Source organism: Camelus bactrianus, chromosome 8 (assembly GCF_048773025.1).
Source record: "Camelus bactrianus isolate YW-2024 breed Bactrian camel chromosome 8, ASM4877302v1, whole genome shotgun sequence".
Taxonomy (NCBI): domain Eukaryota; kingdom Metazoa; phylum Chordata; class Mammalia; order Artiodactyla; family Camelidae; genus Camelus; species Camelus bactrianus.
In genome coordinates, this window is record NC_133546.1 from 92225666 (window position 1) to 92369844 (window position 144179).

The following is a 144179-nucleotide window of genomic DNA, read 5'->3' on the forward strand; positions in this document are numbered from 1 at the left end:
GGGATATGTTTTGGAGGGACACCTGTCAGTTTTTTCTGATGGATTGGTTGGAGGCAGAGATAGTGATGAGATAAAGAGAGAAATGAAAGATAACTCCAAGATTTTTGGTTTGATCCAACTAAGTAGCTGGTGGTAGTACAGACTAAGACAGATGAAGACTGGTGAAGAAGCAGTTTTGAAGATAAAAATGAAACAGTTTTGTTTGGGCCATGTTAAGTGTGAATTAGACATCCAAGACAAAATATTGGAAGTAGACTGTTTGTTATACAAGTCTGGAAACCTGAGAAGAGTCAGTCCTGGAGAAATAGACTTGGAAGTCCTGGGCAAACAGATGAAATTTAAAGCCAAGAGACATATACATATATGTGTATATTTTTTTTTCATATTCTTTTCCACTATGGTTTATTATAGGATTTTGAACATAGTTCCCTGTGCTAAACAGTAGGTCCTTGTTGTTTATCCATTTTATACATAGTAGATTGTATCTGCTAATCTCAAACTCCTAGTTTATCTGTTCCCTACCCCTTTTCCCCTTTGGTAACCATAAGTTTGTTTTCTATGTCTGTGAGTCTGTTTCTGCTTTGTAAATAAGTTCATTTGTATCATATTTCAGATTCCACATGTAAGTATTATATGGTATTTGTTTTTCTCCTTCTGACTTACTTCACCTAGGATGATAATCTCTAAGTTAATCTATATTGCTGCAAATGGCATTATTTCATTCTTTTTTATGGCTTAGTAGTATTCCATTATCTATCTATCTATCTATCTATCTATCTATCTATCTATCTCACATCTTCTTTATCCATTCATCTGTTGATGGACATTTAGGTTGCTTTCATGTCTTGGCTATTGTATATAGTGCTGCTATGAACATTGGGGTGCATATATCTTGAATTAGAGTGTCCTCAGTTATATGCCCACGAGTGGGGATGCTGGATCACATGGTAACTGTATTTTTAGCTTTTTAAGGAAACTCCATATTGTTCTCCAGTGGCAACACCAGTTTACATTCCCACCAACAGTGTAAATGGGTTCCCTTTTCTCCACACCCTCTCCAGCATTTGTTATTTGTAGACTTTTTAATGATGGACATTCTGACAGGTGGGAGGTGATACCTCATGGTAGTTTTGATTTACATTTCTTTTTTTTTTTAACATTTTTTATTGATTTATAATCATTTTACAATGTTGTGTCAAATTCCAGTGTAGAGCACAATTTTTCAATTATATATGAACATATATATATTCATTGTCACATTTTTTTCTCTGTGAGCTACCATAAGATCTTGTATAGGAGACTGACTTAAGAAAACATTGCTATGATTTATGTCAGAGAATGTTTTGTCTCTATTCCCTTCTAGGAGTTTTATGGTGTCATGTCTTATATTTAAGCCTTTAAGCCATTTTGAATTTGTTTTTATGTAGGGTATGAGGGAGTGTTCTAACTTTATTGATTTACATGTGGCTGTCCAGCTTTACCAACACCACTTGTTATAGTGACTGTCTTTTCTTCATTGCATATTATTGCCTCCTTTGTCAAAGATTAATTGATCATAGGTGTGTGGGTTTATTTCTGGGGTCTCTATACTGTTCCATTGTTCCATTTTTGTCTGTTTTTGTGCTAATACCATGCTATTTTGATTACTGAGGCTTTGTAATACTGTCTGAAGTCTGGGAGGGTTAAGCTTCCAGCTTTGTCTTTTTTCCTCAGGATTGCTTTGGCAATTCTGGGTCTTTCATGGTTTCATATAAATTTTAGGGTTATTTGTTCTAGTTCTATGAAAAATGTCCTGGGTAATTTGATAGGGATTGCATTAAATCTGTAGATTGCTTTGGGAAGTATGGCCATTTTAACAATATTAATTCTTCTAATCCAAGACATGGGCTATCTTTCTATTTCTTTGAATTATCTTCAACTTCATTTAACAGATTTACAGTTCTCAGCATTTAAGTCTTTCACTTCCTTGGTCAGATTTATTTCTAAGGTTTGTTGTTTTGTTTTGTTTTGTTTTGTTTTGTTTTGTTTTGTTTTGTTTTTTGAAGAAAATGCAAGGTAAGAGAGTGAAACAACTGTAGATGTAAAAGCCATTTTGGAGATCTAGAGAAAGATGACAGGAAGAAAGTATAACAGGACTGCTGGTGGAGAGGGTTGAGTGCCTGTCTGAGATCTGTAACTATTAATATAAAGTAAGCCCAATAGCCCCAGTTGCATATGTGTATCTCTAGTGATATTCAGCTACCCCTGTGCAGCACAGAGTAGGTGGGAAGTTGAGCTTGGGTTCTGCTAGATGAAAACAATGGAGGAAGAGAGAGCTGAAGAAGTTAAGCATATTTGTATAGTATGTGTGGGGGTGCTATAAAGTTGGATGATAGGTTTTAAGCTGGGTTTTGATGAAAATGAGGATGCCAGGGAAATGACTGATCGTAAGAAAGAAGGGCCAATGGACTGGAGGTCTTGATGGAGTCAAATAATTGATGGAATACTAATGTAAGAGAGGTAAATGGTTAGGAATTAGTGGCCAGACAGGGTAAGCAGGACTGTTTTGTATGGGAAGCCGGTAGATTAGTGGAGGATATTCTTACATGATTATGTCTCACCCACTTGTTTTCTTTTGGGGTAATTAAGTTCTCCATTATATTATTTTAGTGATGGGATTATCATAAACTGCAGGGGAGCACACAGATTTTGAATAACCCACCTAGCTAAGCAGTAGATGAGGGTCTATTATATTAGTCAAAAGATTCCACTGGAGAATTCCAGTAGAGAAGGCCTTAGCATGTGACATTAATAAGCAGATTTAAACTAAATTAATTTTTGAAAAACAAAAAAGTAGAAGCAAATGTCAGTTTAAATGGAAAAACTGTTTCATTTCTCTACTTAGAACACTCATGGCACCAAATGTGTGTAGTTTTTTTCTCCATACTAAGCAATTCTCCAATTCTCTGGACACCAAATGGGCATCCTACAATTTAATTCAATTCTGGCAATAACTTCACAGAGTTAGCACAGATCCCACCAAGAATGGCTCAGGTTAAGGACTTGGTCCCACCAAGAATGCCCTCTACTTCAGACACCAGTTGAAAGTCCCAGGTTGTTGCCTATACTTTGGACCTACTGGCTAATAAATTGGGGGTTCCAACAACATCCTCCCCGGGTTTGATAATTTGCTATAATGTCTCACAGAACTCACAGAAATACTTTACTTTCTATTACTGGTTTATTACAAAGGGTACAACTCAGGAACAGCCAAACGGAAGATGCGTAGGTCAAGGTATGGGAGAAGGGGTGCAGAGCTTCCCTCTTTTCTCTGGACATATTACTCTCCTAGCATCTTTACATTCATCAATCTGGAAGCTCTCTAAATCTCATTATGTAGGGTTTTTATGGAGGTTCCATAAAAACGTTCCATTACAGGCATGATTGATTATATCTTCAGCCATTGGTGATTAACTTTTTCAGCCTGTCTTCTCTCCTTGAGGTGGGGTGGTGGGGGGTGGGACTGAAAATTCCAACCTTCTAATCTTGCCTTAGTCTTTCTAGAGATCAGCCTAAAGCTAATGACTCTAACCACTCATCATTTAATTAGCATACAAAAAGACACGCAGCACTGTGGGATTCCAAGGGTCTTAGATGCTCTGGTGTCAGGAAACAGGGTCAAAGATTAAATACTAGAACAAAAGATGTTCTTAACATCCTGTCTGGATATCACTCAGGGGTAGAGACTAAATATATGTTTATTGTGTCATACAGTTTTATCACCCTGTGTTCTTAAAAATATTTCTCAGTGTCTGAAAATAAAGCACCTGTGTCTGGAAAGATCAAAGAGTATGTGATTTTCTATGTTTCTCTAGAAGTATTTAAGTGCACTATTATCAATAGTGATTAATAATGTATTAGTTACAGGCATGACTTTTGCTGCACTATAGACAGACACGGATACAGACACACATAGTAAAAAAAAACATGTTTGGGATAGAAACAACATATTACATCATAAAATACACTTTACAAAATACTTTTACATGGACTCATTTGAAAATATTTGTTGCATCTTTTCAAAAGATCAAAATTATATCCTAATAAGCATTCCATTAGACATTCCAGTAGGCATTCCACTCATTGTTTGATAGACTTCAAATTCCCCCACCCCAGCAAGGTTAGTTACCTTATTTCCCCTGCCTCCTTCCCCGTTTAAACAATATTAAAGGCTTTTCTCCGCTCCCCGACCCTCACCGGGGGTAAAAGTCGAACTTCTTAGCTTGTGATTACTGGCAGAATGATACGATTCTGGAGCTGTGGTTTTTGAACTTAAATGATGACATCGTGCTTGGAAGTCAGTTCCAAGTCCACTTCCGAGTCCACGTCCTTGTTTTGGCACACTGTTTCTCTGTGACCTCATTTTTCTTAATCTACGAAACAGACGCATTAATGTCGATTCACTTCACACATCTATTATCAGAAGAGGATTTAAAATTCCTTGGACAAGCATGGGCTTTAGATAGTGCAACACGTTAGCGGTATCAGTGCATTAAACATTGTCGCTATAGTCCAAAAAGGACGACCCCAAACTTCTTTTACCAACTAAAATTCCAATATCTTCCTACCCTTTTTTCCGATTCTTTACTTTTCTTTTGGCTGAAATTAGAAACAGGAAGGGAGTAGGAAAAGGAACGAGGGGTTGGACCAGGAGAGGGAAGCCCAACAGTCTGGTTAATAGTGTCTGCGATTCTCTCCTTTCCTTCCACCCAGGGGCTAAGCGCTTCCAGCAGAAATGACGGTGTAGTCCGAACAGTCAAGGCCAGGATCACATTGACAAATTTTACAGAGCAATGTGAGGTGCCGTCGCAGGTACCCGCCCCGAGACCCTCTTTCCGTCGCGGTCAGGGTCCCCCAAGCCCCCCTTTCGGGTACGCGGTCTGCGCGCGGTCGCGTCCTCTGACGGAGCGCAGGCGTGCGCCCGGCGGCCGCGGCGTTCCCCAGCCCGCCGGAAGGAGCGGCGGGGCCAGCGTCCCGCCCCCTGTCCGTCACGCAACCGCCCACGCCGCCGCCGCTTCCGATTGGCTACAGGCGCGGGCCAGGCCCCTTGCAGCCCCGCCCACCGCGGATGGACAGGCCTAGGGGGCGGGGCGGCGGAGGCGGGCGGGTCCGCCCAGCTGTCAGTTACAGGGGCGGCCCTGCGGGCAGGCGCTCGCTGGCTATCTCGTCGCTCGCTCGCGCGCTCTCCCTCTCGCCGCCTGTGGGGAAGTCTGGGCCGCCTGAGCGACCTCCTCCCCGGACCCCTTCTGGCTCAGTCCCTCCCGCCCGCGCACCCGCAAGTAGTGGGTGGCCCCGCGGGGGGTCCGGAGAGTCACCGCGGCGGCACCGGGTGGTGGTTAAACCATGTTAAGGAGGATTTTACAGAGGGTAAGAAAGTGAAACCGTCTTTCCAGGAGCACGTGAGCGGGAGAGCCCGAGCCCAGAGGCCGAAGAAGCCGCCGCGCCGCCGCGCTGAGGAGCCGAGGTGGTGGCGCGGACGCCCCCTCCTCAGCGCATTTCCTTTCTCTAGGCCCCGCAGCCCAGGCGGCGATTAGGCCTCGGTCGTCTGCTCCGGGGCCGGGCCGCGGGGGCGGGGGCAGGGGCGGGCGGGCCGGTGGGGCGGCGGCGGCGGCGGCGGCGGCTGCGGCGGCGAGGGGGGCAGGCCGGGGCCGGGGCCGGCGCCCGGTTCCCCGCCGCCCTGCGCGTCCAGGCCCGGGACCCGCTCCCTCGCGGGCTGTCAGTGAGAGCGGGCGGCGGGGCGGGAGGGTGGAGCCAGCGCGTTCCTTCTAGATCCTGGAACGGTGGTGAAAATGGAGTTAGTGCCCTGGGGACTGGCCGACCAGCCGCCCTCCGGTCTGGAGAACGCCCCGTGGGAGATCGCGGGAGGCTAGCTGGGCTCTTTCCCCAGCCTCCCCGCCCAGCTTGCCCCCCAACTTTACACGACACACACCTGCCACACACGGCTTGGTTTTCTCGTCTAGACAACCCTGCAGGGTAATGTGAAACCCGGCCTAGCGTCGGTCCAATCGTGGTACGGACACTTACTGGCAAAGTTAGCTGCAAAGGAAGGTATTACTGTTGGAAACTTTTTTCCCCCGATTGAAAGTGCGTTTTCCCCTCCCAGCCCAGTATGTTTTTTGAGCCATCCAAGAATAAATCCGCTGTAAGCTTTGTCTAGCGGCATACACTTACTCCTTTACTTTCTGCCAGTGCTATCTGTTTGAAACCTGGAAAAACCTTAAGACGTAAAGATTAGAGCATTGGAAAGCTGTAGGTGTACTGTTTAGGAATCAGTTCCTAGAATAACAAAATCCTTGTAAGAGTTACTGTACGCAAGTTTTTGTTTTGGATCGCCCCCCCAACTTATTTTTGATACTGATAGGGTGCAACAAAATAGAAATGATTGAAAAGTTGGCGGCCAACCTAATAATTGGTTACTGAGGGAGTAGGATAAGTAGTTCAAAGGACAGAAGGAATTAGTGATTTTGTAGTATTCAGTCAAAGAATGTACCAAAGAGAGTTGAGTCATCCACTATATAGAAAGGGAATGTCCTTGCGCCTGCATAGCTTCGTGAAATGTTCGTCATGTGAAACTTGGTCATCTATCAAGGGGAAAAATAGTTAACTTCTGAATCTGCTACCCTGTATTGACATTTGATGATTTATTTTTTTACAGTGTTTTGTCAGAGGTTTTTGAAACCTCGATAAATGGTGATTTTGGCAGCAGTAAACTCATGCATACCCTTTACTGTGGCCATCAGTTCCTGTGTTCAACAGTAGACATCTGTGCATGATTTACTTGCAGTACTTAAGAGATTTTTCTTTTATCAGACCTAAAGGAGCTGATTAATTACCTCATGCCTCAGATTGTGTTTCTTTCACACAGTTCACAGCTGAAAATTAGTTTGCTTGTGGTTTGCTTTAAAGTGTATACATAAAACAAAGTGTTTTCTGACTTAGGAGTAGCTTCCAGTAGTTATAGATTAGCCTTCAGAAAGATGCTTTCCAGTGCTCTTGGTTTAATGTTGTTAAGCATTACGATGATTAAAGATAACTTTTAGTGTTGGGGCATACACAGTAACAGCTACCGAAGTTTCAGTTGAAACTACAAAATTGGAATTCATGCTGGTCATTGCTGAGATGTGAAAAGGAATCATCATATATGAATAAGTGAGTTGACAACTGAGTTTTTTTTTAAGATTTTTTTATTTACCTACTTTTTGGGGGGGTGGTAATTAGGTTTATTTATTTATTTAATGAATGTATTGGGGATTGAACCCACAACCTCGTGCATGCTAAGCGCGCGCTCTACCACTGAGCTACACGTGCCCCGCCCCCACTTGACAACTGAGTTTCTTAATCAAGGCGCTATTGACATTTGTGACTGGATAGTTCTTTGTTGTAGGGGGCTGTCCTTTGTATTGTAAGTTGTTTAGCAGCATCCCTGTCTTCTATTCAGTAGATGCCAGTAGCACCCCCAAAATCTCCACCCTCCTATTGTGACAACCAAAAAAAAAAAATCTAAACACTTTACCAGCTGTCACCTAGTAGCAGAATTGCCCTGGTTGAGAACCAATGTGTTAAATTTATATACGCCTTTATGGGAAAGTTTCAGCTGTTTCTCATAGTTAATTACTTAACTTTCTTTTTTTAGTGTCCTTATATTAAGGATCAGTAAATGCAAGGCACCTGCTAGGAGTTGAGGTTAAATACTATCTGGGCCCTCCCTTTAGTATTCACAGCTGGTTGGTGAAGTGAACATTTAAAAGTAATGACAGTGCTTTGTAATACAGGAATGAATAGTGTCTGGGAGGGTTTTGGGGCAATCAGGAAAACTTCAGGGAGGAGGTTATATTTGCAACTCAAAAGAAGGGAGGGCCTGTCAGTCAGAGGAAACTGCAAATGCCAGGGCAATAAGTTAGAAAAGGGGGAGGTAATGTAAAGAGGAATGTGAACAATTAAGTATAGAAGGTGAAATGATGTGCAGAAATTAATGGGAAATGAGGCTGCAGAGGTAGCTCAGACCAGTTCCTGAGACAACCTAGAGTCCCTTGGCAGGCGTTCCGCTTTTGCCTTACAGGTGGGTCAGTGTTAACTCTCAGCATTTGGATAAAGCCTTGAAGAAATCTTGTAAATGGAATTAACTAGTGTTAACTCCACAGGTGGTATTTACTAACAAAGATAACTTGAATCTTTGAATTATGTAACATGGCAACCATTTTATTTTACCCCACCCTGATAATCTTACTTCTCAGCAGAGATAATAAGATATAAGATTAAAACTAAAACTGCTGATTTACAGGTTTATCTGAAATGGTCTCCATGCTTTGAAATTAAGTCGCATACCTTTAATATTCTGTTTTTATGTGGCCTTTTCATTTTAACTGCTATAATTTTCTTCTCAATAGTGTCCTTTAAATAGCATTTTTGAAAGAAGAGACAGATGATGTGCTTAGAATCAATTATAACAGTCTTTGAACATCACCAATAAGGTCCCAGGGTACTGTATAGAAAATTTAGTTTCTGGTTTTTCTTTTTTTCCCATTAGCTACTAAAAGGTGTTTCTTTGAGGCTTGAGTGAAAAAAAAAAATTGAGGTATGTATTGACTATTTTGCTTAATAGGCCTTGAAGAGAAATGTGAATTTAAAGTGCTTCATGGTTGGAAAGACTATCAGCATTTAGTACTTTAGGCAGTTTATAAACTTTATTGCTGTTTGTTTCTTAAGGATCTTACTGTGATTTAACATTAGTGTATTAGATTGCCTTTTACTAGTGTATGTCAATAATGTTAAAGAAAAAGATGGATTTAATTTTAGAATTGTGAAAATAGAACATTTCTCTTTTGGTTAACAGGTCTCTCTCTCTGATTTTAAAAATGAGGAAGTAGGAACTGAGAGATTAAGTGATTTATCTAAGGCAACACAGTATATTGTAGTAGTAGTAGTCAAAACTGAGACTACTACTGTCAAACCATTTCCCTGTTTCTGGCACCTTGTTACCCTTTCTTTCACTACTCAACTGATTTGGTTAGCACTATGCCACTCACCCTGGAAAATATGGGACCTAACTTCTCCCTCAGGGAACTTACATAAGTTAGTGCCAAAGTAAATGATACAGACAGCGAAGGCTGTAGTAGTACAGAGGAGGAATGATCAGAATGAACTTGTGTGAGTGGGGAGTCTCCTTGATGAAAATGGGCATGAGATTTGAAGAATGTGATTAGAAGAGGAAGAGAATAACTTTGATTCTAGGAAAGAGTTACAGTATAAACAAAAACTCAGAGATGGGAATGAGTTCATTCTTCCTGCTCTCCTTCCTTCCTTTGCATATTGCTTTTCAATAAACAGATGTTTATAACACTGGATATGTGCTCCATGGATACTGGAGATACCACAGTGAATAAAATACAGTATCTGTAAGTAGCTTAAAACCAAGTGACTTAGAGATAGAGGTCTGTTTAGAGCAGAAAGAAATTGAGAGAAACTTTCAAAGATAGTCTTGACACCATATTGTGGAGATTCTTGATTGTCTAGCTCAGCCCTGTCCAATGCAAACGAGTCACATATGTAATTTAAAGCTTCTAGTAGCCACATTTAAAAAAATAAAAAGTGAAATTAATTTTTGAAATGTATTTCATTTGACCCAATATATCTAAAATATTTCAACATACAATCAATATAAAAGTGATATAGTGAGTTGTCTTAAAAATTATTAATGAGTTTTTTTTTTAGTCGTATTACGTCTTTGAAATCTGGTTTGTATTTTGTACTAACAGCACACCTGACTTTGGACTAACTGTATTTGAACTGTTCAATAACCTCTTGTAGGTAGTGGCTACTGTATTGGACAGTGCAGGTCTGCTTGAATACATGTATTATATAATTTTTAGCTTTTTATTTGGAACTAATTTCAAACTTACAATAAGTTACAAGAATAATACAAGAAACAGCTGTATACTCTATCTAGATTTACTTATTGTTACTATTTTATCCTATTTACTTTATTATTTGCCCACTTTCTTCTCTTCTATCCTTTTCTCTCCTATTTTCTCTCTCTCTGTGTGTAATTTTCTTTTTCCCCTGAATCAGTTAAGGATCAGTTATGGTTCTTTACCTCTGAATGCTTCAATGAAGAGTAGGGATATTCTGTTACATAGACACAGTATAGTTGTCAACTTCATGAAGTTATGTTGATTCAGTTTACTATTCATAATTGCATTTTTTTTTCAATTGATCTGATGTCTTTGTAGCATTTCCCCCTCACCAGTATAGGGTCCAATTTGGGTTAATGTAGTTGTTCTGTTGCTTTAGCTTCTTTTAGTCTGGAAAATTTCCACAGTATTTCTTGGTAATTTATGACATTTTTGAAGAATACAGATACTGTCCTGCTTTTTTTTTTTTCCTGCAGTGTTCCTCATGTTGTGTTTGTCTGACATTTTCTTCTGATTAGGTTCAGATTATGCATTCTTGATTAGAAGTTGGCCAAGAAGTTGTGTCCTTCTCTGGTTATGACACCTGGAGGTCCATGAAGCCTTTTGGTCCTTCATAAGTGATGTTAATATTGATTACCTTGTCAAAGATCAAGGTGTAGCCCAATTTTTTGACAGTATTATAATGATTATTTTTCTTCCTTTGCAGTTAATAGGCAGATACTTATGAGAACATGCAAATATCTTGCTCTTTATCAAGAATTTTCCCTATATTTACCATTCATTGTTGATTCTTGCTAGATCTAATTTTTATTATAGTGACTGCAAACTGATGATTTTCCCACTCCAGCACTCCTTATGTATTTACCAATTGGTCCTTGGCCTCCCCTGCCTCCTCTGTCTCCCTCCCTCCCTCCCTCCCTCCCTACACCTACCTACCTAACTTCCTTTCCTCTTTCCTTCCTGTTGGTATGGACTCATAATTTCATTTTTAAAAAGTGGTTCATAACTCATCACTGTACTTAATTATTTTGGTGCTCAAATTGTCCCAAATGTGAACAGTGGGAGCCCCTTCAGGTGGCTCCTGTGTTCTTTGATGTGCCCCTGACAGTTTTTTGAATTGTTCCTTACTTTCTGGTGTAAATTTCTAGGTATTCCAAGCTTATCCATTATCTACCCTTTCCCAGCCCTGAAATTAGCTGTTTCTCTGAGGAACCCTGTTCCTTTTAATGGGGAATAGCATTAAAGACTAAGGTCTGGGGTGGCTTTCTTATTTATTTTTTTCAGGAGACAAGTCTGACATTTTGAACTTCATCCTATAGGCATTAGGAAATTAAAAGGATTTATTTATTAAGCAGTGAAATTGGTATGTAGGAGAGGAACAATTCTCCTCTACCCTTTTTGGGTCTCTGGCTGGGCCTAATAATCAGACTCATCTAAGGCAGATTAACAGGAGAAAAAGCATACACATTTCATTAAATTTTTACATGTACATGGGAGCCTTCACATGAGAATGAAGACCTGAAGACGTGACCAGAGCAGGAAACACTTACACCTTTTAGACAAAGAAACAAGATTTGTGAAGAACTGACAAGACAAAGGGTTTTGGGTTGAGAAACTAAATGGTGAAGAATTAACTAGGAAGATAAGTGTTAGTTTAACAAGGTTTGTTTGTACAGATTTCTCAGCCCCCACATCCTCTGCCCCTAGTGATGAGAACGTCTTTCCTCCTGGTACAGTTAGAGTGACTTTCACATGGGAGTTTTATCTCCTGCCTTCAGGAAGAAATGAGGGTCAGAGTGTTCTTGCACCTGCTCTTTCTTAAATGCCTTTAATTAAAAATAATCAGTATGCCAAAGTGGCATATTTTGGGGTGACATATTCTGGTTTCCTTCAGGCACACAATAGGAGGTAATATTTATTGAATGAGTATTGAAGGTTTTAGGAAGATTAATTTATTGGTGTTGCATGTGATATATTAAAACCATAGGAGGGTATAAGCAGAGATCAGATGAGATTGATTTTAATATTTTAGGCACTAAGTAATTATGACTTGCATAAGGTTGATGTCAATGTGAGCAGGAAAAAAAGTGATGAATAGGGAAGAACGTTTGAAAAATATCTACTTCTCATACATCTATTTTGGGCCTACTCTGTGCTGTGGATGCACTGATGAGTAAAACAGACCTGAACCCCATGGAGCTTCATATCCAGGGGAGGACAGAGGAACTTTTAAAAGAATCACATTAAGTATATGGTCACATCCTCGGGTGAGTGTTAGGAAGGAAAAGCACAGGGAGCCCCAAAAGCTTACAGCAAGAGGGCCTTGATCTAAAGTAAGATATTAGGGAAGGTGTCCCAAATTAGTTACATAATTATTTGATGAAATTATTACTTATTTATTTTTGCAGATACTAACTACTACACATACATAAAATAGATAAACAGCAAGGTTCTATTGTATGGCACAGGGAACTATATCCAATAACTTGTAACAGCCTATGATGAAAAAGAATAAGATAGGAAAGAAAAGATATATATAACTGAATCACCGTGCTGTACACCAGAAATTAACACAGCATTGCAACCCGACTATACTTCAATTAAAAAAAATACGAAACTATAAAAAGTGGAATTTTTTTTCTCACTGTGTAGAATTTATCTTTAGTGTGTTAAGAGTGAAAAAGAGATTAAGATATAAAAGAACTAGGGCTAGAACTGTTTTCATATACTGATGGTCTTTCACTTGAGCTAAAGGGATAGTATAATTAGTGGTTAAGAACCTGAACTCTGGAGCCAGACTGCTTGGGGTGGCAACTGTACTCACTTACTAGCAGGGTAGCTCCGGGCAAGTTACTTCTCAGTTTCTCTTAAAATGGTAATAACAATAGTATCCTTCTCATAGAGTTGTGAGAATTAAATGAATTAATACATGTGAAGATCTTCAAATAGTAACTGGCACATAGTAAGTTTTCTATAAATGTTAGCTGTCGCTAATGTTGATTTTTTGTTATTACATATTCCAGATTTCTTCAGGGAACAGCTTTCTTATCACTCCCTTGTTATTATCATTTATTTTTTAAAAATTCATGTTTATGTGTGTATGTGAAGTTAGTCATTCATTATACTGTTGAACATTTATTCTGTGCTAATTACTATGCTGGGCTGGGAGATTAAAAAGAACTTTTGAGTTTTAATGGGGAAGACATAAATAATTACAAAGCAATGTGATAAGTGTTAATAGATACACAGAGGAAGAGTGTGAACACAAAGAAAAAGCAACTAATTCCGTGGTGAAAGGTGGGGAGACAGGGAATGGAGATTGTTGAAGGTTTGCAGAAGCCAGAGGGACTCAGGCAAGGTGGAGCAAGAGAGAGAAGGCATTTTTAGAGATAAGGACCAGGCAGATGCCAAAGCACAGAGCAGCCTAGCACAGCATATGGGAATTTGTGGGTATTTCTGCATGTGGATGGGGACAGTTGTGAGATGAGATTGGACAGAATTTTGGACTTTATACAATAGATAATATGGAGCCATGGAAAGTTTCCAAATGATCTAATTTGTAATAAGGGAAACCCTTTAAAATATTTTTCCTAGGTAATCCTTATAAAAAGCAAATCAGGTGAATCAGTTTTCTGTCTAAAATCTATTGGTGACTACTCCGTGCCCACAGAAGATGTCCAGACTCTTTACCGATGACCCATGCAAGGCCCATACTGCTCTGGTTCCTTTACACTTTACAGGCTCATCTCCAACTACCTCTCTACGTGCACTGACCTTGCCATCTTCACTAATTGTGTGTCGCACAACTTTCCTGTTCTCTCATCCCCTCATCTCTATAGAACTCTTTATTCTGCTCAGAGTACCCTACCATCACTTGTCCACGTTGCTCAGTTTAGGTGATACTAGGAGTTATTTGCTTGCTTTTTTTCCCTTCTCCCAAAGCACCCCAGACTAATTAAGAGAATGGGCTTTTGAAATTAGACCGTCATTTAAGCCCTGGGCTCTTCCACTCATGAAGGTGAGATCTTGTGCAAAATTTCAAGCTCTCTGAGACGCAGTTGCTTTATCTGTAAATTGAGTGTAATATGTACCTTACAGTATTGGGGAAGGATTGAATGAAATAATGTTCACAGATCACTCACCACAGTTCCAGCATTCAGTAAACACTTAGTATGCAGTAGCTGTTACATTACAGAGTTCTGCAAAATTTATTACATTGTTTTTGTGATTTGTTTACCTGACTTCTTCCTTACTAGTTTGAGCTCCTTTAGGGTGGGAATTTTTGTTTTCTTTCTTGGTTTCTTTGTTTTCTTTCTTTCTTTCTCCATTAGTGTATTGTATTTTCAGTACTATATGTTGACTGCTTGGTGGCTGTGTAAAGAGGATGGCTCCATAAAGGGAGAGACCAACAACAGAAAGCAATAGTTATGTATTAGAATCCTTTGGAATCCCCCCAAAAAATGTTCTCAGGTACCTTCATTGAATCAGAATTTCTGGATCTCTGGTTGTCAGTCCAAGGGATGATGAAGACTTGAATTCAGGCAGCGGCTTTGGGGATAGGGAAAGAACAGATTGATTTTCAAGAAATTAAGAGAGAGAATTAATAGGACTTGTTGACTTGTGAATAGTTTTGGTGGAATGGACCAAGGTAAAGAATAGAAGAGGAGGAAGAACAGGTTTGGGGAGGAAAATGAGCGTGAACTAGAGGTGTGGACATCCCTATGGAGTGTTCACCAGGCAGGTGGAAATATAGGTCCAGCACTCAGGAGACAGGTGGAGTCAAGTATTAGATATGTGTGAATGTTGAAAGGTCAAGTCAAATAAGGACTAAGAAGTCCACTGAATGGAACAGTTTGGGCATGTCTAGTTTGGTTTCAGGAGAGTCATAGGGAAAAATGGTTGGCTGGGAAGTAAGGAAATAGAAACAGGGAGCACACACTATTATTCTTCCAAGATATATGGAGAAGAGAAAACTAAAATATTTAATATATAAATGTAATCTGTCATCCTTGGACAGCATCTAACAAATGCTTTTTATTTTTAAGGATTATAAACTTCATTTAATCAGTTTAAGTTGAAAGGATTTATTGTAAGGTTTCAAAGTGATCTAAGAACAAGAACTGCTGTACAGTTGAGTCTCTGGACAGTAGGACCTAGAATGGTGTCAGGGACAGAGGCGGCACTCTTTGTCTCTACAGTCTCATAGACCACTGGCCTTTTGTCTTTGCATCTCCGTGTCCATCCTCCTCACTGCTGCTTACTCAGTGTGCCCAAGACCCCAAATGGCCATCTGACCACATGATTCTACTTGCTTTTCACCTTAGCTTTGCATAGTCTGCTGGCCCAGTGTCTCAATTCCCAAATCCCAAGAGAAGAATCTGAAATGCCCTCCTCATCTTTTCTTTTTAGATCATGTGTAGGTCTCCGGTTGGCCAATAAAAAGTTGTTTTCTCTGGGTCATATGTCCACTGCTGGTTTGATCAACTGAGATTGGGAGTGGAGTGGGGTCATTTGATACTTAGGATTCCTTCTTTTAGGAATTGTGATACATGAAAGACATCTTTTACAGATCATTCTTCTAGAAATAAGCTTTACGGTGGCTCTGAAATAGTGATAATAGCTCTGATTAGGTTCATTTGATTCTAGCTAATTTTCTTACACTGTAGTGTTTTCTTCATACCTTCTGCATGCTCAGAGTCTATAGTCTTTTGAAAGTTCTGCTGGGTTATAATTTTGATTTGCTCAAGCCCCTCCTGTACTCTTACTTTACCTCATGACTGCACTGTGTTTCTATTTAGTACCAGTTTGTGTGGCTAGTTAGTCACTTCTTTTCATAGTTTGCAATTCAGAGGCCTAAGCATGGAGCTCAACAGTAGTTCATTCTTCACATTGGGGTTTGTTTTGCTACTGAACCATTTTATTGGTTGCTAGCTAGCTTGTAAATGGCTACTTTTGGGTCCAGGTGATCACATATGGTCAGTTGTCGATAGACATAGGGTCATACAACCTGGCTGTTTTGGATGAGGGGTCTCAACATGGGCTATGGTAGGGTATCTTACTTTAGGATGGATCCATGGCCATTGCATGCACTATGATTGATTGACATATTTCATACAATAACATGAATAACTTAGTTACATAGATATCTGGTTAAGTGTTCCATGGGCCATAGCGGTAGCTGAAATTGAATAAAAACCACATTTTCTTCATCTCAATTTTTAATATCATGCTATGGCTAAGTTTTACGTAAGTAAAAAAGTTTTTCCAAAGTCTCAGTGATACTTTATTTGGACTTTATTAGCTAATTATCTAAATAATACTTGGAAAATGTTTTAAGAATTCCTGTCTTTATATAGTTCTATGCCAAAATAGACTGTAGTGAGGAATGGATTAAGAGGTAAATCATATAAGTTAGCTCTCTGATAAGGAAGTATGGATTTATTTTGTTTGGCAAGACATTTTTCTGATATAACTTTATTGTATCTGTTTTCAACTTCTAAATATTTTAAGCAATGATAAATATTTAAAAATAATAAAAGAATATATTTCTGGTTATGAAAATAAATCATGTACATCATGGAAATCTGAAAAGTTCAGAACAGGAAAATTGAGAAGAAACATAGGGCTTGTAGCATAGGGGGTAGTTTAACACTTTGGAATCAAGTAGAATCCCAGCTCTGTGCATTATTATATCTGTAATCTTAGCTAACAGTTTATGTTAATCTTAGCTTAACAACTTTAAACTTAGTTTTCCCCCTTGGCTAAATGGAAACAATCCCTTTGACTTTATTCAAAGAATTGTTTAATTCTTTGATTAAATAATATAATGTATATAAAGATCTTGATGTTGTACCTGTCATAGAGTTTGTATGTTAGCTATTATTATTGTTAACAGAAAGACATATTTCATTTAGCAGACTACACATAGATATTTCTTTAGTATAAAACTAAGGATTTTTTTTTAATTCTTTTTTTTTTATTGAAGTGTAGTTGATTTACAATGTTAGTTTCAGATGTATAGCAAAGTGATTCAGTTATACATGTACATACATATATTTTTTTCTAGATTCTTTTCCACTACAGCTCATTATAAGAAATTGAATATAGTTCTCTGTGCTATACAGTAGGTTCTTGTTTATTTTATGTATTGTAATGTATATTTATTAATTCCAAACTCCTCATCTATCCCCGCTCCTTCCCCCACTGGTAACCACAGTTTGTTTTCTAGGTCTGTGAGTCTAAAACTCAGGTTTCTAGTGTGCATGATTTTCAAAGTACAAATGATCTAGGAGAAGATATTCTGAGCTTTACAGTAAGATTCATGCCTAGGGTTATTCTGGTTTTGTTAAATTTTTGAGTATAAAGGCACCAGAGCAAGTAGAGAAATCACTGAATTTGGAATCAAAAAACTTGAGTTCAAGTTCTGAATTCTGCTATCAATGTCATCTTAGGCAAATCATGAACTTCTTTTGGCTTTACTTTCCTTGTCTGTCCAATGAGGGTACCATCTAGGTGATTTCTAAAGTGCTTTTCAGAGTGGAAAATATTAGTTGAAAATTATAAGTACCAGGATTTTGAGTCTGCAGATCATTTGCAACCCCAGAGTAGCATTTTAGGTGTTACTTAACAAATCCTGATCTCTTTTATCCTGTTTCCTAGCATCTTTGCTGAGAAGAAAGCAAGGATTCAGTGGTAAAATTTGATAGCTCATGCAAAGTGACTGTCACAGCACCTGCTACATAGTAGGCTCTAGAAGATAGTAGATCTCTTTTTCTACTGAGTTCCCTCCCCCACCCCCTTTCCCCAATATAAAGCACTTTATGGTTATCTCAAATGCAAGTAAGTTACGTTTGTTGTAGTGGATAGATTTCCCCTCTTCAGGATGGAAACATGTTCTCTTAGTTGCTTGGAATCATGGCTGCCTCACCAAAGTTTATGTCACCTTCCTGGAAGCAGCCTATACTTCATTACTGGTTAATGTAGGGCATACAAAGATTCATCCTCTTGCCTCGATTAGAGACTAATATGAAGGGTCATTCTAGCTTCATGACTCTTAGTCGGACTAACTGAGGCTGCCGTTCCAACTGTGTTATTTGTTCAATACTGTTCAGTTTCTCCCTTGGCCCAGTCATGCTCCCCATGTGCCTGCACATGTGTTCTTGAGAGCACTCCCCAATAAACGTTCTGCTTGCAGATTTTAGTCTCAGAATCTGTTTCCTTGGGAGCCTGAATTACGAGTCATCGGCTATTTGGATTGTCTTTCTCAGGGATTATTGTATCATAAAAGATGGTAATATTCAGGATGGATTTTAATTTTATGAATTTTGTTTGAAACTGATGTTTTACATATCTTTTATAAGAAGAATCCATAGCCAGTAGATTAGAATTTTTGTTAAAGATACTGGAGTATTACATGGTAGGTCTTCAAGCACATTCTGGGATTTTGAACATGGCCCACAGATAGTCTGTTCAGGAAATTTTATCATTAGCACCTTTCCCAGTTCCTTCAAGTGATTTTTAGACTTGAAGAATGAAAAGTGGCATCTTCTTAGAACTAGACTGTGAATTCTTATTTTGATGTATTTCTGCATCTGTCTATCCATATTTATTGAATCAAAACACCCTATACTCTAAACTTGCTTAAGATATGTAGATCAATTCTAACTGTGTTAGATATTTTATTATATGTTTGATATTTAAAAATTGTTAGATATTAACAACTTTTATTCTTTTACTTAATATCAAGTTCATTGTATGATGTCTATAAACCCAATTTAGTTACTAGTAGCTTGTCTATAATTAGTTTTGTGTAGTCTCAGTGACTTGGCTGCCTTTTTTTTTCTGATTTAACTGCTTTGAGAGGTAAATTACTTCATGTAACTATTAGTAACCAATAACTAAGTTTGAGTTTTGAAAGTATCCATAAAAAAGCTAAGCATATATAGAGACTGGGAATATATTTGACTTTATATCTGTGTGCATGCTTTTAAGTTAGCCAGGTTAGGGCCCACATGAATCATGGAATATGAATTTTGGAGGCAGAAGGAACCATGATCTTGTTCTGTCCCTGTAATGTGTCATTGAAGAAGCTGAGATTAGAAAGATAAAGTGTCTTGATGGATATCAGAGAGATGGCCAAGAAACATTTGAGATATCAGAGAGAATATTGAATTAGGACTTGGGAAACCTAAGTTTTAATTGCAACTCTCTCATTAATTAGATAGCATAGTGATGTCAGGTAAGCCAGTTATACCTTCTAGGGCTTCATTTCTTCATCTATGAAGTGTTACATTTAGAACATGATTTCTGAGATGTTTTCCAGGTTTTGAATTTTGAATCTAGGTCTTTTCTGAGAGAGGTGCACTTAATAATAATACATTTATCTACTATTTATAGTATATCGACCAAATGCCAGGCACTGACTAAAACAGTTTACACATACTGTTTCATTTAATCCTCACAACAATTCTGTGAGGCTGACATTAACAGTTTCATTTTACAAATGGGAATTTGGGTCTTAGGTTAAATAAATTTATAAAGCTTCTAAGTGGGTAAACTGGAAGTTGATTTCAGGTCTGTGTGACTCCAACCACTGTATTCTGAATCACTATTCCTAGATTTAGATGTACTTTTGTTTTTGGAACACTTGACAGGCCCTGCTGAAAATGAGAGCCAATTGCATTTAGATAAGTATATGCTTCTCGCCCCGTTCTCTGGCATAGTGTAGTGTGTCAGTAGGTTAGGCAGGAAAGACTTAGGATGCAGAAGTACATTGTGTGGTGGTGCTTGAGAAATTTTGGAGTGGGCTAGAATCAGGTACAACAGGGGGGATATAGCCTTTTAGAAGCCACTTAAAAGACAAATTGAATAGGGATGGTACTTAATTCAGCATTAATACTTTAATAACATAGATGGCTATTTGCATACTCACTGAAGTTGTAGATGGCTCTAAGTTAGGTGGAATTGCTCACATTTCAAAAAAATAGGAATTGTTTTCAGTTGAAAGCTGATATAAGTGAGTTAGGGTTGCATGTGGTATATTTTTAGGGAAGCTTACTATTGTATACGATTTTATGATGGATAGGAAAGCATCTGTAGAGTTATAATGGTAGGTCAAGGTCATCTTATGGAAAAGTCTGAGTAAGCCTTCTACATCAGGATTTGATATAGATTGGGATATATTGAGTTTTAAGAAGAAAGTGGAGAAATGAGAAGGAACTCAGGACAAAAAATAATTAGCAAAAATGAATTATGAGACAAGTTTACAGGTGTTAGAGTTATAATGGAGATTAGAATGAAGAATATTAGTGGCTATTTTCAAGATTGAAGAGAGAGCAAGCAGGAAAGGACAAGAGACAAATTTTATATGAAGTTTGAAGCTGACAGGAGTTAGGGATTAGGAGTACAGAAGCTATAATATGAAAAGTAGAAGGTCCTTCCCCAGTAATCTTTGCTGATGGTTTCTTGTGTATTTTTCCACAATTTTTATGCATATGTCCATTAACATTATACAGTATAATAATACTCTTCGTATGAGTTGAGTTCTTTTTTCCACTTAATACAATTTGGAGCTCTTTCAGTATTAGCATTTTCAGAATTGTGTCTTATATTATTTGTTTATTTTTAATAACTACATTATACTTCGTTATATGGATTATCAAAATTTAATTATTTCCCTATTGAAGGACATTTCATTTGTTTCTAATCTTGCTATTATAAACAACACTGCAGTGAACATGCCTGTACACATAGATAGGTCTCCCTTTAATGAATTTGTCCGCTGCATAATTTCCTAGCAGTGAGCCAGAGAGTATGTACATTTTTTGTATATAGTTACACTCCCACAAATAATGTATGAGAGTGATGGTTTTCCAATACCCTTTCTACCAATGAGTATTGTCAAAGATTAAAAAAAAAAACTTGGTTTTACTCAAATACCCTGAAAACCATATTGGCAGTTGTCATTTAGTCTTCTAATCTCTGGTTTAATTTAAAAAGTTAAAAAAGAAACAATGGAAGTAGAATAATGTAAATCTTGGAGTAGTTATATTAATTATTTTTAATGTTTGAAAACTATTGTGTGTAAATTAAACTCAGGTGGACACTTTTATTGTATCCTTACTAGGAATTGTGATGAATACTCACTGTGTATCGGGCTCCTGCCCTCAAAAAGGTTCCTTTTCTCTTTTGAGGAGAAGGTATGACATTATATCTACTGTATCTAATTGTATCTGTTGCTGCATGATAAACCATCCCCAAACTTTGGCTTTGGTTTAAAATCACTACCATTTTGTTTGCTTTAGATTCTGTAGATCAGCATTTTGGGCTAGGCTAAGCTGAGTGATTCTTCTGCTGGTCTCTCTTGGAGTTACTCATACAGCTGGAGATATCTGTGGTTTTGATTGGGATCATAGTCTACTGTGGCTTCACTCAGATTGCTGATTATATTCATTGAGCCACATATGTCCAAGGGTAGTATGGGCTTATATGGTGGCAGAAGAGTTTCCAGCAAGGAGTGAGCAAATCCCATTGTGCAAGCACTTCTCAGATCTTTGCTTTTATCTCATTTGCTACTCTGTCAATAGCCAAGGCAAGTCTGGCCAGCCCAGAGCCCATGTGGGAGAGGATTACACATAAAAATTACAAGGGCATTAAAACATAGGCACAGTTCATTGAGGGTCATTACTATAACAACCTACCAGCACTTTCTTCCTCCTTGTATTATGAGTAAGGGTTACAGGAGAAGTATAAATAAAAGATATAATAGTTTTAAGAACAGAAATATTTCTTATCTAAGGAAAGGTTGTATGATGTTACCAAAGTTGGAAAGACTGATTTCATCGACAGTTGCAAACTGTTGATTTTCTAGATTTTTAACTGACATTTTTCTGTATTAACTGACATTTTTCTGTAAAGAAGTTTTCAGTATCTTTCGGGGCTATTTGGTTGCTGTGAACTTCAGTGTATACTGGATGGGCAGGATAAACGCTTAATTCTTTTCCTTTAATTATGAATTTTCAGAGTAAGAGTTGATACACTACTCTAATAGTGATCAGTGAGGCTTGCTTATTTGTCTTTTGACTTTTTCTTTCTTCGAGAAAAGAGAACTCATGGATTTTTAACATATTTCACGAATTCATGGATTTATATATATTTAGTGGGTTTCAGTCATTTGAAGTCAGTGTGATTTTTTTTGATGTGCAGATTGTCCCAGCTGTGGCTAGTGGAAGTACCTTGAAGGTGACTTGTTATTTTGACTGGACCCTAACAGTGTTTGATAGTCTCTTTGCTTTGTGGCATAACAACATGTCCCAGGTTTATCTTATAAAATTTCTCCTCCAGGCTGGAATAATCCATTTCTCCAAAGAGTCCTGGCTCTTTTAAATGGAGAATGCTGTTTAGATAGCGCTGTCTGGACATTTAGAGTGCTCATTGCTTCTCTGTTTTCATTGCTTTTAAGCTTTCAAGATTAGAACTAGGTTATATATACACATATACATATTGATAGATTTGAAAAGCAAAACAAGAGTTCAAATTTAAGATTATAAAATGCTTTTTCCTTATTTGAGTTTATATTTTTAAATTTTATACTGAATATCTTGGTTCTTAACATTAACACAATTTTCATAAATATATACATAAAATAGCTTTAAAATAACAATGTTAATATTGTTAATAAGATTACTGAATATGAATTTTACTTTTTTTTTTAAAGCAATTCTGTTTATCTTTATACTATTGCTCACTAAGGCTATATAGTCAAAACACTGTTCTTAAAACACTTGAAATAATTATTTTCTTTGTGTGGCTATACCACTAGCTTGAGATTCAGTTAGGTTTAAAAGTTTTTAAAAAATTTAAAAATTGTGGCAACATAAAATTCAGCGTTTTTATTTTAAAGCATACAATTTAGTGGCATTATGTACATTCATATTGTTGTGCAACCATCACAGCTATTTCCAGAATTTTTTAAAATCATTACCAAACTGAAATTCTGTATTATTAAACAATAACTCCTTATTCCCCTTACCCCTGGCCTCTGGCAACCACTATTTTATTTTTTGTCTTTATGAATTTGATTATTCTAGGACCTCATATTAGTGGAGTCACATATATTGGTCATTTTGTGTCTGGCTTATATCATTTAGCTTAATACTTCCTAGGTATGTCCATGTTGTAGCATGATTAGAATTTCCTTCCTTTGAAAGGCTGAATAATAATCTATTGTATGTATATATCACATTTTGTTTATCCACATATCTATCAGTGGACATTTGGGTTGTTTCCACCTTTTTAGCTATTGTCAATAATGCTTCTATGAACAGTGATGTACAGATACCAATTTGTGTTTAGTTAGACTTTAGCTGAGGTTTTCAATAAATGAGGGTTATTAACTCAGCTAGAGAACATAGGAGGAAATGAACTTTTTCCCTAGGATGGTAGAACATTGAGATAAGTGGGTTTGATTTTGGATATGATTCATTTGAGGTGCTTTGGGAAATAAATTAGAAAGTAACTGGAATTGTGGTGTAGAGATAGAGTGCTAAATTAAGTCTTTTTTATAGTCTAGGTGAGAGATGATGACACCTTGAACTGAGTTAACGGCAAAGGAGATGGAGAAGGATAGATTCAAAATTAATGTAGATGATTGTCTATTCTACATTTTGAAATCCCAGTCTATCCCTTCCCACCCCCTACCCCCTTGGCAACCACAAGTTTGTATTCTATGTCTATGAGTCTGTTTCTGTTTTGTATTTATGATTTATTTGTTTGTTTGTTTTTAGGTTCCACATATAAGCGATCTCATATGGTATTTTTCTTTCTCTTTCTGGCTTACTTCACTTAGAATGAAATTCTCCAGGAGCATCCATGTTGCTGCAAATGGCGTTATGTTGTCGGTTTTTATGGCTGAATAGTATTCCATTGTATAAATATACCACCTCTTCTTTATCCAGTCATCTGTTGATGGACATTTAGGCTCTTTCCATGTCTTGGCTATTGTAAATAGTGCTACTATGAACATTGGGGTGCAGGTGTCATTTTGAAATAGGGTTCCTTCTGGATATATGCCCAGGAGCGGGATTCTTGGGTCATATGGTAAGTCTATTCCTAGTCTTTTGAGGAATCTCCATACTGTTTTCCACAGTGGCTGTACCAAACTGCATTCCCACCAGCCTCTCCAGCATTTGTCATTTGTGGATTTTTGAATGATGGCCATTCTGACTGGTGTGAGGTGATACCTCATTGTAGTTTTGATTTGCATTTCTCTGATAATTAGTTATATTGAGCATTTTTTCATGTACCTATTGATCATTTGTATTTATTCCTTGGAGAATTGCTTGTTTAGGTCTTCTGCCCATTTTTGGATTGGGTTGTTTGTTTTTTTCTTATTAACTCGTATGAGCTGCTTATATGTTCTGGAGATCAAGCCTTTGTCGGTTTCATTTGCAAAAATTTTCTCCCATTCCATAGGTTGTCTTTTTGTTTTACTTATGATTTCCTTTGCTGTGCAGAAGCTTGTAAGTTTAATTAGGTCCCATTTGTTTATTCTTCTATTTCTATTGCTTGGGTAGACTGTTCTAGGAGAACATTTTTGAGATGCATGTCAGATAATGTAGATGATTGAATTAACTTTGGATTGGATGTGACGTTTAAGGAAGAGAATAGTTAAGGGTAATGCTTTGGATTTAGGCAAGATGAGTATGTGATGTTTTTGTAATTTGAGATAGAGAATGCAGACAGGTAAAAGGTTTGTGGAAAAAGATAATGGATTTGGTTTTGAACAAAATGACTTAGGGGTGCTTCCAAGGCACTCTGGTAGAAATATTTAGCAGGACAGGAAAATATGAATTTGAAGTTCAGCAGAGATCTGGATTAGATTTAGCATTTTGTTTTTGTCTGCATTGGGGGTTATTAAAATTAAAGGAGTAAATGAGATCACTGAATAGTGTACAGTAAGCTAAGAGATTGAGCATGAAAACTCCCTGGGAAGCCCTGGAATGCTTTCCATGACATAAAAACAGTATCATTTGCAAATATACTTCTCAGTTCATCTGAATGTGATAAGGTCTTAGCTCTTAATAGTAGTAAAGAGGTAGTGAGGGCCCTAAGAAATCTTCGATTATTGTTTTTAGTGCAAGGATCAGGTAATGTATTTAAAGCACCCTTCTTAGGGTCTGCATATAGTAGGTGGCTTTTCACATTTTTTGAATTTGTGAAAATTTTCCTAATTGGTTTCTATGGTGGGCTGAGGGTGAAATAGTGTGACAAAATCAGTGCTGAAAGTTACATTTTATAAGAAATCCTAATAGATGTCTTTTAAGTCCCCAAGGTTTTGAGGTTATATGTCATTTAATTTCTAATACTTGTATCCTTTCCATTTTCAGAAATAATTTTGCTAAGCATAAGGTGTGTTTAGTAGCCTATAACAATTTTTTTCAAATATTTTTTTAAAAGTAATAATTCATTTTTTAGTCAAGTCACCTTTGTGTGTGTGTGTGTGTGTGTGGCAATTAATCTATTATTAACTCAGCTTTTGCCTGTTTGTCTTATTTCCAGTCTAGTTTCAGAGTGTTATGGGTTGTTTATTTGCTTAGTAAGCGTTTACTATGTCTCTTTTGTGTACAAAGATTAGTTATCCTTTTAGTTAGTTTTAGTGCTTTGAAGCTAGGTAGAATTTAAAGATGAGGTTCTTTATTTCAGTAGCAATTAGGTTGTGAAACTGAGTTATTTTTCCAGTGAAATTCTTGTTCTCTTCCTGCTTGATCTTCTCTGGAGTAGAGTCATAAATAGTGGTAGGGGTGGGGAGATTATGTTGAGTTTGAAAGCTCTGACTCAGTATATCACCAGATATTAGAAAAACTTCTGTTCTTCATCTATAAAATAGTTGTTTTTTTATATGCTACTAGGCGTTTGTTTTGATTCTGGTCTTCTTTGCTATCAGATTTTCAGTCACAATTAGAAGACTTAGTTATTGGTTGCTTTGGATTAGAGCAGTGCAGTTATCATTTTCACAAGTTGATTGTTTAGATCAACTGAAATAGATCAAATATGCATTTCAAAGAAATTTCATGTTGTTAAAACTTGTATGATAGTGATACTTCCTTTCAAGGTATTGCATACAGTAAACAATGATAACTTCCCCCCCTGTGAAGTACTGTTTTTTCTTCAAAAACTTGCATGTGATTCTTTGAAAGCAGTTTTTGCAGATATTAATACTACTTTATGTTGATCTTATAGTTGTTGGTAGTAGGAATGTATTTTTATATTATCAACAACCTAGGGTAGCCAAATATATAGCAGGCACCTGTTCTTATTTGGTTGAAGTAAATACTTTGAATACCATATACATTTTTTTCCTCATACGATATAAACTTTTTTCCTTATATTTTCAAATTTTGATCTGTTTGGTGGAGGCCGCTAAGGAATAATGATAGGTGTTGGATAAATATAATCATCTAGATCTTTTTGCAAGCCCCAATTTTTTTACATTTAAAAAAGTCTGAAAATTAGAATAATATGACCATGCTAATAAAAAATTTTTGGGAGGAGGTAGGTGGGTGATTAACAAAATCATTAACACAAATCTCATATTTCAATAACATAGGGAAAAAATAGTAACAACAACAAAAATAACCCTAGCGTAAAATGCCTCAATCTCCTATGACCTTTCGAACTCTGTTTATGTCTTTACATAATTGAAGTCATAATATATGCATATTTTGTACTTTTTACCTCTTGTACAAATTCAACATCATATCACATGTGTTGTAAATTTTCTCCACAACCTTCACTCTTGGCACTTTTAATTGTCAGGTTTGTTGAGTGTGTTTGTTACAATTTTGTTAACCTATTCTTTGTTTTGAAGATAGTCCACTTAAGATTTTATTATATAAGCTTGGGTGTGCAGCTTTATAATTTGACATATGTGTTTATTACAAAGTGGTCACCACCCCAGGTCTAGTTGCTGTCAATCACCATACAGTTGACCCTCTTTACCTATTTTCCCAACCTTCTTTACCTCTTGTAACTACTCATCTGTTCTCTGTATCTGAGTTTGTTTTTTTTAGGTTTCACATATGAGTGAAATCATGTAGTGTTTGTCTTTCTCCATCTGACTTATTTCATTTAGCATAGTCCATCATGCGCCAAGGTCCATCCATGTTATTGCAAATACTGCAGAATTTCATTTTTTATGGCTGACTAGTAGTCTAGTGTGTGTGTGTGTGTGTGTGTGTGTGTGTGTGTTTATCGCATCTTCTGTATCCATTCATCCATTGTTGGACACTTAGGTTGTTTTCATATCATGGCCATTGTAAGTAATGCTGTAATGAACATAGGGGTGCATATATCTTTATGAATTAGTGTTTCTGTATTTTTCAGATAAATACCCAGAAATGGAATAGCTGGGTCATATGGTAGTTCCATTCTTAATTTTTTGAGGACTCTCCATACTTTTTTTTCATAGTGGCTACACCAGTTTATAGTCAAATCACCAGTTTTCAGGGTTCCTTTTTCTCCACACCCTTTCCAACATTTGTTGTTTCTTGTCTTTTCTGACAGGTGTGAGGTGATATCTCATTATGGTTTTGATTTCCATTCATCTAATAATTAGTGATATTGAACATCTTTTCTTGTGCCTGTTGGCACATGTCTTTGGAAACATGTCTGTTCAGATCCTCTGCTCATTTTTTTAATTGAGTTGTTTTTTGGTTGTTGAGTTGTGAGTTCTTTGTATATTTGGATAATAACCCCTTATCGAGTATATAATTTGTAGATACATTCTTCCATTCAGTAGATTGCCTTTTTGTTTTGATGATAGTTTCCTTTGCTGTACAGAAGATTTTTAGTTTGATACAGTCCCATTTGTGTATTTTTGCTTTTATTTCCCTTACCTTTGGAGTCAGATCCACAGAAACTGATGTCAGTGAAGTTACTGCCCATGTTTTCTTCTAAAAATTTCATGGTTTCAGGTTTTACATTCAAATCTTTAATCCATTTTGAGTTGTTTCATTCTTTTGCACGTGGCTGTCCACATATGTGTGGGTTTACATTGCTGGGCTCTCAATTCTGTTTCATTGACATGTGTGTCTGTTTTTGTGCCAGTGCCACACTGTTTTGATTACTGTAGCTTCATAGTATTGTTTGAAATCAGGGAGCATGACACCTCCATTGTTTTCTTCTTAATATTATTTTGACTATTTGGGGTCTTTCATGGTTCCATACAAATTTTAGAATTATTCTAGTTCTGTGAAATATGCCGTTAGAACTTCAATAGGGATTGCATTGAATCTGTAGATTGCTGTGGGAAGTATGGACAATTTAAGAATATTAATTCTTCCTATCAGTGACTGTGGAATATCTTTCCATTTGTATCTTCCTCAGTTTCATTCATCATTGTCTTTTGGTTTTTCACTGTACAGGTCTTTTACCTCTTTGGTTAAATTTATTCTTAGTTATTTTATTCTTTTTGATGTAATTGTAACTGGGGTTGTTTTGTTAGTTTCTCTCTGTGATATTTGCTATTGGTGTAGAAATGCTACAGATTTCTGTATGTTGAGTTTATATCCTGTGACTTCACTGAATTCATTTATTAGTGCTAACTGTGTGTATGTGTGTGTAGTCTTTCTGGTCTTCTATATATAGTATCATGTCATCTGCAAAAATAGTGATGGTTTTACTTCTATTTTTCAGATTTGGATGCTTTTTTCTTTCCTTAATTTTTTATTAAATTAAATTAAATTTTATTTTATTTTACTTTGCCTACTTGCTTTGGCTAGGATTTCCAATGGTATGTTAAATAAAAGTGTCTATAGTGGGTATCCTTGTCTTATTTCCTGATCTTAGAGGAAATGCTTTCAGCTTTTCACTGTTGAGTGTGATATTAGCTGTGGATCTGTCCTATATGGCCTTTATTTTGTTGAGGTACATTTCCTCTATACCTACTTTGTTGAGAGTTTTTGTCATAGATGGATGTTGAATTTTGTCAAATGCTTTTTCTGCATCTATTGAGATAACAGTATAATTTTTATCCTTCATTTTGTTAATATGTATCATGTTGATTGCTTTGTGGATGTTGAATGATCTTTGCATCTTGGAATAAATCCTACTTGATTATAGTGCATGCTCCTTTTAATGTATTGTTAGATTCAGTTTGCTAATATTTTGTTGAAGATTTTTGCATCTATGTTCATCAAAGAAATTGGCCTGTAATTTTCTTTTTTGTCTGATTTAGGTATCAGGTTAATGCTAGCTTCAGTGGGGGTGTGACCATTGGCGCTAACAGGTTGGATGGAGAATTCCAAAATGGTGCCAGCCAGCACTGGTATTAGCAAAGTAGCCTGAGATCACATAAATGGCTCCTGCCAGTGACTCAGTCCCTGGGGGTGTGCCAACTGGTTCCTGCCCCTCCAGCAGATGCTTCAAGGCTAGTAGGTGAGTCCCCTTTACCCATTGTTCATGCACTTTACAGCTTGGTGTTTTTGCACTGGTTTTCAGGTCAAATGAGTCTTTGTGCAAGTCCTTTAAGAGCAGATTTTCTATTCCCTATAGTTTTCTAGTTTTCCCAGGCATATTCCCCATTGGTTTTCAAACCCAGATGTTTTGGTTCTCATCTCTCGTGCAGGGTGTAGGCATTGGGGTGCTTAATGTGATGCTTAAATCCCTTGCTTCTCAGGGGAAAGATCTATTCCTTTGTGATCCCTCCCAATTGTGGCTTGCTGTAGTTTTGGTTTTGTGACTGCCTCTCCTATCCATCTCATTGCTGTCCTTTTACCCTTTGCTGTGGAGGTTCTGTTCATTCAGTTTCCAGGTCCCTTTCTGGGAGAACTATTCCATAGGTAAGTGTATATTTGTTGTGTCTGTGGGTGGAGGTTCATTCAGGATCTTTTTACACCATCATCTTGAACCCTCCAAACTGTCTCTGACAATGGAATATTAAGTATTGGAGATAGATTGGTAATGGTTAGTATGGTGGTAGATGGATGGGTGACTAGATAATGTGTGTTGTGTTGATCTTTTTAGCTCCCCTCAAATAATTGTAGTTTAGTTGGTGTAGTAGAGATCAATGCAAGAGGAATTAAAATTTTAGCATTTTGGTTCTGCTTCCTTTTTTTTTTTTAACAGTACAATTTTGAGAAATCTTTTAGCTGCTTTGTGATGTCTATTTTCTCTCTTTTCTTATCTATAGAGATAACATTATCCCTGCCTCTCTCAGAGATGTCATTGTGATTAAATAAGATATTCTGTGAAAGTGAGATGAGGATGATAAAGCACTATATACAAAAATAAACTTTATTAGTTTCAAAAAAACTAAAACTGAGAGAATCCAGGTAGAGATCTTGATAAAATATTAGGTACAGTTGGTCTCCAGTAAAGGATAGCTTCTACTACTGTTTGTTATTATTGAGAGGATGTCTACTTTTATGTATAAGGCTAGCCTTGATTACTGTTTAGGTTATTAAATAGTTTATGAATATATTGTTAATATTTAATTTGATTTTCCCCCTTCTGCTTGTGTTTCAGACTCCTGGGAGAGTTGGCTCTCAAGGTTCTGATTTAGATTCATCAGCAGCTCCTGTAAACACTGTGGATGTCACTAATGAAAGCTCTTCAGAGGTATGAAAATAAAATTTTACAATAAAATTCAATATTTAAGGAAAAATAGCAAATATTTCAAGTAACAACTGGTAATTTAAACATTTGTAGAAAAAGTTCTCAGAAATCTTTCTTACAAATTGAAAAGCACCTTTTGAATCATATTTATGGATAGCTATTTGTGCTTAGTTGAGACTGAGAAAGTGTATATTAAGACCGAAAAATAGTAGTACCAATTTGTCTTTAATGTTAATGTCATCTCAACTTAATGAAGATTTTTAAATCTGTGAAGAATTACAGTTGATTAGTATCTAATTATGTTTGTACTGTCATGAACTACTAAGCTAATGAAAGATTAGATTAGCTATAAAGTTTATACATTATTTGTTGTCTTCATTTATGACTTTGTAAGAACTTTTATCTTTGATAACTTATTGAAAATTAATGGATAAAGTAAATAAGTCTAAAAAAACCCTCATTTTTCCAAAAGTCAGCCTTAGTAGTTGCTTTATTGTTATTATTAGTTTTAACAAACAATATATGATCATCACAGAAAAAGGAGGTAAGATGAGAGAAGAACATAAAAACCACCCATAATACTGCCCCTAAGAGATTGATACACTTGTGTTTCTGCTCTGACAGTTTTTGTCAGTTGTCCCTTTCTGAATCTAACTGTACTATCTACCCAGTCCCCTTTTCTCTACTCTTCCCCACCTCTTGGTTGGTGAGTCTATTTTTGTGTTTGTTTCTGGGTATGTCTCTATCCATTCATCTTTCTGTTTTGTCTCTTTCTGGCCATCTGTCTTCATGTATATGTGTATTAACTGTAATATGATCTAACAAGACTGTGAAAGTGAGAAGGAAAGTATCAGTTGAACTTTATATTATGAGCAAGTTTAAGGAAATACATTCAAGGAAAACATTCCAAACTGTGTTCATGATGTGATGAGCTCAGAGTGCTCAGTTGTAACCCTGGAAAGGAGTTTAGTAGTAATTGCTGACCTCATTCAGACCAAAAACAACAAAGAATCTCCAAAAGGTAGTGAGCAGTGGCTGGTAATCCTGCTGTGCTTTCTTATCAGGGTCCCTTTTCTGTTGTCTGTGATAGCTGTACTCTCTCTGTTATCCTTAAATCTTCTGTGTGTCTTACCTTATTCTCACCTTCCTTTGGTCACTCTCAACATCATTGAGAAAATAGGAACCATTAGATGAATGTGCTCATTTTGTCACTAAAAGCTATACTTGCACCTCTGTTCTTTTTCTTACTTTTGTATGTGAAAGACAGGTCTCTTTTGCTATCAGACTTCAGTCATTTTGCTTTTGCTCTGGATTCCATTCTCTCTCATATTCTCAGCTTATCATCTTTCCCTCCTACGATTTTGATTTTTACCCATGCCACAAATTATTCCCATCAGCGTATAAATACTGCTTTAGAGGTGCCATTAACCTGAGACTCCCTTAAATTAAGTTTGGTGCTTGAAATTCTTCAGATTACTCACTAGCGTAAAATCCAACTACCCACCCAAGGGTTATTGGTGATTATGAATTCTCAGGAGATGTTGTTTTTTCCGTTAGCCCATGCTAAGGTACAGACTTGTTTAAGATGTTGGTCGATGTCTCTCCCCCTCCCTCAGTCTCTTTTTTTCTTAATCTTTCTCTCAGGTTATTTCCCTTTTACTCTGAAGTTGGCTTCCCACTTTGAACAAACTCTAGGTTTTAACATTGTTCCTTTAGCAGCCATCTAAATGAAATTTGAAATATGGCTTCCAGGATTTTAAAGAAATAGAAATAAAGCAATACCTTGCTTTAGTGCTCATTTTTCTCACATTTTATATATTATTACGTATAATAATATATATAACAGTATCTTAGTATAGGCTATTATAACAAAAGCACTGAGTAGCTTAAACAATAAACATTTATTTCTCACAGTTCTAGAGACTGGGATGTTCAAGATCAAAGATCGGCAGATTCTTTGTCTGATGGAGGCTTGCTTCTTGGTTTATAGATGGCTGTCCTCACATGGTAGAAGGGGTTTGAGAGCTCTCTGGGGTCTCTTTTATAAGGGTACTAATCTTACTCATGATGGCTCTACTCTAATGACTGAATTATCTCCCAAAGATCCCATCTCCTAGTACCATCGCATTGGGGATTAAGATTTCAACAAATGAATTTTGAGGGTAGATAAACATTCAGTCTATAACAAATATATAATACATATAATATATAATGTAATAAGTGATTTTTTATGTCAGTTGTTCTTGTCAGGGTAGTTGTTCAGACTATTTATTATATCACATTGCAGAAGCAAATGTCTTTATTTACTCTTTAACCCTTTCCAGTCTGGTTTCCATCCTTAGTATTCACTGAAAGCACTCACTAATGACCACCATATTACCAAATCCAATCTTCGTTTTTCTGCTCCTTTGGCTAGGGAGAGCAGCCTTTTCTTGTGGTGCTGTCCACTGGTAAGTGGTAAGGGTCCACTGAAGTTTCGAGGTTGCCGGCTTCTCTAGCACCTAGTTTAGAATATATGATGCAAAAAGAAAATGCAGAGTACTCACCACTGTCTCAGTCCTTGGCTTCTGAGCTCCTTAGCTGGTCTGTGTTTCTCTCTTTATCTGTCAAAATTGTCTTATGTTTGTTTTATATATAATGCCTAGGGATTTTAGCTGTGTTTAGCTGGAAGAATAAAGAAGGGTATCTATTCCATTTTATCTGGAACTGGAAATCTGACCACTTAAAAAACTGAATTATCTTTTTATTAATGAATTGTAAGATGACTTTATCTATTCTGAGTACAAGTCCTTTGTCAGTGTTTTGATTGCCTCCTATTCACCCCATTGCTAAGGGAAGCCCCTCCCTAGACTTATGGGGATGGCTCAACACATAATTAACCTGACACTCGATAAGTGAGATCAACAGCAGTTTATTATTCACATATACTCACAGCCCAGGTGAGGAGGACACTGTGTGCCAAGTAGGGCCACACAAGGATTGCACTTGGGGAAGAAACGAACACTCAGAGGCTGTGAGAAGCAGTCATTATAGTATCAGGAAGGTGAGGTGTCTGCTTCCTACAGGAGATGTGATTGGCTTGTTTGAATAATTCCAGGGACTGGTAGGAAACTGAAACCTGCTGCTCAGGCTTAAGCAGGCCCTGTGCCTGCTCCCAGTGAAGAGGAGGGTTTTTGGGCTAGAGGACCTTATCTGCTGGAGCAGAGTAAGGAGGGGAGCTTGTAGTTAGATCATTGAAGCTCTTCCAGTTTCACCAGTTGTCAAGGCAGCATATAATATTGGGCCTTAATTTTAGGCCTTATACCACAATCAGAAATATGTGTTGTGTATATTTTTTTTACAATCTGGCTTGTTTTTCATTTTGTTAATGATGTCTTTCAAAGGGAAGAAGATTTAAATTTTGGTGAAGTGCAGTTTGTCATCCTTTTCTTTTATGGTTAGTGCTTTTTGGGTTCTGCAAAATTTTTTGCCTACCCCAAGACTGCAAAACTTTCTCCTGATTAAAAAAATAAAACCCAAGCTACAAGGATACAGTGTACAACACAGGGAATGTAGCTAATATTTTATAGTAACTATAAATGGAGTATAACCTTTAAAAATTGTGAATCATACTGTACACCTGTAACATATAATATTGTACATCAACTATATTTCAGAAAAAAAGACTGAAGGATGAAAAAATCATTTTAGCATTTACATTTAAGTCTGTGGTTTCTTTTAAATTCTTATGTATGGTATGAGGTACTGGTTGAGTTTCATTTTTTCCATGTGAATATGGAAATCACATTTCCCCCCATATGCCTGTCAGGACCATTTGTTGAAAATGTTACCTTTCCCCATGGCATTAAATTTTTACTTTTGTGGGAAATCAGTCAACCTTATATATGTGGTTTTTTTTTTTCTTTAATGTTCTTTGATCCAGGCATAATGAACTCCTAATTTTAAGGTGTTCCAAGTTTTTTCTTATCTTTGGACTTTTGAATATGCTGATCTCTATGCCTTACTTGTTCTTGGCTTTTCATTTTTGTTGGTTAACATCTGGTTATCCTTCAAGTCTCATCGCAGATAATTACTTTTTTTCAGTAAACTTTCCTTGGCTCACATGTAGGATGGAGACTTCTTCCATGTTCTTCTATGGAAAAGTATTCCTTATCCTTTTGGTAATGACTATTATTATGAGATTCAGTTCTTGGTCGAATATTTATTATTGCCAGACACTGTTCTGAATGCTGAAGATATGGCAGTGAGTGAAATAGTAAAAAGTTTTTATCTTGGTGAAACCTATATTCTAGTGGGTAGAAACAGGCAAAAAACCCAAATCACACTAAAATTGTACAGAAGGAGGCAGTGTTATTTTGAAAAATAAAAGCAGGGAAGGGGGCACAGAAAGTATTTTGGGTGGGTGCGATTTCAAATAGGATTGTCAGGGAAGATGTTTCTAAGAAAGTGGATAGCTCAGAAAGAACTAAAGGAAGTGAGGAAATGAGTCATGTGAACTTCTGGAACAAGCATGTTGCAGGCATGTGGAACAAGTAGACAGTCTCCGAGGTGGGAGCATGCCTGGCGTGATGAAAAAGCCAGGAAGCTTTTGTGGCTCCAGCACAGTGAGTGTGAGGGGAGGCTGGGATAGTGAGGTAATGAGGCCCACCTCATAGGGCCATTTGGCTTTTGTAACAACTTAGGTGTTTTACTCTTGGTGAGATGGGAAGTCACTTGGGAGTTTTGTGCAGTGAAACGACAAAATTTATTTACGTTTTTGTAGGATACACTCTAGCTGCTCTGTGGAAAATAAAATTGTTAGTGGGGTAAGGGTAGAAGCAGAGAGACTGTTGGAAGTCTATTGCAGTGATCCATGTACACTGTGAGGGTGGTTTGGATCAAGCGATAACAGTAAAGGTCCTGAGATTCTGAATATATTTTGAAGGTAGTTTTAATAGGATTTTCTGATTAGTGGAGTGTAAAATGTGATTATTTTCTTTAGTAAATTTTTCAAGAACCCTGCAAGCTTATTGAGAGTAGGGACTTCATTTTATTTTACCATTGTGTTCTCAGCACGGTAGCATAATGACCTAGTAATCACACTCAGTAAATACTTTTTGAATGAATGATTGAATGATATGCGGATGCTTACAGTGAAGAAATGAGTAAAATTGTAGGCAGCATAAATATATTGTGGTAAAAATGCAACAGTGCATTCTTTTGAAAAATTATTGTGTAGTTTTAGTACTCGGGACTGTGGTTGCCTGGAAGACAGCACTTTCATCAGTAAAAAGAAAAAAAGTGAATTCATGTTCCTTACTTTCATCCCCTAGCTAGTCCCATTTAAGGGTTGTTAACAAAAGGAACAATGATATTAATGATAGCTAACATTTATTGAATGTTTTCTTTATATCAGATGCTGTGATAAGCACTTAGCATTTATTATTTCATTTAAATCTCATGCGACTCCCCCATATGAAGTAGGTGTTATTTTTACCTCCTTTAAGATGAAGAAATTGAAGGTCATACATGCTACTAAGAGTGGTATGAATCCAGGTTTCAAGCCCAGGACTGGCTTTTAACTGCTACCCTGCCTTGCTTCTCACTTTGGAACATTTGTTTGCAGTCTTCTTGCTTGCTATGGTCCTAAGTGATGTTAGAGACTCAAGGAACATCTTAGCCTCCCAGTTCTTAATGTTATCAGTGCCAATGATCTTTATTACCTCTTTTCTAGTTACTCAAGCCCATGGTAGTACCTTCCATCTTCTTATCAGGTAGAATAGTTTCATCTGAAATGTTAAATAAAATCATATCTCTGCATTCTTTACCTTAACCGCTTGTCCTCGCAAAAACTTTTTCTCTCCTCACTACTTAACTTCTTTGGCCTTACTGAGTATTTCAGGTTTTTAATTTCTATTTTTTATTCTAGTCTCTCAGCCTTTCTTAGCTTCATTTCCTTTACTCTCTAACTGTACATCCAATGACAGTTAATATTTGTTTAGCACTTATAATGTCTCAGGCACTGTACTAAGCATTTTATATACTATACAATAACTCTAGAAGAACAGATACTAATATCAGCCCCATTTTATAGATGAGGAAATGATATTTAGCAAAATAAAGTGACTTTTAAAATTCATATAGTCAATATTGGTTGTGACTCAAAACCACATCTATTTTTGACACCAAACCCATAACATTATAAACTTTATAACCTATTGTCCTTCACCACTGTCTTCATTTAATTTACTTTCTCCTTGATCCTCTCAATTCCTCTATCCTCTTATCCTTTTACTGTTCCTGTCTGACAAAACCCCAAACCAAAGATAAGTGTAACATCTCACATTTAAAATATAGATATTGTTAGGTATAGGGATTTTGGGAAATTGTTTTTAAATGATTTTATTTGGCTCATAAAGTTAGAATAAAAGGTTACCTACTAGAAACCTACCTACTGGAACACATGGGTGTGGACAAGAAGAATCTTAGGCTAGTGGAATATGGTGAAGACTAAAAATTGCTTTCATCATAAGAATTTTTTTTTGTTGAGAATGTTATCTTACATAAAGGTATTTGTTAAAACTGCCAGTCATTTCTTGATCTAAAATAAAAACTAGTTTGCCAATAATGGCTCTCAGATAAGCAAGAACGAAGTATTATAAACAAAAAGAGTAGTTATATTCCAACTGAAGCAGCTGGTTACTATAATACTGAACCAGAGGAAACTTGTAGCATGAGGATGGAAACTAATTATCAAAGTCCTACTTTGGATAGGTCTTTCACCTTTCGTGCAGTTACTGCTTAAAAATTTCCTTTCTATATACTAAAAAGAGATATACTAATTATTTTCCTGTTATGTCTGTTTTTACTGTCTATATTTTGTTTCATAAATAACTTTATGTATATCCTCCTAAAAGTTGTTATTTCACAGGGTTTCATCTGTCCATTATGTATGAAAAGATGTATAACTGCTATTGATTTGTCGGAGCATTACCAGAAAGTGCACGCTGAAAATGAGACAAGAGGACAGGAACTTCTTAATGACTCCAGTGTTACTGTGGGTCCTATATATTTTGTTTTAGCAGCTTGGTTATGGGTTGCTCAAAATAGCTTTGTTTTTCCTGGCCTTGGTGTTGCTTAATTTTTTATGCTACAAGGGAATATGGATTGCTTTAATTATGCATGCTTTAAAGAAGCTTCAATAAGGAAAAGAGGCTCTTGGGAAGTTGGCTTGGCTATTCTTTGTGAATCTGTAAACAAATATAAACATTTAAGTTAATATTTTTGCATAAATTTTGCCATGAAATTTGAAATATAAAGTGAGTTTTTTATTCAATAATTATATCTTTATTAGTTAATGTTTTATCGGTGAATATATTACAATGTTTTAGATTAATGCTTTACTCTTAAAGACGACTTTGCATGTGAACTGTCACTGTCTTTATTTGGGAAAATACACTGCATTAGAACCTGGGTCTACCACTGTTTCAACCTCTGTTTTGACTACCCAGACCTGATGGAAAGAATGAGGCATACTTACCATGAACTGTGGGTTACCCAAATGTTTCTCTGTAGTGTGTGGGGCATATCTAAGCATATCTAAGGCTAGGGGTGGGAACCAGTGAGGGGAATTGTTGCCAATTTTTAGGCTGGAAACAGTTTCTCAGATGATCCTGCTATGTCTCTTCCTTTGAAAATGACTACAGTATTCTATAACCAAATAGAGGCATAGATTTTAAAAAATTCTTCTATAAGTTTTATAAAAGAATGAAACTTTTTTTTAATCATGAAAGACAAAAAAATCACACTTACTTTTTCCTATGAGATAATGACATATAAGGAACACAATCTCACCAAACCTCCACTTATTTAACACATTAATAGAGTACCTCTTATGTTCCAGGTATTTTGGTAGATAAAAGGGATAAAAAAAAAAAGGTAAATAAGATATGATCTCTATGCCAGGAAGTTTCTATGATACATATTTGCAAAAGAGTGCAATGTCTAATTCAACTTAAGGGAAACTGCAGAAAAACTTTGGTGGGGAACACTTAAACCAGACATTCTCTAGGGTGATGGGGGAACGGGTGCCTGTGGGAGGATACAGTTAAACTAGCTGAAGCAGTGTGAACAAAGATAGAGGCATAAAAGTCTTGGAACTCTGCTTAGCATTTTACCAGTTGTCTTTCTTCCAGAACATATGGGTCAGCTTTTCTTTATGGGCTAGCCAGAATCAAAAGTGACAACCTGTTCTCCCTGTCACTTAATAAGAACTTTCCTTTTACCTGAAAGGATACTTGGTACAACAGGGTATCATCAGTATCAAGTTAAGATAAGCTCTTAGCTACAGTGGATCTGAGAAAGGGTTGCAGATAACTGAAAGCTAAGAGTAAGGTATTTAATTGCTTTTAACCTGTGTGTGTGTGTGTGTGTGTGTGTAAGTTGGTGAGAAATTTGGAATGACTAAGGGAAATAAATGTAGCTAGCTATTTTGAGTATTTTATTATTTGGTGTTTTATGCTATCTAGCAACTTCAGTCCCCTTGACAATATTTTAGAAAAAATAGAGGAATCTCTTAATATCCAGAATTAATATCACAAAGTCCCATTCATGGGACATCTCTCAGATATTCATTCTGAGCTTATTTTACTTTTATTTTAAATGAGTGATATAGTTTTAATAGACTCCCCCCCAGTATACCCTTCCCATTCATATGAGGCTAGCATTGCTAGAAATAGCACGTGAATAATTTTTAGAAATGATTGTTGAAAGACAAAACAGGGTTTAGAAAAAACTGAAATGTGGTTACAGGAATTAAAGATGCTTGCCAGAATTCACAGAGTGGAAGATACTCATTCAGTGATTAATATTTATGCTGCTTAGACATTAAGCAAGGGTTTAATATCATCTATTTAAGAAGGTGAGAAAGTGCATATATGTACTTTAGGAAGATTTATTTTTATCAGAAATGTCCCCAAACTGAAGTTTTATTTAAACATCCATGAAAGCTCTAATCACATGGAAAATTTACTTAGGTGGAATATTTCTATAACTAAATATTTATTACTGAATTTCTAAAATTTCTCTTTAGGGATGAATCAGTTCATTCTGGAATATTAATCTGGTAATACTTAGAAGCTTTAAGAGGGTATGACATACCTTAATGTGATCACTAGCTTTTTGGCATACTTAGGTATCTAAAGCCAAAACCTGGAAGTAGAGACAATAGTCAAGAAGCCAAAGTTGTGAAGATTAAATAATGTAACGGGGTGTGGATTCCCTGAGGAACACTGTAATTTGCCTTCTAGTTACTAGAAGAAGCTGAGACGCAAAAGAGAGATGACAAGCTAAATATTATAGGGGTTTATGTGCTGTTGCACCAAAAGCATGTTAACTTGTGTGATACAGTAGTTACTGGGCAGAAGTTTACAAGAATGCCAAATAAAGCATAATATAGAGCGGTTATGAAACATGATGGTAGATAATAGGTGGCTTTAAAAAAAGAGCATAACATCAGCTAGATTAACTCATAGATTGGGAGCATTCATTCATTCAGAAGACATCAAATTCAGCAGAGCATCAAATATCTGTGGATCCTGATGCGTTATTCTGATGTCCAAATGCACAGCCTCAGTACTACTGTCTTTGCTTATTTTAGGAGTTTCTTGGAGATCATTGCATTCATTCACCTATAGTGCCCCTGCCCTTCACTCTTGCTCTGTAATCAGAACAGACCTCTGCTTCCTAAATGCAGCACGACTGTATTTCATACCATTTCCTTCATCTTTGTTCATGCTCCTCCATTTGCTTAGAATGCCTTTATTTCTGACAAGTAAACTTCTATTTAGTCTCTTTCCTCCTACTTATTCTTTAGTACCTAATTCTAATGTCTCATATATACATATCTCTACATATATGTATATATACACATATACACAATATGTATGTGTATCTGTATTTTTTGTAAAGCATTAACTGCTACCACAGCCAAAGTTGGATACCTCTCCTCCTGTGTTCCTATAATCATTTATATATACTTGTTACACCATTGTCTGGTAATGTTATGCTCAGTGAGCCTTGGTTTTGCCATATAATATGCACAAATGATAAGTAAGGGTATATTACTTGTGTAACAGCCAACAAAAGAGCACAAATTATTTATTTATTTTTAGTTTTTACGTATCCAGAGTTTTTATTAGTTAGCTCAATCTGTCCCTTGGAAGCTTTGTGATCTGCAAACTATTGAAGCTCTTCTGTCCCCGCCCCCCAAATTCTTCCCTACTGGGTTTATTCATATTTCACTAAATAAATACACAGTATAGAAATACATGGTATGTTCAAAATACTACACTAGCCATTAGGGAAACATAGATTAAAATCTTTTTTTGTGTTGTGTGTCGCAGTGAATGTAGAAACTTGACACACTAATAATAATGCTGGAGGAAAATAGCAATATACATACAAAAGGATAAAAATGTGAGATACCATGGTGTGTTCAGAGAAGCATAGGTACTTCAGTATAGTTGAGCCATGTTGTATAGAGTAAGGAAGGGTGTCCAGACATCAGACTGGTTAGGTCATTCGGGTAATACACATGAAGGACCTTGTATGCCATAACCATATAGTCATTCTGGGATTATTTGTAAGTTTTTATTATTTTACAGGACTATATATATATAGACTATATATATATATTTTTTAAGGTAATTCAAGAAACTTAATTTTTGAAGAGACAAATTACAGAAGTATAAATGGGGTATGGAGGAACCACAAGTTCTTAGAAGAGAAGTACAGGGCTATATGTTAATTTAAAATTTTTATGTTAGTCTTCGGTTAGCATTACTGACTAGAATACTTCTCAACCATTGTAGATAACTCTGTGGTAATTATGAGTTATTTACATTACCTTTTTTCTCAATGATCAGAGTACTTCATGTTCTTAATTTTTTGGTTATCATTCCTTTGAAGTAGATTGGAGCAGGTATTATCTACGAAGAGGATTGTCTAGAGAGATGGAGGATATGAAGACAAATCTTCTCAACTAGACTTCGAGATTAGAATTGACTTTTCAGGATAAAACTCTCTTACCATTAATTTACTCAACCTAAAAGAAGGTTGTAAGGGTTTTCTTTGTATCTTGTAAACTGCATCCAGGATAAGCAGTGACGTACCTTTGCGCAATACCAGAATTTGGACTTAACACCATAGAGTTTACTTAATGGTACCATTGGTGTGAATAATACATGTGACTGTAATTCATAACATACAAACGGTTATTCTGCAATACTAAAATACTATTTTGAAACCTTTTTCTCTTTCTTAGGGTTTCATATGTCCCCAGTGTATGAAATCTCTTGGATCTGCTGATGAACTTTTCAAACACTATGAGGCAGTTCATGATGCTGGCAATGATTCAGGTCATGGAGGAGAAGCTCTTGCTCTGAAGCGGTGCAGTATAATAGTTTTGAAGTGTAATGTAGTGAATGTGTGTGATACCATTGTTTCATTGTGAATACTTAGTTTTTGAAAATAGTGTTTTTATATTATTTAATTTAAATCTGTCTTCATTTATTGTGGCTTCCTCATTTATTGTTTTTTTTTCTTCCTCCTTTATTGTTATAACTTATTCTATCCTTGACCAATAACTATATCAGCATCTACAACATGGTTCAGAGGATATGTTTTGAAAGAAGGTTGTGATTTATCAAAAGGTTAAATTATATTTAGCATACTCTGCTTAATAAAAAATGATATACTTTATTTAGAAGATTTTATAGTAAGTTATTAAAATAATTAATTTAGCCAAGAGTTAAATTTAATAATTATTTTTAAAAATTTCTTTTGTAATCACCAATATAATAACAAGCACACATACACATTCTGCTTCTTGGCAATTTTGCCTGACCATTTTAAAATTAAATCAAGCTAAAATATAATTACTTAGAAAGGCATTCAACAATATAACTTTCCTTTTCTTCTGCTATTGGTGAAAACTCTTTATCTTATATTCCCACTAAGGGAGAAATCTTGATTTTATTCTACTTGTAAAAAATTTGTTTCATGTTTTTCTTTAAAAAATGGCTCATAGTTGGTTATGACCACATTATGGTTGATAATAAAGAACTATAAAATATGGTTGTTTTAATTTGTTAAAATATGTGGGAAAACCAGTGCTGTTGGGATGTGTGAATCTTTCCTTTTCATGTGACTATTAATGCTCTTTAAGATTTTTGTGTATGAGTTAATAATTTTGGTACCATTCTTTTGTCATTTGTTAAGAAATAGATATAAAATATATATTTATATTAAATCATGTATAAGTGCCTTTATATTTAGTGTCAATTTAACAGAGCTGCTTTTTCATCTACGAATTAGTGCCTAGTACGTGAATTTTCATTCAGTCTACCCTTAACTTTTCATCCAATGTTTAGCTCACTGAAACCTGGTTTCTGCCCTACCATGCTCTGAAACTATTCCCTCAAAGCCCAACAGTTAAAAAAAAAAAAAAAAAGGATTATTTTCAGTTTTTATCTTAGTAGACCTTTGTTTTGGTTACGTATTACTGTGTAACAATCCACTCAAAACCTAATGGTTTAAAACATTAACAGTGTATTACTTCTCATGATTCTTTGATTTGACTGGGTGGTTCTGCCTTAAGTTATGTAGACTTGGGTTTTGAAAAGGCCAGAAGGGCCAAAATGGCCTCACATTCATGGCTGGGGGATATAACTGGATACTGGCTGGCAGCTCAGCTGGGGCTATATGTCAGGGGGCTCAGTTCTCCTTTATATGGACCTGTGTATGTGGCTGCTTTGACTTGCCCACAGGATAGCAGTTAGGTCCTAATAAAGAGCATTCCAAGAGGAAAGGAGCAGAAGCTGTCAGTCTTCTTAAGGTTTGGTTCAGAAGTGTCTGAATGTCACTTCTGCCCTATTCTATTGGTTTAAGTAGCCACAAGACTACTCAATGCCAGTTATGATTCAAGAGGCCAAGAAGTAAACTGTCTTTCAGTGAAGGGGTGGCTTTTACATATGAGAAGGGAAGAACTTGATGGCAGCCATCTTTGTAGACCATATGTCACAGTCTCTGCAAATTTGGTTTACTGGCTGTCTTTTGTTCTGCTCTTTTGAGACAACATACCATTGTTATCATTCTTTTTTGATCTGTTTAATGTATTCCTCTTCCTCTATATGTGTGATGATTCCTCTTCCTCTATATGTGTGATGATATCTACATCTATGACTTCCTCCTAAACTACATTCCCAACCTAGAATTATCTCCCAAGTTGCCTACTAGGTATCTTTTGATGTTCCAAAGGAACATCTCACTGTTGATATTTTGAAAACAGAGTTCATTATATTTCCTTCTAAACACTGATAGGCAAATTACTCTCACAAATTTGTTGAAGTGGCACTTTTTAAAAGATTAATTGGAATAACTAAGTTCACCCAATTAGAAACTGAATTGGATTATCTTCTTTGCAATTTGATTCAATTTATTATGAGCCATTCAAGTATATTGTTATTAATTCCTCTCTTCATCATTTTAGTTTATACATGGATTTGGAAGATTAATAAATAGTAAGGAAAACTTAAAACACACCCACAATTGTCCGTATGCATGTAAAGACTAAGTCTTCTCCAGTTGGCTTGTGGTCTCTACAAATAGATATGTTCCTAGGGCCACTTGGGAGAGAGGGAGGGATGGGGATGCACGCACACACACACACACAACAGAGAAATGAAAATTAGTGAAAGTGTCAGATAAAGATAAATTTTAAGAGTCAACAAAAGACACAGGAATCTATTATCTAATTTTACTTCTGTATTCAGAGATTAAAGACTTTACCTCAGAGTTTATCTCCATCATGAAGTGCTTTTAGGTAGAAGTGATCACTGTCTTTATGCCTCTGCTTTTATTTCTGTCATAGAACTGATGATCATCTATTGCTTTTACTTGTTTACATGTTTACTTCCCCCGTTAAACTGAACAGCTTGAGAGTCTGGAGTAGACAAATTCTGTGGAACAATGAGTTAATTCTTTACTTATGAATGAGTACAAAAAATAGAGGACTCAATTCTCCATCTTTTACATTTTTCTTTGTTGGCAATTTCCTTCCTTTCCTATCATTAACCATGTTTCACAGATGAAGCTGATTCTGTCCCTTTACTCTCTACCCCCACCCCCATCCTAGAGAATAATTCTTCCACCAGTATTGTCCCGTTATCTTTTACCTTTCTCATATGCTTGTGCTGTAGTGGACTTGGTCTTCCCCATCATTAGAACTGATCCTGTTCTCCTATTCCTTTTGTACTAGAATGAATTCATTTGAGTATTTTCAGTCTACTCATTTCAGTTATTGTGTCTTCTACCATGGCAGCATTGCAGTGGCATGGAGCAAGGAGGGTCCTTTTATCTGCTGTTTACAATCCAACAGGGGAAGATACATGTTTCTTATACCCCGAATAGTAATCCCAAATGTGTTTTCTCATGGAATCTCTCCTGCATTAGGACTTCGGGTGGTCTCTCACTATTCTGTATCAGACTGACTCTTAGATGAAGGGAACAAAATGTGAAGTTTTGCCAGGAAATAGCATTTCAGACTCAAAGAACAGAAAGAAGCCAGTAATGCTGGAGCTAGATGAGTGAGGGGGAGAGTGGTAAGGCAGGGACTAGACTGTACAGATTTTATAGTCCTTATTAGTGAGTTTAGATTTTATACTAACTGCAATAGGAAGCCATGGATACTTCTTGATGGTAAATTAATGGTATTTTGTTTCTGGCTCAGGCATTTGACAGTTCTATCATTTCCGTGATAAAATGTTCTTCCACTTATAAGTAACATACTCTAGGAATACAATTATTCTCCTAAGGGATTTATATGTATATTCCACTATGCATAAAATGTACAGTAGTTTTTTTAAGAATTGAGAAAACTAGAATACTAATATACAGTCACTAGCCATGACTTGTTAAAGAACATTAACTATTAATTCCTGTTTTTCCCAATGTATGTTTAGAGATGACATAACACTACTTAGACAAGAGGTCCAAGACCTACAAGCTTCACTTAAGGTAAGAATAAAAATGATTTTACGTGTTTATTTTTAATGTTTCAGATAAAAAAGTCTTAAAATTTACTAATTAAAAGGCATTTTTTTCCTTTAGGAAGAAAAATGGTACTCAGAAGAATGAAAGAAAGAATTAGAAAAGTTTCAAGGGCTACATCAGCAAGTAATTGCTTTTAAATACTTGAAGTGTGTTTTTAGTTGTTTATTTTCATTGCTGAAAATTAAGCATAATATTTTTTTGTAAGCAGGTGGCCTGATATGAATAACTTCCTAATTTGTTTCTGTGTGTTTAATATCCTGCATGTATACCCGTTTTAATATTAATGAATGCAAATGAATATAACCAAAATATGGGAATCTAAGATATAACTCTTTAAAGGTGTTCCACTAAGCATCATTTACCTATGTGTTGGTTTTTTTTTATATCAGGCTACATTATTCTTATTTTCTGACAATATATCTAAATGTTTAAAAAGTATAAATAAGTTCAGACAACAGTGAAACTCTTCAAAGAATTGGTGACAAATTGGAAATCACTAAAATGTCTGTTAGGAGGGAAAGAACTATTAACTGCGGATAGTTTATATTAGTGGAGATCGTTTGAAAGCATGGGAAAACTCTTGTATTAATGTTAGATTTTAAAAAACTCAATAAAAATTTTTATGTGTCCTTGTACACACACAGATACATATGCTATACAACTTTACAAAAAAAAATACATGAGGAAAAGAAAAGTCACTGTGGTAACAGAAGTGGTTATTTTTAGTGATTTCGTTTGATATCCTAGATTCTATATATATAAATATATACATATATTTCATAATCTTTATAGTTTAATATATTTTCTAAGGAAATGTCTTAATCCAATTACGAGTTTTACACTAAAATTATCTTGACTTTTATACGAAAATTACATAAAGAATCCTAGAATAATTTTACCTAATGCATATATAGTTTTCATTTATAAGAATAAAGTGGATACCCTTTAACAGTAGCTTTAATATTTTTATAAAGGAATTAATAATCCTTTTGCACATTATCTTAGCACATTGTGACTCTTAGTCTTTTTGCCTTTTTTATCTTTTCATCAAAAATCGTCATTCGGACTAGAGAAGAAAAACAAATGGATAAAAAGATATGAGTCTTATTACTATTCAGCTTCTGTAATTGAGGATACATTAAAGAGGTTTTTAGTAATCTAAAATACTTATAGTTTACTTACTCATGTTTTATGTAGATGTTATTAACAATCAGAAATGGGCTATATTGTTTTCTGTACCTGAAAACACAGAGGAAATTGTTTCCTCATTTGAGACAACTGTTTTACATATAATACATTAAATACATCTTCCACAGTGCAATTGCCTTAATAAGAAATTTACCATTGGGGAAAGTGTATTTTAAATATTGATGATTATTAATAGTCAATATGCTTAAATCAATGTGTAGGAAAATAAAAAGTCAGATACACTGTGAGAAGCCTTATTAAACTCTTCTAGATATATATAATTTTTAGAATATGGAAGTAATGACCAGGTGGTATATTATTTTATTCCTAATGCATGTGGTAAATTAAATCTTATGGAATATATTCTTTATTTCTGCTTCTTTTAAAGACAGTTTATGATCCTGAATTAAAAATTTATGTTTTAAAAGCCATTTTTTAGAAGTGATTGCTTCATGGCCTATTTTAGCTTATGAAAATTTTCAAATATTATAGGACTGAATCTTACCTGCTAACTTGAGTATTTGCTTTAGAATCTATATTTATAATTGTAATAATTTATCTTATTTATCTGTTATTGGATTTATGGGATTTAAGATGCCATCTATTGCAAGACCTAAAAATCTAATAATATGTTAACATACAAAAAGTCTTAGAGGAACTGAGCTGTATTTAGATCTTTATGCCAGTCTGCTTAGTGTTACCTTAGTGATCTTGAAGAATGTAAGCAGGCCAAAATTTAATTTTTGTCAAAATCTTGCTACTTACCTGACAGATTGTGGCTTTCAGAGATTTTTTTTTTCACATTGGCAATTGTAACAGCATTGTCTTTTCCTTTTAATGCATTTGTCTTTTGTTTTCATTGAGGAGTCTAAACCTGATGGATTAGTAGCTGATTCACCAGCAGGTAACTTTACTTGAAGCTATTGTTTTTTCCATTTTTATTTTTCATCTTTCTCATTCTTTCTTATTTCTTTTTCTCTGATGCCTGCTACGTGAATTTTGTTTTGTGGATACTTCATGGCTCTAAAACAGTGAAGATTAACAGTCATATTCTAGGCTGAGCAGCATGTTTGTTGCCTGTGAACTTCATAATTTAATCAGTTAATGAAAATCTTAGTGTCTCCTTAGATCATTATATTCTGAAGTTATAAACAAAATTCTGGAATATTACATTAATATGGTTGTTTAGTGAAAATTTAAATCTATATTAAAGAGATGCACTCTTTTTCTCTTGAAATGAAGGAAAGATGAAACTAGCATCTTTGTAATGGACTTTAACTGGAGAAATGCTCAATGAATTAATCAGAATTATATTTTGAGGTTAGCTGTTGTATTTAATGTCCCTCTGATATCTCTTTTCTTTGTTAGAATGAAATAGTAGTTTACTGCATATTTTAGTTGATTATTTTACATAAGGCCTTGCTTGTTCTTAAAACATTTCTAATTACATTTCATATTATAGTACATTTTATCAGAGGAGAGAATGTATTCCTTTTTGGTCAGTTGACAGATTTAGGACAATAACTGAAATATGAAATCAAAATAATCTTTAAACAAACATTTATGTCATTTGGGTGTGATGCTGAGTATTCCTTTCATTTGTTTTATATGTTTGTAAATTATGACTTTGACCTTAAATGAAACATATGCTTAATTCTTGAAATGTGAAGATACTCTGCTTGTAATTGGATAGTAGACTCATGTTGATTGTCTTTAATTACTACAATGATTAAAATATAAGTAATAACAATTAGGAAATGTAATTAATATTGTGTTTCAATAGCTACTGTACTTTTTTTGTAGAACTACAGTCTTTGGAACGACAATTAGAAGAAGCTCAAACAGAAAATTTTAATATTAAGCAAATGAAAGACTTATTTGAACAGAAAGCAGCCCAACTTGCCACTGAAATCGCAGGTAAAATGAATCAGAATTTTTTTAGCCAATAAATCAGTCTCATTACCTTTTTACCATTGTATGTTTGAGAAATAAACATCGTATTTTAGTGTGATAAAGCATTTGTTAGACTTAATATGGTGATGATTAATGGAATTTAATGGTAAGAGAGTTGCTATAATGATAACAGAGTGCTCTATAAATTGTTTCATTTGTCCTCTCATCTCTGCCTTTCAAAAGACTCACTTTACAGAAGATGAATTTTCTTTTGGGGTATGCTTAAAGATTAACAAGTAACATTTTGAAGAAGTTAAATAATATAGAGTTAGTATTTGTTTATGCTATCAATTACATGTAATTTTTTCAACTACATGCTTTTGGGTAAAATATTATGTATGATTAAGTATACATTAAAATGCTAATTAGTAATTTAGTGTGTGGAATTTACGTAGACAAAGACATTTGATCATTTTAAATTTATCATTTAATGTAATTAGAAGCACAATTTTATTGTATATATTTTTAGTTATCTAAGGAATGTGAATTTGAATTAGAGTGATATATATATAGATAGATACAGATATAGCTATGTACTGGAATATAATTTATAAAACTGTTTTTCTCTAAAGTTAATGTCATGAAACTAATATTTATATAACTATCCTTAGTTAGATATAAAGTCAAAATATGATGAAGAAAAGAGTCTTCAAGAAGCTGCTGAACAAAAAGTGACACATCTGACAGACCAATTAAATAAAGAGGCGACTGTAATTCAAGATCTGAAGACTGAACTGGTAATTTAGAAACCATTATTAGACTATAAACCTTATTTGAAATTGAAAAATAAAATATGTACTCTGATGAAACTTTTTAGAAATACAGCTTGAGTAAAATGGAGGAAATAAATTCTCCATAGTTTTACCCCCTACATATATGAATTTTAAAGTAAAAATTGAAGTTTACAATACATAATTTATGATGTTAACATTCTTATTGTTTCTGTCTTAATATTATCTGTCTTACTTAGTAGTTTTCATTTCTGCATCTCTGATCTTACCATCCTTTGAACTTTGTTTTGTAAATCCACCTACTTTTAGGATACTTTTCTAGCTTCGATTTCAGATTGGACAAGTGTAACATCAAGTCATCATATTTCCTCCATAACTATATTTCTGTCACTGGTACTACCCATTTTCAGCACTCTCCCCAGGCTTAACAACCTGGGATCTGTTCTTGCCTCCTTCCTGTCCTTTATTTAGTACTTAATAGATATATGAATAAATGAATCAACTATATTGAACCTGCAGCAGACTCTAATTATGCTTATATTTGCTCCTCCTTCATTTTATTACCAGTTTCCTAAGATAGAAAATGAAAGAATTTAGCATTTATCAAGTGATTGTTATTACCAGTGAGTGTACTTTGGGAAGGAAGGGAAAGCAATTAAAGCACTGAGGACAACCCTGAATTTGCTAGTTTGCACGTTGAGTGGTAATACTATTAAATATGAGGCAGAGCGGGAAAAGGAGAGGACTGTTGAAGGGAAGACATTAGTGTTTGATGTTCGGAATCTAATAATTGACATTAAAGATTATTTTTATTTTGATTTCTTTGCAGTAAAATTATTTTAAAAATGTTATTTTAGTTTCACTGTAATTTTTAATTGAAATGGAAATGTGTTGCTTCATAGCTTCAGAGACCTGGTATAGAAGATGTTGCTGTGCTAAAGAAAGAACTGGTCCAAGTTCAAACGCTAATGGATAACATGACCTTGGAACGTGAGAAAGAATCTGAAAAACTCAAAGATGAATGCAAAAAGTTACAAACAGAGTATGCTAACTCAGAGGTAAGGAAGTTCACTGCACTTAAATGAGATTATTGTTAACTTGTTTAGTGTATACTGTTGAGTAAAGCCAGGATTTGAGATTTTTTTCTGAAGACCTATCAAACAGTATTTGCCTTTCTTTCATTTGGTCTGAGTAATATTTGTATATAGTCAGTATGGTTTGATAGTATTTTTTATTTTTGTTTTATGAAGCTAGAAACTTAGAGACGAATGTTTGCATTAAAGAGTATTATTCTATTTAACAAATGGTATATTGTGGAGAAATGATATTTAAAGTTAAATTTGCTCCAGGCTAGTTAATAAGTTTTAATTGAATTTACCTAAATTCAGTTTGGGTAAAGGAAGTGTGATTTAATTTTCTTCAATTGTATTACCAATATTTAGAAAAAAATATTCAAGAAAGGCTTATTTTCTAGTAGACTTGTTTTTTGTTTATCAATTATTGAATTATGTGGTTGAAAGGAGTCTTAAAAATCATCCAGTCTAACACTGCATCCAAGAATTCCCTTTATAGCATCTCTGGTAAGTGATCTACAACTCTTGCTGGGTGATACATTTCTTCATAAGTCAACCATTCCATTGAGTTGACATTTGTTTCCCTGTAATTTGCATGCACAGGTTCAGTTTTCAGCAATTACACAGAATAAATTGTTCTTTTTTTCCACATGAAATATTTGAAGACTATTCATATTTACTCTGAGTTTTCTGTCTTCCAAGATAAACATTCTCAGTTTCTTCTATTGCTCATGTGACTTTGGCCTGTAAATCCCTTATGTAATTATGTCAGTGTATGACAAACTCTGGGATATGTAGTAAATATTTCTCTTAAAAATCCTAGCCTTTGTTCTTTTTTTACTGTATTATAGGAGATATTTTATTATAACTACTACTATGTGCAGTTCTTAAGCTCCCTTATGTGATGTGGATGTTTGTTTTTCATGTTTTCAGTTTAAAAAGTTAAGTTGTAGTGATATTTTAATTTGCATCTCTTAGAGTTTTTCAGCTTGTGATCTAAAAGCCACTCTATTCATAATTGGTAACATATTAATAAGCCAATGAAGTATAAATATTATAGGTAACGTATGTCACTCTTTAGTTTACTTCCTCCTATATCTTATCAATGGGGGAATGGTAAAAGTTTATGGTATAACACATATAGGCATGTGAGAATTTATGATGCTTAACACTTCAGACTTCATGAACCTCAGGTGTAGATTTCCCAAAAGTGATCTTTGTAGCCCAGTGACATTTAATCTCACAACTTTTCAAACAATTTCAGGGAGTTCATGAATTTATCAAAGCCAGATGAAAGCTCCCAATGTATAATTAAGGAGAGTCTGAATCAAAGAATCTCATGAGGAAAAAAGCCTGATTCAAACAATGCTAAAGTAGAAATACTTGAACCTAGGTGAATCTAGTCATTTATTTCTGTGGTTCAATAAGAATTACTTTTAATTAAATCTGCCTGATTACTAGTATTTCTCAAATACTAGTAAAAAAAAGTTACACTCTTTTGATTAAAAAATTCCTTTAATGTTATTTGAAATTTCAACATAAGTGTAATAGGGTGACTAAAATTGAATCACAGTAATGGTAGTTTTAGAATACATCTATTTTAATGTGCAATCCTCTTTGACCTTTTCCAACTGAGAATTATGGAGTTATACATACACATCTTATATAAGTAGAGTTTGACCAAAGAGAATAAACTTACATATTTTGGGAAAAATATATGTGGGAAAATATATCTAAGTAATATTTTACTTAAGGATTACTCTATATGGGACGGTGTAGTTCAGTGGTAGAGTGCATGCTTAGCATGCCTAAGATCCTGGGTTCAATCCTTAGGCCCTCCATTTAAATAAAAAAATAAACGTAATTACCCCCCCGCAAAAGAATTACTCTAAGTTTAATATGGAGGATTTTTATAAATTTGTTTTTATTCATGTAGATTAAAATATGTTTATATATAATGAGAATAGGTCATTAGAGATGAGAAAGTTTTAACTAGACATAAAAGATTTGAGGTGAAAGGGTTTAGTATCTTCCCACATTGTCCACCTGTCAACATGGGTGATGAAACAATGATTTGTTTTAATTTAATTTTTTTTTTTTAAGTATAGTCAGTTTACAGTGTGGTGTCAAAGTCTGGCATGATGTTCAGTCGTACACATACATACATATGTTCCTTTTCAAATTTTTCATTATAGGTTACTATAAGATACTGAATATAGTTCCCTGTGTTACACAGTATATATTTGTTTATCTATTTTATACGTAGTAGTTAGTATCTGCAAATCTCGAAATCTCAATTTATACCCCTTGGTAATCATAAGTTTGTTTTCTATGTCTCTGGATCTGTGTCTGTTTGGAAACAATGATTTATTTTTTTCTCTAGAAAAGATATTTCTGAGAAAGAAGAAAAGTGGCTTAGAAATCCATTCTTCACATTTTAATTTCTTTTAAGTTTTCCTAAAATGTATCTTTCCAAGTGTTTTGAAATAAATTTTAAAATACAGGGATTTGTTCTTTCAGAGTAATTGTTGATTTAATATTTCATCATATTTTTAATAAAACAAGGATACTATTTACTCGCTGTTCAGTTAATAAATATGTAGTGATCAAGACCTCAGATTATGCTGAAATATTTTGAATAGCTTTAGGAAATAGTAGCTTGAGAGTCAGAGCAGTATATTGTTATTAGAAACAAACTCTTTTTGAGCACTTAGGTTTTGGACACTATGCTAGGCACTTTAAATATGTGGTTTCATTTGTTTCTTTTATCCCTGTAAGTTAAGTATTAAGTTTGTTTTAACCATGTAAGTTAAGTACTAAGTTTGTTTTATGTGTAGGGAATTTGGGCTCATTGAAGTTAAATAACTCATTCAAGGCCATGTACCTAATATAAAGAAGGTAGCATTAGATCCCAGGTTGTATACAAAGCCCGTGTTCTTTTTGTATCATGTTATCTCCCATTTTAGGTGATCTGATGATTGCCTTGTAAGTAAATTTGTGCTATTAATCTTTACTTAATACTTATTATTATTACTTTTTAAATTTTGACATATTGTATTGAATATAGCTTAAAATACCTTTGAGTTGTGTCTCATACCATTTCCATATGAAAAAAATTACCGTCTTAATCTTCCATCTCATTTATTTGTTTATATCTCTTTTAGCTTCTGCTTACTCTTTAAATATATGACATGTATTTTATTAATTTATTAAAATTCCATTCTATTTATTGTCAAACATGCTAATAAATTATAGCACTGAAGGAACTTAATAGAAAAAAATTTTATTTTTTATATTACTGCTTTAACTGAACCTAAATATTGACATCAGAAACAAAACACATTAAAAGAATTAAAGAAGTGAAAAATGCAGTGGTTTATTTGATATTTCTAGTTTAGGCTGAAGATATATAATCTGGTGTACATTGTTAAATATGTTCCATTACTGTCATTGAAAATATACCTTATGCATTTGTAGACAGTTCATTTTTTTGGTCCAGATATTTTAAAAGGCATATAGAAAAATAACTCATTTTAAAGCATTTAAAAGGGCTTTATAAATAATTAGCTATTCTTTAGATCAGAAATTAAGGCTTTAAAGGTTAATAAAAGTATTATTTCCAAAAATCTGCATTTTTGAAAATATCAAAATGGTAATCAGCTTATTTGGTGTGGTCTTTAATGAAATGATTCTTTAAAAATTTTATTTCTATTCCAAATATACTCATTTGAATCCTAATTTTTAAAGCTAAAAAGTTTAAAAAGATAAGAAATAAGTAATATTACACTCATGCATAGTTATGAAAGAGCATTTGAATATCTTTTAAAAGTATGCTAGTGTAAGAGATCAGAGATTAGTAGTGTGTTTGGACTTTTTATCTTGTGTTCAGTGTGTACTTTTGTCAGTCTTGTCTTCCACCTTACATCCATCATTTTTTTTTTCTGCTTTCTAATGGAGATGCTTAAACTTGAGGTAATGTGTTTTTGGAAGGCTTTGAATAATAGTAATACTTCTAATATAGCACCTTCTTTCATCGTATGGCAAATTTTGTGTTTCAAGGCAATATAAGAACTTCAAAGATATACTCATTTTTGTTTTATTAACCAAGCAAACTTTTAACCATCTTTAAAATAATTATTTGCTAAGAGTAGTAGAATTTGAGGACAATAATTATAATCCTAAAGCACTAGCAGGATGTTTGCTTGAAATATCATTCTTTAATTCTTTTGTAATTTATAGTTTTCTAGTAAAATTTGATGTTAAATTCAATAACATGGCTTCAAGGGAATGCAGGCTATTTTATAGGATCTTATATACTGTTTTCATGGGAACAAATATTTGTTAACTTCTAGGATATAGAGTCACTCATCCCTTTAGTGAGTATTTTTTGAATGCCTGAGTGCCAGCAACTATTTTAGGTGTGGGGAGTACAAGAGTGAATTAAACAGAGTGCCTGCTCTCATAAAGCTTATCTTCCTTTAGCCAAATAATATGTAAGTAAACCAAATCATGATAGAAAGTCGGTTCATGCAAAGTGCTATAAAGAAAAACAAAGCAAGATACAGGCAGTAGTGGGGCTGGAAGTAATATGGGACAGTTTTAGAATGATCAAGGAAGATATCCTCAACGAGGTTACATGGGAAAGAATGAAGTAAGCAAATAGTATGGTGAGTAACTGGGAGCAGCATTCTCAGGAAGAGGGAATGCAAGTGTTACAGCCTCCGGGCACAGATGAGCTTCGCCTGTTAACTAGTAAGGAGTGTCAGTGTGGCTTGAATCTTCTTTGTTTGAATTTCACCATAGTGATAACTAAATAGTGAATGTATTTATTTTCTTTGAAAATTTTGTCTTTCTTCAATCTGTATTTTTTCTTAACTAGAAACATGATACATGATCATTGTAAAAAATTAAAATGACTCATATTGTGCAGTGGAGAAAGTGAAAGTTTCCTGTAATTCACTCCCGTTTCTCCTCTTCCCCACAACTAAAATGTACCTTTAGGTATATACTCTTCCCACATCTTTCTTTTTTCCCTCTTTGAGTAAATTAAATTTAAAAAAATTCTTGCTTTTATATTTTTAAAAATATGAATTATAATTTTAAAAAATACATATTTAGTGTACAAAGGATACATTATAAAATTATGTATAAGAACATATCTAAAAGCTATAAAAATAACAAAATTGGGATATGTTTTCTTTGTTTAGTTTCTTCTGCATGTTGGAATTTATCAGCAAGATAGACATGTTACATCTTACAGACTTTAAAGTGGAATCGGTATTTTAATGAAATATACTCAAAATTTGCACTTTAGTACATACTGTTTATTATTTCTGTTTATTATGTGCGAGATACTCTAGTCATTCCTTTGATAGGATATTTACAAGTAGGGATTTAAATATAATTTCTTTTCTTGTGTGATAAGTAGGCATTTGTGTTACATGATTAAAACATAGTAATTTGAAATAGCCAGGTTGTTTTAATGTTTTTATTAATATCCATAGTGTTGCTAATAGAAAATGATTCTGAGATTCAGAGTTGTTAGATACAGCAATTTGAAGTAAACTCTTAATACCTATAACCATGTGAAGGATGCATGACCATTTTAAGACAGAAGGTGTTAGGATATACTTTAAATTGAACACAGTTAAAAAGACATGAATATTTAAACATTCCCTTTTTTGAAATATATGATATATATATATATATATATTTTTTTTTTTATACATATATTTTCCATAAAATGTAAGGCCATGAACATATCTCAGACATGCTGCCATTCCCCAAAACATTTTCAGACCTCTTTTAGTTGACTTTAAACCAGTTGGGAAAACACTCAGAAAACTAGTTTCATTAATTTATGGTTATTAAATAAGATAAACCCAAGTGTTTGATCATTCAGTTCACCTACCTTGTTTACTAGTTTGTTTCTAAAACTTATATATTCATCCATTTATAGTGGATTTGGTTTTGTCACTAGTGAGAATCTTTAAAAAGAAAAAAGGTGCCATGCATTCTGGAAGGGTTTCCAAAAGAAATAGCAAAAGATCTTTTGGCATTATTTTTATAATAAATTAGTAGCCTTCTAAGGTTTCCCCCTTGATGATGAAAGTACTCATTTGTAATATATAATATAGTAACTGCTGATGTATTTGTTAAAATTTTTAAAAAAGTTTACCATATTCATATTATAAAGTTTATTTACTAACAATGTAAACAATGAATTAGATATACAAAGTTCTTTTCAGTTGTAGGAAACCATACTTTAAAAACAGTACTTAGTCTCTGTAGTGGTTAAAACTTTCATGTATAGAAAGTTTGTATTTCCAAGATCTTTGCTTATCTTCCTCTTATATTATTTACTAAATGATCAAATCATTGTTTCAATAATAGACATTAATTTTATTTAAAAATGTTAAAATGTATTAAAGCAAATTCATGTCCAGCTATTATCCATGATCATAGTGTGATCCAGGTTAGTGAAACTACATATAATTTCTGTTTGATAACTTCTATAGACAGGTACTTTCAATTACAGTGAAAAAGATGATTCACCACCTTTAAAGGTGTTTCTGTGTTGGTTGTTTGCATTTAACATGATTTTGAAGTAAAAAGAAAAGGCTATGCTATAGAAGTTGGGAGAAAATACAGGCATGACTTGCATATCCTTTTTAAATTCAGGATTAAAGTATAGAATTTAAAGCCAGTAAATTCAAGTTTGCAGTTTGATGCTTACTTCAGACACATAAAACAGGATGTCAACTTTTCACTTACTGTATTATTAAATAAAGTTGTTCATTTTGGATAAATTTTAAAAATTAATTTTCAGTCAAAGAAGTTGTGGGGTGGCAGTAGAGGGTGGTAAGATAAAGAACCAAGTTGAAATTTCTAAGGATTATTTCAATTTAACAACAACAATGACAAAAATCTATGGAATCTTAAAACCTCTGGATGCTTTCATTTCCTTTTTCATTTTAGTTTGCTCTAATTTTTTCTTTTCTTTTTTTTCTTTTTAGGCCACAGTAAGCCAGCTGAGAAGTGAACTTGCCAAACGCCCCCAGGAAGTTGCTGTATATGTGCAGGAACTACAGAAACTTAAAGTTCAGTTAATGAGTTAACACAAAAAAATCAGGTGAGAATTTAAAAACTATATATAATGGGGAATTGATTTTGTATATCTTAAATTTTAATCTTGTGTATGTTATTTATATATTGGCACAGTACAGTGTGAGTTAAGTTTTTTTTTTTTTTTTTAATGTTACGTACATTCACAGTTACGCAACCTGTCTCCAGAACTCTTTTCATCTTGGAAAACTAAAACTATATTCATTAAACAGTATTAAACAATTCCCCATTCACTGTCTCCCCTGACCCAAACCTTTTTTACTTTCTATATCTATGAATTTACTATTCTAAGTAACTCATATGAGTGGAATCACAGTATTTGTCTTTTTGTGCCTGGTTTAGTTCACATGGGATAATGTCCTCAAGGTTCATCCATGTTGTAGCCTGTGTCAGATTCTCCTACCTTTTTAAGGATAAATAATATTACATTGTACGTGTGTTATCATATTATCTATTCATCTGTTGATGGATACTTGGATTGCTTCCTTCTTTGGGCTATTGTGAATAGCGCTGCTTTGAACATGGGTATACAAATATCTGTTTGAGACCCTGCTTTCAGTTCTTTTGGGTATATACCCAGAAGTGGAATTGCTGGATCAGATGGTAATTGTTTTCAATTTTTTGAGGATTTCACCGTACTGTTTTCTATAGTGGCTGTATCCTTTTAAATTCCTATCAGCAGTGTACAAGGATTCAACAGTTTCTCCATATCCTTGCCAAAATTTGTTATTTTCTGTGTTTGTTTTTGTTTTTGTTTTTTTTATAGTAGCCATCTTAATGAGTGTTAAGGTGGTATCTCATCATGGTTGATTTGCATTTCCCTAGTGATTAGGTTGATGAGCATCTTTTCATATGCTTGTTGGCCATATAATTTTAGTTGGGTTGTTTGTGTTTTTGTTGAGTTGTAGGAGTCCTTTATATGCTTTCGATATTAATCCCTTATTGGATACATGATTTTGCAAATATTTTCTCTCATTCTTTAGGTTGCCTTTTCACTCTGTTCATTGTGTCTTTTTGTAAAGGAAAAACACTCCTGTGTGTCTCCTCTACTCTCAGTACTGTACTGCAACTTCACATCTGACATCAGATGTGTGGGTGTTCTGTATATCAACAATTCTGCGACACCAGCTGGGTGTCCGACAGTTTAACTCAATTCTTACACTATTTACCTGGAGCTGGCATCAGATTAAGGGTGCAGTCCCACCAGACTGTGCCTGAACACCCGTACCTTCCCCACACCCCAATTCAGACACCAGTTCAAAGTCCATCTTGTTACTTGTACTTCTGAGCAACTGGCTATAAATGGGAGGTTCCCAGGCCTCTGCCTCTGGTTCAATTAATTTGCTAGAGTGACTCACAGAACTTGGGAAAACATTTTACTTATTACATGACTGGTTTGTTATAAATGACTGTAACTCAAGAACAGCCAGATGGAAGAGATGCATAGGGCAAGATACGTGGGAAAGTATATGAAGCTTCCATGCTTTCTCTGGGAGCTCTCCACACGTTCATCAACCTGAAATCTCTCAAATTTCTTTCCTTCTTTACATAGGCACAGATGATCAAATCACTGGCCATTGGTGATTAAATCAACCTTTAGCCCCCTCTTCTCTCCCTGGGGAGCAGGTAGGGCTAAAAGTTCAACCCTTCCTTCAAGTTTGGTGCCGCTAGCACCCGCCCCTATCCTTAGAGCTTTCTAAAGAATCACCTCATTATTAAAAACTCATAGGTGGCTGAAGGGGGCTTGTTATGAATAGCAAAGGATATCTTTATTGCTCTTATCACATAGGAAATTCCTAGGGTCTTAGGAGCCCAGTTCCAGAAATGGGGACCAGGACCAAATGTATATTTTACAGTATCGCACCTTGGATGCACAGAAGTTTTAGATCTAATCCAATTTGTCTGTTTTTACTTTTCTTGCCATGTTTTTGGTGTCATATCCAAGAAATCATTGCCAAATTTTGTCATGAAGCTTTTCACCTGTTTTCTTCTAATAGTTTTGTAGTTTTAGATCTTTGATCCATTTTGGAAAAATTTTTTACAGCATAAGGTAAGGGTTCAGTTTCTTTCTTTTGTATTTGGATATCCAGTGTTCCTAGCACCAGTTGTTGAAAGGACTGTCCTTTTTTCTATTGAATGGTCTTGGCACCCTTGTTGAAAATCATTTGACCATGTGTGAGTATTTATTTCTGGGTTCTCTATTCTTATTCTGTTGGTTTAGATGTCTTTTTAAATGTCAGTACCACATTGTTTTGACTACTGTAGCTTTCAATAAGTTTTGAAATCAGGAAGTGTGAGACCTCCAACTTTGTTCTTATTCTGTATTTTTTTGTAATGTTAATATTTTCCACTTTGTTTCTTTAAAGATGAGCAACAGATAATATTTAGTTTGGAGGCAGGGCAGGCATGGTATTAATACTTTTTCCCCCCATATCTTTACTTTTTTGTTGGTGGAATAATAGGGAGTTATTAAATCTTTTTACTCAAAGGTATGGTGAATTTGTTGGCTTTGCTTTAAATAACTTGAACCTAGTATTCTGATGAAATATAACAAGGAAAAATCAAGACAGAAAGTAACATGGTAGAAGGGAAAAAGAGATGAGAATAATTGGTTGTAAATAGTAAGCTTCTTGTCACAGCCAGGTGAATGAACTTGGGAGCACATCCTCCAAGTCTTGTCAAGTTTTCAGAGACTGTAGTTCTGGCCCATGGCTTACTATAGTCTAAGAGAGACCTTGAGGTTGAACCATCCAGCTAAGCTGTTTCTGAATTCCCTGACCCTCAGAAAATGTGTGAGATAATAGATAAAATTTTCAGCTCCTAAGTTTTGGGGTGTTTGTTGCTTGTGCCCTTGCACAGTATTTCTCAAACTTCTTGATCTCAAGACTGCTTTATATTCTCAAAAGTGTCATGAACCCCGAAGAGCTTTTATTTATTTATTTTTTTGGTTGCATCTATGGACAGTTATGTCAGAAATTAAAATAAACTAAAAATATATGTTCATTATTTTATTTAGAAAACAGTAACCATTAGATATTAACATAAATAACAAAAATCTTATTAAAAATGTCTATTTTCCAATATAAAAAATAGTGGTGGTAGTTTACATTTTTTCAGTCCTCTTTAATGTCTAGCTAATACAGGACAGATGGATTCTTCTATCTGCTTTTACCTTTAATCTGTTGTGATATGGTTGAAGTGTGCATAGAAAACTTAGTTTTACACAGATGTAGTTGGAAAAGGGAGGACTAAATAGCCTTTTCAGATAATTGTAGCTATTTTTATTTGATATTGTACTGAAATTAGATAAGGTATAGTTTCTCAAAAGTTAGTTGCAGTGTAGATTCTGAAACCATATCAATGCAGTTTTTGTACTTTGTAACACTGAAATTCATTCCTCTGTCTTGCCTTTTGAATAGACCTTTCCTATGCATGATTTTTATAACATAATGCATTAGTCATGTGAAAAATACTGGTTCACTGAGTTATGCAGATTTCCCAGATATTGAACAGTTCACTGTACAGTATAAAACAAGTCACATTTGTCAACATCACCATCAATCTCAGTACAGGCTTTAAGCATAAGGAAGTGTCAAGCTCGTGGTGGTAGATACAAGTTTTCCAAAATTCTAAGCTTCATCTTGAAGCTTCAGTTTTATCATTGGCAACCAACGGGATCACTTCTATTCTTTGACATGACAGATTCTCTTCCTACCCAAGTCTGAATAATGATAGTTCGTCCGTGATTCTTTCCAGTTGAAATAGCGTTTCAAGGAAAAAAGCAACTAGCTCAATTGCATAAATGCTTTTCTATGTGACAATTACATTATTCTTTGGTATGCAGCCAAAGTGATCCATATATACTTCCTATTTTTTCACACAGTTTTTCTTTTTTCTTGTTACAAATACTGCAGCTATGAACTTTCACCATAAATCTCATGCATTTGTGCAGGAATTAAATTGTTATGTACTCTCATGTGAAATTGCTGGGCTACTGGCTACATACATACTCATATTTACTAGGTGATCCCAAACTGTTTTCCAAAGTAATTATACTAGTTTACCATTTTCTATTTCTCCATCAACACTTGGTGCTGACTGATTTTTAAAATTTAATCTTTTTATGGCTGATAAAAACCTCCCTGCCTCCCTGTCCCTCCTTTTTTCTCCTGTCAAACTCTATGTAGAAAACATCTACATACACTTTAGTTTTATCTTTGTCCCTCAATTTGATTTTTAATTTCTTTTGAGATTAGAGTTGACCTTCTGCCTCTTGGAAGTTGGCCAGATGTGTACATGCAGCAGATGTTTATGATCAGTGTAGTTTGTTACGTATTTCTGAAACATCAAACCGTTAATATTTATGAAACAAACATCATATATATATTATATATATATATATTCACACATGCCTACATACGTGCACACACACTGTTAAAGGAAGTACTCTGTCTATTTTATGAGCACTACAGGGAATCAAGATGGTTTAGTGTGGTAAAAATAGAATTTTTTATTAGGGGATAAGAGGATTTTCTACTAATCTTAATAATCTTTACAGAAGTGTAATACTTGACAATTTTTTTTCAAAGTGTTTTCTTGCTTAGGATTTTTTTCACCAGTTAGAGCAGGAGCAAGCATAGAGGTGCATCTATCTATCGCTCGCTCTCTTTTTTTTTTTTTTTTTTTGAATTTTTGCCTTCTGCCTCCCTCACCACTCCTCACCCTTTGTCCTTGATAAATCATAATTGTTGACAGTGGTGATATCCAAGTGTTGTAAATTTGGAAATCTCTATGCTTGGTCTTTTGAAGGCTATTACATGAAATGCCTTGGCAGCTTTTGTGGGTCATAGGCAGCATCAGGGTGGATAGATTACATTTTAAAATATAATGAATGGGAAAAATAGTTGCTTTTATGTTAATGTCAAGTTCTCAGCATTAAGTCAGTGTTTTTTTAATTACTGACTTGGAAAACTTAAAAACGAGAGGAATATTGAGGGAGCCTCCTTCTTAGTTTCTAATAAGAATCATATTCTGACATTTAAACAATTCTGCAGCTTAGTTTAACTATTTCTGTATGATTCTGAACAAAATCATATGTTTATTTAAAGCTACTAATGTGATTAACATGGGTCACTGTAAGAGACTGACTGTTTTCTGGGTTACACCTCTTATCCATTTTCCATTCTTCATTGCTCTCCACTTTCCAACGGTCCCAGTATTAAGGTGCTCATAGGCCAGAGCGAGAGCCAGATGTGGCAAGTAGTTGTATCGCTGTGTATTACCACTGTGTTGCCAAGTGGTATACTGACATGAACAGAATAGTACAGTGGTCAAAAGCCCGTTTAAATCTCAGCTTTGCCACTAACTGGTTGTGACACACAACCTCTTAAAGTGTGTTTCCTCTTCTGCTAAGAAGTACTGTTATATCCATTTGCCTCTTAGGATTGATGTGAGTATTGAATACATTAATAGATGTTAAAGTGCTTAGACTAGTGTCTGGCTTTTAGAAAGCACCTCAATGAATATTTGTTGTCACTGTTTTTATTTGGAAGTTTTGTGATGCCGAGTTGGATCAAGACCACGGTGGATGTTTTCCTATCTTACTGACTAGTAAGTCAGGAAAGGCGTTTGTAGAAGACAACTTTATTTAGCTTAGTCTTTAGGGATGCTAAGGAGCGTATCATGTGGCAGAGGGGTTAATGGCATTTCATTTTAGAGATAGATATATCTATAGAAGGCATGGGAACATGTAAGAGCACAAAATACAAGATGTTGGAGAGCTACAAATAGTTAATTTGTTCTTTCTCACAAAGCTGTTTTGAGGAACAAATGAGATCCCTGAAACTACTCTGTAAGCTCTCAAGCTATAAAAAATACCATTCTTTTTGCATTTCTTCTCATTACCTGGCTAGTAACAAGTGGATAATAGAGCCTAATACAGGGAAATTGTCTCTGTAAGAAAATACGTTGAAAGAACAATTGGTGAGGAAATCAAAAGAGGACTGGACATTCAGAAGGAAAGACTTCTGCCTACTCAAATGATAATTGTTATAAACCAATCTTAACATTCATTTTATATTTTAAATTTGAATAGTATAAGTTTGGAGGAGCATGAATTGACTCACTGAGTGTCTGAATTGTGTTGTGGAAAGTTTATTGGACTTAGAATCATAATACGTGTCTCTGCCACCTGGCCAAGTCATATCAAGCTTTTGACTTTAGCTTCTTCATCCATACAATGGGGATGATAATGTCTATCTCATTTTTTGTTGTAAGGATTGATATAGAGAAGAGAATGTGCAATTATTGATTTCCTTAATGGATTCTACTGCATTAAAAAATCAATCTTCAAAAACCATGTTTTCACTATACTTTTTGCTTCAGATTCTATGGGAAGATGATAATGAGAATGAAAAGTTTGTCATACTAAATTCAGTTAGCCTTTTGCATGTAAAAATTACATCATGTGAGTGTACTAGTTTCTTTTGAAAAGAAAGTAAGTGATTTAGGTTCTTTTAAAATTTAATTAGCTCTCATCTGTGCAGTAAAGCAGGAAGATTTTGATTAATTTTTTAGGCAAGTGAATTTTAAACAGTCAATGGTTGTTATGTATTTTTTGCTTCTTAAAGAGTGGAGCTGTCTGAGGGATTATGTGTAGAACTAGTGGGATTACTTGGTTACTTTAAGCCTATGGGGAAGAAGACTTACTACCTCATTACTAGCCTTAATTTTAGTAGCATTAAAAAAAATTATATCCCACCCAAGTTCTCAGTATTAGTGTGGTTGCATTCATAAAATTTAGTAACTTGGACTTTTCTTCAAAAAGATACAAGATATCTATAATGATCAACGAATAGATTTAGCTTACGAATTCTAAAATAAATGTTATCTTCTTAAAAGTAGAAAATTATGTCAAGAAAGATGTGGAGTTACTAACAAGACACAAATGTTTATATAAAAGAAGAATTTTCCTAATATACAGATTGACTCAAAATTACTATTTTTTTCTCTAGTCTTTTGGCTCTGTCTCTTTTTTTCTGTTTCTGTTGGTTGGTCAAGACACATCGCTGCTAATTTTGCCCAGAATTTATGGTTGTTCTTTTTACTTTGTCTCCCATCTTCTCTTTGTTATATATATACTTATATCATCTTTCTGACATTGCTTTTTCTATAGTATATTCCTACTTGGTAATTTATATTAACGAACTTCTCAGACTGGTGTTCAAGAATCATTACTGCTGCCTGCCTTTCCCACTTTGGTACCTAGACTTATTACTCCCCTCGAGGTAATAAATAGCATTTGTTATTTTCCCTCATGCAACTTGTTTGTTCCTTTGTGACTTTATCTATTTATGTCTTCTTGTATAGAGCAGATAGCATGAGTCATGTCTACCTATTGCTTAACTCCTCTCACCACTTTACCAAGTTAAAAGTTTATTTTCATGTGATTTTTAACTTACTAGTTAGTCCCACTCAACTTTACTCATTTTATTTAAGACTATATACTCAAGAAATTTAACACAGCTTTTCTATTAATCCATTTTTGCCTATGCATTATGTTTCAACTTTGTTAGAAAAGTTTTTTTTTTTGATATGCGTGTTTCATTTAGATTAGTCTGTTTAAAGGTCAGAGGCTTTGCTAGTCCTCCACTACATCTGTAGTATCCCCTTCTAGCACACTGCATATAAAAAGTGAGCATTATAAATGTCCATGATTGACTCATCAGGTGCTCACCGTGGCTTCTTATCCTGGCTATCTTTGTTACAGAATTGAGTTAAAATTCTAATCCATACCTTATGTGTACATATGATGACTTAAAAATGTTCAATATTAATTGTAACAACCCCACTAAGACCAGACTTTGACATTTGATTAGGCTGACTGATCCAGATCTTTGATTGGAGGTGTCAGTTTTTATACTTTATACTTGATAGTACTGAGTAAAATAACAAAACATGAGATAGGTTAGTGAAATTTTTAGATCACTGTTTTTACATACCTAGAAAGAACTTTGAATTACTCCTAAAAATAGTGTTTGTTAAGAAGAGCAAAAACTAGGAATCAGTAGAATCAGGCATACTACAGCAGTGAATGGTATTGTTATGCTAAAACTCTTACCAACTATGAAATTGTAAAGCCAGAAATCAGAATTGCTGAGGTATATTGTTATGTAAAACAATTTTTGATGATAGAGGAGTAGTTTTAATTTTTAACTCAAATGAGAGAATGTAAATATTTTGCATACCTTAAAGAGTCTAGTTAGTAGATTTTAGTGTTTTCATTTTATGTCAAAATTTTGTTAGTAGTTCTTATTACACTAGTACTAAGAGCTTAGTCAAGTGGACCAATAATAAAATCATAAGTTAGTATGTAATGATTTAATTCTTGGTTGGATATTTTCACTGTTTTTATATTGTAATAATGACTAAAACATTTAGTACGAAATGATACTGCTCTAAAGATTGTTTGAATAATTAGAATAATTGAAAGTATTAGGAAAAGAAATACATTGTTAAATTGATATTTCAGGACTTGACTGAAAAGTTGCAGAAGAAAGAACTGGACTATACTCAGAGGAGAAACACAATGAAGAATGTGTGAGTAAAAAGAATATACAAGCAAGCCTTCCTCCAAAGACTTAGATTATCAACAGCTTCAGTCAAGGTTATCTGCATCTGAAACGTCTCTGCAGAGAATACAGGCAGAACTAGGTGAAAAGGGAGAAGCTACTCAAAAGCTCAAGGAAGAACTGTCAGAAGTGGAGACCAAATACCAGCATCTTAAGGCAGAATTTAAACAAACTTTTAATGAATGTTCGTTCATCTAGCACAAAGGGAATGGGTTGCGTCCCGTCCCAATGGTGGAGACCCCTTTCTTTGCGCTCCTGCACTCTGTCTGTCCCTGTCCCTCCTGGACACTCTGTGGAGTCCCATCCCTGAGGTGGGTGTCTCCATTTGTTTACCCGCTGCAATAAGTCCCTGTCCCTCCTGGACTGTCTGTGGTTTCCCATGCCTGAGGTGTGGTCTCCCCTTCATTGACCCCCTGAAGTCTGTCTGTCCCTGTTCTCTTTGACCCTCTGTGGAGTCCTGTCCCTGAGGTGGGGTCTCCCCTTCATTGCCCCCCTGCATTCTGTCTATCCCTGTCCCTCCTGGACCCTGTGTGGCGTCCCATCCCTGAGGGGGAGTCTCCCTTTCACTGCCCCCCTGCTCTCTGTCTGTCCCTGTCCCTACTGGACCCTCTGTGGGGTCACTGAGTTTGGGGTCTCCTCTTCATTGCCCCCCTGCACATCATCAGTCCCTGTCCCTCCAGGACTGTCTCTGGTTTCCCATCCCTGAGGTGGGGTCTCCCCTTCATTGCGCCCTGAACTCTGTCCCTGTCCCTCGTGGATCCTTTGTGGGGTCCCATACCTGAGGTGGGGTCTCCCCTTCATTGCCCCCCTGCACTGTCTGTCACTGTCCTCCTGGACACTCTGGGGTTCCCATCCCTGAGGTGAGGTCTCCCCTTCATTGCGCCCCTGAACTCTGTCCCTGTCCCTCGTGGATCCTTTGTGGGGTCCCATCCCTGAGGTGAGGTCTCCCCTTCATTGCCCCCCTGCACTCTGTCTGTCCCTGTCACTCCTCGACCCTTTGTGGGGTCTCTGAGTTGGGGTCTCCCCTTCATTGTCTCTGTGCACTCCATCTATCCCTGCACCTCCTGTACACTCTGTGGAGTCCTGTCCCTGAGGTGAGGGTCTCCCTTTCATTGCCCCAATGCACTTAGTCTGTCCCTGTCCCTACTGGACCCTCTGTGGAGTCGAATCCCAATGGTGGGTTCTCCTCTTCGTTATCCCATTGCACTCTGTCTGTCCCTGACCTCCTGGACCCTCTGTGGGGACCCAGAGTTGGGGTCTCCCCTTCATTGCCCCCCTGCACTCTGTATGTCCCTGTCCCTCCTGGACCCTCTGTGGGGTCCCATCCCTGAGTTTGGGGTCTCCCTTTCATTGCCCCCCTGCACTCTCTGTGTCCCTGTCCTCCTGGAACACTCAGGGGTCCCTTCCATGAGGTGGGGTCTCCCCTTCATTGCCCCCCTGTTTCTGTCTGTCCGTGTCCCTCCTGGACCCTCTGTGGGGACCCATCCCTGAGGTGGGATCTCCCCTTCATTGCACCCCTGCACTCTGTCTGTCCCTGTCCCTCCTGGTCCCTCTGTGGGGTCCCAGAGGTGGGGTCTCCCCTTCTTTGCCCCACTGCACTCTGTCCATGTCCTCCTCAAACTTCTGTGGGGTTCCCATCCCTGAGATGCGGTCTCCCCTTCATTGCCCCCCTGCACTCTGACTGTCCCTGTCCCTTCTGCACCCTCTTGGGGTCCCTGAGGTGGGCTCTCCCCTTCCTTGTCCCCCTGCACTCTGTATGTCCCTGTCCTCCTAGACACTCTGTGGGGTCCCGTCCCTGAGGTGGGGTCTCCCCTTCATTGCCTGCCTGCACTGTGTGTCCCTGTCCTCCTGAACCCTCTGTGGGGTCCCGTTCCTGAGGTGGGTGTCTCCCTTTCATTGCCCCCTTAAACTCTGTCTGTCCATGTCCTCCTTGACCCTCTGTAGGTTCCCATCCCTGAGGTGGGGTCTCCCCTTCGTTGCCCCCCTGCACTCTGTGTTTCCCTGTCCCTCCTCGACCCTCTGTGGCCTCCTCCGCTTCCTCAAATAGGTAGATAGTTAGATAGACAAAGTAACCCCCTCCTTCAACAGACAGAAAAATTAAAAGAAACACTAGCCTACTCCTATGCCTCATCTAGATAGACAGATATATAGATAGAGAGAGTGAGAGATACATAGATAGGCAGGCAAGGAGAGTGACATGCTAGGCGCCTCCTCCTCCGTTAGATAAACAGACACACACATAGACTAGCCTCTCCCTTCCTCCAATAGATAGGCAGTCAGGCAGGCAGTCAGACAGACACACTGACACACTAGAGGCGGGGTGCGGTCTGGGGACGGGGTCGGCGTCACCGACAGGGGACACGGGTGCCCCTGACGAGCCAGAGGATTTTCTCCCATGTCCCTAGCGGCCTGGCCTGGGGGCGATCTCCGCTCCCCCAGGTTCACCGGACTGAAGCCTTTGAAGTCAGCCTGCTCCTGGGAGCGGGCGTGGTGCTGTCGGGGGAAGAGGTCGGCCGCAGAGGCGGAGGCAGCCCAGCAGCAAAGGGGGATCCCTCGGCGAGTTGCTCTTTTTCTTCCCATCTACCCGTCTCCTGGCCTCGGGGCGGCCTCTGCTACCCCAGATTTAATTCTCCTTGTCAGCCAGGTACTGGGAGGCAGTCGAGGTGAGCTCAGGGGAGAGGGACCTCGCCGGGAGCAGACTGCCTCGAGGGAGCCAATCAGTTTGCTCCCATCTCCACAAGGGCCTGGCCTAGGGGCGGCCTCTCCTGCCCCAGGTTCCCGGTATGCATGTTTGCAGGTCAGCCTGCGCCCGGGAGGAGGGCTCGCGCTCATGGCCTGCCCCACCGAGCCAGTGTACTTCCTCCCATGGTAGTCAGTCACTACTTCTCCCTATGCTTTATTTCTATTTTAAAATAACTTACTGAGATATAAGTGATATTTAACAATGCACATATTTAAAGGGTACAGTTGGACAGCTTTTGACATAGGAATAGACTCGGAAAACCGTCACCACAATCAAGGTAATGAACACACGAATCGTCCCTAGCAGTCTCCTCATGCTCTCTTCCAGCCCACCCCTCCTGTCCCCACCACCTCATCCCCTGGCAATCACTGAGCTGTTTCTTGTTGCTATGCACTGGTTTACATTTCCTAAAAGTAAACGGAATTACACACCGTATCTCTTTTTGTTTGGTTTCTTTCTCTTGATGAAATGTTTTCTGAAAGCAATTCTTGTTGTAGCCTATAATGTATTCCTTTTAAATTGCTGAATAATATTCTGTCTCAGAGTTTGTGCACTTACCTGTCGATGGACATTTGGATTGCTTCCAATTTGGGGTTATTACAAATAAAGCCACTATGCTTATTTGTGTAAAAGTTTTTCTATGGACATGTGTTTTCTATTGCCTTAGATAAATGCCAAAGAGTGGAATGACTGGGTGACAGAGTTTATATGTTCATACGGGTTCTAAGTTTAATTTTTAAGAAACTACCTGAGGTTCAAAACAAATGCTGTCATTGTACATCTGCACCAGCAACGTAAGAGGGTTCCAGCTGCTCCACATCCTTAACAGCACCTGATAGGGTCTTTTAAATTTTATCGTCTCTACTAGTGGTGTCTCATTGTAGTTTTAATTTTCATTTTCTAACTGACTGCTGATGTTGAGCTTTTCGTGTGCTCATTTGCCATCCATATGTCTTCTTTAGTGGAGTATCTGTTCACATCTTCTGTCCATTTTTATGGTTGGTTGTTTTCGCAGTAGTTTTTGTGAGCTCTTTATGTATTATGTACACTAGTCTGCTTTCTTTCTAAAACTAAGGACTATTTCAAATCTGGGGGAAATTACAGATAATACTATAAAAATCCTATACACTTGTCACACATATTGAATGCATGATAACATGTTCTTATATTTGCTTTGGGTTTTATTTTTTAAAATAAAATCTCACCGATAAGGGACATTGGAAGCCCTTTTCTTATCCCTCTCTAATTCTCTTCTCTTCCTCCTCAAAAGTAAACATTAATCTGAACTTGGTGTGTATCTATGGCTTTGTTCTTTTACTACACACACGCACACGCACACGCACACACTCATGCAGACACTCACATACATACACCTAGAGTTAACAATGCGTTAATCATCCTTAAGCTTTCTTGCTTTTGGACTTTCTACTGGTGCAATCCTACTGTATATATTCTATGTGATTCCTGTTGTTTATATCATGTTGTTGAAATTTATCCACTTTGATTCAGGTAGCTATGGATCACTTGATTGCAGATTTCCATAATGATAACCAACATTTATTTTTCTTAGTAGTAACGATGGACATTTTGGTTATTTTCACATTTCTTGTGTTATCAACAGCACTGCTAGAACCTTCTGTGTATGCTTTCTGGAGCATGTTTGTCAGCGCTGCCCTAGAAACAGGGTGGATGGGTCAGGGAGTGTGCTCACGCTCCACTTTACCAGACTAGGTAACACCTAACTGCTTGAACAGATTTGCAATTTCACCAGCAGCGATGACAGTTTCTATTGATTCACATTCTCTCCAGTACTTGGTGTGGTCAGGCTTTATGTTTTTGCCGATCCGGGAGGTGTTGAGGTGGTATCTCAAGATCTCTTATTGACAATGTGTCCAACCTAGGTAAATCCTCTCCACTGTCTTCTGGATCCTGTTGCTACTATCAGTTCTTTTGTAGATGATCTGTTTCATTCCTTGAGATCCTATACAATCTTCTCTCTCCTTTTGCTGTTCTGCAGTGCCACTACGATATATCTATACGTGGAGAGGATTTTCTAAAGTTTATACTGAAAGTTCATTCAGCTTCCTGGATCTGAACATTGGTGTCCCTCAGTAATTCTGGAAAATTCTCAGCAACCAACTCTTGAAAAACATTCCTCCTCATCCTCCATTATTTCCTTTCAAACTCCAGTTAGACATATAATTGACCTGCTCACTTGAGAATCTGCATCTCATATATATATTTAATTTATTTAAATATGCTCAATTATAAAGTGCCAATTTCTGGTGTACAGCATAAAGTTTCAGTCATACATATATTCATTTTCCTATTCTTTCACATTATAGGTGATATAAGATATTGAATATGGTTTCCTGTGCTCTACAGAAGAAATTTCCTTTTTTTAGATAGTTAATTGTACACTGTACTTGTTTTTAACTTTTTTTAATTGCATAATAGTCATTTTATGTTGTGTCAGATTCCAGTGTAGAGCACAATTTTTCAGTTATACATGAACATACATAGATTCATTGTCACATATGTTTTTCACTGCGAGCTACCCCAAGGTCTTGTGTATATTTTCCTGTGCTATTCAGTATAATCTCGTTTATCTATTCTACATTTTGAAATCCCAGTCTGTCCCTTCCCACCCCCTGCCCCCTTGGCAACCACAAGTTTGTATTCTATGTCTATGAGTCTGTTTCTGGTTTGTATTTATGGTTTTTGGTTTTGTTTTTTTAGATTCCACACACGAGCAATCTCACGTGGTATTTTTCTTTCTCTTTCTGGCTTACTTCACTTAGAATGACATTCTCCAGAAACATCCATGTTGCTGCAAACGGTGTTATGTTGTCATTTTTTGTGGCTGAATAGTATTCTACTGTATAAATATACCACCTCTTCTTTATCCAGTCATCTGCTGATGGACATTTAGGCTGTTTCTATGTCTTGGCTGTTGTAAATATTGCTGCTATGAACATTGGGGTGCAGGTGTCATTGTGAAGTAGGGTTCCTTCTGGATATATGCCCAGGAGCAGGATTCCTGGGTCATATGGTAAGTCTATTCCTACTCTTTTGAGGAATCTCCATAGTGTTTTCCATAGTGGCTGCACCAAACTGCATTCCCAGAGATAGGTCATTTTTAAATTTGCAGTCTGAAAAATAATGGTGATTATACAGCAAATGAAGCTTCCTTTGAAACACTCTGAAGCATTCTCATGGAAACTTTTTATCTTTACTGTATCATTGTAAAGTAGGAAAGGGATGAGTAATTGGTGGTATCAAATGACCATTTCCTTATGCTCAGTGAACTTGGCTGTTCTCACACATTTCAGCTGTACAATTTTAGTTTTATGGTTTTCTGTGGTTCTGGTCACTGTGATGGTCTATGTGAATCCTTTACAAGTTACAATTTTCATCATCTCAAAAGAGTGTCTTTATGTGTCAATGAAGCCATTTAGTAATAAATTTCTCATGAAGAATAATATTGATTTGACAATATAACTTGGGCATAAAATATTATTTGATTTTTTGAGGAGTTGGAATGCTTTTCCTAAATTTATGTTTTCTTTAAATGTTAAAATTAATGGGCCTCATAAGTCAATGTTATTTCTCTGACTTCAAAGAAGCTATTTATTCAGGCAAGAGAACACTTTTGTGGTACTCTGTGTAATAGGAAGCACATCACTTCATTTGGTAGAGAGTGGTGATGCTAGATGACACGTCTCAATTAATAGAATGTAGTTTTTTATTATTCAATATGGCAGATTATGGAAAATGAAGAAAATTTTTCATTTGTTTTATATTTCATTCATTATAATTTTAATACCAAAATCTGACTTTAAAGAGAATAAAATAAGAGGGAAAACTATGGTTCAATTCCGTTTGTAAATGTAGACGCAAAACCCAAAATACTCTGAAATATTAACAAATCGAAATCAGCAGTGAATTAAAAAAAAAATCTTGCTTGACAAAGTGGAATTTACTCCAAAAAAATGTAAAAATGATTCAACATGCTTTGCAAACTCATTACATAAGCACATTAAAGAACTATACAATTTTATCAACAGATTTAAAATAACATTAAAGTTTTAGTCATTTGTTTCATAAGCTCTAAGTAAAAAGACTAGGAATAAACTAATGTAACATAATGAAGGGTATTTATCAAAAATCTAGATGTCCAATTGTGAATTATTAAGCAACCAAAATGTGGAACAGGACTTCAGTGCCCTCTATCATCATGATTAAATGACATGATTTTGGAAGGTCTAGCTAATGTAAAAAATAAGAAAGAGGAAATAAGTTATACTAATGTTAGAACAGAAGGATTAAATTATCTATATTTTTAGGTGGTAGGGTTGCAGGCTTGGAAAATACCATAGACCAAATTTTAAAAAAAATATTGAATAAAAATGAATTTTTCACACAAAATAAATAAAAATCAATAGCTTTAAAAATATCAATCAATAGAAATTAAATGGAAACCCACCCCACTTATAATAAAAATAAAAGCTAGAAAATAAGTAGAAATAAATTTAATAACAAAAATAAAAATAAATGAAAGCTAGAAAATAAATGGAATTGAATTTAATAATGAATTTAATAGAACACAAAGGAAGACCGCTAAACAGTCTTGTGGGAGGATGCAGAATGAGATGAGCTTAGAGATGTACAGCCTTTAGAACTTCCGGGTGAGTCTCTTGGCTATACCCTCTTGTGTCACCTGCCTCCCTACAGGTGGTCAGATGCTGTACGGTGACCTGGCCTCTTCCCACTCAGGACCACTTCCAGAGGAAGAAGAGAGCCCGTAACTTCTGGATGCTAACCTGATGAGCAAGACAGATCTTACCCCAAAGATGGCATGACTTTCCTCACATCCTTTTGGCCAGAATTGGGCCACGTGCCTACTTTTGAACCAACCTTTGGAAAAAGATTAGACAAGTTAGCATGAGTCTGGAGTAGAGTGGAGTCAGCTTTCCATGAAGAACATGGCAGAATTTGTTTCTTGAAAAAGTCTGGAATTATGCTGGTAAGCACGAAGTGAAAAGGGACTAACGGGTGAATAACAGTTACTCAACTGGAAGAACAAAAAAAGACAGACCCCTACCTTGTTCCATGTAAATAAACCCCAGAAGGTTTAAATAGCTAACTGTAAAACACACCTGTAAAAATATTAGTGGAAGACTGAAAAGAATACTCATCTAATCTTAGGACCAGGAAGGCCTTCGCAAGCGATTTAAAAAAACCACCCTCAAAGATCATAAAGGCAAATGGTGACAGATTCACTGTAGATGTTAAACATTTCTATATGGCAAAGAATATTAGAAACCATCAAATAAATGGTTGACACGGTAAAACATTTCCAATATACATGGACAAAAGTTTAAGATTGCTCCTACACGAAGAACTTCCTCAGAAAGGGAGAAAACAAAGATCTAGTTGAAAAAAATGTCAAAAGGTATGACTAGGCAAGATAAAACACAAAAAGTGGCAAAAGATTAAAATCATCAATCTCACTAGTGTCAGGAAATTTTTAATTAAAGCAAAAAAAAATCAAGTTTCTTAACAAATTTTAACAATTAAAAAAATTGATAGGGTCCAAGATGTAAAAAAGATTAGAGAAGCTGGCACTCTGTAATTTTACTGACGGGCATGTCTATTGCTACACCTTTTAGGGGAAGCAATCTGGCAGTATCTGTTAAATTCTGTGATGTTAAAATCTCATTTTTAACAATACATTTTATAAAAATTAAAAGCAATACACCAAAATATATGTCTAAAGATATTCTTGTACAGTTTTATAATAGCAAACCATAGGAAACCATTTGAATGTCCATCTATGGTGGAATTGCTGATGACACTATGGTACACACATGCTGTGGACAAGCATGTTGCTGCTAAAGGTGAAGGAGGTCTCACATGATGGTGAGAATGAAAGATGAATAAAGTAGAAGAAAGAGAAGCAACTGCAAGAAAGTGCTGACTGCAGCTTAATGGAGGGACAAAGCAGGGTGCTTATTACCTAAGGGATCTTCAGGACGGCTGAACACAAAACACTGTCTAGAACAGTCCATCAGAGGAAGGAAGATAGAACTTATTTGCTGGCACTCTTATGTCTTGTCTCCCTTTATCAAAGTTCCCCTTGAAGGTCTGGCACACCCATACTTCTGGAGAAGCCAGACCCCAAGCATCAGCTGAGTGGATAAATGGTGATGGAGCAGGAGCCTCAGAGCCTGGTCAGGCCATGCCTGTGCACCGGAGATGCTGCAGCTCCCACCATCACAGCTGCCGAAACAGAACTTGGAGGGGCTGGGCCTTACCTCATGGAGGAGTGAGGCAAAGACAGCCTGGCCTTTGGATGTGACATGGTGGCAGCTGTAGCTGAAGCAGTGGTGGCAGCAGCTGGGGATGTCCATGACCAAGGGACCAAGGGACCAAGGTACTTGGAGTCAGGAATGAACGAATGTGTTCAATAAAATGTCTCTCATCAATTTGAGTAAACCACCATCCTGTAGCTGTTCAGACTGCCTCTGCTCCAGTCTGTCTGTTACCTCTGGACAGGAGACTGCATTCTCTGGTCTTCTACCTTCTCTTTTGCGTTTCCATCTGTTGGTGTCTTTGTGTTTTATTCAGAATCTTTTCTTTTAATCTGTATTCCTAGTCACATGGTTTCTCCTTGATTGTGTCTAAACTTCTGCCAAGTCCATTAATTGAGCTTTAATGTTAATAACTTTATTTCTATTTTAGAATGTTCATTGTTTTTCTTTAAAATTTTCCAACATTCGGCTGGAAATTTCTACTTTTGTTCTTAATCTGCTGGAACATATTAAGAGTAGTTATTTTAAAATCTGTGACTCTAACTGGGTTTTAGACTGAGAAATTATTATTAATTTTATTAAATGTAATAATGGTCTGATAATTGGGTTGTTAGAATTATATACTAAAGTCTTTAGAGATGAAATGATTTTATGTTTAGAATTTGTTTGAAAATGCTCCCCAAAATATGTGTGTGTGTTTAATTGTTAAAGATGAATAATTTATACACAGGGGTTCATTATACTATTCTTTCTTTGATGTATGCTTAAAAATTTTCAAAATAAAAAAAAGTTTTTAAAAAGTTTGATTCTGATGACTCCATTTTTGGGGGGAGTTCTTAAGAGATTGTTCTCTTTTCTCTTGCCTTTCTTGGCTTACATTCCTTTACTTTGGTCTCATGGGTATTTGGAATTTGCATTTGCGGATCAAATGCTGTGTATGACAAGTAGTAGGAGTAATCTGAGGTCTAGTCTGCTGTTATCTTCCCCGAGGAAGGATTTGTGCTTTTTCTTGGCTGTCAGCTGGAACATTCACCACAATCCAGTTTTACACATGACTTGAAGCTGGGATTCAGTCCCTCTGAGAGATGAATAACATCTCTGTCACCCTTATTCCTAGGATGTAGCCCTTCGTGGCCCCCACCTGGAGTGTAGGTGGCCTGTGACTCTCTCCTGCCCTTTGGCTGGTACTGGGCTCCAGGTTTTAGCTCCTCCACTGAAAGGCTGCCAGGGGCTCTTGCCCCCTCTTGTTCTCTCTTAACTGCCTTTTTTTTTTTTTGCAATTGGTAAACATCTCTGGGAAGACTGGGTTCACCACCCTTGTCCTTCCTTTAGCTCCCAAATCCTTCCTTGTTAATTCCTTGTTGGCTGGTTTTATCTTCCGTGCCTCCAGGCAAATTCTTTCTTTCTTTTTTAATATTTTCTCACTGTTCTAGCTGCTCTCTTAGAAGACTGGGCTAACTTCTCCAGTTCACCGCTGCCATAGGCCATGTGTTTTCTCTCTTCGCTCCTCCTCCTTTGATGGGTCTCATTCTCATTTTTCTAATCTCTCCTGCTTAAGGTTCTTGAAGGCTGCCCGGAGGGGGCTCCTGGTTCCGTTTATGAATGGAACACTGCTCTAGTCATCCTCAGAGCTGTTGATGCCAACAAAGCTCTTTGTGGCCCAACCACATGAATCCAGAGTGTTTGCGCTTCTTTTGCACAAAGACCATGAATCCCCTGCTAGGCATGGGTAGCTGAATTGACTGCACTTGAAGACCGAGGATGTGGCTGCCTGTGCTGGGGTTCCTTGAGTTGAGGGGCTTGACTGAGAACCCTGAACTCAACCCAGAACACTGAGGGAGTGGGCTGCTCTTCACGGGTAACTCTCTCCGGCACAAATCACATTTCTTTCAGGAGCAAGCTTTTTGGATGCCTTGAAGGGATGTTGCATGAATTAAGAGTATTTCAAACTTCCTCGCAGATGTAGAACTTCTGGGATTCAAAGAAAAAGAAAGGGCAGGGAAGAGGGAGGCCAGGGGAAGGGGCTATTTGCCCACTTACTGTCCTCGGAAGCATCAGCAGATCCAGGGCTGAGACATCCAGTGGCTCCCTGAAGGGTGACCACAGCTCCTGCTACCTGGGCCTGGAAGGGTTTATCAGGCAGGAACACCTGGGAAGGAGGGTGGGCTGCAGAGTTTTCCGGTTGTGCTTTTGGCCTGAAGCATGGCTGGTCTTGAACTAAACATGCTTTTTTTTTTTTAACCCTTCATTGAGAGAGAAGCTCATTTACAAAAAAAATAAATTAAAATTAAAATTAAAATTGGAAAAAGTTAGCATAACCCCATCCAGGCACCACACAGGGGTATGTGAAGCCCAGTTAAATAACGGAAGCCCTGTAGCATTCTGTCTTCATCCCTAATCCCCACCACTGCACCCACCTCACCCCCAACATTGATGATGTGTGTGCTGTGCTGAGCTTCAATGTGCAGGCACTGCTCACAGTGTTTTACATGAATTAATTAATTTAATCTCAAAACAATCTCTCTCATCTCTATTTTATAGATGGGGAAACTAAGACAAAAACTAATAACTTCTCCAGCAAGTGATGGAAGTGGGATTCAAACCCAGGCCACTTGGTTCCAGAGTCTGTGCATTTTTGCTAACCTCTCCTGGGCCTGAGCTCAGAGCCACCCTGCGGCTGTGCCCCATCCTCACTGCTGGCAGTCCTGTGCCTTGAGGCAGAGGAATCAGGGCCGTGCCCCAGACTGATGCCTCCTTTAGAAGCAGTTGTCCACTTGGGGTGCCCCTCACCTGTCTCTGCTTCTGAGTTGAGTCTCATGTAATCTGGCTGCCACAGACAAGTCACCTCAAATCTCAGAGACCTAGAGTTTTTCCAGGTTTGCAACCACAATGGTTATGGGGTAGGATTTCTTTAAAAAGCTTCAGCTAAGTAGATTTCTGATTCATACAGATTACTTTATTGCTCTGCTCTGGTTCTGGCTGATAACAGGAAATGCCTCTGTAAGGTCTGTTTCCACCGGCTTTATCCTTACTCTCAGTAGAGGCAGAACTCCAAATGGTGCCAACTCAAACAATTCCAAATTTGTGTTTGCTTTGAGCACTGAAACACAGCACACAGATTTTCATCACTCGCAGTCATACATAAGTAGGTAAAGAAATCACGCAAGAAGTCTGTGTTAAATACATCACAGTTCTTTCACTGAACAAATGAAAAGGGCATGATCCTTTCATGATCAGGTGAGTGGTGAATTTCCTGCAGGTGGTCTGGGTAGAAATGTCAGGAGGCCTTATCAACCCCTACCTCAGAGACAAGATGAGAATGACCACAGTGACCAGTGGCAGAGCCAAGCTGTGACCAAGGTGTCTGGGCCACAGGTCTCCAGGAGATCATATTGGCCATGGTGTCCATGAAGTACATGGACACCATGGTGAGCAGCCCTTGAGTCAACCCTCTGGAGCCTGGGGTGAGGATGCCTGAGGAAGGGTCTTGAATGAGGAGCTGACTGAGTCCCTTGACCTCAGACCCTGAGAAGCTACTCCAAGAACACACTGTGGCTTTTCCCCTCTCCCTTCCTGCACATGACCAGAAGCCATTAACCAGGGTGGCTGTGCCCAGGAGAAAGGGAGGCCCAGCTTGTCAGGGAGCAACTGATGTGGTCTCCGAGCTGATGAGTCTACTCCAGGACTGGGACTTAATGGAAGGTGGGAAGGTCAGGGGATAAATGGAATTTCAACCCATGTCCATTTCCCAGGAGATCCAGTGGCTCTGGAAACCCATCCTGTGTTCACTTTCCTAGCTCCTGAATGTACAGTTAGGGTAAAGTTTTCATCATGATAAGTGAAGTATAACCTTTAAAAACTGTGAATCACTATGGTACACACCTGAAACTTACAGAATGTTATGTCTACTGTGCCTCAATAATTTAGAAAAAAGAGAAACATACTCAATGATTGGCTGCATCCTCCACCTTGGTTCCCTCACTGAGGGACAGAGGGCCTCTCTGCCAGAAATGGTCAAGTGGAGCGACCTGGAACCACCCTCTGGGTAAAACCAAAGTCAGCACAGCACCTCTGGGAGAACCACAGTGCTGCAAGGTGCAGCGGTGGGGGGGGGCTCCACATCCTCTCTTGTTTATTGACCCATCAGAGGACAGAGACTTCTTGGAGAATAACAGTAAAGTTATTATAAATCAATTCTAACTGGCGTTATTCATCATGATGTGGTCTCTTTACTGGAGAAAAAGCACCATAGCCCTTGGTGCCTGGTACATACCTTCCATTCTGGCTAATGCTTCTCCTTTATTCAAATACATAAAAGCAGCAGAAATAACATGCTTTCATTAGGCAGGAAAGCAACTCTCCCTCACTGTCTCAGGGCCATTTCACTGGAAAACTAAAAACTACCCTTTCAAAACTCCCTTGCAATGAGGATTCTGGGGGTAAGTTAAGTTCTATTGAGATTCATTAGAGCAAGGTTTGGCCTAGTATGGCCCACGGACCAAATCTGGTGGGCCCTCTGTTTTTGTGGACAGGACCATAGAATATTAATTCATTTGCAAATTATCCATGCTGCTTTGGCACTATAATGTCCTGGTTGGGTAGCTGTGAGAGAGACTCTACTGTCCAGAGAGCCAAAAATATTTCCTAATTCTTTCCAGGAAAGGTTAGCAGACCCTTAGTCTAGAGAAGGATTGGCAAGGCAAGGTTGAGGCTGGGTGCCCTTCCTGTGGGTTCTGTCTCTGTTGCTTTCTCCTCCAAGTGTGTCCCCAGTGTCCATCCTCTGATTTCCTGAGCATGAGGAAAGTCCCACCTTGATGTTTTTGGGCACAGCCCCAATGGCTCTGAACTTTGCCTAGTGTGGCTCCAGCAATGAACTCAGAGACAGTAATTCCCCAACTGGGCTGGTCCATATTGTTCCAAAAGTCATTCCAAGAACCCCAGCCTAAAACCTGTTCCTTCAATAGTTTTTAAAACACTGAATTCTGAGTATTAAACCTTCTCTTGATCAAGTACCTAGAACTTTTTTGGTTTCCTAAGCTGAACACTGATGGCTACATACTTGCATCAGTTATGGGCAATTAAACCAACACATGGTTCTTCATTTGTATCAGCCAGTTATGATATATAACGTAAGTGTGTGTGTGTATAGATTTAGAGACAAAGACATCACAGGTTTTTGATTTAATAAATTAAAAGGCAAAGACTAACCGTATCTCACATTCCAAACAAGTTAGGCCGAAACCCCCCCCGGCAGTAGATTGGAAATTTCAAGAGGCCCAGCTGTGCTGGTCTCCGCAGGGCTGGCCACAGACGGTTTGGTTCTGCCATGGCCTGAGCTCCCCATTTCCCAGGTATGGAAAGGTCCCTGAAGAGACACCTTCCTGCCTTTTTGCTGTGTGCTCCATCTAATCGCCACGGCCTGTTGCACAAGAGTGGAGGTGGGTGAATAGGGACAATGCTCTGTTATGCAACTCAGCTTCTTCATTAGCTCCCCTCTGATGAGATGAAGGCTTGGTGCGCTTAATTAGGAGATTTCAGGCCTGAAGGAACGTTGGCTCCACACAGAAAAGAGCTGGTGGTGACAAGCTGGAAGTCAGTCAGGGCCAGATAACATCATGGCTTCCAGCATAGGTAGACCATCAGTTATACCCTTTGTGAAGATGACCTCAGTTTGTTTTCACATTACCCTGGTGCATGGCTAGGTTTGGGCTGCACCCCAGAACCAAGGCACAGTCTCCTGATGCTCTGCAGAATCTCCAGTGCAGCCAAGCTGTGCTCTCCAATTTGAGTCAGAGGACAGATGCCCTGTTCCCCAAGCCCTACCTTGCTCAATCATTTGGTGATGGACGGAGAGACTTCAGAATCTTGGGGACACATTTATTCAATAATTGTGCAAAAAATATAAAGCTCAAGAGTTTAAGTTTCTTTGTTTTTCTTCCCTTTCTTTCTCTTTCATCCTATATTCCCATTCAATCTCCAACTTTCCTTCACAGCTTTAGGGGAGAAATGAACAAATTCCTCAAAGGTCATCACTAGAATAAGAAAAAAAAAAAGACTAGTTCCTGGAAATAGGAATGGCAGGTTGACCCTAGTTCATCAGCACAGAATCTCTAAACCAAATTCCAGTGCTTCCACTTTGAAAAACATAATAGTAATGTACTCTGTGCTGACTTGGAAATGAAATCTGTATTTAGCATATTCCAGAAAAGAGATTCTGGAAGAGACTCTTGCCCACCTGGGACACATCCGGGCCTCTGACCAGACACGGCTTTCAAGAGAGAGAAAAAAGTGAGAGTAAGACTCCAAATGCCTGTCGTGGTCGGAAGGTAACTGACACACAAGGGCAGCGCGATGGCAGCCACCTTCCCTGTGATTTCCCTGCACGTCACAAGCAGAGCTACAAAGTGAAAGCCTTTCCCCAAGGAACAGGGAGGGGACCCGGGAAGCCCTGAAAGTGGAGGAAGCCGCAGACGGGCAGTATGAGAACAACTGTTCCTAAACAGTCCACCGTCATTTCTCTCGTGGTCTCTGCGAGGGCTTTCTGGCTGTTTGAATTTTTAATTTTCATAAGGTGCTTTCAAACAGAAGGCCAGAGGGCCAGTAGGGCAGAATAAACATTAAACATCTCGCTTTGTTTGGCGCACTGTGTGTAAAATGTCACATCTTGTACTTGGCTTTTAAGATGTAATTATCCAGCTGGTTTTCCAGAGACACTGTCTCAATCCAGGTAACGTTATGCAAACTCATGGTTGTGAACAGGAACTGAACTCTTTTGAGGATGAGGTTTTCGTTCAGTTCAGAGAATCTGAAAACACGTTTGTTTGGCTTCCTTGTGCTACTCTGGCATGGATGGTAACTGCCCTGTGTAGAAAATGCAAATTGTTCAGACTGGTTGGTTGGAATGGCTCCAGCCCTGCCTCCTGCTGCTCAGGGAAGGTGAAAAGAAACTGGGGTGTAGAGCTTTCCGGATTCACTTATTCACAAACATTTACTGGGTGCCTACTGTGGGCAGGGCAAACTCCAAAGTCTAGTGTTTCCTTGGTTTTTGTTGCAGGAAAAGCGCTGCGGTCACCCTCCACGCTGACCCGCCTCGGCCACGCCACTCCATCAGGCACGATGGGAAGAGCGTGCTGTACACTACGGTTTTCTATGAAACTCCACGCGTGGAGCTTGGATTCCCAAGGGGAGGAAGGATGCCACAGGGGCATGGGATGAGGGGGTCAGTGTTCCCACCCCCATTTTATAGAGGGAGGGGTCACTGGATGGGAAGCAACTGGCTTAGCTACTCCTGGCCCACCAGTCCATATCCAGTAAGGTAACAAGTCACACAAATAATAAGCAACTGAACACCTGAAATATTACTTCTTTCATTTGTTTTGTTTTGTACACATACACGACACACACGTGCCCCACTCACACATACCTAACAGACACCAACAGCCATTGCACGTGCACACATGCCACATACACAGCAAGAATTACAACTAAATGAACTGCTTTTCTTTATACTCCCTCCAACAGATATGAAGGTAAATGTGACTTTTAAAAAAACACTCTGGAACTAAATTGGTAAAGGACAGTTCAGTTCTGCACAAAATCCGCTGGTAAGACACTACACGTGATGTCATTTTTTAAGGAAATCCTGAAACTGTTTTCTTTCAAAACATGATCCAAATAAACATGGAATGTTTATCACAGAGTCTGAGAGATTTCAGTTCATTATGATGTTCTAGGAAGATTCAGCTTGACTACTGCTTTAGTTTTGTGCATGCTTTTACAGCATTCCTTTCATCCCTCCCTCTTCCTCCTCCTCACTCCTCCTCCCCCTTCCCTTTCTTAGTTCGCATGTACCTCTCTGGTGGTGGGTTTACCCAAAGCCCTTGTTTGGGGGCTGGGCAGACTGCATCTGGTAAAGATGATCACACCATTGTCTATGCCATCCTACAAGCTCCCCTGACAATGCAGTGCTGACTTCCTCCCCCGGGAGCTGAGGTGGAATACCGCCCCTTAAACCCAGGGGGACACTTGTATGTGCCTCGACCAAGAGATGCACGCAAATTGGCGCTGTAGGACTTTCTTGGCTGGGCCATAAAAGTAGTATGGCTTCTTCTGAGCTTCTCTGGGGTGCTTGTCCTTGGATAGCAGCCACCTTGCCAGGAGGAATCCAAGCCATATGGAGAGGTCACATGTAGGCATTCCAGCCAGGAGCCAACAGCCAGCACAAACTGCCAGATTTATGAAGGATGGCCTTGAGGTGGTCCTGCCCCACTTCACATCCCCTACAGAGTCCAGATGCCATGGGGCAGAGACCAACCACCCTGCTGCTCTCTGTCCAATTTGTGACCTACAGGACCAGGAAAGGTAACGAATGACTGTTGCTGTAAACCATGACATTTCTCAGTGTTTCTTAGGCGCCAACAGACAACTAACATAGGGGCCTCTGGACCCCAGCCCAGGGAATGAGCTGCATTGGTGGTAAATCTCTGAGATCATGGAGTGCATGCCCAGCCCTATTCCCAGTTTCCCCTTTTATAAACATATCTTTTTATACCCCTTCACTGTCCTATGATGAAATTCACACATAACACATCTTGTGTAGATATGTGCTGTACGTGTATAAGTATGCATCTTCACATGGATATACTTAAGTATCTAGCCACAGTGAAACCCAGCAGAACCTTGTGGGGCCCTCCCGGGTACAAACGTCCTTCCATGTCCCCCATTTCTTGTTTTCAGGAAAAAGTTTAAGCCTCCTAGAGTTTCCTTGGATTCCGAATGGCAGATTCAAACAGTTACTAACTGGAGGAGCGAGGGGATGCAGAAACACAGAAAAGGCAGCCAAGAAACAGTAGTGCAGCGACGGGGCAAGGTCCTACTTCCTCCTCAAGGGGTAAGAGATCTCATAACAACCTGATGCAGGTCTCTGAGTTCTTCTGTGGGAAATACGGCCCCACCCAGGTAGAGGACAGGAACCTCATGCTGAGCATAAGCACTTGGACCCTAGACTGGCTGTAACCAGAAGGCTGATGATTGAGATTCCTGGACCACCACCCTATTACCTCCCCACCAACCAATCAGAGGAAGCTCACGCAGCCTGCAGACCTCTCCCCAAATTTTGCCTATAAAACTTCCCCTAAAACCATCAGGGAGTTCAAGTCTTTAAAGCATGAGCCACCCCATTCTCCTTGCATGGCCCTGCAATAAAACTTCCTCTGCTCCAAGCTCTGATGTGTCAGTTTGTTTGGCCTCACTGTGCATCGGGCACACAAGCTTGGGTTCAACAGTAACAGTATGGAGAAGTAAAAAGAAAATAATTCCTAATAAAATACCACGAGTTTCAATCTAAGATTGTTTCTTCTGCAAAGCAGAATATGTGCTCGTAAAATTCACTATGTGATGGAATTTTGTGTGTAGTAACTGCTTATGGGGAAAGTAATGGTTGCAATAGAATATTCAACATCTGTGTGACCTTATAATTAACTCATTACACAATAAGTGAGGAACCTTACTGACATAGTGCTGCAGTGTGAAGCATCTTAAATTCTTCATAAATAAAGGAATACAAAACAGTTTGCCATTTACCTTGACAAGCACGTGAGGTTTGGTGGGTGGGTGTGGCTTTTGGAGAAAGGGGCTTTGGAAGGGCCATGTCATTCACAGGATGAAATGCCACCGTTCTAGGGTGGGTGGCCATGGCTCATCCTCATTCTGTGTCTTCTCACTGGCTCAAAGCCAAAATTCTATTGCACTCAGCATTAGAGTTGTCCCCTTCCATTCACTGCAAGTGATTTCTGGTCACACTTAGTGGAGCTGATTACCATAGTATCATTATTTTGTGTTCCTTATCTCACTTTATCTTATTGTATTTTATTTTTGCTCTCAGTGCCGTTTTCCTCTTGCTGTACAACGTGGATTCCTGTGGGTGTGATTCTCTTGCAATAACACGTATCTCCGTGTCTTACCAAATATTTTATTACTTCAAGCTTCTCCTCAATATTCAAGGCTGTCCTTTATCATTCATACTTGGGTTTGTATAGCCAAAATGCTTTCTCGTGTTTGAGTTTCTGTCATGGATACTTCTATCATGAAATTCTGATGCTCGGGGACCGGCATCACACATACTTGACAGGTGTGGCCCACGGGTGATGGGGCTTGAGGTGTTAGCTCTCAGAAGGCAACGGCTTTGAGCTGGGTAGAGGGCACCCATCACCTACACCTCTTGGTGTATAGCTGCACAGAGCTAACCCACCTCATGGAAAGTGGCTTTTTTTTTTTCTTTGGTTTTGTTTTTATGAGGTGGTCTTATTCTCCAATTTATCTGTTGGGTACTGTGATGGGTGGCCATAAATTATTGGCCACCCCCTTAGAGCCCATTTCCCTTCCCCTGGAATCTGGGCTGGGCCTGAGATTTCTCTGAGCCATTGAGTGCTTGGTGTTCTGGGTCTGCCAAGGCTGGGCTATTCCAGGCTTAGGACATTGTGTCTTCAAGTCCACCCACAGCTCTGGGAGATGCCCAGGCACCAGGGTATGTGGAGGGTAACAAGGCCCTCCTGCCCACATAAAGCTAAGCTACCCGCTGACCAGTCACTGCTGCTCCATGCACCACCTGAGGTGCCCCAGCTCGGTCAGGCCTCCAGCATCTACAGTCAACAGCACTCTGCAGGCTGGAAAAGCCACACTGCTCATTCCAGTCCACTTGCAGAACTGTGATCAACGATAAACAGTTTTTGTTGTTTGAAAAGGTACTATTTTTTAGGATGGTTTGTTGCATAGAAATGGAAAACTGAAGCATGTGAACAAATTCACTCCTTAACAACATGCATCATGGCCAAAGACACGGGGCGACCTCACTCCAAGACAAGGAGGTGACAGAGATCTTTGTACCCACTTACAGTGAACAAGGCTGGATTTGAGAGAAGAAAGCCAATATTCAGCTGAAAATTTTTGTCTCTATAATTGGCACTTTGAAATAACCACCCCTTTCTCACGGAACCACTCTAGATGCCCCGCCCACAGATGCAAACTCACGATGCAGGTGCTGCTCCTGGGACTCAAACACCACACGTGGTTTTGTCATTAGGAATGCGATTTTCTAAAACAATGAACCATGCCTGGCAAAGTTCCAGACAAAATAGAGAAAAATCTCCTCTTAATTTACACCATAGATACATTCTTGGAAATGTCAGTGTTTTCATCCTGTGTAATAATATCCCTTGTATTTACGTATAAAGATTTAGATGAAAGGTTCAGATAATTATAAATGGATTTTTCCATCTGTGTGAACATCTGAGTGGGCATTCAAACTTCATGTGAGAGCAGGAGAAGTTAGTTACTTTGTGGGGTGTTCAGCATCCCTATTCTCTTCCTACCAAATGCCAGAGGCAGCCCTCAGTTATCATGACAACCAAGCCAACCCAGAGTCTTACTCTGTGAGGGCTGAATTACCGCACTGCACTGATTGGGAAGGAGTGGAATCAGGAAAATTGGAACAGGGACGTATGAACAGAGGCAATTAAACTGGGGGCCTCAAGTCCCTAAAGGCCACCATATCTTCTTGGAAAGTTGTGTAGGAAAGAGTTAAACATAGAAAGGTCTGCTTGCAAGGCTGACCCTCAGTTGACTCCAAGGGAACTTGGACTTTGGAAGGGATCCCCTCGTTCCTTAAATGATGAAAGTCTCTCCATGTTCCTAGCCTGTTTGTGCAAACAATGGGATTTATGTAAGACCTGTTTTCCTTCTGGGACTCTGACGTTTTGTTATGTGCTAGACAGAAGGTGGTTTGATGGGAAGCCCCCAGTAAAAAGCCCTGGGCACTGAGCCTCCGATTCCCTGGGATACAGCATTCCCATATGTCCTCACGGTTCGTCGGTGGAGGAGTTGAGTGCATCCTGTGTGACTTCACGGGGAGGGGGCTCTCAGAGGCCTGTGCGTGGTTTCCTCCAGACTTTCTCCATGTGCCTTTTTCCTTGGTTGGTTTTGATTCCCATCCCTCTGAGGCAGTCACAGCACTGGGCACAGCTGACATGTCTAGTCCTGGGAGGTGAACTGGGCGTGGTCGTGGGGAGCCCTGGCACAATGGTAGAAGGAGCCCTTCTCCCCGCTGAAGAGGTTAGTTCCCCTCTGCCTGAAGACTTGCAGTGGGCCTTCCTCTGGACAGGGCCTGAAGATAGTGCTGATTGTCCTCAGGACCCACCCCCATCGCCACTCTCTGCTTCTGGACCTATAACTGAACTCAAGTCCCAGCAGGCCCTAATGGGTGAGGTGCAAAGTTTACCCACAGAGAGGTGTGGTCTGCTTCTGGAAAACTGGTGACTTCCCTACTTTGTATCTACAGAATCCTTGGGAATATGTGTAGGAGTGGATCTTAAGGGGGTGGTATCAAGGTGGAAGGAATATCAGGCTGGCTGAGCCTGAATGTATTGATACAGCCTCTTTAAGATGAGATTCTGGATTCACTGTCTCAGCTTGATGCGTTAGAAGGGACCCCTCCAGTTTGTCTGGCTGAAATATGGGTGTTAGAGATTCTTCCAGTAAAGACACAGGAGCATCACAGAAAAAGCCTGAGTCACTGTGAACAGATTATTGGTAGAAACCTGGTCTTAAAGGATATTACTGCTGAGGGCAAGGAAGGAAGTGAGGAAGTTGGAGTCTGGAGGAAGGCACACACTTGTTATAACATAGCAGGAAGTTCAGTGACATTGAGCCCTGCAGTTAATGGAAAACAGAACTCACAAGCAATGAACTTGAAGACACAGTTAAGGAGATTTCCAAGCAAAGGGTTGGAGGTGTTGCTTGGTGTCTTATTACTGCTTAGAGTAAAATGTGATAGAAGAGAGGTGAATTGAAGGAAGAAGACTTGATGGTTTGGAAAACTCAGCCTCTGCAGATAACGGATGATCCTAAAAGACAGAAATGGATGCCCAAACCATGGCATGGAGAAAAGGCTGATTATGTGACTACCACTCTGCTGAAATCCTGAAAGTTCTTAAAAGTACAGAAGTTTTTAGCCACATAAATGACTCTTCTAAGAGATTAAGATCTGGTTTGACTGATAAGGTCAAGAGGGCCTGGGGAAACTTAAGAACATTTTTCCTCAGCCCTCTCAGCAGAGGCCAAAGTTAGAGAAGGAATTATTTGGAAAACATTGGTGGATATATCTTAAGTGAAACTCAGTGAAAATATGCTCAAGGCCTACAAGTGTCTCAAAAACTAAGTTATAGCAGCAGAAACACTGCCACCTTGAACTGAATGGAACATAGATGGTATAAATTGGCAGAAAAGTTGGGACTGGGCAAAACACCAGGGGTTGTTTCACTTGTTTATTGTTGTATAACAAGCAACCTCAAAACTTAATGACTTACAAGACATGGAAGCAATCTAAATGTCCATTGATAGGTGACTGGATAAAGAAGATGTAGTATATTTATACAATGGAATACTACTCAGTCATAAAAAAGAATAAAACAGTACCATTAGCAGCAACATGAATATCGTTATTCTAAATGAAGTAAGCTAGAAAGAGAAAGAGGTATCGCTCATATGTGGAATCTAAAAAAAAAAAATAGAAGATGCCAACAAACTCATCTACAACATAGAAACAGACTCACAGACATGGTAAATGATCTTATGGTTACTGGGGGAAAGAAGGTGGGAAAGGATAAGTTTGGGAGTTTGAGATTTGCCAATGATAACCATAATAGATAAAAATAGATAAAAACCAAATCTCTTCTGTATAGCACAGGGAACTATTTTAAGTATCTTGTAATAACCTTTAATGAAAAAGAATATGAAAACAAATACACATATGTATGTGCATGACTGGGACACTGTGCTGTACACCAGAAATGGACACACTGTAACTGACTATACTTCAGTTAAAAAAAACTTAATGGCTTAAACTCATGATGGGTCTGAAATTTGGAGTGGTTTTGACTGGGATGGTTCACCTCTACTCCACCTGGCTGGGGCTGGAAGACTCATTTGCAAGATGCTTCTTCCTTCCACATCTAGTGACTTAGTACTGCTCTTTGCCACCTAAGTGTCCCTGCTCCCCCTCCATGTGACAGCTCAACCCTCAGGGCCTCTCGGTGGAGTTTGGACTCCTCAGAGCATGGCGGTCTCAGGATAGCCCTATTTCTTCCATGGTGGGTGGCTTCCAGGGAGCAGGAAGCAGAAGCCGCCAGGCCAGCTAAGGACCTTTCTGCTATATTCTACTGGGCTAAGCAGTCTGAAGGCTGGTCTGACCATTCCTTTGAGGAGAACTTGAGAACTGGAGAATATTTTTGGAGTCACATTTGGAAAATACAGTCTACTGTGGAGTCCCCTGAGAAAAATTCTCTTTTCAGTAGTAGGAGTATACTCAGGTTTTGGGAATTTGGTAATGTGGTTAAAATATGAAATAACTTGAGTAGTAGCTCAGACACATGAGATTTTCCATTCTATAAACACACACAGAATCAGGGTGGTAATAGGGAGTGTGGACATATCCACAAGGGCTTTGTGCAACAAACCCAAAGAGGCATCCTTGACTGCAACAACTAGTGGAATAATCCCCTGCCAGCCACCTGAGTATCCGGTCACCCATCAGGCTGGCGAGTTGCTGGAAATGTTCCAAAAGACCTCTGGTGCTGTGTTTCCACAGGCAGAGGTGGGAAGGAAGCAGATAATGACAACTGATCCCTCACTTTATTTTACCGATGAGCACGTTTATGGATTTATGGTCATGCCATGGCTATTTACATTACCCAGAGCAACTCCCATAAGTGGAGAAGATTCTTTGAAATCCCTGCACCTCTTATCACAGTGACTATCATGTTATATCCCATCCAATGTCTTTCTTTTTTTTGCACATAAGGACTGATGATTTGTAAAGTGTCCTGATAAACCAAAGGGATACTCATTCATTCTGAGAAAGACTATCATGTCTCTTTGTTGTGCCAACACGCACATCAGCTACCAGCAGTTGTGTGATATGGCACCGTACTTGGTTCTACTCAATCCAGATAGTTTACATTTGCTCCCTGCCAGGAAACGTGGGCTAGTATTATTTGCTACCAGAAGCCCCATGAAAGTTTCCATATTAAATATTACCTTATATATTAATTATTAATAAATCAAATAGAACATATGTTTATACCATAAATCAACTCCAACTTGAACTGATTTTAAAATATACACTAGATCAGCGGTCATCTGATGTCATGATTTGTTACACTTTTTATGACAGGGATTTTTGGGAGCCAAATTTTTGAGCCTCTTGGGTCTATGAAATAGGTCATCTTTTATTAGGTTCTGTGATCATAAACAGTCTGATGGCTCATGGAATTAATAAGAGTGGACTGAGTAAAAATAGCCTACATAAACAGGAAGAAGGAAGCTGATAGAAATGTCCTGGACCTCACAGAAAGACCTGTTCCAGTGGCTACAGCTGAATAACAAACACTCCAGACTTAGTGGCTTGAAACACCAACAATACTTTATTTTGATCATGAAGCTGCTTCCTGGGGGAAGCCAAGCCAGGACAGTCATCATTGGAGAATCATGCAGATAGCCAATTAAATGTGTCCTGGAGCATTCAGTAAACTCAGCAGTAGGATAAAAGCATCGATAGAGACAGGGCCATGAGGAAGACACTCAGCCAGCAATTACCACATACCTTAGATTTTCGCATTCATATTCAATTTTTCTTGTAAGAGCACCTATGTTTACAAGGCTGTGGCTTCCATTTTGACAGCTCAGAAATTGATCACCGTATTCTATCTGGGTTCTTGAATGGAATGAGTGGAGATCTTGACCTCTGCCCCAAACAGCACAATGATATAGCATCTATGAGGCCAAGGGTCTGCTGCTGGAGATGTTTGGAGAAGTGTGTGTGTGCGTGCTTGCATGCCTGCCTGCCTGCCTGCCTGCCTGCCTGCCTGTGTACAATTCTGTCCAGAGAACTCAAGCTTGGAAATGACCCTAATTTGGTGAGGTCAATAAATTCATGCAATACTAAACCACAGAATAATTGGGTATGTTGGGAGAAAGTTGATTCTGATATCAAGAAGCATGTCATGAAATCGAAAATCCTCAAAGAAACATTAGTGTAAAGAAAAAAAAAATTTTTTTAAGAGCACGAAAACAAATGAGGCAGGAAATGTAGGAGGCTGATAATGGGTTAAGAGGGTGCGTGAAATAAGAAAGCATGTGTCCAGGGTCAAACCCAAATTACAGGTGATGACTCTGCTGCCCTCCCTAGTCTTTACTTCTGTCTTCCCAGTACGGGTTTATAAAAATGAATCCCTGTTAACAAAGTCAAACAAAAATTAAATTGTTGATTATCATCATCTTCTACCCTAAAGCAATTTAAGATAGACGGCCTTCTAAGTCATGTTGTAACTGAAGAAGAAACGCAGCCGGGCTTTGGACTTGCAGAGCGAGCCTTGGCAGCCAGGGCAATGAGTGGAGGAGATAACTGTTTTCTACACATTCAGACAGAAATCATGTGCTTGTGAATCCACCGTGAAAAGCAGGGAAGGGAAGTCATTTGCTCAACGCGAGTGTGTGAATCACTGCCCAGGACAAGGCCAGACCAGACCCGGGCACCCGTGTAGATCTTTATAGAAAACCACACTGAAGGAAAAGTCAGTGGTTTCACCCATTAAGGAGGGGAGCTAACAGCAGCAGGGACTGGTGTGCACGTGTCAGCAAAGCAGACCTGAGTTATGAGCTGTCCCAAGGGCATCTTAGTACCAGAAGATCTTTGATTATTTGTCCAGCATGTATTTAGCTCTCTGAGGGGAAGGCAAAGGAAGGGTCCTCTGCTGGCACCCTCAGTTCCTCCTCCTATGATATCCAGAACAATTCTGCTCGGCTTGAGACTTGCATCCACCTTCAAGCTCCACATTCTCACTGTTGGTTCCTCTACACACTCACCACCCCCACCCCAGGAGCTGCTGAGAACAGTCCCCTTACAAACAAATGCCCTCTGCCCTTCCTAAGAGGACCTGTGGCAATCCTGTTCTCCCCATCTCTTCATCTTGGATGATGCTTTGGCACCTGATTGGTACCCAAGAAAGTTCTCTGAATGCCCAAGCTAATAGACAATGATATAAGACTTAAACTTACTGGGGAGTGTATAGCTCAGGGGTAGAGTGCATGCTTAACATGCATGAGGTCGTGGGTTCAATCCCTAGTACCTTCATTACAAATAAATATAAAATACCTAATTACCTCCCCCCTAAAAAATTTTAAAAATGAAAATAAATAAACTTAGTAAGGACCTCATGGGTCCAGTTGGGATGTATTTTCTGCTGATAGAAGACAGCAATGAATAAAATAGATTCTAGAATCCTCATGAAAATGAGATGTGTGTAAGAAAGATGATAAATGCTGGAGACGCTGTGGAGAAAAGGGAACCCTCCTACACAGCTGGTGGGAATGCAGTTTGGTGCAGCCACTGTGGGAAACAGGAGGGAGATTCTTCAAAAGACTAGGAACAGACTTACCATATGACCCAGGAATCCCACTCCTGGGCATATGTCCAAAAGGAACCCTACTTCAAAAAGACACCTGCACCCCAATGTTCATAGCAGCAATATTTACAATAGCCCAGACGTAGAAACAGCCTAAATGTCCATTGGCAGATGACTGGATAAAGAAGATGTGGTATATTTATACAATGGAATACTATTCAGCCATAAAAATGACAACATAATGCCATTTGCAACAACATGGATGTCCCTGGAGAATGTCATTCTAAGCGAAATAAGCCAGGAAGAGAAGGAAAAATACCATATGAGATTGTTCATATGTGGAATCTAAAAAAAACCAAAATGAAGATAAATACAAAACAGAAACAGACTCATAGACATAGAATACAAACTTGTGGTTGCCAGTGGGGAGGGGAGTGGAAAGGGACAGAATGGGATTTCAAAATTTGTACATACTGACAGGCATATGTAGAATAGATAAACAAGATTATGCTGTATAGCACAGGGAAATATAAACAAGATCTTATGGTAGCTCACGGCAAAAAAAAAAATGTGACAATGAATATATGTATGTCCATGTATAACTGAAAAATTGTGCTCTACACTGGAATTTGACACAACATTGTAAAATGACTATAACTCAATAAAAAAAAGTTAAAAAAAATGGATTTGGGGGATAAGTGAATCACTGTATAATTCTAAAGCATTTAAGGCCATGAGACTCAGAGCCATGGTGTGGGAGGAGTTTGATGATGATATTTTGTTTATGCACTTTTATTTTAACTCTACAATACTACAGCAGGAATTAAAGATATAACAAGAGAGAATGGATGATATTTGGTGACCAAGAGGCTCAGTTACCCCGAAATATTTACTTTTTCTGGGTTTCATTGGTACCCGTTGGTACCAGAATTTCCTGCTTTGGCTCTTGAAGGTTTCAGGTACATTACACGAGAGGGTCCACTTGAAATTATCATCTGTCATCAGTGTGGAAGCATGAAAATAATTTCCCCTGAGTAGCGGGTGGAGGGTGGCTCAGGGAAGGGTAGAGAAAGCGAGAGGCTGGGAAGAGGGAGGGAGGTGCCCGCAGCCCCGGGGAACTTGCAGAAAGACTGAGCACTGGGCATGGGGCACAGGCACTCAGCCTGTTGTGTGGAGAGTGAAGGCGAAGTAATGGGAGGAGGAGAGAGTTGTTAAGTGGAAAGAAAGGTGGGGAGGGATGGGGAGGAGTCCAGCCCAGACACACTGTTAATGTTTTAAAACACCTGGAGTGGTGCATTGGAGAGACCCCTGCATGGAAGGACAGGGTAAGAGGGCTGGGAGAAGAGTTGGTCTAGTTCAGCCAAGGGGTCATCACATACTTGTGTCACCTGCCTGCACATTGGGTGTCAGTAGCACCGTGTGCTGAATGTGAAGTATAAGAAATTGTAAGGATGCATTCTTATTCTTGAAAATTTTGTCCACAGTCAATACTAATTAATATAGTTGCTTTTGTTGCCCAGAGTAGCCAAGGTTCTAGGAATAAATGTATATGCATATGTGTGTGTATGTGAAGATGGTGGGTGGTATGTTGGTGACATACCAGGGTGAACTTGACTTTACAATACCAAGGGGCAACCTTGCCAGCTGAACACCCCTGTGATTGCAACTCCATTTGGACATGGGGCCATGCCAACCAGGGATGTGAGAGTGTCTTTAGTGTGTCCCTCTGGGAGGCCCGTGCCTCCACAGGGGTCCTACCTGTGCCGTGTCATCTTAGGGGTGCAGAGGAAATATGGAGAGGTTTTGGACCCAATCCTTGCTCTGTGGCCGAGAGGCCTGGGGCAGTGGTGGGACACCCCAAGCCTCAGATTTCTCTTCTGTCAAGTGGAGGTAACGGTGTCCCCTCTGCAGGGTCCTGGTGTCCCCTCTGCAGGGTCCTGTTGGGCCACAGGTATGAATTACCAATTATGCCCACCATGTTGGGGGTGCTTTGTGACTGTAAGCCAGGGGAGGCTGATAATTCCTTTGCTTTCTCATCCTTCATTTCTAGTTTTCAAGCAATTAAAGGGGCCAAGATTTTATTTATAAATGTTACAAATAATTTGTAATTATTAGGATTCAAGAGTCACAGGAAAGATGAACATTCCTAAACTGAGTTTCCCTTTTAAAACGCACACGCACACACATTTTGTCAGACAAGTAGCACGTTCCCAGCGTAAAGATCCAAGCAGTAGAAAAGGAAATAGAGTGAAAGCCCAGCTCTTGAAAACGCAGTCTTCAAGGTCTTCCCCTCTGCACTGATAAACATACTCAGACCATCTTTTCCCATCAGTTTTGAATCATCTAATACATACTATTTATGACTCTCTTTTTTAAAGTATACTTTGGAGATGGTTTTCTATGTTAGTCTGCACCCTCTCCCTTAGGGTTTTAGGGAGCTAAATAATATTCTATCGTATTGAAAAACTATGTTTAATTTAACCTTTTTTCCTCTTGAGAACATTTTAGTTATTTTCAATTTTGTAATATCACAGTGTTAGTGTCTCAGTATTTTTGCAGATACACAACACTAGATAACAGGCGTGGGACTGCAGGTCAGTGGAGATGCCCTTTTGTCATGCTGGATTTATTGATTTATTCTCCAGCAAACAATGTGTGAGAGTGCCTCAAATTTTTGCCAAGAATGTCTATTTTCAATGTGAAACACTTTGTCAATTGGTGGCCTATTATTTGCAATGTTTTGTTGATGAGTGGGACTGAACATTTACGACAATGCTTCCTTTCTTTTGTATTTCTCTTCTTCTTTTCTGTGACCTTGTTCATTTCATTTGCTGACTTTTCTGGGAGTTATCTTACTGTTACTGATTTGTAAGAGTTTAAAAAATATCTAAGGACATTATGCTTTTTCTGTCAATTTACCTTATATTCTTTATTTTTATGTTTTATAATTGTGCAGATGGTTTTACATTTTCTCTGGTTAAATTAATTAATTTTTCCACTTATGACTTCTTGCTTTTACACTTTTCTTAGGAAATTCTCTTCCATGTTATATTTATTTTTTCTTTTGTTTTCAAATTTGTATCTATCCATTTTGAGGGCTGTTAAAATGCCCTTTTATTTAAACACATTTATCTTACATACATCAGTCTCCTTCCGGACTTTCAAATTCTATCCTTCTGATTTGCCTTTTCTGTTTCAAAACCCACTCTTTTAATTATTATAACTATATAATGCGCTTTCATATCTGGTAGGGCAAGTCCCCCTTCTCAGAGATTTCTGCTTGGCTATGGTTATAATTATTCCTCCCATTAATATTTTAGAATTAGCTTGCCCAATTCTATTTAAAAGCTGGTTATGAGGTAGCCCAAGTATTTATTCACTGCTGAATGAATAACCACACTATGGCTCATTCACACGAGATGTCAGGCAGAAGTAAAAAAAAAAAAATTGAACTACAGATATACACGACCACTTGGCTGAATCTCAAAATAATTACACTGAGTGAAAGAAGTTAGACACAGAAGAGCACATACTGTAAGATTCCATGTATATAACTTCTAGAAGAGGCAAAACTGACCCACAGTGGAAAAACAGACAGTGCTTGCATCTCAGTGGGAGTGGGGATCAATTGGCAGGTGTTTGGGAGAACTTTTGGGGATGATGTTACTATTTCATGCTTAATATCAGTTTCTGTTACACATCTGTTTCCATTCCAAACCTTAGGATATGCTCTCTTAAGATTTGGGCATTTAATTGTGTGGGAAATTTTCTTTAAAAAACTGTAAAATATGATTGACTCTAGCTGATGATATGTCCATGAAATGTTTAGGGTGAAATGTAATGGCATCTGCAAATTTGATATGCATTAAAAAGGACAGATTGATGGGCTGATGGAGGAATGGGTAGATGGACAGTTGGTGATAAAGCAAATATGGTAAAATGTTAAGAGGAGTTGAGGTGGTGCATATATGGATGTTTGCTATAAATTTTTTAGAAGTAAATCTATGCCAATTCATTTTAGTCTCAATTTCATTAATCTCATGAACGAATATCAAACTTTTGTCTTTGATGGTCCCTGTTCACATTCCCAACTTCATCTCAAATCCCTCTTACTTTTGTCTGTTATGTTCAACTTATATTGACCTTTGCTTCATTTATACGATCTCTCTATTCAGTTCCTTGAACATGTGAAAAAAATTTCTCACCTCAGGAATTTCCACAGACTGTTCCCTATACTGGAACATTTTTTCCATTACTCTTTCCTTGACTGGCTTCTTATCAAATTCCAAGACTCAGTTTATATGTCATTTTATCTGAGATTCCTTCCTTGGCCGCTCTGTATAAGTCAGTTACCCAACTGTCCTCTAAAGTTGCACCCAGTTTCTCTAGCACTCATCATAATTTACAATTATATATTTGATTTTCTTATTGTCAGTCTCCATCACTAAACTATTAAGTTCTAAAACTGCAGGAAGGAACTATATGTCTGTTTTACTTATCAATATATACTTGGTTAATGGCAGGCATGCAATAAAAGTCTGTTGAATAAACGAAGAGAACCTTGGCTCAGTAAACACACGTCCAAATATTCCTACTGAAGTTATACCTACTGAGTACTTATTTCTATTTGGTAAAGGGAGGGGAGGAAACCGAGTAAGAACAAAGGTTAAAGCTCTTATGAATGCCCCTCTCCTAGTGGATCACATAGGTAGCAATCAATAATTTTGTCATATTGGTGTCCTTGTTCATAAATTCACAGATTTGATAGCTAGATCATAAAAGGAAAAACTTCAGCGTACCAAGCAGACAGGTGGTTATTAGCTTATAAGATATATGTCCAGACAAAGAGGTTAGTATTAAGGAAAAATGAGTACAGAAGTGGTTTCTACTGTTAAATGTAGTTACAGTATCTAAGGGAGGTGAGCACCCGCCATTCCTCTAAACTAGACAGGTGTGGGGTGCTGCCGAGTACTATGTACGCAGGGGACTTCAAAGCTGGGTACAACGTAGACGTTAAAGCAACAATGTGTCACATAAAAATAGGTAATAAATTAGATGTCAATTAATCAATTATATGCAGTTTCCCCATCCAGAATTAAACATGTCAAACGAAAGTCAGCAAACTAGATAAGTAGTAGGGCTAACATACTGCATCTTATTGACTATGTTCAATTCTGCATTGTTTATTATATATCAAAAATCTATCAAATACTATAGAAATTCTAAGTAAAAAAACTAGTAATTCATAAAACTATTATCCCATTTTCATACTAAAACAAATGCACAAGCACTTCAAATTTACTTGCTGTTAATTTCTGTAAATCTTACTAACTTCTAGACTCAAAAGGCAAAAGCTTTCAGGTTATTGCTGTTATACGCATAGCTTTTCTTAATTAAAAAATGACAAGGCATCAATAAACTGGGCTTCAAGTTAGAGAAATGTAATTTAATAGTTCTCTGGGGATTAACACATGGCTTCAAAACAACTTACAACTCTGCTTTTTCTACCATCCGGATGAGCCGACTCTCTTCAAACTGAACTATGCCTCCAGCCTGCAGCAGTTCTAAAAGGACCCTAATATTTAAAATAAACCAGTAAGAATACTTGCAATCTACTTTTATTTACTAGCTCTTTAAGAATCCATTTAGCCACACAAACCGTATCTTTTTTTGGTCTTATAACTTGCTGATTTTTCAGCGTGTCTTTCACGTACACAAGGGATTGTTAGACCGCCATTATAAAGTGATCATATTGTATTTAAGTCTGGTAAAAAGATACAACAGTTCTATTTTTCCAACATGGAGGGAATGCCAGTGTTTGCAAACAAAGCCTTATTAGAACATCTAATTGACCCTCCCCACTAAGCTAAAAATGTCCATACATATTCTTTCAAGAAGCAAATTTTTGTCTAATGCTTTTACGGCTTATGATTCTTCAAAATCTGTGGCCTACAGGTAGTGTCCATGTTCACATGTTAATTTTTCTACCTAAACATGGGGTTTCTCCTACTACAGCATATGCACAACCGCCAAAGGGCCAAACAACCGCAATGTGCACCAGTGGTTAAATGGATAAACCAGATAAGGTATAGAAACATCATGGGGTATTATTCATACTTAAAAGGGAATGAAATTCTGACATACGCTACACATTGATATATCTTAAAACCATTATGCTAAGTGAAATAAATGAGTCACTAAAGCACAAATGCTGTACGATTCCACTTATATGAGGCACACAAAGTAGTCAAATTCACAGAGACAGAAAGTTACGTGATAGTTACCAGGGGGTTGGGAAGTGGGTAACTGGGGAGTTACAGCTTAATGGGTACAGTTTCAGTTTGGGAAGATAATGTTCTGGAGATGGAGGTGGTGATGGCTGAACAACAATGAGAATATATTTCATGAGAACTGTACACTAAAAATGCTTCAAATGACAAATTTTATGATATATATATTTGACCACAATAAAAAAATGAACAAAAATATTGGGATTCTTATAATTAATCTTTATCACACCAAGTAGCTGCATTTAAAAGGTGACCAAGATTTTGAGATTGAGACATCAATATTTTTAAATCAACCTCAAAATATAATAGAATCACTACATTGTCCTTAGAGTAGCATGAGAAAGCTCTCTCCTGTATTTAAGTTCAAGATCCAGAGTAACACAACCCTTCTCAGAACCCAGGAAAACATTTAACAAACTATTTTTCAAACATAGATAATTTGATTACTTTCAAGTGAAAAAAATTTTAAAGACATAAAAGAAATAAAACCTCCCAACTTTACACTTCAGAACCCTAACTTAATCCACTCTGAGTACTGTAATGTACCGTCGAGGGGAGCAAGGCTGCGGTGAGCCCGCCTGCTGGAAGCCTATCCCCACGCCGCTGCTGAGGCCGTCTTAACCAGCTGCCTGCAGCCCACTGCTGCCTTTTCAGGGACTTTGTACGCCAGCTGTCAAATGCAGGCATTGATAAAGATCGAATTATATAAACTTACACAAATAAATTAAGTTAATAAGAAAGATAATTAATACCTGAAGCCAGTCCTCCCTCTTTATTGTCCTGCATTTGACTGTGCGCGCTCTCAAGGTCCGTGACTGTGCCGTATCTGTGCTGGAAGCACCGCGTAAGAGGTGGTGCGCATCTCTTCCCCACTCCACGCGCACTGTGATGGCGCAGCGGTAGATCGCGATCAGCTGTGGTGGGAGTCCTAATGCCATGGAAACTGGCAAATGCTGTAAATCAGGGCTTGTGACATTTTTAAAGGGTTGTAAAACAAATAAAGAACATGTGACAGAGACCATATTTGGCCCATAAAGCCTAAAATATTTACTCTCTGGCCCTTTATAGAAAAAGTGTCCCTATTCCTGGTTAAGAAATTAACAGGGATAGTAAGACAATCAAACTCAAAAGTGTGCATGTCGGAGTCATTACTTTTAAATAGCACAAAAAAAATTAAGGAATTTTTTTTCCAATATTCAAAAGCTGTTACACGATTCAGCAAAGAAGTCCCGTGACTGATGAATGAGGGAACTTGGGACATGCTTTCACAGGTGCACTTTCATCTCATTCACTTACAAAAATGAACGTATCACCCAACATCCATATCAGAACGAACCAGTTGTCAAACTTTTATTAGCAAACCACTAGAAAATATTCAAATAAACCGCGTGAACAAATTCTGACACATAACAAACAGTACAAGAGAAAGTGCAGGATTAGAAAGCAAAGAACTGGGTTCTCATCTTAGCTGTGACCTGGAGCAATTTACTGCATCGGTTTTCTTTCTACATTTCTAAAATCGGTGTGGGAAAAGCCCCAGATAATCCCAAAGAGGATTCCCAACAACAGATTATTACTGTACTATGATTACTTTTAAAGGTCTGGCATCTACATTTAGGCTTGGTTTTAACTTGTTTTATTCAGTTAGTTACATGAAGCTTTTATCATGTTTTACCATGCATAACATGCTTCACTTTTCCTGCCGATAGAAAAAATTGGGGCACAACGAGGGCTCCATCTTACTATTTGCATTCAATGTAATTAAAGAGACAATCAAAATTTTCGCAGCTGTTCTCTTCCCTAAGACAGTCTGCAGCTGTCAGGGAGCCACAGGTGTGCAGAGAAAGGGCTCACTGTTGCTATTCTGTGTTCTTTACCTGAGTCTCATCCTCCCAGCCAGGCACTATTACCACAAAGAATCAGCACAGCTCTCAAAATGCTTAATTTTTGTAGCTTAATTATCTGACAGTTTCAATTTGAAAGAGACTGGCTCTTTCAGTGCTCAGAGTTAGTGGGTAAGCTTTTAAGAAATCCTACTCCCTGAAAAGACCCTCAAGAAGGGGCATAAGTAGAAAGAAGTGGTAATTTTTCACAAAACTACAATAAATCATCCTAAAATGTATATGGAATCACAAAAGACCCAGAATTACAGAAGAATTACTGGAGAAAAAGAACGAAGCTGGAGGAATAACTCCCAGACTTCAGACAATACTACAGAGCTACGATCAAAACAGCACATATATGACATAGTAAGAAAAAACAAACAAACCAATCCAAAAATGGGCAGAAGACTTAAGCAATTCTCCAATGAAGACATACAAGTGGCCAATAGGCACATGAAAAAATGCCCAATATCACTAATTATCAGAAAAATGCAAATCAAAACTACAATGAGATATCACCTCACGCCAGTCAGAAAGGCCATCATTCAAAAGTTCACAAATGACCAATGCTGGAGAGGCTGTGGAGAAAAGGGAACCCTCCTACACTGCTGGTGGGAATGCAGGTGGGTGCAGCCACTGTGGAAAACAGTATGGACATTCCTCAAAAGACTAGGAATAGACTTACCGTATGACCCAGTAATCCCACTCCTGGGCATATATCCAGAAGGAACCCTACTTCAAAATGACACCTGCATCCCAATATTCATAGCAGCACTATCTACAATAGCCAAGACATGAAAACAGCCTAAATGTCCATCAACAGATGACTGGATAAAGAAGAGGTTGTATATTTATACAATGGAATACTACTCTGCCATAAAAAAGGATACAATAATGCCATTTGCAGCAACATGGTTTGACTTAGAGATTGTTATACTAAGTGAAGTGAGCCAGAAACAGGAAGAAAAATTTCATATGATATCACTCATTTGTGCAATCTAAAAAAAAGACACTATGAACTCATCTACAAAATAGAAATATACTTGCAGACTTCGTAAACAATCTTATGGTTACCAGGGAAAGGGGGTGAGAAAGGATAAATTTGGGAGTTTGAGATTTACAAATGCTAGCCACTGTACGTAAAAATAGATTTTAAATATAGTGGCTTCTGTATAGCATAGAAATCTATGTTCAGTATCTGGTCATAACCTCTAAAGGAAAAGCGGCTACAGCCACCAACTGACGGAAACAAGATCAGAAAGGAGAGCTGTTACCCTAGAGCCCAGTCCTCCTAAAGTCCCTGTCTGCCGCTGACGCTGCCCCCTGACCGCACTGCGCCCTCCTCCCAGGAGCAGACTGCCATGAAGACGTGGGTCCTGCGAGGCAGAGGCGGAGGCTGCTCCCAGGATAGGCCTGGGGGAAGATGGGAGCAAGTCCACCTTCTCCCCCTGGGGCAGCACCCCTCCCCGCAGCCGCCCCCCCGAACACGCTGCGCCTGTCTCCCGGGAGCCCACTGACCTGGAAACAAGTGTCCTGCGAACCTGGGGCAGCGGCCAGAAGAGGGGAGCTGCCCCTAGTGAACTGATCAATTTCTCCCCGTCATCCCCGCGGCAGGGCCTGGGGTCGGCCTCTGCTGCCCCAGGTTCATGGGACGCAGGTGACAGGTCAGCCTGCTCCCGGGAGGCGTGCGCCATGGGGTCAGAGGCGGCGGCAGCGGCGGGTTTAGGGATCTGCCTATGAGAGCCTGTGGATTTGCTTCTACCTCCCCCGCAGCCTGCCCTAGGCTCGTCCTGTGCTACTCCAGGTTCTCGGGACTCAGGTGACAGGTCATCCGGCTCCTGGAAGGCGGGCGCTGTGCCGTCAGGGGGCTGCGGAAGCGATGGCGGGATTGGGGCTGCCCTGAGCGGGCGCGGGGATTTGCTCCCCTTTCCCGCTGTCGCTGCCGCTGCCCCCGCACACTGGCCGCACCGCGCCCGCCTTCCAGGAGCAGACTGACCTGTCACCTGCGTCCCGCGAACCTGGGGCAACAGAGGCCGCACCCAGGACAGGACGCAGGGGAGATGGGAGCAAACCCACAGGATCACAGAGGCAGACCCCTCTCCCCGCCGCCGCCTCTGATGCCGCGGGCTCCGCACCCTGACGGCACCGCGTCTGCCTCCCAGGGGCAGGCTGACCGCCAGACGGCTTGCACGGGGCAGCCCCCATCCCACCGCGGCGCCACCTGCGGCCCCGTGACCACACTCATCCGCCTCCCAAGAGCAGGCCATGGCCTGAAGGCCGGTCGGAGCTGCTCCCTGGCCGTCCAGCGCCCTCCCATCTCCTGGAGCTGCACCCGCTTTCTCAAACCCGGGTATACCCGGCAGGGAAGACACGGAGTTCAGGGACTACCAATGTGGGGGAGGGGCACCGCCAACCAGGGCGGCGCCCGGCACCCGCCTCAGGGCCCTAAGGAGCTGCGCGGCCCGGGCCTCACCCGCCGGCTCCCCGACCTGCGCCCCCTTACCTGCCCGGCGACGGCAGCAGAGGCGACGGCAAGCGGCGGCGCAGACCCCAGGCCGCGTTCCTCCTCGGGGACCTGGTCCAGGAGCACCTGGTTCCCGCCCAGCTTCCACACGCTCTGGGAGGGTTCCGGCGTCTGCGTCCCTCCTCCTCCCGCCCGCAGCGCGGACGCTCGGGCTGGGGCTCCTGCTGTGCGGGGCCCGGCGACTGGGGGCGGCGGGGCGGCGGGGCGGCGGGGCGGCGGGGCGGCGGGGCGGGCCCACCCCACGACCGCCCTGCAAGGTCTCCATCCCGCCACTGACTGGTCCTGGCACCCAACCAGCACCACCGCCGGCGCGGGCCAGGCAACACCCCCAGCCCCTCTCCCAATGCTCGACTCCCCTTCCCACCCCGTTGCTGTCCCTGTAGCCCCAGCCAGGCCCGGTCTCTGACAGGACCTCCAAAATGGGGCTCCTCCTCACACCGAGGTCCCCGCCCTCACACTGCTCACCCCTCTTGCCTCACCACAGGACCCCCACCGCAACATCCCGAAATGGTCCGCCTCAGCCCTCAGCCGGGTCAGTTCCACTCGGAGCGGCCCCTCACTGCTCAGCCTGTCCCCCCTCACTCCAAGTGCACCACTACCCCCATCTGACCCCCTCACCCATCACCCCGTGGTTGGGGCGGGAAAGTCTGGGCTCCGGTCTCCATGGCGACTGCCAGGAGCAGGGGATCTGGCCTAGTGTCTGGCCACACAGCTAGTGTCCAAGGCTACAGGCTGCGGCGGGTCGGGCTGGAGGCGGTTCCAATTCCTGCACTCTGCTCTGTGCCTCGTCTGAGCCAGCGGGTCAGGGTCGTTCAGGGCTGCCCGCCACTGGCCTGTGGGCCATCCGTTGTTGATATCCCTGATGGTGATCGGGCCCCCTAGGGTGGAGGCGCTGGGCTTGCGGACCAGTGGGGGGGGTGCAGCTGAGCTTGCGGCATGGACAAGCAGGCGGGTGGGATGTGTGCATGGCCTGGGCTCAGCCCAGTGGTTACAGGGACCCTGTCCATTAGCGCCAGGGCAGAGGAAGAGGGACTGGAGCTTTGAAAGTGTCCACATTAGGAAGCCAAGGCTGGAGAGCAAAGCAGGCAGCTGTGCTGGCCAGGCCACCTTGGAGCCTGCCATGACACTGGTCCTTTGCATACAGGGAGACTGACCATTGACCAGCCAATGAGACGTTTCATACCCCCCAACCTTGGTATACTTTACAGGCAATTGAAGGTACTTTAAGAGGTAATTTTAATCACCAGTAATTATTACTTTCTCTGCGGGAGAGCAGGTCCACAGTCATGGTGAACCTGGCAGGGCTCCTGCCTGAACCCCAGCCTGGGCAGATGAGGACCTGCCCAGAAACATCCTCTTACCTCTCACCAAAAGGCACTGTAGTAGAGAAGAACAAATCTGACTCCATTAGATCTGTTTCTTTTCCTTTAAACCTGTGCCCTGTTTTCTAGGCTTAGTCTTGCCAGCTCTGCACTTTGTGTAAAACAATGTTGCCTTTAGCCTGAAATGTACCAGAGAGCCTATTCTCAGTGCTCTGACCTTTAAGGATATTGACACTTCTGCACTCCTATAAAAATAACAAGTTGCAGAATAGAAAATAACCTTTGCTTTGTTGGAGGTTTTACAGGGGCACCGGGACCTGACCCACCTGGGCCTCATTTTGAGAAACTCTGCCTGAGTTTTTTTTTTATTTTGTCCTTAGCTACACACTAGAGTGTTCATGATAAAAACGTTTTGCAAAGGGGGAGACAGCGAGTTACTATCTTATCTACAACTTTAAATAAATTTTGAATGAATGACATTTTCAAGTTAGATATCTTCTCAAAAAAAAAATCAATTTTCTGTCCATAATGTTACAACTGATGGGCATTTTTCTGTGATGAGGTTTTAACCATTATTCAGAGTGGCTTTTTGTTTTTAAATCTTTTTTTAACTAATAACATTTTCTGTGTATTTTAATTTACTTCAGTATTTTAAACAGAATTGCATTACAAATATGTTTTTAATTGTATTGTTTTTTGTAGTCTTTATGTGCCATTGCCAATTATTTTTATATTACATAGAAGTTTTCTCAAATTAGTCGCCAGGGGACTAAGGCAGTTGACAGTCAGAATGGTTGGAATTGTGTTCTAAGAAAAATTTCTTTTGCATAAGCATGTATGTAGTCAGGGCATTTTGTGTGTATGCAGCCTGAAGTGGGTATCGGGTATTATGCGTGTTTAGTACCTGTATATTTACTTTTTAATTTTTTTATTTTGATTTTTGTCATGTAGACTACTGTCTTGTTATAATGTATAATGTAATCTTGTCTTGGTATAATGTAATCTGTATTTGTGTACCTTTTTTTAACTTTAAAATCTTTGAATGAACTGTTTAATACTCATTAGAAAAAAATCCAAAACCTTTTCACCAACCCTTCAGGGAAAACTGCCACTTCAGGAAGGTGCCCTACGTTACAGCACAGCCCCTGCACACCTGCTCCTGGCCCCCCACACAGCAGCTTGAAGTGTAAATGTGGAGAGCAAATGGTGCCCTTTGGAGTCAGGTCAGCCAGGGCCTGACTCCCAGGGATGCTATTTATTCTGCCTCTAAAGTGGGGGTAATCATGCCCACAGTTTGTGATCGCTGTGGGGAAAGTGTCTGGCATCACACCCAGCACGTAGCAAGAGCTCAGTATCACCATCACCCGTCACTGTCGTATTATTGGTCGGCATTGTTCATTACTCTTCCTCCTTATAAACAATGGAATAAATCATGAGAACGCTAGTTTCTCTATGAAGTTGGGTTTCCTAAAATCCCTTTGAGAAGCTGTGCAATTAAACTCAGTGAATGAAAAGCTTCAGCTTCAGAGATTCTTTTCTGCTCTGACACTTTTCCATGTTGGTGTTGGGAAATTTTTTTCCACTCTTAACTCTGTTTTTTTTTCTATCATCAGCATACTTCTACCCTCCTCTTTTGCCCACGTTTCCTTCTCCCTCCCCTCCCCCTGCATATTCACGTTTGTCGCAGGGATCTCTAGGAGGCTCACTCAGGGGCTGTGCTTTGGGGTGAACTCAGCGGTGAGAACTGGGGCCTGCGGCAGCCCCAGCGAGGACAAGCCGCACTCAGCAGGAGCAGAGCTCAGGAGCCCCACACCGAGTCCAAGGACGTGACTCTGCCCTTCAGCGGGGGCAGCGGATCCCCACGAGATCAGCTTTGGATTTGGAGCTCACCGCCTCGGTGGGTTCTCGGGAACCAGCACAAAGTTTCAGCTCCTACACTCCCCGAGGAAGGGGTTTCAGAAGCTTCCGTGGGTGAGGTCATCACAGTGAGTCTCTGTTGCTTGACCTGCTCAAACAACCCTGTTTACAGATTTTCCTCCTAATCATTGTTTGGGGGAAGAAAAAGGCACTACTTTAATGTAACTGATTGTCAGACTCCTAGACTTAACTTGATTGCTGGCTATGATCACAAAGGATCAATTCTTTTCTTTTGAAAAGAATGTTTTTCACACATACTGAGTAGAAAATGTAAACACTCATGTGCCTTCATTGACCTGAATTGTTTGTGAGAAATAAAGAATGTAAGAAAAAAGTCAGTGTAGGAATTTTTTTTATTTTAAAAGTAAAAAGGCGTTTCCAGAAGACATCTCATATTGACTTCATAATTTTAGTGGGGGAGAGTCCTTCAACCCCATACCACTCAGCTTCAATTTTTAGAAACCCCAGTAGGCAGGGCCAGGAAATTATAAACTAGGTCCTACTTGCCTGCAGTGCCCTGGGGGTGGGTCCCTCGGCTCAAATAATGTGTTCCTGCTCTTCTTCTGAGACGTGGAAATAACATAGCTTCAGCTTACTCCATAGGTTTGCAGGGGAGGTCAAATCACACAATGCGGAGACTTCTCGAAGGAGTAGGTGAGGATGTTTGGGGAGGTTATGGGGGGCTTTGCCTCCGGCGTTGGTCTGGTTTTAGTTATGCTATTTATTTGGAAGTTTAAAGCATCATTAAGGGAGCTCATAAATTGTGCCATTTGTCACAGTGGGGCATGGTTTGAGAAACTCAGTTGGAGTATGTGCTTTGTATAAATGTTCTTATGCCAAAAGCATTGTAAGCATTCTCTTAAATGAGTAAAACTAATTTTTTTGCAGTAATCAAACAGAAGTTCAAATATAGTTTATTAACTAAAGTAAAGAAACAGTTAAGTAAATGTTTTAAGATTTTGTTTGGACGAAAAAGGCTTTCTGGGTTCCCTGAGTTAAACCAAGAGCTCCTTCAGATTCCTGCTGATTTAGACTGTCGGTGTAAATGACCCTATTGACCTGTAACCTGGGTGGCTTGGGGTGGTCTGGGGTGAGGGGGTGAGTACACTGTGGGTAAGAGGGCAGAGGGCTCATTACTGGAGCAGGGAGGGCACACTTGTGACAGGGGGTTAAGGAGTCATGGGCCTGGGGAGGGAAGAACCTGCAACCCTTGTTCTCCAGAACATTTGCTCATGATTAGCTCTCACCTTTGAGGACCCACATCCCCACCCCCTCAGACCCACGTTCCCATCCTCTCAGACCCAGGTTATCGCTTTGCTTATTTTGGTTGAATATATAGTGTTATTTGCCCCAGTCCTGTACCTCTTCAGGAGAGACTCAACTGAAGGAGAACCTGAGAAGACATGAAAGGCTCTCTCCTCCATCATACTGCCTGTCCACGCCAGACCGTCCCCCTGTCCACGCCAGACCCTCTCCATCCACGCCAGACCCTCCCCATCCACACCAGACCCTCCCCCTGGGCTTTGTGTCCAGTTTCTCATCCAAGGACGGTCTGTGGGGCAGCCATTACATTCCAGCACCTGTGTGGGCTTGGGGACCACAGAACTGACCAGAGCAAATGAAGCTTACAATTTGCTGGGAGATACAATCAGTTATAAAGCTAATTTTAAATAGAGTGTGACAGATTTATTTGGGCCTCAAGACAAGAGGAAAGACATTGTGTTTCCCCGTTTCACCTGAGCTGTCAGAGCCACGGGGGCTCCCACCTGCTCATTCCCCCCACGCCGCTCCCAGCCCTCACCCCAGCCCTCTCTCCCATGCACTTAGCACAGCTGAGACTAGGGGATGAACAGCTGCTAAGCCCATAAGTGTTGTCCAAGATGACTTCAGAAGTCACGTCCATAAGTGACCGTGGGAGACCAGATTCTCTGCCAAATTGCCCGTTCCTCAGTCACAGCCTAGACTCTGTCAGACCTGTGTTGTTTATTAATCACTTACTTAATATTTGGCAAGACTCAGTTTTCCTGATGAACTTGGACACAGCCATCGTGAGATCATCTGACATCTTTTCTTCTCCCTCTGCAACAGTTTTGAGATGCTGTCCCCTCCTTAGCTTGTGGGTGATGCCTCTAAGTGTCGCCGAGGTCTCACGCCATCTGCTTCTTTTAGCATCATCAGAGAACGGGGAGGACTGTGTGATCGTGTTCAACTCGGACACACGTTCGGGCGCGACAGGTCCTGCAGCTTCTCTGCAGTGGGAACCTCTGTGCGAATTTCCCAGCCAAGTGACCTTTCCGCTTTTTAGCACTTGTTCTCAATTAAGGAGCCACAATTACTTTTTAACCGCCCAGTTCCTGGAATTAGCCTATTGATTTGTACATGCAAGAGGCAGCAGCGCTCCAGAGAGACGTGTGCTGCACAAGCTGAGGCCGGACAAGCCCGCCCGGCACGAGACAGAAGAGACCTGGTGATTTTTTGAACACAAAGTATCTTCCAGCTCGAAGGACTGAATTCACCACGTCCCCTGCAGGGCTGCGGTCAGCACCTCACGAGCCACCTCCCGTCACTAGGGTGTTGGCATCTTAGGGCCTAGAGGTTTACTGTGAGCATACTATACTTTCACTTTAATCCATATCTAGAAATTTTTAAGACCCATAAGAATGAGGCTAGAAGGGTGGAATTTCAGATACCAAGCCAGACAATGCACCTGGTGAGTAATCTGACTTCTGCCATCAGTTCTTGGGCACAAGACAGGTGGCCACTCCCCTCTACAAAGAGCAGCTAAAGTCATTTATGGAGCCTCATGGCGCTGAGGGAGTCATGATAGGGTCTGGCAAAATCAGCCCTAATTGCCCTCAAATGTGCAGGTACGTTACTCAGCCAAATGGAGTTAAGGTGATGAGCGAGAGCAGCACGTAACAGAAAGGTGCTCCTGGTGACTGCTGCAAAGGAGAGTCACGTGACAGCTGGGGCGCTGCCCTAGAATCCAGCAGGAAGTGAGAAGGTCTGTGGAGGTCGCAGGTTGTAAGCAGTGATGGAAGATGGCACTGTTATGGTCATGACTTGGTTCCACAACCTGATTCTTCTGAAATCTTAGAATCAGGGTCACTCTTAACTAATACCAAAGCACAGGAAGCTTCTCTGGGCTGCTTCTGCTTTCTGGAGACCCACACCCTCATTCCTTGGCCTCTCAGCTATCTTTCAATCAATCTATTAAAATGGAAGTTGATAAATAGCGTATTATCCCTCCTTAGAGTTCGTGGACTTGAAATATAAATTTCTGAACACAAAGTATCTTACACTTTGAAGGACTGAATTCACAACAATCTATAATGACATAATTTCAGAATGTGTGTCAGTAGCAGATACATTTGGAGGAGGGCTGGGGACGATTTCTGAGACACACTTCAGTCAGTGCCCTCACCGCCTACAGACTTCACCACGGACATAGCAGAAGCCCTTCAAAAGAGGCCAACTTGCTAGGAAACACAAGACTCTGTGACAAAGAAATGCGGACTGTGGGTACCTGATCCTCCCAAAGTCACCCACAGCCGCTGTGAACACCTAAATTCACACCCCAAGGTATCTCAGTATCTGGACCTTAAGGAGGGAGAAGGCATAACAGGAGGAAAGGTCCGAAGAATGGAAAGTTTACGATCATCAAAAAATTTTTTCTCTCATTGAGGGAGATTTGCCTTTATATTGTTTGAGATTTTATAAAATATAGTATTCACCTGTTATTTGTATGCTTAAAAGTAAATAATTAATGAAAAAAAGATAACACAGCTGAGGGCTGATCTTCTATTTGCACATAAGCATATAAATCATAAATATGCTTATAAATAATATATACGAAATATGTATGGTTTTCAGTTTCAGCATTTCTTAGATTAGCAATGCATACTCCAGTGAATATGAAAATGCTAGTTTACTATACTTGAATTTTTCTTGCTAGTTATTTACAAATCGTAATCCATTACACGTTTTGAAATTTAATTTCTAATTCTCAATTTGCCTTCATGCTTACTTAAATATCAGGAAGGAATTTCCAAAATTGATAAAAATCCCCTAAAAAAAATTAAAGGCCCTTCAAATTTTTTCTTTTAACCAGTTTGAATTAGGCTTTCAGGGTTGAGATATATTTGTTCCTTGGATGACATTACCACTTGTGGTCCCAGTGAAATGGCAGTCAGTCTGGGCCCTGCTTTGACTGAAGCTTTGGCCTGAGAGTGGAAGACCTTAGAGGTGAGAGACATACCCATCAACACAGCTACACGGAATTACACAGCCTAACGCTGCAATAACCGCCGTTTAAAAACGAAACTTTAGATTTGCTCCTAGGTATTGTATTACTCTGGGTGCTATTTTAAAGGGGATTGATCCTTTACTTTCTTTATCTATTGATTCATCATTAGTGTAAAGAAATGCAACTGATTTTTGAACGTTAATTTTGTAACCTGCTACCTTGCTGAATTCTTCCATCAGCTCTGGTAGTTATTGTGTGGACCTTTTAGGGTTTTCTATATATAGTAACATGTCACCGGCATATAGTGACACTTTTACCTCTTCTTTTCCAATTTGGATCCCTTTTATTTCTCTCTCTTGCCTGATTGCTGTGGCTACGACTTCCAGGACTATGTTGAATAGGAGTGGTGACAGTGGGCAGCCTTGTCTTGTCCCAGGTTTTAGTGGGAAGCTTTTGAGTTTTTCACCTTAATGTTAAGTGCTATGCTGGCTGTAGGTTTGTCATATATAGCGTTTATTATGTTGAGGTATTTTCCCTCTATACTCACTTTGGTGAGAGTTTTTATCATAAATGGGTGTTGAACTTTATCAAATGCCTTTTCTGCATCTATTGAGATGATCATGTGGCTTTTGTCCTTTCTCTTGTTGATGTGATGTATCACATTGATTGATTTGCATATGTTGAACCACCCCTGTGTCCCTGGGATGAACCCCACTTGGTCATGATGTATAATCTTTCTTATGTGCTGTTGGATTCTATTTCCTAATATTTTGGTAAGGAATTTTGCATCTGTGTTCATCAGTGATGTTGGTCTGTAATTCTCTTTTTGGTGGTGTCTTTGCCTGGTTTTGGTATCAGGGTGATGGTGGCTTCATAGAATGAGTTTGGGGGTATTCCCTCCTTTTCAATCTTCTGGAAGAGTTTGAGAAGGACTGGTATGAGTTCTTCTTTGTATGTTTGGTAGAATCCCCCAGTGAAGCCATCCGGTCCTGGACTTTTGTTTGCAGGGAAGTTTTTTATTCCTAATTCAATTTCATTTCTAGCGATTCATTTGTTCAAGTGTCACTTTCTTCTTGGTTCAGTCTTGGTGGACTGTATGTTTCCAGAAACTTGTCCATCTCCTTTAGGTTGTCCATTTTGTTTCCATATAGTTGTTCAAAATATTCTCATATGATATTCTGTATTTCTATGTTATTGGTTGTAATTTCTCCATTTTCATTTCTTATTTTGCTTATTTGTGCTCTCTCTTTCTCTTCTTTGTGAGCTTGGCCAGAAGTTTGTCGATTTTACTTACTCTTTCAAAAAGCCAGCTCTTGGTTTGATTGTTTTTTTCTATATTTTTTAAAATCTGTATTTTACTTATTTCCTCCCTGATCTTTATCATTTCCTTCCTTCTGCTGCCTTTTGGGGATTTTTTGCTCTTTTTTTTCTAATTCTTTTAGCTGGTGGATTAGGTTGTTTATTTGAGGTTGGTGGGGTTTTTTTTTGTTTGTTTGTTTTGTTTTGAGGAAGGCCCGTATTGCTATAAACTTCCCTCTAAGCACTGCCTTTGCTGCATCCCATAAATTTTGTGTGGTTGTGTTTTCATTGTCATTTGTCTCAAGGTATTTTTTAATTTCAACATTGATTTCATCATTGACCCACTGGATTTTTAGTAGCATGTTGCTTAATCGTTATGCTGTCATTATTTCTCCTTTGTTTTTCTGTAGTTGATTCCTGGTTTCATGGCATTGTGGTCAGAAAAGATGCTTGAGATAGTTTCTATCTTCTTAAATTTGTTGAGGCTTCTTTTGTACCCAAGTACATGATCAATCCTAGAAAATGTTCCATGTGCACTTGAAAAGAATGTTTATCCTATTTTGGGGGGGTGTAAAGTTCTGAAAATATCCACCAAGTCTGATTTTTCTATTGTATCATATAATTTCTCTGTTACCTTATTTATTTTCTGTCTGGAAGATCTGTCTAGTGATGTTAATGTGGTGTTAACTCTCCGACAATGATTGCATTCCCATCAATTTCCCCCTTTATCTTTGTTAGTAATTGTTTTATGTACTTAGGGGCTCCTATATTGGGTGCATATATATTAATGAGTGTAATATCCTCATCTTTTATTAATCCTTTAATCATTATAAAACGTCCTTCTTTATATTTCTTTATGGCCTTTGTTTTAAAGTCTAGTTTGTCTTAAATCAGTAATGCTACTCCTGCTTTCTTGTCATTTCCATTTGCATGGAATATCCTTTTCCATCCTCTCTCTCTCTCTAGCTATGTATGTCCTTCTCCTTAAAGTGGGTCTCTTGTATGCAGCATATTGAAGGTTCTTGCTTTATTATACAGTCTGCCACTCTATGTCTTTTGATTGGAGCATTTAGTCCATTGACATTTACAGTAATTAATGATAGGTGTGTGTTTATTGCCATTTTGAACTAATTTTTGCAGTTGATTTGGTATTTCCTCTTTGTTCCTTTCTTCTTCCTTTTGTGGTTTGGTAATTTTCCTTTGTATTATCATGGATTTTATTTAGTTTTTGTGACTCCCTTGTAAGGTTTTGGCTTGTGGTTACCGTTTTTTTGTAAGTGTGTTAACCCATTAGTATAACTGTTTGTATTAAACAGATAGTAGTATAAGCTCAAACCCATCCTACTGAGAACAAAATATTTTAAAAAGAAGAAAAAAACTCTGTATTTTCTTGCTTCCCTCTCCCACACCTAATGATTTAGATGTCTTCATTTACAATTTCGTGTTTATTCTATTTGTAATTCATGGTAGTTATCAACTTTCCAGTTACAGTTGTCTCATTTCTGTAGCATCCTGCTTCTTCTCTATTTAGAGTAGACCTTCCAATATTTCTTTCAGCTTGGGTTTAGTGTTGCTAAACTCTTCTAGGTTTTGCTTGTCTGTGAAATTCTTTATCTCTCCTTGTATTCTAAAGGATAACTTTGCTGGATAAAGTATCCTAGGCTGCTTTTTTTTTTTTTTTTTCATTCAGGACTTTGAGTGTGTCTTGCCACTCCCTTCTGGCTTGTAGTGTTTGTGTAGAGAAATCAGCTGAGAGCCTTATGGGGGTTCCCTTGTAACTCACTCTTTTTCTCTTTATGACATAAGATTTTGAATGCTTTTTTCCCTAGAAGGCGTTTCATGTACAGCATATATGTGAGCTGATACTGGTTGTGGTATTTTAATGGGAAAGAATTTCCCTGCTGTTGTAGTTTAGAGGGAGGGAGGACAGTGACCCCTCCTGCTGTGTGGGTCACAGAAATGACTAGAGAACAGGAGGTGGCCCACCTGTGTGCCCGATCTGTCTTTTTGAATACTTTCCCTGGAGTACAGCCACGTCTGTTTGTCATTGTCAATGACTGCTTTTGTACTATGGACAGCAGAAATGTGCAGTGGTTGCCTCAGAGGGAGACCATGTAGACAGTGGAACTGGGAATCTTTGTACCTGGCCCTTTTCAGAAAATCCATGCCAGTCTCTGCTGCAGAATATGGGGAGCTTTCAGATAACCCAGAGATGCTTGGAGGCAAGGAGGGAGGCTTGGTGGTCTGAGGAGTTGATGTGAGCATCTGCTGGTGGCTACATGCAGGAATACTTTAGCCTTCACCTTCAGCATTTGACAGGACGTATGAATCACGGAGAGAGAAAGATAAAGAGAAAGAGAGAGAGAGAGAGAGAAAGGAGACACTAGATTATGAAATTACCAAATTATGAGTCGACAGGCAAATCATTTCCTCATGAGCCTAAGTCAGCTTTGAATGTGCAGCTTGAGAAAAACTTGGCTCAGAGGTGACTAAAAGGTCCCTAAAGGGATGCGTGAACCAGGCCAGCAAGTGCTGAGCAAGTCCAGTGAACTCCCCACCCTCACTCCCTGGGCGGGGCACCTCCCCAGGGATCTACACTGGGCTGGACCTACTCCCTGAGCCCCCGGCCTGAGGCATGTGGCTGTGGCGGTCGGTGCGGGGTGTCCAGCTCATCTCAGGCATTGCTCCGGACATCTGGGCAGGCTCGGTGGGAAGGCAGTGGAGGAGATGGGTCAGCAGGGCTCCACCTGAGTCAGGGCCTCTCTGCCTCCTGGCTTGCTGGGGTCCTGGGGTGGCGTGGTTGGGGGGAGAGGAGAAGGAACCTTGGCTGCAGAGGAGGCATGTTGGGGAGCACACCTTTCCCAGGAAATCCCCCAAACACCTGTGAGTTGTCCCTAGACAGTAGCTCCCAAATCCAAAAGCAGCTTTGTTTTCATATTTTAGAGCCGAGAAAGGGCTTTTCAGGCCTGTGATTAAACAGTGAGCAGACAGGGAGCTTCATGGGATTGAAGTGTCTAAATATCACCTACTCTTGCCCGATGCCTCCCAGCTCGGTCCCTTTGTGTCTCATGGGCCCAGGCCCTGCTTGTCCCCGCTGCCCTGCCTGGTCATGGACTTCACCCTATGGTAAATATTGGGATGGGTGGCTTTCTTTTTAAGACATTCAGATGGTAAAGTACAGCCTCTGAGAGCAGTTACCAAGTGTGAACGTCTTCCCCAGGCTGCCAGCTCACTGGTCAGAGCCTGCAGCTGTGAGCCTGAATGGTGGGCCCTGCAGGGCTGGGTCCCCACAGCTTGGGACCCTGTTTCTGGAACTGCCTGGGAAAGATCTTTGAGCAACACAAACTTTACTTGGCAAGATCAGACTCCAGGCTGCGCAGCCACAGGGGTGAGCCAGGCGGTCGTGGTGACAACCTGAGCCGGGGCACTGAGTGTCCACCCACTGTGTCCACACCCCTTTCCTCCCTGTCATCTGTTTCTCCGTTGTTTCCAGACTGCTGAATCCTCAACTGTCCACGTCGGGCTGACCACTCACCAGGTGGGCCTTATCCTTGAATCCCAGGGACTGCTCGATTGCCGCCCCAAAGCCCACAATTTAAGTTCAGAACCTTTATCACGAGGGTCTACAAAGCACTGGCTATTCTGTGCCAACTTGCTAATGCACAGAAGGAAGAAAATTCAGGATGTGGAGAGAGCTCTCCCCAAAAGCTTCCTCTGTGAGATGGACACCTGCCACAGCCAGTCACCCCTCCTCATCCCCCCGGGATCCCTCTGAAGAGGTGCACAAACCAGCCTGTCTCTGGGGAGGAAGAGCCCATGTTGGGCCCTGTGCTGGGCATTTGACAAGTCCTGGGCATCTTGCTTGATCCTCCAATCATACCCATTTTACAGATGAAGAAATAGGCACAGAGAGGTTGGGGAACTTGGCCAATGCCACACAGCGGCGAATGGATAGCACAGAAGCCACAAGAGGCGGGACAGACCCAGCAGGGCAAGCATGGCGTCCTGTGCAGACAGGCCGCTGGCTCCTGCCCAAGGGCTGTGAGGTAACAGGAAGGCGCCCAGCCTGACCAGAGGGGCCAAGCTGGGTGACATGGGTGGGCAAGACCAGGATGACGTTGACAAGACCCTGCTCGTGACCCCTCCCCGACTGTAACCGCCCCCTCTCCAGCTTGCGCTTCCACTAAAGCTACCAGCCGCCCCGAGGAGGCCGGGCCAGGCAGCTGGGAGACAGAATCCGCCTGCTGGGCCAGCGCGCCTGCAGTGTGGGCAGAGGAGCGATGTGGCCGGCCCCGAGGGCTGTGATGGGCGGGGTGCACCCCAGTCTTCTCGAGCTGAGTCACACGCTGGCCCCAGGAAGCCTGGCCACATGACCTCCAGAATGAGGCGATTTGGACTTGCTGTTGAATGTGAGCCAAGTCACTGCTGCTTCTGGAAGCAAAAGGGAGCTGAGCTTAACTGAGCATCCCCTCCCAAGAAGGGGCACCACCTCTGGGGTACATCCCGGGTCAGCGGGGGTGGTGCCCTGATGTCACACGAAGGGCGGGGCATCGCCTGCAGATGCTGTGCAGGGAAACGGCTTGGCCCTGTCTTGTGGGTGCATTTGTGAGACAACTTCTCTGAGGATCTTAGGCTGAGGAAGAGATCGTAACAGGCTCAGATAGACCCAGAAACCCCCCACAGGCTCAGATACACACACACGCACCTCAAGACACACCACAATCATACACTCACAGACACTCAACAGCACTACACGAGCCTTCAGCCTGGTGGATGGCCTGAAGCCCAACAGCCCCAGGCAGACCTGCGACCCCAGGACTTGGGGAAGAAATGGCAGGAACCACCCAGTACAAGGCCCTGCAGGGCCCATGCTGACTGCCCACCTCAGCCCCTGCCTCACCTAGTCCTGCCTTATCCTGGGCCTGCCCTTTCCTGGACTTGCCTTCACATGGTCCTGCCCTCTCCTGGGCCTGCCCTCTCCTGAGCCTTCCCTCACCTAGGCCTGCCCTCTCCTGGGCCTGCCCTCTCCTGGGCCTGCCCTCACGTTGGCCTTCACTATCCCGATCTGCCCTCTCCTTAGCCTGCCCTCGGCTGGGCCTGCCCGTTTCTGGGTCTGCACACACCTGGGCCTGCCCTCTCCTGGTCCTGCCAAAAGCTCCAAAGTGCTGGGTTTTATTCCCTCTGCTTAAAAGTTAATGAGATGCAGAGAAATGTGGTTTAGAATACTACATCAATTTTAATCATGCACGTATAATATAAAAATATTTTCCTTTAATAAACAGTGTCAATATCTTGACGGGAAGTAACTAAAATGTGAGGCAAACAACCCAGCAGGTAAATGTTTACTTTTCATCTTGTAGATCAGACAATTTTTCTTCATCATCTCCACATGTTCTTCACGTGCTTTCGAAACCAGATCTTGACTTAGACTTGACTTGTCCATTAAGCCTACAAGAGTCTGTAGGACTTAGATTCAAGTTCAATAGCAGCTGGAAAGAAAGTGAAAGAATTAGATTCTTAAAATACTTCATAGGTAACTAAATGTCAGTTTATTTTTTAAGAAAAGCTGAGACTTTTCTAAGTTTTAAGAAGAATGAAAAATACCTATATACGATTACAACACAAAACCCAAGATTACTACTCTAGACTTTGCCCAGGGCTGCATGTTGAATTAACTGCTCCTGTGGCTAAGGATCAGAGCGCCTGGTTTTCTCACTCTTCATTCACTTACTCAGCAACCATGTGCTAAGGCACTGTGACAAGCACTGGAACCACAAGATGAAGATGACAGAGTCCACCCTGAAAGATCTTGTACCGTAAACTGGAGAAACAGATGAACAGGCAGTTTCAGTACAGAGACATAAATGCCATGACAGGTATAAAAGAGGGCAGAGTTGGAACACTCAGAAGGGACGTCCAGCTTTGTGTCAATATTGTCCCCTTTTTGGTGGCCGTGATGTGTATGCAGATACCTAAAGGAGGAGGAGAAAGTGTGGGAGGGAGAGGCAGGAAGGGCGCCCACGGAGCTGGGCGCAGTCTGACCAGCCGCTGGAGCACAGGGGCAGAGCAGGGGAGTAAAGAGATATGGCTGAAGACTTTGGCAAGAGCCAAATCGATGTGGGTGTTTTTCTTCCAAGCTAAGGAATTTGGAATTTTTCCTGAGGGCAAAATGTTAACCAGTGACAAAGTGAATGACAGGAAATTAATTGTCATCCACCAGGGGACAGGTACATGAACTGTGATTGCTTGAGTCTGGGTTTTTTGCCTCAGTCACTACCAGAAAATTGAGAAGCTGATGACCTCCATGCTTTCTGAGAACAGGTCTGTGCACAGGTGACAGGCCCATGGGGACAGCAGGAGAGGAAGGGCACAGCCAAAAACATAGAACACAGACTTCTTGAGATTTTTTTAAAGCAATGGATCACGAGGAATAAATGAGGAATCAGTGTATTTATCATTATGAATGAAATTAAGCTTTGACAGTTTTCATTAGCAATGTGTAAGGAAAAAATTTAACATAGTATGTTATTCAAACAATAGAAACAGGTGCCATTTACTGTTTACAGTGTAGATCGGAAATCAATGTCTAAATTTAATTCAGAAATGTTGGCAACATACCTTCTTTTAATTCTCTAGTTATATTATTCTCCAGCTTCTTCCGCATCTGAAATAAGTCAAATATGATTTTTAATGTTTAAGTTAAACAAGAAACACTATCATAGGAAAGAGAGCTAGCTTATGAAATGTGGCCTTTAAATAATATTTTTAAAGACTTGACCTAACTTGGGGGTTGCTTAAATAGAAAAACAATCACAGGAATAAAATAAATTCCTACTTAATTTCATTTTAGATAATAGAGAACATATATCTGTAAGGTTATTTAGATTCCCCTGATGGAAAGCACAGTAAACACTGCCTGTTGGATACACATAATCTCAGAGGGCGATGACTGATCTTATAAGCACAAACGTTTAAACAAATCAAGTCATGTTCTACTGAGAGATAAGGGTGTGTGAAAGCCCTCCTTCACAAAGCTTGATGGGAACACAAGTTTCTTTTCAGTTGCAAAAACCACTCCATACATATATATGGGGAGGTACTAGATCCAACTCTGTTTTACAGTGAAAACAGCAGGAACTTCAAACCAGCACTAGGAAACAGACTGAGAAACCAGAGTAAAAGTTTCTACTGCAAACCGTTCCATTGGTTCTAGATGAACGAACGTCTCTCCACATGCTCAGTTCTGAGAGATAAATGTGTGTGAATGCCGTACTTCACCTTGCTTGTTGGGAACACAAAGTTTCTTTTCACTTGCAAACTCCACTCCATACATATATATAGGGAGGTACTAGCTCCAACTCGATTTTACAGTGAAAACTGCAGGAACTTCAAACCGGCACTAGGAGACAGACTGAGAAACCAGAGGAAATGTTTCTCCTGCAACCAGTTCCTTTGTGCTATATGAACGAACGTCTCTCCACATGCTCAGTTCTCAGAGATAAGTATGTGTGAAACCCGTCCTTAACGTAGTTTGTTGGGAACAGAAAGTATCTTTTCAGTTGCCACTGCACTCCATACATATATATGGGGAGGTACAAGCTCCAACTTGGTTTTACAGTGAAATCTGCAGGAACTTCAGACCTGCACTAGGAAACACACTGAGAAACCAATGTGAAAGTTCCTATTGCAACCCGTTCCCCTGGTTCTAGATGAACGAACGTCTCTCCATATGCTAAGTTCTGAGAGAAATGTGTGTGTGAAAGCCGTCCTTCTCCTAGCTAGTTGGGATAACAAAGTTTCTTTTAAGTTGCAAACTCAACTCCATACATATATTGGGAGGTACTAGCTCCAACTCGGGTTTAGAGTGATAACTTCAGGAACATCAAACCGGCACTAGGAAACAGACTGAGAAACCAGAGTAATAGTTTCACCTGCAAACCGTTCCCTTGGTGCTAGATGAACGAACGTCTCTCCACATGCCCAGTTCTGAGAGATAAGTGTGTGTTAAAGCCGTCCTTCACCAAGTTTGTTGGGAACACAAAGTTTCTTTTCACTTGCAAACACCATTCCATACATATATATGGGGAGGTACTAGCTCCAACTGGGTTTTACAGTGAAAAATGCAGGAACTTCAAACCGGCACTAGGAAACAGACTGAGAAACCAGAGTAAAAGTTTCTCCTGCAACTCGTTCTTTTCTGCTATTTGAACGAAAGTATCTCTACATGCTCATTTCTGAGACATAAGTGTATGTGATACCCGTCCTTCATATTGCTTGTTGGAAACACAATGATTATATTAATTTGGAAACTCCACTCCATACATATGTATGGGGAGGTTCTAAATCCAACTCGGTTTTACAGTGAAAACGGCAGGAACTTCAAACCGGTACTTGGAATCAGACTGAGAAAACAGAGTAAAAGTTTCTCCTGCAACCCGTTCCCTTGGTGCTAGATGAACGAACGTCTCTCCACATGCTCAGTTCTGAGAGATAATTGTGTGTGAAAGCCGGCCTTCACCTAGCTTGTTGGGAAGAGAAAGCTTCTTTTCTGTTGAAAACACCACTCTATACATATATATGGGGAAGTACAAGCTCCAACTCGGTTTTACAGTGAAAACTGCAGGAACTTCAAACCGGCAATAGGAAACAGACTGAGAAACTAGAGTAAAAGTTTCTCCTGCAAACCGTTCCCTTGGTGCTAGATGAACGAACGTCTCTCCACATGCTCAGCTCTGAGAGATAAGTGTGTGTGAAGGCCGTCCTTCACCAAGCTTGTTTGGAACAGAAAGAATCTTTTCAGTTGCAAAATCCAATCCATACATATATAAGGTGTGGTACAAGCTCCATCTCTTTTTTAGAGTGAAAACTGCAGGAACTTCATACCGGCACTAGGAAACAGACTGAGAAACCAGAGGAAATATTTTTCCTGCAACCCGTTCCCTTTGTGCTAGATGAACGAAAGTCTCTCCACATGCTCAGTTCTCAGAGATAAGTATGTGTGAAACCCGTCCTTCACGTAGTTTGTTGGGAACACAAAGTATCTTTTCAGTTGCCAACTCCACTCCATTCATATATATGGGGAGGTACAAGCCCCAATTCGGTTTTACAGTGAAATCTGCAGGAATTTCCGTCCGGCACTATGAAACAGACTGAGAACCCAGAGTAAAATTTTTTCCTGCAAACCGTTCCCTTGGTGCTAGATGAACGATCGTCTCTCCACATGCTCAGTTCTGAGAGATAAGTGACTGTGAAAGCCGTCCTTCACCTAGCTTGTTGGGAACACAATGTTTCTTTTCAGTTGCAAACTCCACTCCATACATATATACGGGGAGGTTCTACCTCCAACTCGGGTTTACAGTGAAAAGTTCAGGAACATCAAACCGGCACTAGGAAACAGACTGATAAACCAGAGTAAAAGTTTCTCCTGCAAAACTTTCCCTTGGTGCTAGATGAAAGAACGTCTCTCCACATGATCAGTTCTGAGAGATAATTGTGTGTGAAAGCCGCCTTCATATTGCTTGTTGGGAACACAAAGTTTCTTTTCACTTGTAAACTCCACTCCATACATATATATTGGGAGGTACTAGCTCCAACACGGTTTTACAGTGAAAACTGCAGGAACTTCAAAACGGCACTAGGAAACAGACTGAGAAACCAGAGTAAAAGTTTGCCCTGCAACCCGTTCCCTTGGTGCTAGATGAACGGACGTCTATCCACAGGCTCAGTTCTGAGAGATAATTGTGTGTGAAAGCCGTCCTTCAACAATTTTGTTGGAAACACAAAAATTTTTTCACTTGCAAACACCGTTCCATACATATATATGGGGAGGTACTAGCTCCAAATCTGTTTTACTGTGACAACTGCAGGAACTTCAAACCGGCACTAGGAAACAGACTGAGAAACCAGAGTAAAAGTTTCTCCTGCAAACCATTCTCTTTGTGCTATATGAACGAACGTCTCTCCACATGCTCATTTCTGAGAGATAAGTGTGTGTGAAAGCCGTCCTTCACAAGCTTGTTGGGAACACAAAGATTCTATTCACTTCCAAAATATACTGCATACATATATATGAGGGGGTACTAGCTCCAACTCGGTTTTACTGTGAAAAATGCAGGAACTTCAAACTGGCACTAGGAAACAGACTGAGAAACCAGAGTACAAGTTTCTCCTGCAACCCTTTCCTTTGGTGCTAGATGAACGATCGTCTCTCCACATGCTCAGTTCTCAGAGATAAGTATGTGTGAAACCCGTCCTTCACGTAGTTTGTTGGGAACACAAAGTATCTTTTCAGTTGCCAACTCCACTCCATACATATATATGGGGAGGTACAAGCTCCAACTCGATTTTACAGTGAAATAAGCAGGAACTTCAGACCGGCACTATGAAACAGACTGAGAAACCAGAGTAAAAGTTCCCTTGCAACCCGTTCCTTTGGTTCTAGATGAACGAACGTGTCTCCACATGCTCAGATCTGAGAGATAAGTGTGTGTGAAAGCCGTACTTCTCATAGCTTGTTGGGAACACAAAGTTTCTTTTCTGTTGCAAACTCCACTCCATACATCTATATGGGAAGTTACTAGCTCCAACTCTGGTTTACAGTGAAAACTTCAGGAACATCAAACCGGCACTAGGAAACAGACTGAGAAACCAGAGTAAAAGTTTGTCCTGCAAACCGTTCCCTTGGTGTTAGATGAACAAACGTCTATCCACATGCTCAGTTCTGAGAGATAAGTGTTTGTGAAAGCCGTCCTTTACTTTGCTTGTTGGGAACACACAGTTTCTTTTCAGTTGCAAACTCCATTCCATACATATTTTTGAGGAGGTACAAACTCCAACTCGGTTTTACAGTGTAAACTGCAGGAACTTCAAACCGGCACTAGGAAACAGACTGAGAAACCAGAGTAAAAGTTTCTCCTGCAAACCGTTCCATTGGTGATAGATGAAAGAACGTCTCTCCACATGATCAGTTCTGAGAGATAATTGTATGTGAAAGCCGCCTTCAACTTGCTTGTTGGGAACACAAAGTTTCTTTTCTCTTGCAAACTCCACTCCATAAAAATATATTGGGAGGTACTAGCTCTAACTCGTTTTACAGTGAAAACAGCAGGAACTTCAAACCGGCACTAGGAAACAGACTGAGAAACCAGAGTAAAAGTTTCTCCTGCAACTCGTTCTGTTCTGCTATTTGAACGAAAGTATCTCCACATGCTCATTTCTGAGATATACGTGTATGTGAAAGCCGTCCTTCACATTGCTTGTTGGGAACACAATGATTATTTTCAGTTGAAACTCCACTCCATACATATGTATGGGGAGGTTCTAGCTCCAACTCGGTTTTACAGTGAAAACGGCAGGAACTTCAAACCGGTACTAGGAATCAGACTGAGAAACCAGAGTAAAAGTATCTCCTGCAAACCGTTCCATTGTTGCTAGGTGAACGAACGTCTCTGCACATGTTCATTTCCGAGAGATAAGTGTGTGCGAAAGCCTTCCTTCACCTAGCTTATTGGGAACACAAAGTTTCTTTTCAGTTGCCGACTCCTCTCCATACATATATATGGGGTGGTATAGCTCCAACTAAGTTTTGCAGTGAAAACTGCAGGAACTTCAAACTGGCTCTAGGAAACAGTCTGAGAAATTATAGTAAAAGTTTCTCCTGCAACCCGTACACTTGGTGCTAGATGAAAGAACGTCTCTCCACATGCTCAGATCTGAGAGATAATTGTGTGTGAAAGCCGGCCTTCACCTAGCTTGTTGGGAAGAGAAAGCTTCTTTTCTGTTGTAAACACCACTCTATACATATATATGGGGAGGTACAAGCTCCAACTCGGTTTTACAGTGAAAACTGCAGGAACTTCAACCCGGCACTAGGAAACAGACTGAGAAACCAGAGTAAAAGTTTCTCCTGCAACCCGTTCCCTTGGTGCTAGATGAACGAACGTCTCTCCACATGCTCAGTTCTGAGAGATAAGTGTGTGTGAAAGCCGTACTTCACATTTCTTGTTGGGAACACAATGATTATTGTCATTTGCAAACTACACTCCATACATATATATGGGGAGGAACTAGCTCCAACTGGGTTTTACAGTGAAAACTGCAGGAACTTCAAACTGGCAGTAGGAAACAGACTGAGAAACCAGAGTAAAAGTTTCTCCTGCAACTCGTTCTTTTCTGCTATTTGAACGAAAGTATCTCCACATGCTCATTTCTGAGACATAAGTGTATGTGAAAGCCGTCCTTCATATTGCTTGTTGGAAACACAATGATTATATTCATTTGGAAACTCCACTCCATACATATGTATGGGGAGGTTCTAAATCCAACTCGGTTTTACAGTGAAAACGGCAGGAACTTCAAACCGGTACTTGGAATCAGACTGAGAAACCAGAGTAAAAGTTTCTCCTGCAAACCGTTCCATTGTTGCTAGGTGAACGAACGTCTCTGCACATGTTCAGTTCCGAGAGATAAGTGTGTGTGAAAGCCTTCCTTCACCTAGCTTATTGGGAACACAAAGTTTCTTTTCAGTTGCAAAATCCTCTCCATACATATATATTGGAACGTAACAGCTAAAATTCGATTTTACAATGAAAACTGCAGGAACTTCAAACCGGCACAAGGAAACAGACTGAGAAACCAGAGTAAAAGTTTCTCCTGCAACCGGTTCCCTTGGTGCTAGATGAATGAACGTATCTCCACATGCTCATTTCTGAGTGATAAGTGTGTGTGAAAGCCGTCCTTCACCAAGTTTGTTGGGAACACAAAGTTTCTTTTCACTTGCAAACACCATTCCATACATATATATGGGGAGGTACTAGCTCCAACTGGGTTTTACAGTGAAAACTGCAGGAACTTCAAACCGGCACTAGGAAACAGACTGAGAAACCAGAGTAAAAGTTTCTCCTGCAACTCGTTCTTTTCTGCTATTTGAACGAAAGTATCTCTACATGCTCATTTCTGAGACATAAGTGTATGTGATACCCGTCCTTCATATTGCTTGTTGGAAACACAATGATTATATTAATTTGGAAACACCACTCCATACATATGTATGGGGAGGTTCTAAATCCAACTCGGTTTTACAGTGAAAACTGCAGGAACTTCAAACCGGTACTTGGAATCAGACTGATAAACCAGAGTAAAAGTTTCTCCTGCAACCCGTTCCCTTGGTGCTAGATGAACGAACGTCTCTCCACATGCTCAGTTCTGAGAGATAAGTGTGTGTGAAAGCCGGCCTTCACCTAGCTTGTTGGGAAGAGAAAGCTTCTTTTCTGTTGAAAACACCACTCTATACATATATATGGGGAAGTACAAGCTCCAACTCGGTTTTACAGTGAAAACTGCAGGAACTTCAAACCGGCAATAGGAAACAGACTGAGAAACTAGAGTAAAAGTTTCTCCTGCAAACCGTTCCCTTGGTGCTAGATGAACGAACGTCTCTCCACATGCTCAGCTCTGAGAGATATGTGTGTGTGAAAGCCGTTCTTCACCAAGCTTGTTTGGAACAGAAAGAATCTTTTCAGTTGCAAAATCCAATCCATACATATATAAGGTGTGGTACAAGCTCCATCTCTTTTTTAGAGTGAAAACTGCAGGAACTTCATACCGGCACTAGGAAACAGACTGAGAAACCAGAGGAAATATTTTTCCTGCAACCCGTTCCCTTTGTGCTAGATGAACGAAAGTCTCTCCACATGCTCAGTTCTCAGAGATAAGTATGTGTGAAACCCGTCCTTCACGTAGTTTGTTGGGAACACAAAGTATCTTTTCAGTTGCCAACTCCACTCCATTCATATATATGGGGAGGTACAAGCCCCAATTCGGTTTTACAGTGAAATCTGCAGGAAATTCCGTCCGGCACTATGAAACAGACTGAGAACCCAGAGTAAAAGTTTTTCATGCAAACCGTTCCCTTGGTGCTAGATGAACGATCGTCTCTCCACATGCTCAGTTCTGAGAGATAAGTGACTGTGAAAGCCGTCCTTCACCTAGCTTGTTGGGAACACAATGTTTCTTTTCAGTTGCAAACTCCACTCCATACATATATACGGGGAGGTTCTACCTCCAACTCGGGTTTACAGTGAAAACAGCAGGAACTTCAAACCGGCACTAGGAAACAGACTGATAAACCAGAGTAAAAGTTTCTCCTGCAAACCGTTCCCTTGGTGCTAGATGAACGAACGTCTCTCCACATGCTCAGCTCTGAGAGATATGTGTGTGTGAAAGCCGTCCTTCACCAAGCTTGTTTGGAACAGAAAGAATCTTTTCAGTTGCAAAATCCAATCCATACATATATAAGGTGTGGTACAAGCTCCATCTCTTTTTTAGAGTGAAAACTGCAGGAACTTCATACCGGCACTAGGAAACAGACTGAGAAACCAGAGGAAATATTTTTCCTGCAACCCGTTCCCTTTGTGCTAGATGAACGAAAGTCTCTCCACATGCTCAGTTCTCAGAGATAAGTATGTGTGAAACCCGTCCTTCACGTAGTTTGTTGGGAACACAAAGTATCTTTTCAGTTGCCAACTCCACTCCATTCATATATATGGGGAGGTACAAGCCCCAATTCGGTTTTACAGTGAAATCTGCAGGAATTTCCGTCCGGCACTATGAAACAGACTGAGAACCCAGAGTAAAGGTTTTTCCTGCAAACCGTTCCCTTGGTGCTAGATGAACGATCGTCTCTCCACATGCTCAGTTCTGAGAGATAAGTGACTGTGAAAGCCGTCCTTCACCTAGCTTGTTGGGAACACAATGTTTCTTTTCAGTTGCAAACTCCACTCCATACATATATACGGGGAGGTTCTACCTCCAACTCGGGTTTACAGTGAAAAGTTCAGGAACATCAAACCGGCACTAGGAAACAGACTGATAAACCAGAGTAAAAGTTTCTCCTGCAAAACTTTCCCTTGGTGCTAGATGAAAGAACGTCTCTCCACATGATCAGTTCTGAGAGATAATTGTGTGTGAAAGCCGCCTTCACATTGCTTGTTGGGAACACAAAGTTTCTTTTCACTTGTAAACTCCACTCCATACATATATATTGGGAGGTACTAGCTCCAACACGGTTTTACAGTGAAAACTGCAGGAACTTCAAAACGGCACTAGGAAACAGACTGAGAAACCAGAGTAAAAGTTTGCCCTGCAACCCGTTCCCTTGGTGCTAGATGAACGGACGTCTATCCACAGGCTCAGTTCTGAGAGATAATTGTGTGTGAAAGCCGTCCTTCACCAATTTTGTTGGAAACACAAAAATTTTTTCACTTGCAAACACCGTTCCATACATATATATGGGGAGGTACTAGCTCCAACTCTGTTTTACTGTGACAACTGCAGGAACTTCAAACCGGCACTAGGAAACAGACTGAGAAACCAGAGTAAATGTTTCTCCTGCAAACCATTCTATTTCTGCTATATGAACGAACGTCTCTCCACATGCTCATTTCTGAGAGATAAGTGTGTGTGAAAGCCGTCCTTCACAAGCTTGTTGGGAACACAAAGATTCTATTCACTTCCAAAATATACTGCATACATATATATGAGGGGGTACTAGCTCCAACTCGGTTTTACAGTGAAAAATGCAGGAACTTCAAACTGGCACTAGGAAACAGACTGAGAAACCAGAGTACAAGTTTCTCCTGCAACCCTTTCCTTTGGTGCTAGATGAACGATCGTCTCTCCACATGCTCAGTTCTCAGAGATAAGTATGTGTGAAACCCGTCCTTCACGTAGTTTGTTGGGAACACAAAGTATCTTTTCAGTTGCCAACTCCACTCCATACATATATATGGGGAGGTACAAGCTCCAACTCGATTTTACAGTGAAATAAGCAGGAACTTCAGACCGGCACTATGAAACAGACTGAGAAACCAGAGTAAAAGTTCCCTTGCAACCCGTTCCTTTGGTTCTAGATGAACGAACGTGTCTCCACATGCTCAGATCTGAGAGATAAGTGTGTGTGAAAGCCGTACTTCTCATAGCTTGTTGGGAACACAAAGTTTCTTTTCTGTTGCAAACTCCACTCCATACATCTATATGGGAAGTTACTAGCTCCAACTCTGGTTTACAGTGAAAACTTCAGGAACATCAAACGGGCACTAGGAAACAGACTGAGAAACCAGAGTAAAAGTTTGTCCTGCAAACCGTTCCATTGGTTCTAGATGAACGAACGTCTCTCCACATGCTCAGTTCTGAGAGATAAATGTGTGTGAATGCCGTACTTCACCTTGCTTGTTGGGAACACAAAGTTTCTTTTCACTTGCAAACTCCACTCCATACATATATATAGGGAGGTACTAGCTCCAACTCGATTTTACAGTGAAAACTGCAGGAACTTCAAACCGGCACTAGGAGACAGACTGAGAAACCAGAGGAAATGTTTCTCCTGCAACCAGTTCCTTTGTGCTATATGAACGAACGTCTCTCCACATGCTCAGTTCTCAGAGATAAGTATGTGTGAAACCCGTCCTTAACGTAGTTTGTTGGGAACAGAAAGTATCTTTTCAGTTGCCACTGCACTCCATACATATATATGGGGAGGTACAAGCTCCAACTTGGTTTTACAGTGAAATCTGCAGGAACTTCAGACCTGCACTAGGAAACACACTGAGAAACCAATGTGAAAGTTCCTATTGCAACCCGTTCCCCTGGTTCTAGATGAACGAACGTCTCTCCATATGCTAAGTTCTGAGAGAAATGTGTGTGTGAAAGCCGTCCTTCTCCTAGCTAGTTGGGATAACAAAGTTTCTTTTAAGTTGCAAACTCAACTCCATACATATATTGGGAGGTACTAGCTCCAACTCGGGTTTAGAGTGATAACTTCAGGAACATCAAACCGGCACTAGGAAACAGACTGAGAAACCAGAGTAATAGTTTCACCTGCAAACCGTTCCCTTGGTGCTAGATGAACGAACGTCTCTCCACATGCCCAGTTCTGAGAGATAAGTGTGTGTTAAAGCCGTCCTTCACCAAGTTTGTTGGGAACACAAAGTTTCTTTTCACTTGCAAACACCATTCCATACATATATATGGGGAGGTACTAGCTCCAACTGGGTTTTACAGTGAAAAATGCAGGAACTTCAAACCGGCACTAGGAAACAGACTGAGAAACCAGAGTAAAAGTTTCTCCTGCAACTCGTTCTTTTCTGCTATTTGAACGAAAGTATCTCTACATGCTCATTTCTGAGACATAAGTGTATGTGATACCCGTCCTTCATATTGCTTGTTGGAAACACAATGATTATATTAATTTGGAAACTCCACTCCATACATATGTATGGGGAGGTTCTAAATCCAACTCGGTTTTACAGTGAAAACGGCAGGAACTTCAAACCGGTACTTGGAATCAGACTGAGAAAACAGAGTAAAAGTTTCTCCTGCAACCCGTTCCCTTGGTGCTAGATGAACGAACGTCTCTCCACATGCTCAGTTCTGAGAGATAATTGTGTGTGAAAGCCGGCCTTCACCTAGCTTGTTGGGAAGAGAAAGCTTCTTTTCTGTTGAAAACACCACTCTATACATATATATGGGGAAGTACAAGCTCCAACTCGGTTTTACAGTGAAAACTGCAGGAACTTCAAACCGGCAATAGGAAACAGACTGAGAAACTAGAGTAAAAGTTTCTCCTGCAAACCGTTCCCTTGGTGCTAGATGAACGAACGTCTCTCCACATGCTCAGCTCTGAGAGATAAGTGTGTGTGAAGGCCGTCCTTCACCAAGCTTGTTTGGAACAGAAAGAATCTTTTCAGTTGCAAAATCCAATCCATACATATATAAGGTGTGGTACAAGCTCCATCTCTTTTTTAGAGTGAAAACTGCAGGAACTTCATACCGGCACTAGGAAACAGACTGAGAAACCAGAGGAAATATTTTTCCTGCAACCCGTTCCCTTTGTGCTAGATGAACGAAAGTCTCTCCACATGCTCAGTTCTCAGAGATAAGTATGTGTGAAACCCGTCCTTCACGTAGTTTGTTGGGAACACAAAGTATCTTTTCAGTTGCCAACTCCACTCCATTCATATATATGGGGAGGTACAAGCCCCAATTCGGTTTTACAGTGAAATCTGCAGGAATTTCCGTCCGGCACTATGAAACAGACTGAGAACCCAGAGTAAAATTTTTTCCTGCAAACCGTTCCCTTGGTGCTAGATGAACGATCGTCTCTCCACATGCTCAGTTCTGAGAGATAAGTGACTGTGAAAGCCGTCCTTCACCTAGCTTGTTGGGAACACAATGTTTCTTTTCAGTTGCAAACTCCACTCCATACATATATACGGGGAGGTTCTACCTCCAACTCGGGTTTACAGTGAAAAGTTCAGGAACATCAAACCGGCACTAGGAAACAGACTGATAAACCAGAGTAAAAGTTTCTCCTGCAAAACTTTCCCTTGGTGCTAGATGAAAGAACGTCTCTCCACATGATCAGTTCTGAGAGATAATTGTGTGTGAAAGCCGCCTTCATATTGCTTGTTGGGAACACAAAGTTTCTTTTCACTTGTAAACTCCACTCCATACATATATATTGGGAGGTACTAGCTCCAACACGGTTTTACAGTGAAAACTGCAGGAACTTCAAACCGGCACTAGGAAACAGACTGAGAAACCAGAGTAAAAGTTTGCCCTGCAACCCGTTCCCTTGGTGCTAGATGAACGGACGTCTATCCACAGGCTCAGTTCTGAGAGATAATTGTGTGTGAAAGCCGTCCTTCAACAATTTTGTTGGAAACACAAAAATTTTTTCACTTGCAAACACCGTTCCATACATATATATGGGGAGGTACTAGCTCCAAATCTGTTTTACTGTGACAACTGCAGGAACTTCAAACCGGCACTAGGAAACAGACTGAGAAACCAGAGTAAAAGTTTCTCCTGCAAACCATTCTCTTTGTGCTATATGAACGAACGTCTCTCCACATGCTCATTTCTGAGAGATAAGTGTGTGTGAAAGCCGTCCTTCACAAGCTTGTTGGGAACACAAAGATTCTATTCACTTCCAAAATATACTGCATACATATATATGAGGGGGTACTAGCTCCAACTCGGTTTTACTGTGAAAAATGCAGGAACTTCAAACTGGCACTAGGAAACAGACTGAGAAACCAGAGTACAAGTTTCTCCTGCAACCCTTTCCTTTGGTGCTAGATGAACGATCGTCTCTCCACATGCTCAGTTCTCAGAGATAAGTATGTGTGAAACCCGTCCTTCACGTAGTTTGTTGGGAACACAAAGTATCTTTTCAGTTGCCAACTCCACTCCATACATATATATGGGGAGGTACAAGCTCCAACTCGATTTTACAGTGAAATAAGCAGGAACTTCAGACCGGCACTATGAAACAGACTGAGAAACCAGAGTAAAAGTTCCCTTGCAACCCGTTCCTTTGGTTCTAGATGAACGAACGTGTCTCCACATGCTCAGATCTGAGAGATAAGTGTGTGTGAAAGCCGTACTTCTCATAGCTTGTTGGGAACACAAAGTTTCTTTTCTGTTGCAAACTCCACTCCATACATCTATATGGGAAGTTACTAGCTCCAACTCTGGTTTACAGTGAAAACTTCAGGAACATCAAACCGGCACTAGGAAACAGACTGAGAAACCAGAGTAAAAGTTTGTCCTGCAAACCGTTCCCTTGGTGTTAGATGAACAAACGTCTATCCACATGCTCAGTTCTGAGAGATAAGTGTTTGTGAAAGCCGTCCTTTACTTTGCTTGTTGGGAACACACAGTTTCTTTTCAGTTGCAAACTCCATTCCATACATATTTTTGAGGAGGTACAAACTCCAACTCGGTTTTACAGTGTAAACTGCAGGAACTTCAAACCGGCACTAGGAAACAGACTGAGAAACCAGAGTAAAAGTTTCTCCTGCAAACCGTTCCATTGGTGATAGATGAAAGAACGTCTCTCCACATGATCAGTTCTGAGAGATAATTGTATGTGAAAGCCGCCTTCAACTTGCTTGTTGGGAACACAAAGTTTCTTTTCTCTTGCAAACTCCACTCCATAAAAATATATTGGGAGGTACTAGCTCTAACTCGTTTTACAGTGAAAACAGCAGGAACTTCAAACCGGCACTAGGAAACAGACTGAGAAACCAGAGTAAAAGTTTCTCCTGCAACTCGTTCTGTTCTGCTATTTGAACGAAAGTATCTCCACATGCTCATTTCTGAGATATACGTGTATGTGAAAGCCGTCCTTCACATTGCTTGTTGGGAACACAATGATTATTTTCAGTTGAAACTCCACTCCATACATATGTATGGGGAGGTTCTAGCTCCAACTCGGTTTTACAGTGAAAACGGCAGGAACTTCAAACCGGTACTAGGAATCAGACTGAGAAACCAGAGTAAAAGTATCTCCTGCAAACCGTTCCATTGTTGCTAGGTGAACGAACGTCTCTGCACATGTTCATTTCCGAGAGATAAGTGTGTGCGAAAGCCTTCCTTCACCTAGCTTATTGGGAACACAAAGTTTCTTTTCAGTTGCCGACTCCTCTCCATACATATATATGGGGTGGTATAGCTCCAACTAAGTTTTGCAGTGAAAACTGCAGGAACTTCAAACTGGCTCTAGGAAACAGTCTGAGAAATTATAGTAAAAGTTTCTCCTGCAACCCGTACACTTGGTGCTAGATGAAAGAACGTCTCTCCACATGCTCAGATCTGAGAGATAATTGTGTGTGAAAGCCGGCCTTCACCTAGCTTGTTGGGAAGAGAAAGCTTCTTTTCTGTTGTAAACACCACTCTATACATATATATGGGGAGGTACAAGCTCCAACTCGGTTTTACAGTGAAAACTGCAGGAACTTCAACCCGGCACTAGGAAACAGACTGAGAAACCAGAGTAAAAGTTTCTCCTGCAACCCGTTCCCTTGGTGCTAGATGAACGAACGTCTCTCCACATGCTCAGTTCTGAGAGATAAGTGTGTGTGAAAGCCGTACTTCACATTTCTTGTTGGGAACACAATGATTATTGTCATTTGCAAACTACACTCCATACATATATATGGGGAGGAACTAGCTCCAACTGGGTTTTACAGTGAAAACTGCAGGAACTTCAAACTGGCAGTAGGAAACAGACTGAGAAACCAGAGTAAAAGTTTCTCCTGCAACTCGTTCTTTTCTGCTATTTGAACGAAAGTATCTCCACATGCTCATTTCTGAGACATAAGTGTATGTGAAAGCCGTCCTTCATATTGCTTGTTGGAAACACAATGATTATATTCATTTGGAAACTCCACTCCATACATATGTATGGGGAGGTTCTAAATCCAACTCGGTTTTACAGTGAAAACGGCAGGAACTTCAAACCGGTACTTGGAATCAGACTGAGAAACCAGAGTAAAAGTTTCTCCTGCAAACCGTTCCATTGTTGCTAGGTGAACGAACGTCTCTGCACATGTTCAGTTCCGAGAGATAAGTGTGTGTGAAAGCCTTCCTTCACCTAGCTTATTGGGAACACAAAGTTTCTTTTCAGTTGCAAAATCCTCTCCATACATATATATTGGAACGTAACAGCTAAAATTCGATTTTACAATGAAAACTGCAGGAACTTCAAACCGGCACAAGGAAACAGACTGAGAAACCAGAGTAAAAGTTTCTCCTGCAACCGGTTCCCTTGGTGCTAGATGAATGAACGTATCTCCACATGCTCATTTCTGAGTGATAAGTGTGTGTGAAAGCCGTCCTTCACCAAGTTTGTTGGGAACACAAAGTTTCTTTTCACTTGCAAACACCATTCCATACATATATATGGGGAGGTACTAGCTCCAACTGGGTTTTACAGTGAAAACTGCAGGAACTTCAAACCGGCACTAGGAAACAGACTGAGAAACCAGAGTAAAAGTTTCTCCTGCAACTCGTTCTTTTCTGCTATTTGAACGAAAGTATCTCTACATGCTCATTTCTGAGACATAAGTGTATGTGATACCCGTCCTTCATATTGCTTGTTGGAAACACAATGATTATATTAATTTGGAAACACCACTCCATACATATGTATGGGGAGGTTCTAAATCCAACTCGGTTTTACAGTGAAAACTGCAGGAACTTCAAACCGGTACTTGGAATCAGACTGATAAACCAGAGTAAAAGTTTCTCCTGCAACCCGTTCCCTTGGTGCTAGATGAACGAACGTCTCTCCACATGCTCAGTTCTGAGAGATAAGTGTGTGTGAAAGCCGGCCTTCACCTAGCTTGTTGGGAAGAGAAAGCTTCTTTTCTGTTGAAAACACCACTCTATACATATATATGGGGAAGTACAAGCTCCAACTCGGTTTTACAGTGAAAACTGCAGGAACTTCAAACCGGCAATAGGAAACAGACTGAGAAACTAGAGTAAAAGTTTCTCCTGCAAACCGTTCCCTTGGTGCTAGATGAACGAACGTCTCTCCACATGCTCAGCTCTGAGAGATATGTGTGTGTGAAAGCCGTTCTTCACCAAGCTTGTTTGGAACAGAAAGAATCTTTTCAGTTGCAAAATCCAATCCATACATATATAAGGTGTGGTACAAGCTCCATCTCTTTTTTAGAGTGAAAACTGCAGGAACTTCATACCGGCACTAGGAAACAGACTGAGAAACCAGAGGAAATATTTTTCCTGCAACCCGTTCCCTTTGTGCTAGATGAACGAAAGTCTCTCCACATGCTCAGTTCTCAGAGATAAGTATGTGTGAAACCCGTCCTTCACGTAGTTTGTTGGGAACACAAAGTATCTTTTCAGTTGCCAACTCCACTCCATTCATATATATGGGGAGGTACAAGCCCCAATTCGGTTTTACAGTGAAATCTGCAGGAAATTCCGTCCGGCACTATGAAACAGACTGAGAACCCAGAGTAAAAGTTTTTCATGCAAACCGTTCCCTTGGTGCTAGATGAACGATCGTCTCTCCACATGCTCAGTTCTGAGAGATAAGTGACTGTGAAAGCCGTCCTTCACCTAGCTTGTTGGGAACACAATGTTTCTTTTCAGTTGCAAACTCCACTCCATACATATATACGGGGAGGTTCTACCTCCAACTCGGGTTTACAGTGAAAACAGCAGGAACTTCAAACCGGCACTAGGAAACAGACTGATAAACCAGAGTAAAAGTTTCTCCTGCAAACCGTTCCCTTGGTGCTAGATGAACGAACGTCTCTCCACATGCTCAGCTCTGAGAGATATGTGTGTGTGAAAGCCGTCCTTCACCAAGCTTGTTTGGAACAGAAAGAATCTTTTCAGTTGCAAAATCCAATCCATACATATATAAGGTGTGGTACAAGCTCCATCTCTTTTTTAGAGTGAAAACTGCAGGAACTTCATACCGGCACTAGGAAACAGACTGAGAAACCAGAGGAAATATTTTTCCTGCAACCCGTTCCCTTTGTGCTAGATGAACGAAAGTCTCTCCACATGCTCAGTTCTCAGAGATAAGTATGTGTGAAACCCGTCCTTCACGTAGTTTGTTGGGAACACAAAGTATCTTTTCAGTTGCCAACTCCACTCCATTCATATATATGGGGAGGTACAAGCCCCAATTCGGTTTTACAGTGAAATCTGCAGGAATTTCCGTCCGGCACTATGAAACAGACTGAGAACCCAGAGTAAAGGTTTTTCCTGCAAACCGTTCCCTTGGTGCTAGATGAACGATCGTCTCTCCACATGCTCAGTTCTGAGAGATAAGTGACTGTGAAAGCCGTCCTTCACCTAGCTTGTTGGGAACACAATGTTTCTTTTCAGTTGCAAACTCCACTCCATACATATATACGGGGAGGTTCTACCTCCAACTCGGGTTTACAGTGAAAAGTTCAGGAACATCAAACCGGCACTAGGAAACAGACTGATAAACCAGAGTAAAAGTTTCTCCTGCAAAACTTTCCCTTGGTGCTAGATGAAAGAACGTCTCTCCACATGATCAGTTCTGAGAGATAATTGTGTGTGAAAGCCGCCTTCACATTGCTTGTTGGGAACACAAAGTTTCTTTTCACTTGTAAACTCCACTCCATACATATATATTGGGAGGTACTAGCTCCAACACGGTTTTACAGTGAAAACTGCAGGAACTTCAAAACGGCACTAGGAAACAGACTGAGAAACCAGAGTAAAAGTTTGCCCTGCAACCCGTTCCCTTGGTGCTAGATGAACGGACGTCTATCCACAGGCTCAGTTCTGAGAGATAATTGTGTGTGAAAGCCGTCCTTCACCAATTTTGTTGGAAACACAAAAATTTTTTCACTTGCAAACACCGTTCCATACATATATATGGGGAGGTACTAGCTCCAACTCTGTTTTACTGTGACAACTGCAGGAACTTCAAACCGGCACTAGGAAACAGACTGAGAAACCAGAGTAAATGTTTCTCCTGCAAACCATTCTATTTCTGCTATATGAACGAACGTCTCTCCACATGCTCATTTCTGAGAGATAAGTGTGTGTGAAAGCCGTCCTTCACAAGCTTGTTGGGAACACAAAGATTCTATTCACTTCCAAAATATACTGCATACATATATATGAGGGGGTACTAGCTCCAACTCGGTTTTACAGTGAAAAATGCAGGAACTTCAAACTGGCACTAGGAAACAGACTGAGAAACCAGAGTACAAGTTTCTCCTGCAACCCTTTCCTTTGGTGCTAGATGAACGATCGTCTCTCCACATGCTCAGTTCTCAGAGATAAGTATGTGTGAAACCCGTCCTTCACGTAGTTTGTTGGGAACACAAAGTATCTTTTCAGTTGCCAACTCCACTCCATACATATATATGGGGAGGTACAAGCTCCAACTCGATTTTACAGTGAAATAAGCAGGAACTTCAGACCGGCACTATGAAACAGACTGAGAAACCAGAGTAAAAGTTCCCTTGCAACCCGTTCCTTTGGTTCTAGATGAACGAACGTGTCTCCACATGCTCAGATCTGAGAGATAAGTGTGTGTGAAAGCCGTACTTCTCATAGCTTGTTGGGAACACAAAGTTTCTTTTCTGTTGAAAACTCCACTCCATACATCTATATGGGAAGTTACTAGCTCCAACTCTGGTTTACAGTGAAAACTTCAGGAACATCAAACGGGCACTAGGAAACAGACTGAGAAACCAGAGTAAAAGTTTGTCCTGCAAACCGTTCCATTGGTTCTAGATGAACGAACGTCTCTCCACATGCTCAGTTCTGAGAGATAAATGTGTGTGAATGCCGTACTTCACCTTGCTTGTTGGGAACACAAAGTTTCTTTTCACTTGCAAACTCCACTCCATACATATATATAGGGAGGTACTAGCTCCAACTCGATTTTACAGTGTAAACTGCAGGAACTTCAAACCGGCACTAGGAGACAGACTGAGAAACCAGAGGAAATGTTTCTCCTGCAACCAGTTCCTTTGTGCTATATGAACGAACGTCTCTCCACATGCTCAGTTCTCAGAGATAAGTATGTGTGAAACCCGTCCTTAACGTAGTTTGTTGGGAACAGAAAGTATCTTTTCAGTTGCCACTGCACTCCATACATATATATGGGGAGGTACAAGCTCCAACTTGGTTTTACAGTGAAATCTGCAGGAACTTCAGACCTGCACTAGGAAACACACTGAGAAACCAATGTGAAAGTTCCTATTGCAACCCGTTCCCCTGGTTCTAGATGAACGAACGTCTCTCCATATGCTAAGTTCTGAGAGAAATGTGTGTGTGAAAGCCGTCCTTCTCCTAGCTAGTTGGGATAACAAAGTTTCTTTTAAGTTGCAAACTCAACTCCATACATATATTGGGAGGTACTAGCTCCAACTCGGGTTTAGAGTGATAACTTCAGGAACATCAAACCGGCACTAGGAAACAGACTGAGAAACCAGAGTAATAGTTTCACCTGCAAACCGTTCCCTTGGTGCTAGATGAACGAACGTCTCTCCACATGCCCAGTTCTGAGAGATAAGTGTGTGTTAAAGCCGTCCTTCACCAAGTTTGTTGGGAACACAAAGTTTCTTTTCACTTGCAAACACCATTCCATACATATATATGGGGAGGTACTAGCTCCAACTGGGTTTTACAGTGAAAAATGCAGGAACTTCAAACCGGCACTAGGAAACAGACTGAGAAACCAGAGTAAAAGTTTCTCCTGCAACTCGTTCTTTTCTGCTATTTGAACGAAAGTATCTCTACATGCTCATTTCTGAGACATAAGTGTATGTGATACCCGTCCTTCATATTGCTTGTTGGAAACACAATGATTATATTAATTTGGAAACTCCACTCCATACATATGTATGGGGAGGTTCTAAATCCAACTCGGTTTTACAGTGAAAACGGCAGGAACTTCAAACCGGTACTTGGAATCAGACTGAGAAAACAGAGTAAAAGTTTCTCCTGCAACCCGTTCCCTTGGTGCTAGATGAACGAACGTCTCTCCACATGCTCAGTTCTGAGAGATAATTGTGTGTGAAAGCCGGCCTTCACCTAGCTTGTTGGGAAGAGAAAGCTTCTTTTCTGTTGAAAACACCACTCTATACATATATATGGGGAAGTACAAGCTCCAACTCGGTTTTACAGTGAAAACTGCAGGAACTTCAAACCGGCAATAGGAAACAGACTGAGAAACTAGAGTAAAAGTTTCTCCTGCAAACCGTTCCCTTGGTGCTAGATGAACGAACGTCTCTCCACATGCTCAGCTCTGAGAGATAAGTGTGTGTGAAGGCCGTCCTTCACCAAGCTTGTTTGGAACAGAAAGAATCTTTTCAGTTGCAAAATCCAATCCATACATATATAAGGTGTGGTACAAGCTCCATCTCTTTTTTAGAGTGAAAACTGCAGGAACTTCATACCGGCACTAGGAAACAGACTGAGAAACCAGAGGAAATATTTTTCCTGCAACCCGTTCCCTTTGTGCTAGATGAACGAAAGTCTCTCCACATGCTCAGTTCTCAGAGATAAGTATGTGTGAAACCCGTCCTTCACGTAGTTTGTTGGGAACACAAAGTATCTTTTCAGTTGCCAACTCCACTCCATTCATATATATGGGGAGGTACAAGCCCCAATTCGGTTTTACAGTGAAATCTGCAGGAATTTCCGTCCGGCACTATGAAACAGACTGAGAACCCAGAGTAAAATTTTTTCCTGCAAACCGTTCCCTTGGTGCTAGATGAACGATCGTCTCTCCACATGCTCAGTTCTGAGAGATAAGTGACTGTGAAAGCCGTCCTTCACCTAGCTTGTTGGGAACACAATGTTTCTTTTCAGTTGCAAACTCCACTCCATACATATATACGGGGAGGTTCTACCTCCAACTCGGGTTTACAGTGAAAAGTTCAGGAACATCAAACCGGCACTAGGAAACAGACTGATAAACCAGAGTAAAAGTTTCTCCTGCAAAACTTTCCCTTGGTGCTAGATGAAAGAACGTCTCTCCACATGATCAGTTCTGAGAGATAATTGTGTGTGAAAGCCGCCTTCATATTGCTTGTTGGGAACACAAAGTTTCTTTTCACTTGTAAACTCCACTCCATACATATATATTGGGAGGTACTAGCTCCAACACGGTTTTACAGTGAAAACTGCAGGAACTTCAAACCGGCACTAGGAAACAGACTGAGAAACCAGAGTAAAAGTTTGCCCTGCAACCCGTTCCCTTGGTGCTAGATGAACGGACGTCTATCCACAGGCTCAGTTCTGAGAGATAATTGTGTGTGAAAGCCGTCCTTCAACAATTTTGTTGGAAACACAAAAATTTTTTCACTTGCAAACACCGTTCCATACATATATATGGGGAGGTACTAGCTCCAAATCTGTTTTACTGTGACAACTGCAGGAACTTCAAACCGGCACTAGGAAACAGACTGAGAAACCAGAGTAAAAGTTTCTCCTGCAAACCATTCTCTTTGTGCTATATGAACGAACGTCTCTCCACATGCTCATTTCTGAGAGATAAGTGTGTGTGAAAGCCGTCCTTCACAAGCTTGTTGGGAACACAAAGATTCTATTCACTTCCAAAATATACTGCATACATATATATGAGGGGGTACTAGCTCCAACTCGGTTTTACTGTGAAAAATGCAGGAACTTCAAACTGGCACTAGGAAACAGACTGAGAAACCAGAGTACAAGTTTCTCCTGCAACCCTTTCCTTTGGTGCTAGATGAACGATCGTCTCTCCACATGCTCAGTTCTCAGAGATAAGTATGTGTGAAACCCGTCCTTCACGTAGTTTGTTGGGAACACAAAGTATCTTTTCAGTTGCCAACTCCACTCCATACATATATATGGGGAGGTACAAGCTCCAACTCGATTTTACAGTGAAATAAGCAGGAACTTCAGACCGGCACTATGAAACAGACTGAGAAACCAGAGTAAAAGTTCCCTTGCAACCCGTTCCTTTGGTTCTAGATGAACGAACGTGTCTCCACATGCTCAGATCTGAGAGATAAGTGTGTGTGAAAGCCGTACTTCTCATAGCTTGTTGGGAACACAAAGTTTCTTTTCTGTTGCAAACTCCACTCCATACATCTATATGGGAAGTTACTAGCTCCAACTCTGGTTTACAGTGAAAACTTCAGGAACATCAAACCGGCACTAGGAAACAGACTGAGAAACCAGAGTAAAAGTTTGTCCTGCAAACCGTTCCCTTGGTGTTAGATGAACAAACGTCTATCCACATGCTCAGTTCTGAGAGATAAGTGTTTGTGAAAGCCGTCCTTTACTTTGCTTGTTGGGAACACACAGTTTCTTTTCAGTTGCAAACTCCATTCCATACATATTTTTGAGGAGGTACAAACTCCAACTCGGTTTTACAGTGTAAACTGCAGGAACTTCAAACCGGCACTAGGAAACAGACTGAGAAACCAGAGTAAAAGTTTCTCCTGCAAACCGTTCCATTGGTGATAGATGAAAGAACGTCTCTCCACATGATCAGTTCTGAGAGATAATTGTATGTGAAAGCCGCCTTCAACTTGCTTGTTGGGAACACAAAGTTTCTTTTCTCTTGCAAACTCCACTCCATAAAAATATATTGGGAGGTACTAGCTCTAACTCGTTTTACAGTGAAAACAGCAGGAACTTCAAACCGGCACTAGGAAACAGACTGAGAAACCAGAGTAAAAGTTTCTCCTGCAACTCGTTCTGTTCTGCTATTTGAACGAAAGTATCTCCACATGCTCATTTCTGAGATATACGTGTATGTGAAAGCCGTCCTTCACATTGCTTGTTGGGAACACAATGATTATTTTCAGTTGAAACTCCACTCCATACATATGTATGGGGAGGTTCTAGCTCCAACTCGGTTTTACAGTGAAAACGGCAGGAACTTCAAACCGGTACTAGGAATCAGACTGAGAAACCAGAGTAAAAGTATCTCCTGCAAACCGTTCCATTGTTGCTAGGTGAACGAACGTCTCTGCACATGTTCATTTCCGAGAGATAAGTGTGTGCGAAAGCCTTCCTTCACCTAGCTTATTGGGAACACAAAGTTTCTTTTCAGTTGCCGACTCCTCTCCATACATATATATGGGGTGGTATAGCTCCAACTAAGTTTTGCAGTGAAAACTGCAGGAACTTCAAACTGGCTCTAGGAAACAGTCTGAGAAATTATAGTAAAAGTTTCTCCTGCAACCCGTACACTTGGTGCTAGATGAAAGAACGTCTCTCCACATGCTCAGATCTGAGAGATAATTGTGTGTGAAAGCCGGCCTTCACCTAGCTTGTTGGGAAGAGAAAGCTTCTTTTCTGTTGTAAACACCACTCTATACATATATATGGGGAGGTACAAGCTCCAACTCGGTTTTACAGTGAAAACTGCAGGAACTTCAACCCGGCACTAGGAAACAGACTGAGAAACCAGAGTAAAAGTTTCTCCTGCAACCCGTTCCCTTGGTGCTAGATGAACGAACGTCTCTCCACATGCTCAGTTCTGAGAGATAAGTGTGTGTGAAAGCCGTACTTCACATTTCTTGTTGGGAACACAATGATTATTGTCATTTGCAAACTACACTCCATACATATATATGGGGAGGAACTAGCTCCAACTGGGTTTTACAGTGAAAACTGCAGGAACTTCAAACTGGCAGTAGGAAACAGACTGAGAAACCAGAGTAAAAGTTTCTCCTGCAACTCGTTCTTTTCTGCTATTTGAACGAAAGTATCTCCACATGCTCATTTCTGAGACATAAGTGTATGTGAAAGCCGTCCTTCATATTGCTTGTTGGAAACACAATGATTATATTCATTTGGAAACTCCACTCCATACATATGTATGGGGAGGTTCTAAATCCAACTCGGTTTTACAGTGAAAACGGCAGGAACTTCAAACCGGTACTTGGAATCAGACTGAGAAACCAGAGTAAAAGTTTCTCCTGCAAACCGTTCCATTGTTGCTAGGTGAACGAACGTCTCTGCACATGTTCAGTTCCGAGAGATAAGTGTGTGTGAAAGCCTTCCTTCACCTAGCTTATTGGGAACACAAAGTTTCTTTTCAGTTGCAAAATCCTCTCCATACATATATATTGGAACGTAACAGCTAAAATTCGATTTTACAATGAAAACTGCAGGAACTTCAAACCGGCACAAGGAAACAGACTGAGAAACCAGAGTAAAAGTTTCTCCTGCAACCGGTTCCCTTGGTGCTAGATGAATGAACGTATCTCCACATGCTCATTTCTGAGTGATAAGTGTGTGTGAAAGCCGTCCTTCACCAAGTTTGTTGGGAACACAAAGTTTCTTTTCACTTGCAAACACCATTCCATACATATATATGGGGAGGTACTAGCTCCAACTGGGTTTTACAGTGAAAACTGCAGGAACTTCAAACCGGCACTAGGAAACAGACTGAGAAACCAGAGTAAAAGTTTCTCCTGCAACTCGTTCTTTTCTGCTATTTGAACGAAAGTATCTCTACATGCTCATTTCTGAGACATAAGTGTATGTGATACCCGTCCTTCATATTGCTTGTTGGAAACACAATGATTATATTAATTTGGAAACACCACTCCATACATATGTATGGGGAGGTTCTAAATCCAACTCGGTTTTACAGTGAAAACTGCAGGAACTTCAAACCGGTACTTGGAATCAGACTGATAAACCAGAGTAAAAGTTTCTCCTGCAACCCGTTCCCTTGGTGCTAGATGAACGAACGTCTCTCCACATGCTCAGTTCTGAGAGATAAGTGTGTGTGAAAGCCGGCCTTCACCTAGCTTGTTGGGAAGAGAAAGCTTCTTTTCTGTTGAAAACACCACTCTATACATATATATGGGGAAGTACAAGCTCCAACTCGGTTTTACAGTGAAAACTGCAGGAACTTCAAACCGGCAATAGGAAACAGACTGAGAAACTAGAGTAAAAGTTTCTCCTGCAAACCGTTCCCTTGGTGCTAGATGAACGAACGTCTCTCCACATGCTCAGCTCTGAGAGATATGTGTGTGTGAAAGCCGTTCTTCACCAAGCTTGTTTGGAACAGAAAGAATCTTTTCAGTTGCAAAATCCAATCCATACATATATAAGGTGTGGTACAAGCTCCATCTCTTTTTTAGAGTGAAAACTGCAGGAACTTCATACCGGCACTAGGAAACAGACTGAGAAACCAGAGGAAATATTTTTCCTGCAACCCGTTCCCTTTGTGCTAGATGAACGAAAGTCTCTCCACATGCTCAGTTCTCAGAGATAAGTATGTGTGAAACCCGTCCTTCACGTAGTTTGTTGGGAACACAAAGTATCTTTTCAGTTGCCAACTCCACTCCATTCATATATATGGGGAGGTACAAGCCCCAATTCGGTTTTACAGTGAAATCTGCAGGAAATTCCGTCCGGCACTATGAAACAGACTGAGAACCCAGAGTAAAAGTTTTTCATGCAAACCGTTCCCTTGGTGCTAGATGAACGATCGTCTCTCCACATGC

General features: G+C 39.6%; 1 long non-coding RNA gene and 1 pseudogene across 1 annotated transcript; one reads left to right on the plus strand and one right to left on the minus strand.

The window, feature by feature from the left end:
* The first annotated feature begins 5160 nt into the window (after positions 1 to 5160).
* Positions 5161 to 69731, plus strand: LOC141578436 (early endosome antigen 1-like; annotated as a pseudogene).
* A 28560-nt stretch (positions 69732 to 98291) lies between these two features.
* LOC141578508 (uncharacterized) lies at positions 98292 to 100461 on the minus strand. The gene is made up of 2 exons (XR_012508889.1): positions 99909 to 100461; positions 98292 to 99826 (listed from the first exon to the last, which is right to left on the minus strand). It is a non-coding gene; the product is annotated as an uncharacterized LOC141578508 (long non-coding RNA).
* Positions 100462 to 144179: the final 43718 nt, after the last annotated feature.